At 46.1% G+C, this 144,179-nt stretch overlaps 1 protein-coding gene across 7 annotated transcripts; it reads right to left on the bottom strand.

Annotated features, from left to right (window-relative positions):
• Nucleotides 1-33,643: 33,643 nt before the first annotated feature.
• Nucleotides 33,644-125,571, bottom strand: TNC (tenascin C). Of its 7 annotated transcripts, none has more exons than XM_055301432.1 (30): nt 125,337-125,571; nt 97,092-97,683; nt 93,094-94,503; nt 91,616-91,879; nt 90,484-90,599; nt 89,605-89,761; nt 85,901-86,170; nt 84,951-85,136; nt 84,611-84,700; nt 82,839-83,102; nt 74,100-74,372; nt 73,263-73,535; nt 72,386-72,658; nt 69,564-69,836; nt 66,996-67,268; nt 65,587-65,859; nt 62,874-63,149; nt 59,284-59,556; nt 57,446-57,718; nt 52,200-52,322; nt 50,946-51,089; nt 48,714-48,833; nt 46,659-46,802; nt 45,727-45,857; nt 42,437-42,569; nt 40,666-40,817; nt 39,807-39,903; nt 38,465-38,626; nt 36,384-36,547; nt 33,644-34,372 (listed from the first exon to the last, which is right to left on the bottom strand). In XM_055301432.1, the coding sequence occupies exons 2-30, from the start codon at nt 97,546-97,548 to the stop codon at nt 34,262-34,264; spliced, it is 7,155 nt and encodes a 2,384-aa protein (XP_055157407.1). In that variant the 5' UTR covers nt 97,549-97,683; nt 125,337-125,571; the 3' UTR covers nt 33,644-34,261. The 7 variants fall into 7 exon arrangements, with proteins under 7 accessions (XP_055157407.1, XP_055157408.1, XP_055157410.1 ...); XM_055301433.1 differs by lacking the exon at nt 125,337-125,571 and adding an exon at nt 123,748-124,063; XM_055301435.1 differs by lacking the exon at nt 69,564-69,836.
• Between the last annotated feature and the right edge of the window lie 18,608 nt (nt 125,572-144,179).

The following is a 144,179-nucleotide window of genomic DNA, read 5'->3' as shown; positions in this document are numbered from 1 at the left end:
AATCTGATGTTCACAAAGATATGTTTAGTCAAGTGTTCCCTTCTCTATTATTGACATTCCACAAAATGGAAATACTCTGACTATAAAAATTAAAGGAAATAGTCCAAAAGTTATGGTATAGGCGTATGTGTGGATATTATTAAACCACGAAAAGCCGTGTTTTCAAAGAATATTTAGTGATATAGGGAAGCGCTTCACTACAGTGTCGAACCAAAGAAGATCACTAACAATGCATGGTTCTAAGGCAACAATATGGTTCTAACCCCCTTTGAAATTTGACTTCTTCCCAGAGAGTCCCCCAGGGACCCTGTCCTCCTTTTCCTGTCTTCTGAACCCTGCTTCTCCCCTCTTTCCTATGTCCTCAGTGTGAATCCTCTTTTTTGCTTTTTTTTTTTTTTTTGTCGCTCAAGCTTTCTTAACCTTGACACTTGATATTGTGGGCTGGGTGATCCTTTGTTGCAGGTGGGGGCAGGGCTGTCCTGTGCTCTGCAGGATGCTGAGCGGCATCCCCCCCCCCCCCCCCCGTGTCTCCTCCCTAGATGCCAATGGCACTCTTCTTCCAGGTAAGACAACCAAAAATGCCTCTAGACACTGCCAAATGTCCCCTTAGGGACTAAACCACACATCTCCTCCTCCAGTTTTGTGGTTAGCCAAGTTCGGTGATTATTCAATTCTTCTTGCCAGTGAGAGGTGGAAATTGAAGATACTTCCTGATTACCCCTCGCCTCCCTCAGCTGTCTCTCGCTCTCTCTCTCTCTCTCTCTCTCTGTCACACACACACACACACACACACACACACACTCACATGCACACTCTCGCACACACACCCGACTCCAACACATCCTTATACTCTCATATTAATACAAATATTAATTCACTAAGGCAGCTCAGTCTGTGTGCACGGTTGGTATTTCCCTCCATGGAGTATTCCCAGAATGGTCTCTTTCCACCATGGGAGTTGAGCTCTCACAGAGCAGACTTTCCTCGCTTGGTTCATCTTCTGGTTTCCAGAATGAAGGGAGATGCTTGTGCTGCTAGAGCTCAGTGATCAGAAGGTGAAGCTGAGGCCCAATGTGACTCTACCGTTTGTCTCAGTAAATTCTTGTCCATGGAAATAAAGCTATAAGCCAATAAATGACTTCATCATTAACCTCAGGCACCTCATTAAACCCATTTATCCTGCTCAGGATGATTGAATACTCATCTAGGCAAACACCATCCTTCTCAGGACAATAGCTTGCTCAACTGAGTAAACCTTCTTGCTTATCAAACAACTGTTTAATCATCAACATTCTCCCCATGACACTAGACTTTCTGAGTCCTCTAAATATCAACTATTAGGACAAAGATCTGCCTGAAACACTCAAATCTGGATCCTCAGATACTATAAATGTCACCTTTGACCTCTCTTTTTGAGGCATGCAAATACTCTCAAGATGGTGTTCTGCCTTATGTTACCAGTAAAAACTCCGCTTTGCCCAATAGATGGAAGTCTCTTTGGGGAAAAAGCAGTCCTCCAGGGCCTGTCTCCTTTTTCTTTTCTTTTCTTTTCTTTTCTTTTCTTTTCTTTTCTTTTCTTTTCTTTTCTTTTCTTTCTTTTCTTTTCTTCTTTTCTTTTCTTTCCTTATTTTCTTTTCTTTCTTTTCTTTTCTTTTCTTTTTTTTTTTGCCTGTCTCCTTTTAAAGAAGGGGGCACCATCATAAAGCAGGGGCCCCAATGATGCTTACAAAAAGATCAGGGGAAAATTTTGACACAGCAGCTTCTCTGCAGCTGTGGTCAAGTAAGATTCCTAAGTGATGGTGTTGTACTGCATTTCACGCGTAGAGAGAAGCCAACAGGAAGTTTATGCTGGTCTTCCTGCCCACAGCATGTGAGTGCAAGTGGCACAAAAGTGAGGGCCACAGGTTTCAGAAGCAGAGGAAAGAGAAAGCACAGAAAACACACACACACACACACACACACACACACACACACACCCCATGGAATAATGGCTTACTTCATTTTTGTGCTTTTCTATATTTAAAATTATTATCTTATTGAAGATGTCTTCCTGTTCATCAAAGTAATTATGCTTATGATTTTATTTTATTTTTTAAAGATATTATTTATTCATTCATGAGACACACACACACACACACACAAAGGCAGAGACACAGGCAGAGGGAGAAGTAGGCTCCATGCAGGGAGATGGGAGGGAGCGTCCCAGGACCCCAGGATCATGAACTGAGCTGAAGGCAGACGCTCAACAATTGAGCCACCCAGGCGTCCCTATGCTTATGATTTTAGATAAAATAATCAGTGAATAGAATTCTCTCTAGAATATACTGGGAGATCTAGGATATTGGCTTCAAGCAAGTGCCAAAGAAGTCAGAGAGCCTCAGCCCTGGAGATTTTCCTTTTTCTACATGGTTCAGGAGAGCACTAGCAAAAATTACTACAAGGTTGGGGGTATGTCATTTAGACCAAGAATTACTTTGAAGTACAAATGAAAAGGATTGCAATTACTTCTCCACCCACTGCTCCCCCCACCCATATTTTTCAATCATCTCATGGCTATTAGGAGATGCACTCAGTAGTGAGATGGGGTAGGTAAGCCATGGGGCGAATGACAGGATATAATGAAGAGACACCAAAAGAAGTCATCTGGCTGATAGCCAGGGGCACGGACAGATGTATAAACTGAGTATGTATGCCCTTGATCCCATAAGTCCCTATAAAAAACAACCCTCTGGGTTTGACTTCAATCCTACCACTTATTATTTTGCAACCATGAGCAAAACGCTTTACCTTTTGACAATAGTTTCCTCACCTGCAAAGGCGAGATACCTACCTGTACCTTGTCCAGTGAGCCTCATGAGTTTGTTACAGAGATCAAGAGAGATAATAGATATACACATGTTTAGGAGACAGTTCAAATGCAGGGCATTATGAGAATACCTCTCAGTTTTTCAAATGTCACATTGCCTGTTCTTAACATAGATTAAGATTTCAGCCCACGCTCAATTTAAACGCCAGCGCTATTTAGATCTATGAGACTGCTTGAGGCAGAGATATAGTCATTTGGGGATCTCCACCTAATCTTGGAGCACTCTGGCCTGCCACAGCACCAGGGACCTGGCTGGAGGTCTCCAACATGCAGCCTGGTTCCCACAGGGCGGTGTGGGGCTGGGTATGCCCATCGAGAGCACACCTAGAGGAAGGCTGGGTTCTTGAGAATGCTGGCCACAGCTGCCCACCATCCATCATCATTAACCTTTCATGCCTAGCGTGGAATCCACAAATCAGATTTTCCAGGGTGGAGTCAGAGAAATGAGAGGAATGAGGAGGAGCAGACTGGGAGTCATATCTCCTGCATCTGCTATTTACTGATTGTGTGTCCACCAAGTGTAGAGTACATGTTATCTCATAGAACACCCAGAACCAGAACGACTATGAAGTCCGCGTGATCGTACCCATTACAAGCTTCAAGGGTTTCAGCAATTTGCCCAGGTCATAGGGCTCATCACTAGCAGAGCAAGTATTCACACCCAGCTGCATAAATCCCGTTCTGCCTAATTCCAGCCGAGCAAGGAGAGACATTTGGGATTTGTAGATTAGCCACCATAGGGTAGGACAGCTCAGTACTAGATTTCCCACTATGAATTCTCTCCACCACCTGCACATGGCCAGAGGGCAGAGGGCAAAAAAAAAAAAAGGTAAGAAGAAATGAGACCTTCGATGTTTAGTGGTCCTATGTCTCCCACACAAGCAGAATTTATGCCTAACTATGCAAAATGCATAGAAGTGGGTTACATTTTTATTGAGCAGGTCCTGAGGCTAAAAAGCCTTTTGATTTTTTTTCCCCTGCCACTCTCCACATTTTGGTTTTAAGATTCAAATAATCCAAGAATGTCATAATCCAGTGTTAACTGAATGACACATGCATGAAATTTCATGAAAATGACTAAATACCCTTTTTTAAAAAAAACTTAATTTAAGGTGGAGGGTGGGATGACTTTAGGCAGCAACTTTTCTTCTTTCTTTTCTTTTTTCTTTTTTTCTTTTCTTTTCTTTTCTTTTTTGCTTTTGAGATACAAAGTGGGGAAAGTCTGTCAAAACAGTTTGATAGGTCAGAGGGAAGATTTTTCCACAATCCCGCTGACATGCTCAAGATATGAATAAGGTCACAGTCATTATTGCTTGTGAACCTACGTGCCTACTAGAAGAAAATGTAGTATTTCTTTTTTTTTTTTTCAGATTCCCCCAATTCTCCAGATTTTCCAAGAACCTTAGATGCTTGCTCATTCCATTCTAATAGGATTAGTGTTTTTTCTAAATTCCAAGCCATGAGGGAGAGCTAGATCTCAGCCCCTGCTTCTCCCAACCTCACGGTGGCGGCACTGCAGTGACTCAGTCCTGGGAGCCGAGTAATGGCTTTTCCTGTCCACTGTCCTGTGCTTGCGGGTCCAGCTCCTTGTCCGGGCTGCAAATCTTATGTGGTCTTCAGAGGATTGGTTGTCTTTGGTCACATCCACAAGCCTAGGCACTTTTGCCCACATCATTATGGTTTTCCCCAAGTGCTGTACCTGCACCAGCTTTCCTGTGTACCCGTGTTAGCTTTGAATGGGGGACAGCCCGAGTCTCCCCTTCCTAAGGGTAGCTTTATTTCTGGTGCCTCTTGCTTCCTCTAAGAACCTCTGATTAGGTCAAGGCCTTCCTGTCCGTACCTTCTACCTTTTAGAGTTCTTTCTCATTTTAACTCTCAGTGAACAGCAATGGAGGTCCTCTTATCCCTCCGCTCCCAGAAGGCCTGCCCTGTGCTCCTTCCATGAACTGACCCCTCTCCTTAGTGAGCTGCTCTGTAGACAACCTGTCTCCATAAGGGACAGCTCTGATGCAATCATACAAGATTCTGTTCCCGACTTCCCCCTTGTCCCACAGTGATATTGACATTTATGAAACTCAGGGAGCCCAGAACACATTTTTTTCGAAGTGATTTCTTTTTCCACATCTAAATAGAAGAGTGACTAGCACAAATTTTAAATCCATCCCTTCGGATGGAGTCAATCCAATGGATACCCTGTTTGATGTCCTGACAGCACTCTATTGGTGATATATTACATGACATTGTAAAAAATTATGGGGTTTGCTGTCCAAGCAGTTAGCCTTTGAAGGATGGCTCCCAGTCATCACTTGCGTGACCCAGTTATTATCATCTCAAAATACTGTTATCCCAGGGTGCCTGGGTGGCTCAGTGTTTCAGCATCTGCCTTAGGCTCAGGGCGTGACCCCAGGGTCCTGGGATCGAGTCCCACATTGGGCTCCCCACTGGGAGCCTCCTTGTCCCTCTGCCTGTGTCTCTGCCTCTCTCTGTGTGTCTCTCATGAATAAATACATAAAATCTTTAAAAAAAAATACTGTTATCTCAAGGATTCCTCCCCCTTGCCTCTTGTTTCCCCCTCACTGATCCAGCCTCCATGCTGCAGCCAGATTGATTTGTCTAAATTATAGCTGTGTGACAGGCTTAAAAAAAAAAAATCCCTTTCCTGTATTTTGAGTTTTCTGCATTGATCATGCATTCCTTTCGTGCTTTAGAAAATAAAGCAGGGAATGCATAAATAAAACATAAGGGCATACATATGGCAGTTAAAATGGAATGAACTAGATGTAAATGCGACATCAAGGATAAATCTCCAAATCTTTTTGGTGAGTGAAGAAAGCATGTTGCAGACGCGATCTGAATGGTTCTGTGTATGTTCAATTTTAGACACACAGAGAGTGAAATAAGCTGAGATTTGAAGGGCCCAGAAACTAGTACTTCCCTTCCCTACCAGAGTTCAGAACCATCACACTGGACAGGCCACAGGTCAAGCTCTCCATGTAGCCTCTTGAAGGGCTCTTATTTGGGGCTTGGGCAGGGCGTAAGGGGTAGGGAGGGGGAAATCCTCTGCTCCTTCCCTATGATGGGATGGGGTGAAGAAAAGCAGAGCACCCTGGCAAATTCTTTCCCTAAAAATTTCCTAATTCTTTGATTCCCTAAAAGTTCCTAATTCTTTGATTTCTTTTTCCCTCAGAAGGATTCATTTGTACTCTTTCATAAAGCCCACAAGTGAGCAACAGGGCATTGTGGGCCACCTGTCCTCAAGTCTTAACATAGAATTTCTATGCTTCAGAATATGGGGTTATTTGATGGGTACTGAGTTACAGGTGTTGGGGGGCGAGGAGAGGTGGTTTCCGCACAAACTCCCAGGTAGTAGGAGACAATGTTCACGTTTTATGTTGCATCAAGGCCCAAAGTTTTCCTAGTCGGGACCCACTGGCATCCATTCAGTACCCGCCTCTTCTGGGTCCAGCCCTGTGCTGGCTGCTCAGACACCAATGATGAACAAGGTTAGACTCCCAGCTTTGCGGGCCTCAGAGCGGTTGGAATTACCTCCCGAGTCAGTTCCCTGCAACTGTCCTCTACAAACAAGCTGAGCCTCACAGGTGTGACTCACCTGGGTGACACCGTGTACGCTCCCTCCTCCAGGCCTCTGCTGTGTGTTTCCCTCTGCTTGCAGTGAGCTTTCTTCCCCTAGTGAGCTCACCCCACGGGCCAGGGCAACTTTGCCGATGCCTCGTGCACTGCATTTCTCCCGTCCTGACTCAAACCTCTCCTGTGGGCATGGCTAACCCTTCTTCCAGTCGGCCTGAGGTTGTCCCTGTCTCCCGTCAGCAGACTAGGAGCTCCATCAGGGCACAGTGCTGGGCTTTTTCTTTCTTTTCCAAGATGCCAGATGTAGTGACTGGCACCGGTAGGTTGGATGACATCTAAGTGTGTCTTTTGTGCCCTGAGCTGCCAGGCCCTTGGCACCCAGAACTGCCTCCCCTCCTTCCTAACATCACCTCTTATCCTGAAGGGCCTGGATTCTAAAGGGGCCTCAGGAAGAGTGGCTGTCCGGAGGTGTGGAAAGAGCACTGGGCGGAACATCAGGAGGCTTGGCATTCCCCCCCCCCCCCAGCCCTGCCCTCTGAGCTTCCTGCTCCAGGGACAATGACTTTCCACATCTGGGCCTCAGTCTCTGTTTGTGGGGGGACAGGGGGGGGCTGTGGGCTCAGAGCTCTGCACATGCCTCTTGCTATTTGCTGTGTTGCTTTCAGATCAAACCTCCCCTGTGTCCTGTCTCTCTTTCCCCCCTGTCCTTCCTCTTAGGTGCGTAATAAACCCAGAGTTTACAGTAAAAGCACAGGAAGAGCCGAATGATGTGTTCTCTTCAGGAAAGTACCTGGGCCTCCAGGGAGCCAAAGGCTGCCTCAGGAGCCCCATGCCTCCTGAGCTGTGGCTCCTGAGGGCTTTCAGTGTAGACCCGCCAACCCAACTCGGGCCTTTGATGTGGCTTTGACTGTGCATGGTGCACAAGCAGCCCTGATTCGGAGCTGCGGAAGGGCGTGCTGCTCTCTGCCACTGACCCCAAGGAGTGGGCAGCAGTGGTGGGGTACACAGGGAAGGGCCATCGAGGAGGGGGCAGAGAGCGCCAACCTCCGTGATCGTGCCCCGCGTGACCCCCGGGCTCCGGGCAGGCCCAGCCTCTCGCCCTGGAAGCGCTCCTAGGGAGGAGAACAGACATGCTTTTAGCATCTGCGTGCACTCTGAGAAGCCAGGCGATGCTCAGAGGGGATCCCTGGAGAGGCAACACGTCGAATAATCAGTCCCCGAATCTTCAGAGGTGTCTGTGCTCTCATAAGGACCCGAGGAATCCCCAGTGTGTGTATGCACGTCTTACTCTTGGTAGAAAAGAGGGTGGTGGAGGAGCCTGAAGACATGGTTTCAACTCTCGGCTTTCATTCAACTCATTCATTCATTCATTCACTCATTCACTTACTTGGCAAAGATTTGAGGACTTTTGCTATGCGTGGTACCCCTCCTGGGTACCAGGAGTACAAGAGTGTTACATGGATGAGAGATAGATGAATACGGACACGATACAGATAGAACATAGATACATAGAAACAGATGTAACTGGGTCCTTGCAAAGCTCAGGATCTGGTCAAGGACACGCATTGCACAAACAGGCACAAGTGGGGGCAGTGGCTCAGTGGTTGAGCGTCGGCCTTCTGGTCAGGGTGTGATCGCATGATCCTGGGATCCAGTCCCACATCGGGCTCGCCGCGGGAGCCTGCTTCTCCCTCTGGTTATGTCTCTGTGTCTCTCATGAATAAATAAATAAAATCTTAAAAAAAAAAAAACCAGGCATGGGTAATTGTGGTAATAATTGCCCAGAGGGGATAGACTGGTGAACCACAAACCTATAAAATGGAAGAATTGTGATCTATTCTGGGGGTCAGGGGAGGCTTCCTGTGTAGTCATTTGCTCGCCAAGCTCCAAGGAAAGGAGGCAGCCACCCCCGACCCCCTACCACAAACACCTGTCAGACTCACTGTAATGTGGGTTCTGAAGTCAGATGGCTTGAGTTTCTAATTTGTCTCTGCTCCGAAGTAAGTAGTTTTACAGAGAGGCGGACCCAGGCTCCTTCATCCTACCTGCCTAGAGCACTGCTTTCAGTTGGCCAAGTGCTCCAGGTATCGCGACTGTTTTCGGGCACAAAGAATGGAAGGACCTGATCCCAGAGAAGGCATTTCCTTTCCAAGATTCCCCCCCAGGGGGGGGTCCACACCTGGACTTCTGCCTACGTCTCATTGGCTGGAGCTGGATCTACCCCCTAGTTGAAAGGATGTCTAGCGGGAGGCAAGAGGATTTCACAATGAACTGAATCGAATCAGAGGAGACTGGGTGGTAAACTAGCTGTGTCTGCCGAGCTGTGGGAGCTATGGGCTTCTTTTTGATCATCTCTGTCCTCTGCTCTTTTGGCAACACGGATCAGATTTTCTTTCTGGAAATGAACCTGCTCCCATGATGGAAGTGCCTGATGTTCTCTGCCTTCTTGAAACCAAATAAGGGACTTCCAGGACTTTGAATCCCGAGCAAAAGAGATAAAAATGGAACAAGGGTTGTACATTTATTCTAAGGCCTTGTCAAAACGACTGGTTATTTCCTGCTACCCCAGAACTGGTTCTGTTCTTTGTACACCGGGTTTTCTAGTTTTCTCTTAGATTCAGTGAGCTGAAGCCTCTGCTCCCTCTTCTTGGAGCAGAAGTGCCTCCCCCCACCCCTCCTCCTCCCTGTCTCCCCCCACCCTCCGCACCCAGCTCTCCAGCTCTTCACTTGAAGCTTATCCTAGTAGCCAAGTCGGTCAGGTTTTCTGCTTTAAGTCGTCATGTGTATGTTTGTGCTCTTTCCTGCCTCCGCTCTGCTGACTGTAAGCTCCTTGAGGGCAAGGATGAGTTGACTCATTCTCAGGTGCTAACACCTAGCATGGTGATTAGCATGTGGGGTCTCTTCATATGCATTTATTACAGCTGCAGCGAGGTACTGAGAACTATCACAGACCACACAAAGCAAAAGACAAGAGTCTTGGCCATGGAGAGGTTCCTGACCATGTCTCCAGAACTTGCCCAGAATCCTACTAGCTGCACAGACATAGTGACTCCTTCTTCTTTAGTTAAGCTTTGACTCCTGAAGTCACCCTCTCCTCTATATTACAACCAATTCTCTTCCCCTTCCTCTTCTTCTCCTCTTCCACCCCTCCTTTGTTATAATCATTACATTCATCATCATCATTGTTAACTTATACTAAGCATTTACTGTATGCCAGGCCTGTTATAAGTGTTAGAAGGATGATGAGGATCCTCATGTAAGAGGATGAGCCTCTTGCCCAAGATGATAACTAATTCACGGTAGGGTTAGGCCTCAAACTGAAGCCAGTTTAACCCAAAACCTGTGTTCTTAACTCCTCCTTCCCTCAGCCGCAAAGGCTCTGGGGATGATGGGAAACTTCTCTAGCCAGGCTCCACCTGAAAATCCTCCTCTGAGCTCTGTAGTGCCAGCTGTGTGCGCACAGACCCCCAAGCCTGACGGCCCGTGTTCACGTCCATCCATGTGGAACCACCCTTCACATGGGCCCCCTCTGTCCCGCACTCGCCTGACGTTCTGACCCAACCACCCACCCAGCACACCAGGCACGTTCCCTACATGTTCTCCCTCTCCAAAATGCCCTCCCCCAATCCACCTGGGGGAAATCACACCCTTCTCTTAAGATCTATGTCAAGCGATAGAGGCACACGATGTCCTCCTGGATTCACGCTCCCTTTCAAAGTTGAGCTCCTCTCTTTTCTAACCCTGCACAGAACATCTTGCTTTCTTCCTAGGTCTAAGGAAGCTGTGCAGGCGAGGGACCAGGGCGTTGGGAAGCGACACAGCTTGATGAATTTTGGCAGGTTACTTGGCCTGAGTCTTTTAGTATCTGTCAGAAGGAGATAATAGTATATACTTTGAGAATGTGAGACAATTCTCATAAAATGGCTCATGCCCTTGCCCACCTCACCACTTTTGTTACCTCTGCCACCCACCCTCTCTCTGAGGGCAACTTGCCAAGCAGCCCACAGCCTGACTTTCTTTTGTTTATCTTCCAGAGAATAGATTGTGTCAGTGATAATGGCATTAAGAAATGACACCGCTGGCTGTTAATCACTTTTGTCTCCTCTTCGAGGGCACTCATTGACCTCAGAGTAATTTCCTGGCCTCTCAATGTCTTTGGAGGCCCCAGTGGCTGGTGAGAAGCACCTTGGGCATGACTATCTGCCCCACTGAGGGTAGAAATCCTATTGTGGTGGCCTTGCCACCGGTCATGTCAGCAAGTCAGATAAAGGGCATCACAGACCATATGCAGAGAAGGGGAGGATGTGTGCATGCAGGAAGGAAGAACAACCTGATTTTAGTTATGAGACTGCCTCTGATTCACTGTGTGGTTCCATCAGGGTTCTGCTGCCTCTGGCCTCTGTTTCCTATAGGTACAAGGGGATGGAGGGACTCAGTTCCTAAGCAACGTCTTGCTGGATCAACTCATTAGGGTCTGTGTGTCCATTCCAGGGGAGTCAGCCTGGCTTTAGGTGCCTCATGGTTTTGGAGGAGGGGTGATTATTGGTGGTGGAGGGTGGTGAACTAGAGGAGTTCAGGATCCGTGTGGGGGTATGGGTGGGGGGGACCATGACCAAGTCAGGGGTCTGCTAAGGGACAGTCATTGGGAATTCAGTACCATTTTGAATTCTTGAAGGCACTCTAGGCAGCCTTTGTCGATTACCCTAAAGGCAAGCAGTTGCTCTTCACTGAGTGTCTACTGTATACCTATGTGATCCTGATAAGACTTTTACATTTATATTTATATTTTTTATATGGATAGTTGAGTTACTCAAATGCTTTGTCTCAGGGCACAGTATCATCTTTGGTCCAGACAGCCTTTTTTATTTTAATTTTTATTTTATCAATATTATTTTTCTCCTCTGTATCCTCACTCCCCCTCCCACCCTCCCCACAGCCATCCTAAAAATATGTGTGTATTTTTGAGTGTGTGTTACATTTATGGTGAATGGGTAAGCTTTTAATTTATATATACGATGCTGTGACATGTATCTCATTCAGTTTCTTCTTCCTTCTCTCAACATTCTAAAACTCCATCCAAGTTAATGGATGCCCTTCTGAGTTGACATTTGTCACAGCTACAAGAGCCCTCAGTGTGGAACACTACACTGTAGTCTTCATTCTGTTGGGGGCTGCAAGTCTCTCAGCTCCTAAGTCCCAGAGGCAGTGATGCAGGTCTTGTCTGCTAGGGTACTCTGCCTTTTTCCCCCAGTGCTTTTTAAAGGCAGACATTTTACTGCTAATGGACATAGTTTTAGGGGATGCATAGTGTGACTATTCATAACATGGATTAAGTACTACGTTGCATCATGAAGATCCTATCAGTTTGGTGATAGTAAGTTATCGGTGATTCTCTTTGCTTGCTCAATTTCCCTTTTTTATTTTTTTTTATTTTTATTTATTTTTTTTTAAATTTTTTTTTAAATTTTTTATTTATTTATGATAGTCACACACACAGAGAGAGAGAGGCAGAGACACAAGCAGAGGGAGAAGCAGGCTGCATGCACCAGGAGCCTGATGTGGGATTCGATCCCGGGTCTCCAGGATCGGGCCCTGGGCCAAAGGCAGGTGCCAAACCACTGCGCCACCCAGGGATCCCTCAATTTCCCTTTTTTAATAGGTCAGGAGCAGACCTCAGGCTAACATATTTGCAGGCAACACACTCTAGTTGAAATTTAATTAAAATGTCACTTAATAAAATGCATTTATTTAAAAGGCTCTTTCTATTTTTAATAAGCAACTCTGGGTTTCTACTTAAAGAAGTGACATTCCATATTTAATAGAATCTAAAATGTGGCTGATTGTAAAAAACAACATTATTATATATTCCATTAAGAAAGGAAAATAATTCTACTAATTAAACCATCCTACATCACTAAGGGTAAGAAACATGCTGCTTTCAGAGATGTTAAAATGTGGACAAATGTGCATCTGCCTTTGTTTCCTTTAACAAGTAAGGCTATTTAAGCAAAGAAGAGAACTGATTAAATTTAAAAACTAGTAAGTAATTGACAATTGCCATGATAAGTGAATTTGGGAGAAATGAGGATGCAGATGTGAGAGTGACTGGAGTTTGGAGAATTGTGTCCTGTAGGTGGTCGTCATGCCAGCTAACTTTGTAAGGGACATGTGGTTATGCCTGGTAAGCAGGCAGGGAGAAGTGGCCCTCCCAAGAGCAAAGGGTTAGGAGTAAATCTATTCTCAGGCAGGTGGGTCAAAAGTCCCCACTCCCAGATACCAGAAGTTCATCTCTCCTGCCCCTCCTCTCTGCATGGCGTTGGTGAGTGCCCAGGTCATATCCTGTTTGCCTCCAATCCTGAGTCCTTCAAAGTATCTGAATGCTTTCGTGTTAGCAGCCACCTTCACTTCTGCTCAAGTATGATGTAGTAGATTCTGGCCCCTTCTCACAGAGGCTACATTATCCATGAAGAAGTCAAATGATGAGGAGTGGACATTTCTGGCATTGAGGTACCCACCAAGGGTCGCATGTTGAGGTCAGGGAATGAGGTCTAGTCATAGTGGTAGTAGTCATTGCTTTGTTACCTATAAGATCTTTCACTTTTATTTTTATTTGACCCTTACCATAATCATGAATAGATATTATCCCCTTTTTTTCAGGAGGAGAAGTCAACAGTGTTAACCTGCTGCTAATCACACATTAATAATTGGTAGAACTTTAAGTAGATCCACAGAGGCTACTTACCTTTCTATTTAATTATTTGTTTATTTTAAAGATTTATTTATTTGTTTCAGAGAGAGATAGAGGGAGGGTGTGGTGGGAGGGGCAGAGGGAGAGGGAGAGAGAGAATCCTCAAGTAGACTCCCAGCTGAGTGTGGAGCCTGATGCGGAGCTTGATCCCAGGACCCTGACGTCATGACCTGAGCTGATATCAAGAGTGACTGCCTAACCATCTGAGCCACCCAGGCGCTCCTCTCTCTTTTAAAAAATTAAATTTCTATTTTGAGATAACTATAAATTTACAGAGAGATCCAGGAGATGTGCTGCATGACTGGACTTACCACTTTTTCCTATTAGTAACACCTTGTTAAACTGTAGTATTGAATTACAACCAAGACACTGACACTGATCTCATCAAGATGCGGAACATTTCCAAAGATTTGTCACCGGGTTGCCCTTTTAATAGACACACCCGCCTCCTTCTCTTGCCCCCCATTCCATCTCTGACTCCTGGCAACTCCTGGCAAAACTTCTGTTTTGCATTTCTATAATTGTGTTGTTTCCAAAACGTGACATAAGTGGAATCATACAGTATGTAATGTTTTGAGTTTTTTTTTTTTTTCACTCAGCTTAATTCTGGAGATTCATTCAAGTTGTTCAATGTGTAGCCTGTCCCTCTCTGTTACTGATTCCATGATCTGGATGGGCCACAGTTTAACCATTCACCTACTGAAGGACATCTGAATTCTTTCCAGTTTTTGGCTACAGCAAAGTTTCTATGAACAGCCTTGTAGGTGTTTATGTGAACATAGTCTTCATTTTTTTTAAAATTAATTAATTTATTTTGAGAGAGAGTGTGTGCAAGCACGAGTGGGGGGGTGCAGAAGGAGAGAAAGAGGAAGAGAGACAGACTGTATGCTGAGCCTGATATGGTGCTCAATCTCAGGACCCTGAGATCATGACCCCAGCTGAAATCAAGAGTTGGGTTCTTATCTGACTGAGCCACCCAAGCACCCCCATAAGTCTTCATTTTTGAGGGATAAATTGCCCAAGAGTGCAATTGTTGGGTTGTATGGCAGTTGCATGTTTATTTCTTAAAAGAAGCTGCCTGACTATTTTCCAGAGTGACTGTGGTATTTTATATCCCTTACCAGCAATGTCTGAGTGACCAAAATTCTTTGCATCCTCACTAATGTTTGTTTTTGCTACTAATTTTTGTTTTGATCGATTTGACAGGTGTGTAGATACATTTCACTGCGGCTTTAACTTGCTTTTCCCTAATTTTCCCTAATTGTCCCTTAGCATCCTTTTCATATGCTTGGTTGTCGTCTATAAATCCTCCTTGGTGAAATTCTGCCTTTTAAAAAAAAATTCCTTAATTTCCTTTTATTTTCCCCCAATTTCCTTTCTTTTTTTTTTAAATAAGAAATTGTACTGAGATAATTGTAGATTCACGTGCAGTTGCAAGAACTGATACAGAGATCGGTAATAAAAAGAGGAATAATGCAAGCGGTGGGCAAAAGATTTGAATAGGCATTTCTCCTAAGAGAGTACACAAATGGGCAAGACGCACATGAAAAGATGTGCAACTTCATTAGCCATCAGGGAAATACAAATTAAAACCACAAGGAAATAGCACTTCATATGCCCTTGGATGATTATAATAAAGAAAAAGACCCAAAATAGCAAGTGTTGGTGAGGATGTGGAGAAATCGAAACCGTCATACACTGCTGGTGGGAATGCAAAATGGTGCAGCTGTTTTGGAAAACAGTCTGGCAGTTTTTTGAAAGGTTAAACATAGTGTTACCATATGATTCAGCAATTCCATTCCTAGGTATACACTCAAGAGAATCGAAAACATTTGTCCACACAAAAACGTGTGAATATTCCTAGTAGCGTTATCCTTACTAGCCACAAAGTAGAAACAACCCAAATGTCCATCAGCTGATGAGTAGATAAATAAAATGTGGTCTATCCTTGCAAAGGAATCTTGTTCATCACAAGAAGGAAATGAAATATAGATGGACGCTACCAGAAATGCTAAGTGAAAGAAGCCAGTCACAAAGGACCACCTACAGTAGATTTCAATTACAAGAAATATCCAAAACAGGCCTATCTATAGAGAAAGAAAGTATATTAGTAGTTGCCTATGGCTTGGGGCATGGGGTTATTAGGAAATGATAGATAGAGGGAGCAGAGTTTCTTGTTTGGGATCATTAAAATGTTTTAAAATCATGGTGATGAATGTACAGGTTTGTGAACGTACTAAAAGCCACTGAACGGTCTACTTCACATGAGGAGATCGTACGGTCTGTGAATTGTATCTCAATAAACCTGTTTTTGTTTAGGGATTTTATGTATTTATTTGACGGAGAGAGCCAGCACAGACGCAGAGGGAGGGGCAGAGGGAGAAGCAGCAGCAGACTCCCCACTCACCAGGGAGTTGGATGTGGGGCTCGATCCCAGGACCCCGAGATCATGACCTGAGCTGAAGGCTGACACTTAACCGCCTGAGTCACCCAGGTGTCCCAAACCTCTTTTTGTTCTTGAAAGAAATAATATAGAGATACTGTGTACTCTTTACCCAGTTTCCGCCAGTGGCAGTATTTTGCAAAACTATGGTACCATAGGATACTGAGACCAAGACGTTGAGATTGATACAATCCACTGATGTTATTTAGATTTCCCCCATTTTACTTGTACTCACCTCTTCACTCCCTCCCTCCTTCCCTCTGTCTCTCTCTCTGTCTCTGTCTCTCTCTCTCTCTCCCTCCCTTTAGTTCTATACATTTTATCACATGTGTAGGTTTGTGTCAAGACATTGAAGGGAATTTCACCTCTTTTAAAGCTTGGCTCACCCCAAATTCTGTTGGAAGCAGTGCTCCAGAGACCTTTAGTCGGCCCTCACTGTTACTAACCCCACACAAGGAAGCTTGCCTCCAAGCATCTCCTCCTTGCTGTCAAAGGGCAAGAGTCACAGAAGGACATGAATTCCCACCCACACCGGAAGAACGGGAGGTTGGGATTGGAGGCCCCATTCATCTAGATTCTAGAATCACCCACACTTCTGAAAGAATAGGAAATGATCTTACCAAAAGGAAGAATGTGAATTCTGGAAGGGGGGTACGCCTCCGTGTCTTCACTCCCCGCTTTCTCCTCCCACCAATTTCAAAAGCCATCTAACTCCCAGGCCTGGTGGGTAACTTGTCAGCGCTTTTGGAGATCCGGTATTTATCGGGTTGCCACTAGCAAACGCTGTCAGGGAGAGGACTGGCAATGATTCATCTGTTCTAATCCCTGTGTTTTCATCAGTCTTGCTGCTGTTCGAGGGGACAGCCCCGGCCGCTCTTCCACATCATCATCACTTTGGTTTCTCTCAAAATGTTTGCTCAGAAAAAGCCCAGAGTTTGGCCTCGGTTCTTTCTGGGCTTCCAGGGGAATTTCCCGTCCTTCTCGGACTCCAAGGGTGAAGTTGCTAGAAGGTTTGCTTCTTACCTGGCAGGGCAGAAGGTAAAGCTGGCTCCAGCATGGATTTTTTTTTTTCCCCAATCAAAGACAAATTTGCTCTGATCACATCATTTGGGACAAAGAGCTATGGGAGGAAGTAGCTGATACTACTCTCTCTTTCTCAGCTGTGATCCCACTGCCCCCAGATCACTGGTCCTGTCATAGCTGAACACATGCTAGTCCCAGCTCGATCCTCCACCTGGATTTTAGAACCCAGCCATGATGTGGCCACCTAAAACTTATCTGATGCAGATCCCCTCCGTAGAACCCTAACTGTGGCCCATGAACACAGACTTCAGCATCTGACCCCCATCCCTGCAAAACCTCAAACTCTGACCCTCACCATCTCAGTGAAACTGCACACTCTGAGTAGAAGAATCTCCAAAAGTAGACACTACTACTACTGATAATAATAATACCTTGATGAGTTGGGTAACTTTGTGAGACAGAGAGAAGCTCGGAGATGCCAAGAGACTTGTCCAAAAATACACACTGTAATGATGACAAAAATTTATAGTAACAAATTTAAATTCCTCTCTTCTAGCCATGGTTTCCTTGCAGCCTCCTACCTCCTTTAAGTTCATTATCCTAGAAGACCTCCTCAGTAAGACCACAGCCTTGGAAACTAGACCTTATAGAGAAGAAAAAGATAACCGGCAGGCTGGAGATCCAAGTTGACAGTGAAGCTTGTGACTAAAGGCAATTCTGCTGACCAAATTCCCTCTTCCCCGAGGCAGGTCAGGCTTTGGTTTAAAGCCTTCATCTGATTGGATGTAGCCCGCCCACACTATGGAGGACAATCTGCTTAAATGAAAGTCTCAATGTTAACCTTATTTTAAAAAGTACCTTCACAGCAACATCTGGAGATGTTTGAGCAAATATCTGAGTACTGTGGTCAAGCCACATTGACACATAAAATTGCCTCTCACACCAGCAGAGGGTTTTGTGGAAAGAAGACCAGAAGGGAAGAAGAAGAGGGGACTCAGACACCCTATGGGGGCATTTGGCCAAGAAAAGAAAAGCACTTTAGATAAATGAAAGAAACATCCAGAACAGAAGATCTGGTTCTTCCTTTCACTCTCTGCTTGGGAGCTACCAGGCAGAGCCACCTCGCAGGACACCATGACATCAGGGCAGCCATCTCAGAATAAACAGGGTGTGGTGTGGTGTGAAGCCAGGGGAGGCTTAGAGGGTTGGCCCTCTCCAGCTGCCTCTGGTTCCCGCGGGTGGCCCAGAGCTGGGTGCTGTTTAGAGGGCCCGTCGGAGCGGGACCGTGTGGTTCTGTACAGAAGGCTGCAGAGGTAACAAACCACTTGGGCTGAAGCTGAATGGATTCACTGCCAGGCTTCACAAAGGTCTAGAGGAGGTGGGCCTGAGTCAGCCGGGGAGCACCCAGACTTCACCCAAGCAGAGACAGAGAAAGAGAGAGACACACACAGCAGACCTCAAGTTTCACGGTTGCAGACTTCAGATGCAAGCACCGGCAGGTCAGTCTGCAACCAGGTAGATCAAGGGGGTTGCTTCTGACGCCAGCATTGAACTGGCTCTGTGCCTCAGGGCCCCAGTGTTGCCCTTTCATCATGAGGCTGCGGAAACCACACCCAGGCACCATCTTGGAGCGGAGTCGGGGACAGTAGGCAACACCATGACCTTAGAGATTGGATGTTTTCCACCCAGAAAGACTGAGAAGTCCCTGAAGAGTCTGTTTAGACCATTGGCTGAAATGAAGTCTAAATTTCATAGAATGTAAAGTCCATCTTTTATCTATGGCATGAGGAACTGGCTTGAGGAACTAGCTTTGTTAGATATGGCAGTCGGTGTCCGAACCGACGTGTGACCTTGTTATATGTGTTGGGACCTTGTTATATTAGTCAGTGGTGAATGAGGAGTGAAGACCAGCTCTTTGCTTCTCCAAAGTTTCATTCTGACCCCCAGGCAGTGTCAACATGATTAACAGACACTCTCTGGGAGCCTCTGTGACCACTAACCAGCTCCTACCGGCCTTGATCTTGCCTTCTGACCACCCCCTTCTAGGGTATACTTAACTCTGAGGTCAGCTTAGACTAACTGAGGGAAAGGACACATTCATCATTCTTGGTACAATCCACTGCTGCATTCTGATTACTTTTATTTTGATAAATTTAAAAATTTCAGAAAGGTATAAAGAATAATATCACACCTGTTAACACTATCGAAAGCAACACATAAATGCTAAGGTTGCTTTCTAGTGTTTTTAAACTTAAACAAGAGCCAAACATTCCAGAGGAAATCACTGTCCCCTTTGACCATTATCCCTAGACCTATTTCTTTTCTACCCAGAAGCCATCAGGTTCAGGCATTTGATGTGGAGTCTTCTAGTCTGTTTAAAAAATATGTTTATACACGCAGTTGCACACATCTGTGAAAAATGCAGAATATTTGGCATGTGGTTTTGAAATCTTATTAAAGGGTACCCAAATGTATATACAGTCTGATAACGACATTTTCCACTCAATCTTAATGAGACTTCATGTTAATCATTCTAGTTATGTATGTGCTGCATTTTATTTGCTGTCTTATTGATGGACATTTAATTTTTTTCTACTTTTTAAATTGGTAGCCAAAATTTCAGTGGGCATCTCGTGGATACCATGTCTCTCTAGGGCATGTGTGAAGAGGGGTGGTGCTGGCTTCCTTATGTGTGTCAGGTAGTTATCACACTTAGGGGATCAGTAATCTTCGAATGTGTCTGTCTTTGCAACCAGACCAACATCCCTTGAGGTCAAGGGCTATGTTTTATTCATTCATCTCATCTCTGTGTTGCCAGATAAATGATTAGAGAGATAAATGTGTCGAGATAAATGATTGGACTTCATTAGAGTGAAAGAAGTGTCTCCTGGTTTCCCAAACCAGCTTCCCCCTTGTCCTAGCATGATGACAATAAAGGGAGCTCCCTGCCACAACTTACGTGTGTCACTTGCATTGTCTCCTTTAATTACCACAACTTTGTGAGATATGCCACCTTACCAGTGATAACATGGAGGCCTGGAAAGGTGAGTTCCTGCCAATACAAAGTCGTTAGGAGTCAAGGCTGAGATTTGAACCCAGGTCTTTCCAAATCAGAGCCTGTGGCCTCTTCATTCCCTTCGGCTACCTCTCCAACAGTGGGATTGGCTCATAATGAAATGGTCTGATCTTTTGCCTTCACAAACATGACATCAGCCTCAATAATTCTCTCCTTTTGAACAAAATCTTTTTTCCCTTAGAGTCTGGGGAAATCACCTTGGTTAATTAGCCCACAGCTTTGAGTAATTAACCCGACTCTTTCTCTCTCGGGCCTTGAATGTACAGGTTAGAATCCTGAAGTGTTAGTGGTTGCTTTGGTATCACTCAGGGCAACCTCATAGTTCTAGAGGTGGGAAAGTGAGACCAAAAACTGAGGAAATGTGCTCAAGGTGACATAGCAAATTAGAAATCTAGCTGAGGTCAGTATCAGGTCTTCTGTGACTGGATCTGGTGCCCTTTGATCTGGCTTTTGGATTATCTGATGAGGCTGCTCTTCTCCACCAGGGATGAGAGCTGGGTGGTGCTTGGCTTCATTGCCTCACTGATTTCCAGGGCAATGGGCAAGGGCTGGGCCATGAACAGACATCATAGAAAACCAAGGAATGTGCAGTCAGTGAAGTCCAGCTTGGAAAACACCAGATGGAAGCTCCAAATGATGCTGAATCCACCAGATTGAGATCAGAGAAGAAAACCTCCTTGACCACAGAGGGACTGTATTTGCCAGGGTTGGCTAACTGCTGTAACAAACAACCCTGTGAGCATCCTGGCAAAGCTCTATAATATGGTTTGCTCACGTCACGGGACAGTGCTATTGGTGTATTTAATCTCTGTTCTGTGGAATCAGGCTCCTTCTACTTTTGGAATATTTCCTGTCTACACAGCCTGCAAAGTCAATGTCCAGGCTGAATAGGGAGCCAGTAGACAGGCAAGGTCAGTCAAGGGCAGAGCTCGGGCTAGAGCAGGCATTCCTGGCTCTGTGACCAGGGGCTGGTATTTCTATCACACTGCCTCTCAACATTTCTGATCCTGTTTGCTCCTCTCTGGAGTGGGAATTATATGGGCTGCTCTCCCCATCCTCAGCATCATGATTTCAAGGACTAGAATATGTTTCATGAAGGGGAGCGTGGACTGTAGACATAAGCGTGGCTGTAGGTTCTTTTCTAAATGACAAAATATTGTAATCATCATGCCCACCCCAGCCTAGAGACCTTCCTCTTTGGGCCCTGAATGTAGACAACATATTTGAGAAACACTGTACAAGAATGGAAGGACAGTTGCAATGTGACCATGTAGGACACGGTCACTATCACTGAGTCCAAGGCATAGGTAACATCTTCCCCCTCAGGCAACGCTAGTGAACCCAGGCTATGCATGCATTTTGACACTTCTGCCAGCTCCTCCTGCCTGCAATCCTCAAGCTCACATCTGCAAGGTTATTTGTTGACCTTGAGCCTAGACTACAGCACCACTGGGTCCCAACAGGGTGGCTGGTTGGCCAGAGCCTGCAATTTGGAATCCAAGAACTCCGGATTCAAGTCTTCGTTCAAGTGCATAGTGAGCTCACTTTCCTCACCTATAAAATGGGGAGAATGACTTATATGGTTGTTTTAAGAATGAAATGAGCTCATTATGAAAACTGCTTAGCAGGTTGAAAATAGGCAGCACTCAGGAAAGCTGCGGTTATTTTCATGCCAAATCCAATGTGCTAGTGATAAGTTCTGGGCACTGGCAGATGGGCTGAGTCAGACCTTCACCTTGTGGCTTCCCTGGTGGCCCCATTTTGGTGAGCGGCCTTTTGCGTCAGTGTCCCTGCCCATCCCAGTTCTTTCCCTGAATCTTCACTGGCTTGGTGGCAGCCCAAGGACTCCATCTGGCCCCAGTGAGGCCAGATCCCCAGCCATCACTGCCACCCAAAGTCTCGTTGGCTGGATTCGCAGAGCTGGGCTCCACCATCTTGACTACTGAGGCAACAGAGTCTGAAATCTAAAGCTTTTCCATTGCCTTTAGTTCTGGCTCATATTGACCTCCTGATTCTCATTATAATGATAATGAGTTTCTGTCTCAGCCCATCAGGCCTAAAAAGCAGAGCCTGAGGCAAGAGTTTGGGAGATGATCCCGGATGCAGAAGTGAAGGCAAGAGCAGAGTGAGACCAGGAGGAAGGCTGGCCGACCTAGGCCTTGCTGTTTGGTTCCTGCTAGGACCCCTGTGGCTTAGTCCCACTGGGGTCCCTTGAGAGGGCATGCCAAACACGCCTCCTTCTGTGAAAGGAGAGGAACCCAGGACATTCATCCAGTCATTCATTCCTGTCCTTCCTTGGTTGAGGGTCCCAAGGCATGTCCCATCTCTCACTTTGAAACTGTCCCTGTGTTAGATGGGAGCGGCTTCCCAGGCTCTGAGGAAAGCACCAAGGCAGATAAGGGGAGAGGCTGAGAGGCCATCCCATGGATCTGCAGCAGCGCTGACATCAGGAATGAGGTAGGGCCCTGGAATGTCTGCTGAGGCCATGTTTCCCACTCTTGGCCGTTTGGACCAAGAGGAACCTTGTGCCGTGCTAGAGGGCTAGGTGCCAATGTCACCTTCCTATCTGAAGGAGCTTCCCTGTGGTCACTCCTTCCCATGATCCCATGATATTCTTTCCTCGAACCTTTTCTGGCAGCCTGGCCAGTGTAGATTAAAGCCCTCTAGCTTGCGCATGTGTCCTGGTGTTGGGATCAGTTCCAACAAGACCCATACCAGACTCGGGCTGGGCTCATTACAGAGAAAGAGGGTCAAATGCCAATGCCAATCCAGGAAGCAAGCACCAAAGGAGAGTCAGGCCCAGCAGGCAAGGCAAGCAATGAACAGAATTAACCAGGCAGCGAGACTGGGTGCTTAGGGCAAGGCCAGCAGGTCTGCTGTGATTTCCACAAACAGTGTCGGGCTGGTGGGAGGTTCTTTTGGGAATGCAAGAGTGTCACCTCCTGGTCCTGCTTTGCCGTTTCAAGGGCACTTCCATTACATGTATGTGGGTTCCACTCCCTCAGCGTGGCCACACCGGTGGTGATGTCATTAAAGTTTGGGAGAAGTGGTGACTTCCATGCACACCCCATGAAGATGCATTTCCACTGCCGTAGCTCATTCCAAATCCCTGATGGCGATGGGATTGTAGGACTTGGAAGGAGGCTCTTTTTTGAGTTTTGATTCACAGGCAAAACAGCCTGTTGTAGCCCCTGGAATTCTGGAGACTCTGGAATGCAGAACAGCTGGGCAGTACCTTCCTGTGCCCGTGGTTCTCCAAGCTGCCACTTCTGTCTCAGGCCAGCCCAGTAGGACCAGGTCGCTTGCACACAGGGTGCATCACCCTCCAGCCCGTGGGCTGGAGCTGGGGCTGCAGGTGTTCCCTCCTCACGATCCCCATCTCCATCCTCTGCATTGCGGGAGAGGCAGCAGGTCAGAAAGAGCCGGGGGAGTGATGTGTTGGGTCTCTTCTCCTTCCAACCTGGATCCAACAGTAACTAACCCCCTGGCTTGCACGGTGTCTACTGTCAGGTTCTGCACTTCCCGATACTGGAATGTGACAGGTGGAAGGAACAGGGAATTTACTCCTCCTCACGACAGTGGGCACCTGCGCTGTGTGGGCTGGCTCCAATGCCTGCATCTATAGCGTATTGATTATACTCATGGGTCCTAAACAATGAGGTTCTAAACAAAACACTCTGACCTCATTCGCCTTAAATAAAGCTCAACAGTGTGGTTTTGACGTCCCCTAACCTTCCCATGCCTCAGTTTCCTCCTCTGGGTGCCGGGTACAGTGATATCACTCACCTCACAGGATGCCACATACTGTTTTCCAACAAGGAAAGCCCAAACTGGGAATCTGTGTGCCATTTTCTATCTTTGAAATTCTTCTTGTTTATCTTTTTTTTTTCTTTTCCAGAAAGATTTGTGGATTATACAGAAAGCAAAACCAGACCGCTGGGATGAAAAAAAGAAGAGAAACTGGGAGAAGACACTGGAAAGATTAGATTCGACACAGACCTGAGCCACGATGATTGGAGTAAGTGGCAATGAGTCCGCCCTTACCGTCCTTGCCCCGAGACAGTGAGGGGGCACGTGGGGCACACGCAGTTCACTTCCCAATCACAGCATCAAATACACATTTATTTGCAGAAATGAATTCTTGGCAGTGGGGAGGGGGCTGGATGCAGTATGAATGTATTATGTGGGTCCTTTAAGGGTACATGGCTTAGAGTACAGTTCATGGTGTCTGTATGTTCAATTTATTAATGAAAAGGTGCTGAAGGCGTGAATCTTCTGTGAACCCTCCAGAAGATCTGGGCACTTTGCCTTTAGCAACTGAATGTCTTTTTTTTTTTTTTAAAGATTTTTATTTGTTTATTCATGAGAGACAAAGAGAGTGAGAGAAAGAGACGCACAGAGAGAAGCAGAGACACAGGCAGAGGGAGAAACAGGCTCCATGCAGGGAGCCTGATGTGGGACTCGATCCCGGGACTCCAGGATCACACCCTGGGCCAAAGATGGTGCTAAACCGCTGAGCCACCCAGGGATCCCCTAGCAACTGAATGTCTTAAGAGGAAGTCACGGCATAAATGAAAGGCAAATGCAACTCTTAGCTGTTCAGTCTCACAATTAGCTGTGATGTACTTAAATTTTGGATTTCCTTCTCTCCTCTGCCTCAAACTCTTCCAGAGAGCTGCCACCTGACCCAAGGCACGTGGCCTCGCCTCTCTGTGCTTCCTCCTCAAGGAACTGAGCTCATTCGCATTAGTTGCAACTATGGGTCAGCCAGGCAAATGTCTACTGGCCTTTCCTTTGTGTGAAGGATCCTCTAGCGGGGAGAGGGGCGTACTGTTTGCTGAGCACCTACTATCTGCCAGACACCTTCTGGGACACTTGATTTGCACTATTGCATTTATTGAAATCACACAAAGTAGTTACTATTACTTCTGATTTTGGAGACGAGAAAACTTTTTTAAAAAAGATTTTATTTATTTATTCATGAGAGACACGGAAAGAGAGAGAGAAAGAGAGAGGAGAGAGAGAGATAGAGAGAGGCAGAGACACAGGCAGAGGGAGAAGCAGGCTCCATGCAGGGAGCCTGATGCGGGACTCGATCCCAGGACCCTGGGGTCACGCCCTGAGCCAAAGGCAGACGCTCAGCCACTGAGCCCCCGCCCCCCGCAAGGCGTCTCTTGTAGATGAAAAAACTTAAAGCCCCGAGAGTCACCCAACTCCACCAAGCTCACACTGCTAGTTCCGTAGCAGAGCCAGGGCTTGAAAGCATCAGTCGATCGATTGATGCATTCATCAGTGTAGCGCAGAGCTGTCTTCCTTGCCAGGTGCTGCTGATGCAGAGTTTGCTAAAAACGGACTCCCGCCTCCAGCACCCCAGAGTCTGGTCGGGGGGCCCACTCTCCTGCCTCTGTGTCTAGTGGTCTTGTTATAATCAATCTCCAGCCTGCACATTAAAAACATGTATTATACACACATACACACACACACAAAACAAGAACAAAAAACAAAACCAAAAACAAAAGAGCATGTATTGTGCGATGTACATGAAGTCATTTAAATTCCACTTGAGTTCCTCGCTCCTGGCGTTTAGATGAAGCGGGAAGAAAGGGTTAAGGGGTGAGTGATGCTGGGGGCTGAAGGATAGCGTGATCTCCCCGTTTACACTCAGGATCTCCTGTCTGAGCCCCTGTAACCCCCAGTGAAGTTAGAGAGTGGACTCCGGCTCGCAGCAACCCTTTGCAGCAAACATCCCGGCCCAGGGCAGTGAGAGGCTCCGGCAGGGGGTCACGGTTGGGGCTGCAGGTTGTCCCTTCTGAAAGGAGCTTGCTTCCAAGAAACTCATCAAACCTAGAATTTTGGGGGCATTTCAGGTTTTGCCCACTTGGAAGTGTGGCTCCTCCCAGTCCATTCCGTGGAGGAAGGAAAGAGAACCCTCAACACCGTGTTTATCTCGTGTGTCCCCAAGGGGCCGCCTTCTTCAGATAACACCCGTGTCTTGTGGTGTCATCACTCTGTCACAGGGGCCTGTCCTTTTGCTGCATTGGAGACCCAGGCTGGAGGCTGAAAACCTGGCACAGAAGCTTTTCGACAGCTTGTATGAGAAGCTAACAGAGCTGGAGGAGCAGGATAATAAGTCCGTTTTAGGGCTGCGAGGCACATCACGACACCACTTTATTTAATACGTGAACCTCAAGACCTAGGACCCCTCCAGTATCGGGGCTCCCTGCCTCTCTGATGGCTTGCTTGTTCCCTGGATGGTTTGGGTGGTGACAAGTTCGGTTTTGTTTTTAAAGATTTTATTTATTTATTTATGAGAGACACACAGAGAGAGGCAGAGACACAGGCAGAGGGAGAAGCAGGCTCCCTGCGGGGATCCCGATGTGGGACTCGATCCCAGGACCCCGGGGTCACACCCTGGGCCCAAGGCAGGCACTCAACTGCTGAGCCCCGCAGTGTCCCAGTCGTGACAAGTTCTTTTCTTATTTGGGTGCCATTTGTCCCCATGTAGGTTTCAGCACGGACCCTCCTTCTCCCCTCTGTCACCCAACAGGGGACGTCCATCTTCTCTCTGCCACTGAGATTTCTCTCCGCCCTGCAGAGACTCTGAGCCCGAGCTCCCGTCCCTGCTCGTGATCCCATCTCTCTTCCTCTCAAAAGTCGCGGTGCTCTCAGTTTCTTCACTATCCGATTGCCTCGCGGAGCGCCACTCTAAGGATGTCACCTATTGAGTGAGGGCCATTCTCTTTCGGGCTGGACCTGCTTGTGACCTGAGAGCCCTGCCTGAGAACTTCCAGGCAGTTATGGGAAATTGATACCATACCAAGGAAATCTTAGGCGTGTGGCTACTGGGCCCAGCACTGTGCACCGTGGACGTGGTGCTGGAGACGCAGGGTGACTGCAGCAGGACCCGCCGGGACCAGCTGGGCCCTCCTGCAGCAGGACCTGCCGGGCCCAGCCGGGCCCTCCTGCAGCTTACAGCCCCCCAGTGGCCCTGGAGCCAGCCCCGTGTTGCCCTTAGTTGGAAGTTCTTTGCTGCCTCAGGACTGGGCTTTGGGGTGGAGATAGGTGCTGTCTCATACCCAACTGTGACGCTCCCCTGGGTGTCCAGGTGGAGTGCAGGCCCCAGCTTCTGCTGAGCCGGGTCTATGGTGCAGACCAAACCCCTGGGGCCTGCTCTACCCTCTCCTTTGCTTGGTGCTTAGAAGGCCTCGACCATCAACAAATAGATATACTTCTTTTTGGAGAAGCTCTTGAACCCACAATTAGGTGACTTGAGTTTATGATGCTTCTACCGTCCCTGGAAAATTTTCTCTGTCTCTGTCTTTGTCTTTGTCTCTGCCCCTGTCTCTGTCTCTTTCTCTTTCCCCTTTTCCCTCGGTGTCTGTCTCTCCCCTATTATTTCAGTAGATTTTTTTAAGTTAATTCATGCAAATAAAAGGCTTGACAGGTCACTAATTTCACTCACTTCCCATCAACCCTTGAGAAATGATGGTTCTCAGCATGGTGGCGTGGTACAGCCTCTGTCCAGCATTGGGAGGATTCTCTCCAAGTGACCACATGTGTGGAAAGTCCCTGGACGAGTGACTTTGGTTGGAGACACACCATGCTCTGCCTTTGAAATGACTGATATTTATGGTGTTTTGCCTCTAACTATCCTGCTGGATTTCTCCCAATCTCAGCCCACGGCCTCTCCCTCCCGAGGAGAGGCTGCTGCCCGGGACTCTGGATAGAGCAGTTCTCCTGCTGTTTCTTTAAGCCACAGAACAAGTGATGTGGGTGAGCAGGAACCGAATTGGAATCCATACCGGTTGCATGACCGTTCTGGGAAAAATCGCTGCTCTGAGCTTATTTCCGCTTACAATGATGATCCAGGGGCAGAGTTGATGCTCCATGAGTTAAACAGAAAAGAAGACGAGGCGGATAAGGCCTGCTTGCCAGTCTTCCTAGCACGTTGACACATTCGGTTAAGACGGAAGGACCGGGAAACCTCAGAAGGGCTCTCTTCTAGGTGCTGGAGGTACAGCAGGGGCACACACATAGGAAGGCTCCGTTGTCACGAAGCTTCATTTCTAGAAGTCACACCCACCAAATCAGGGGGGGAAGATGTGCTGTGGAGAGAAGAAGAGTATAGGGGATGCGAGGCGTGCGTGCTGGGGCACAGACTTGCACGTGTGGGGTGCACCTGCGTGTGTTGGCGTGGGGTGCTGAGGGAGGGTCTCACGGAGCAGACGGCTTCGGGAGTTTGCCCGAAGGAAGTGAGAATGCGGCTGTGACATGTTTGGGGGCAAGAGCATTCCAGGGGAAGGTTCCGAAGCGGGAGAGCGCTGGGTTCGAAGAACAGCGGGCGGGCCCGAGCTCCTCGACGGCCACGAGACGGGGGTGCGTTCAGGGAGGTATCACGGGACAGAGCACCCAGGGCTCCCAAGGCCGCTGTATCGTCTCAGGCTTTGCTGGAAGCCAGAAGGCAAGCTCGGAGGGGACGAGGTGATGGGACTCAGCAGTTTGGGCAGACGGTTCTACACCTCTGTGGGGGGGATAGGCCGATTCAGGGAGCCGGGCCCTGCGGACCCAGGGCCCTTGGTTACGGTCCCCATGCCCCAGCTGCTCGGGGTCACCCAGTGGGATCACCATCCCAGCCAGGCTTGTGAGGAGAAGAGAAAGTAAAAACAGTAGCAACGACAGCCGGAACCAGTTCACATTTCCAGAAGGGCCTCACTCTTTGCTGGAGGGTTAAGCGGTGGGCACGACGAAGTGGGGGGCTGAGGCGCCGGGGACAAGTCAGGGGAGCCAGCAGAGGAGGTGGAAATTGTGTGGGCTGGCCCGTCACCCCCAACAAGGAGGGGTAGTGAGGGCACGCAGGTTAGTGAGGAGAGCGCACGGCCACAGAGCCAGAGGAGGGGCTGGGCTCTCAGACTCTGCGTGGGGGCCGGACACCCATGGGCCAGAAGCCTCCCTGTCCCCCCTCCCCAGTGCACATGTGCCAGGGGATATATAAGCAAGAGGGTCTGCGGTGTCGACCTAAGGTTTGGGGCCGTCGAGGGCGAGACAAGAACAGAAGGGATGGCCTGCCGTGCCCTGCTGTCCCTGGGTAGGGTTCGAGCCTCTCATGGAGCAGAGGATGGGGGTGAAGGCGGAGAAGGTGACTCCCTGGGTCCCCAGCCACGTGAACACATCCCTAGGAGCACCTCTTTGGGTGCCCCTCCTAAAGCCGGAGGGGACTGCCATCTGCTGGCGACTTGAGGATCTTACCCTGATGCTCGGCTTGGGACCAGGGCCTCTCAGCTTTGGGTTGGGGGGTTGGGGGCAGGTAGGGTGGGCATCTTCTCCAGGCCACGTGCTGTCCATTTTCCTCCTTCAGATCATCACAGCTTCTCATCGGCGTATATCTTCTTCACCCTAATTTTAGGGATGCGCAGAAAAATTCAGCGACTGGACCGAGATCATCGAATAATCGGACGATGAGATTCAAGCTCAGCTCCGACTGCGAAGGTGATTACTTCAAAGAAGTCAGGACCGCGTTTGGCTTTGCAGACTCCGAAGGGTTAGGAGGGCACCAGCTTGCGGCAGGTGTTCCTCGTGTGCCGAGCAGAAGAATATTGGATAAAGGAGTAAGTGTGGGGCTCCCTGGGTGGCGCAGCGGTTTGGCGCCTGCCTTTGGCCCAGGGCGCGATCCTGGAGACCCGGGATCGAGTCCCACGTCGGGCTCCCGGTGCATGGAGCCTGCTTCTCCCTCTGCCTGTGTCTCTGCCTCTCTGTCTCTCTCTGTGTGACTATCATGAATAAATAAATAAAATCTTTAAAAAAAAAAAAAAAGGAGTAAGTGTGCGATAGATGCTCCCCGAGGCGCTTGGCCTAGTCGGAAGGCCAAGGGCGCAGTCCTAGGTCTGGCCCTTCAAGGTCAGGTGAACCTCAGAGAAGTCATTTCACTGCTCAGTTCCTTTCCCTGCTGCTGCAAAAGTACCGGCTACTGCGGGAGCTGCTCCGTGTGTGTGTGTGTGTGTGTGTGTGTGTGTGTGTCTGTAACACATTGACACCTATTTTCCAGTCGTGCTGAGGTTGGAGTGATGCTCCAGAGAAGGGCCCTTGCCTGCTTCCTTCCTGAGCTTTAAATTCACTTTGTGGGGCAGGCGGTGGAGGCAGGAGGACCAGGCGAGTGAGCCCTCTGCTGGCCACTAGGAGGCCACCCCCCCCCCCCCCGAAATCCTGGCGAGCGCGGGATGGAGGGGGGGCGCCTGTGCGGGCGTCCAGCACCCCACTGAGGCCTTAGGCCTCGCAGCAGGAGCAAATGCCTTTCTAGTCTGGGAGGGAGTCTCCTAAAGGGCAATGCTGACTTTGTCACTCTTGCCCTAAACTCTAGGCTGCACTCAGGACCCAAGGCCTTCGGGGCAATGCCCGCCTCTGCCTTCACCCTTCCCATTCTGCCCACAGCCTTGCCTTGGCATTGAACCCATTCTCACCACAGTAACCTCCAGGGAGCCCCCCGGATCCCCCCCCCCCGCTAAAGTCCGAGGAGCGATGCCTAGTACTCTGAGACCCTGAAGCTCTCCTGGTTCCTGGGGCTCAGGAGGCTTTGACTCCAGCCCTGCACACCCCTAATGAGACAACGGAGCTGCGTCTAGAAGACACCCCCGTGCAGGAACTGGGAGCAGTTCAGGAACTAAGACGTGCACCTGGAGCAGCTCTGTGGGACCCCAAGTCCTATGGGGTCTTCCCTCTAAACGTCTCCCAGAACCATATGCCCCATCTCCACGACACCATCAAACCCCATTGAACCCCATCGCCTTTCCCCTGGGCCCCTTCGGCACCTCTCGTCTTGCAAGCTGCAACAAAAAGATGGTTTAAAGAAAAGCTATAATCATAATCTTCCCCCGCTTCAAATTCCGTAGCAGCTTCCCATTGCACTTAGGAAGAAGATCAAAATCCTGATCCTGGACCAAAGGAACCCCCAGGACCAGATTCCTGGCTTGCTTTCCGCATAGCCTGACCTTCTCGGGGCCTCTAGAGATGCTCTGCCCCCTGCTTCCCCTGCCTTCTTCACTGGTTAATGCCCACTTATTATTTGGGCCACGATTCAGATGCCCTTGCTCAGGGGAGCCTTCCCGGTCAGGGTCGGGTCCTCGTTAGATATTCTCAGTGTCTCGGACTTGCTTCCAAAGTCTACCCTCTGTTTGCTCGTGTGACGCAGTGGCCGTTGCCAGCCTCCCCCGGGCATGGAAGCTGCACGAGGCCAGGGACTGTGGTCATTTTGTTCACTTTGTGCTGGGCATCTGGGGGATGTTCAGTACTGACTTCTAAATGGAAAGGGAAAAGAGGATGTTGGGAGAAGAGAGGCACAGCCCACCGGGAGCCCCCACCCCATGCTTGGAGTTGCCAAGACGTGGTTGGGAAGAAGGATGGCGCGGGAGGGGCAGATGGTGAAAGGGACAAGGTGGGATCCCCTAAAGGACAGGGAGGTGTGGGCAGACCCTGTGGTTGGGGTGGGGGGAGCCAGCCTCATAGGCTCCTTGATTTGCATTCCTTGCTCGAGATGAAAAGTCCCTCTGCCGGTATCAAATGGGCAAAGTCCCAGTTATGTGCCCTGGCTTCCACGGGAGGAGACAGTGGTCCCCTGTGGCTTCCGTGGAGGGAGGTCTGCGTGGAACTCATGGGGAGCGGCAAGTAGGCGGCTGTAGCCGTGGTGCCAGGAGCCCCGGGAGAGGCAGAGGCTGGGGGACTGGTTCCCAAGGGGCCAGCGTAGGTCCCAGGGCGGCAGCAGCCGCGGTGCAGGATCACCCTCGGGCCTAGAGGCTCGTTGCGGGGGCCGCGTGCCCGACACCGGCCAGGCGCTGTGCCTCTGCCGGGAGGGCGACTGTCGGCCCCCCTGATGCCTGGAGGAGGGGCTGCGAGGTCGGTGCCCTGACCCCTCAGCTCCCCGGCGCCCCGCCTGCAGTGTTCTAGCACCTTCCACCTGGGTGGCTAGCCCGAGACCTGAGGGCGCGGTACAACCCACACAGGCTGGCCCTGAAAGGGCCAAGTGGGGACAAGGGGACAATGGGGGTCGGAGGCAGGGCAAAGGGCAGGCCAGACTCCCCGCGTCTGTCCTCGGCCCAGAGCTTCCAGGGAGGCCGAAGTGGAGGAGGCCAATCAGGAGCCCTCGGGGTGCTGGAGGTTGCTTGGACAAAGCCAGAGTCGCCGACGGAAGGACCGTTTGAGGAACGGCGAGCTCGTGCCATGGGGGCCCCTTGAACCCAGCTGCACAGCCCTGAGTGGCTTGGCTCGGGCCCTCCTGCCTGCCCAGCCCCCGAGGGGGGGCACCCACGACCCCCCTTGGGCTCCTGCACCAACCAGAACTGCAGGCCGCTGTGGCTCCGGGCCAGTACGTTGGTGCCCCTGGTCTTGCTGGAGGGGCCGGGCGGCCCGGGTTGACACAGCGCGGCCGGGGTTGCTATGGCCCAACTGCAGGCAGCGAGTCTTATGATCTGGGGCAGCCAACTGTGTATATAACGTGACAGCATTTATTAAAGCAAGATAAACTCGGCAGCAAAGGATCTGGCCTGAGCCATGAATTCTTCTCGTCCTCACATCTGAGCCATCACATTCCATTTGAATGAGGCCTATCAGTCCAAACGTTTCCATTAAATCAGTCCATTTGCTGAAAATCTCTCAGAGGATCAGCTGGGGGTTGCTCCTCGCCACCCCCCAGCCCCCGCCCTGCTCGCAAAGACGAACGTGTCCTGTGGGGCCCCAGCCCGCTATGCCGTGTCCCCTGGGTACAAACAGATGTGCTATGCTGGGGGGCAGTTCCCGCCCCGCCAAAGGCATTCAGGCTGAGGCTGGGGACACCGGGGGGCTCTGAGGCGGGGACGCGGAGATACCCCTGACACACACTCCTTCTGGCTCTACGACCTCGGGGTTGTCGGAGGCATCCACTGGGCCTCCCCGCCCTTGATCATTCCGTAGCTCACGGCACACACACGTTTCCTCGGGGAAGGGGGGCTTTTCATCAGATCCCGAGGGACAGTGAGAATACTGGGGTCAGAGACCGGAGTTGAAATCCTAGCTCTAGGATTAATTGGGGGTGAGGGGTGGCCCAGGGCAAGTCATTGCACCTTTGTCAACCCCAATCTGTCACCGAAAATGAAGTGATAGTAGAGACAGCTAACACCTGCTGGCACCTGCTCCACCCCCGGCACCATGTTAAGGGCCGCATCTGGATGTTTTTTTTTTTTTTTTTTTTTTCTCTGAAGCAATACTATGAAGTTAAGAACTGTGAGTATCCCCCACTTTACTGATTAGGAAACTGAGGCACAGAGTGGTCAGCGAATTAGGAGTTGGTGGAACCAAGATTTGAACTCAGGCAGTCTGTCTCTGGGCATTTTAATCCCTGCTGGATTATCATCTCCTCATCTCCATCATGGAATTTCCAGGAGGTTGCATTAGAGGACGGATGCAAAAGCATCTTTGAAACAACAAACTCTTGGGACACCTGGGTGGCTCAGCGGTTGAGCAACTGCCTTCAGCTCAGGGTGTGATCCTGGGGTCCTGGGGTCGAGTCCCACATCGGGCTCCCTGCATGGAGCCTGCTTCTCCCTCTGCCTGTGTCTCTGCCTCTCTCTGTGTGTCTCTCATGAATGAATAAGTAAAATTAAAAAAAAAAAAAAAGAAAGAAAGAAACGACAAACGCTTAGTCTTGAAAACATTGAGCAAGAAGCCGAATCTGAAGTGGTTGGTAACCTTTCCCCAACTTCATTCAACTTTGTTCAAAAAAGTGCTTTCTTCTTTCCCAGCCTGTAGCCCTGCCCCCTCCTTCCCCTCCCATCCTCCTCACCTCCCTCTCCAGCGTTCCTCCCCTCTGTTCAAATACATTGACTCTGGTGGAATTTAGCATCAACAATGAAAGGCAAAACAACAGCCGAATTTAAAAGTACTTGTGCTTTTATTAAAAAAAAAAATACAATCAGGTACTGTCCAGATGTGTTTTGGAAAGGAAGATCTCTTTAAAAATTCTTAGTTTTCATCATCATTATTATTATATTAATAATATTAATCATATCCTTAAAATCAAAACGGTATTGCTTTTCTGGTTTTTGTTGCATGAACTGTAAAAAAAAAAAAATTGGGGGACGGCCTCCCATGACACACGCCAAATCACTGCGAACAAAAATAATGATAATTATACAGTTTTGTGTAAAATACAGCTGGTTCTAACACAAACTACCACTGTACAGCCTACCCCTCTCCTATTCCCAGAGCCACCCAAGAGAAGGACAACCACCGTGACGCCGCCACTGGAAGATTTTGCTGATTCAAACAACAAAACAGACACCTGCGGAGACTGTTGTCTTTGGTGCGAAGGAAGTACTCGCAGAGGAGGTGAGGCCATTGCTCCTGCTGTTGGCCCCGATGATCCAAGGTCAGCTTTAACTCCTGCCAAATACCCGGTGTGGCTTGATGGTTGGACGGGTTGTATTGAGACTTTGGTAAAATTTGCTTCTTTCTCTGGGCCCTACTCCTCTCCCACCCAGCAGTTGTTCCTGGAATTTACGCCCGTTTGCGCCTGCCTTCGAGATTTCGGAAGTTGCTGGGTCTCAACTTCATCTCAGCAAACTGGATTGAATATTCGTGGCCCTTCCAGTGGAACCAGTTAACGCCCTGTAAAAAAGAGAAGACCTCCAGATTGGTTTCCACTAGTCAAGGTGGTCACTGACTGTTGCCGCTTAGTTGTTGGGAACAAAGGGAGCTCTGTTTCAACCCGACCATTTGTTAGTTCACAGCTGTCTCTCGCCTCTCTATGGATCTGGGCCGTGAAAAGTTGCAAAGGAGCGGCCCGAATCTGAGTCCATGTTTTAAATTTCAGTCAGAAGCCACCCGCATTTGCATTGAGCTGCCATCATGAGACAAAATGGTGGCCCATGGAACTTGCCATTGGTAGGACTAGGCGCCGGGGGAATTCAGGTCACGATTGGGGGTTACAGGATTGACTAGCTATGTGCAGGGGAGTCTCTAATTCACTCCTGTGGAGTGTTTTAATAAAGGTTTTTCTGCAGTAGCAGGAAAAACATAGGGGGAACACAAATCTTACAACCTGATAGATGGAGTTAAGTCTTAAGGCTCTTACTTGAGACATAAATGGTCTTGAACAAGCTGTGCCCATTGTTACTTTTTTCCCCCCATTGTTCCTTTTTGCATTTCTTTACAAACCTTTCTGGGCCTCAGTTTCACCACCTTTCCCCTCCCCTGCTTAGGGTCTGATAGCGCCAACCTAGAAAGGATACTATGAGGATGAAATGAGTTTGTAAAGGAGCAATCATAGTGCTGGGCACATTTTAGGTGCCAAGTATGACTTCTCTCATCTTCAGTAGGGAAAAATATCCTTGGAAATTTGGCCAAAGATTTTTACTTATTTTATTTTATTTTATTTTATTTTATTTTATTTTATTTTATTTTATTTTATTTTATTATTTTATTTTATTTTATTTTATTTTATTTTATTATTATTATTATTTTTATTTTTTATTTTTTTATTTTTTGCTCAAGAAAAGATTATATTTGTGTCTGGGCCCCTCAATTCCACGTTTGACTCTTCCACAGAGTCTACAGATGGTAGAGTCTCCCCATCAAAACTCACAAGGCCCGTTGGCCCACCAGAGGAGGGAGGTCTACTTCCAGGAATGCTCCTATGAGGCCACCACCTCATTCTCTGACCCCTCTCCTCTCTAAGCTGAGTTGGGCTGTGAAGGGACATGGAGGAGCTAATGGCTGGTAAAATGCACAAAAATAAAGACATTTTATATGATTCCATTTTCTTTTTGGCAATCATTGATCTCAGGTAGTCTCAGAGTCTGACGGGGAGGTGGGATTGGAGAATGGCTTGTGCACCCCAGGAGCAAATGCGTCTGTAACTACTCAGTTTGGGGGAAGTATTTCAGCCTGACAGCTTGGTCCCTATGCTGACTTCCTCCGCCCTCGGTCTTCCCTCAGACGGAGGTGCAGAGCTGCAAGCAAGCCCTCCTCATTCTATGCTGCAGCCTGAGGCCGGAGCGGGAAAGTGACTTCATGGAGTCACAGCTGCCAGGGCAGAGCCAGAGCTGGGACAGGACTCCTGACACCCCTTCACAGCCTTTTTATGTCAGCTCGTTCTTCTTCCCATATTGGATGGGAGGAGGTTGGAAAAAGAAGTTTCCTTTTGGGCATGCGTTTATGTTTGCTCACTTTTTCCAGAAGGACTTTGTATCACTCTGGTGGTAGGGGACGAGGAAAGAAAAGTGGTACCATAATGCTAGAGTGGACGTGTCCTGGGGCAACACAATAAGGTGGAAAAAACACCCCACTCTTGCCCCCGCTTCACCTAGACGGCCTCCACTTTTATCTACTTTTCCTTCTGGAGTTCAGACCTAAGTTTTACCTGGGGAGAGCTTCCTGTGTTTGGGATCCACATGACTAGGGGTCTCCCCGGGATCTTCATGGGTTATCATGTGCTGTTTCTAGGATTTTACCTGACTTGCAGTGTCCACGAGGTTCCTCCTTTCTGGGAATAGATGTGCCACCATGTCCCAGAGGTGGCTGCCCCCAAGTCTCGGCCAGGACCCAGGGGCTGGGGTGCCTGCCTGTCACCCACAACCAGCTTCCCAGGCCCTGCCCCGGACTCTGAAAGTTTGCTCACCTGACTGTGGTTGTTGTCCCCATATCTCCCCATCAGGTTGACACGGTGACAGTTCTTGTACCAGAAAGCCCCCTTATACGACAGGGCACAGTTGGTGATGGCTGAGTCCGTGTCCTTGTCGAAGGTAGAGAAGGATCTGCCGTTGTGGTAAGCCATGGAGTCACCTGTAGTGAGGAAATATGGATCTGAGGAATCCCAGCTGGGGTTTCCTTGTGGGCTCAGAAGGGCAGGACCAGGGTGGCAACTGAAAGATCCTGGGGTGGGCTGGCCTCGAACTTTGGACCCAGAATTAGTATCAAACACGGGACTGGAAGGGCCATAGGAGTGCCCTCCGAGGACTCATTTCTGCTAGAAGCAGCATCATGGGGTAGACAGAGGCTTGTGGGTGGCTTTGGAGGGTCCTGCTTTCACTCCCTAGTGTCCCCTTGCACACGTCAGCTCTCTCGCTGAGCCTCAGAGTTTTCTTCTAGAAAATGGAGCTAGCACATTGGTTCTATCCAGCTCAGGGTCCTGTTGGGACCCTCAAGGGGTATGAAGGTAGAGTGGTGTGCATGGTAGCTGTGATTCTTGTTACTTTTATCATGGATTTTGCATTCCTTTACACACTGGAGCTCAGAGAGCCAAAGGCAGGACTGACATTTTGAAGCAAGATACAAAGGGCCTCATTGCCTTTTCACCGAGGAAGCGACCAGGAGCAGGTAAGTAAGGATGAAACAAGATGCTCTCCTGTGGAGAGTCGGCTGCCACCAGAGGATGCAGCTTTACCAGGGCTCCCTTTGTGAAGAGAGAGGGGGGTGGAGGTCGCATTCCTGCTGCGCAGAGGCTTTGCTTCCTTCCCATAAGGATATCCTTCTTGCCCGAAGCCACTTCGCTCAAAGAGATATTTATTGCCAGATAATAAAATGTCAGAATTCTTTGAGGGATGCAAGAATGTAAACAATTTTGGCTCTTGGGTCTCTCTCTTCACTACCAGCACACTGGTCTCAAAAGAGTCCTGTCTCTCCTTAGACTGAGCGTGGCTTTCAGCAAATCTTTATCTGGAGACTTGGGGCTCAGAGAGGTTAGAGAAGTGCCATAGCTTCTGTCTTTTCTCTTTGCATAGACGTAACTGGGCACCACCCCAAAGCAGGTAAGGGTGGCGGGGGTGGGGTTGGGTGGTCGTACCGTCAGACCTGGTCCCTCCTCGATACCAAGCACATCTGTCTCCTGCCTGTCTGCCTCCCCCCTGGGTCCACCTTGGGAAATCATTCAACTTTTCTGGGTCTCAGTTTCCTCATGTGTGTACTAGCACCATCTTCCTGGAACAGTGTCTGTGAGAATTGGAAGGGGATAATGCTAGTGGAATATTCCCAACAAGGAGATGCTACCTCATAGGCCTGAATGCATGTGGCTTCCTTATTAATTTCTCCTCTATGGTGAAGCCAGAAAAGCACACAAAGGCATTGCAGGTCAATGACATCTGCAAGATCTGAGCTACATTGTGTATCACACAAGGACCGCGAGGACCCTTGGAAGGGAGTGAGCTTCTGATCGTTGGGGGTATGTGGGTTAAGGCTGGATGATCATGTGGCAGGGATGTCTTTGAAAAGATGCAAGCAGGTGGGTGATGGAGTGGACTGTCTGCTACTCAAAGTGTGGTCCATAGACTAGCAATATCCCCAACAGTGGCATTGCCTGGGAACCTGTAAGAAATGCAGAATCTTGGTGTGTCTGCACCCACACATTAACAGGATCCCTGGGGGTCAGAGGTACACAATAAATTTAAATAAATAAACTTAGATGCACTGGATTAGATAAGTGTTCAGGCCCCCAAGAGACTGCTCATCCATCTAAAGTTGATTTCTAAAAATGGGTGAGAGAAAGATATATTTTTCTGATTCCCAACCCAACTCTGTGTTTTGGTGACCAAAATCTACCCAGCTCTGTTTAGTTGCGGTTCTGGATAAGTATTTCATAAGGATTCATATATTAGTTGATCTGATAAGTCGATGGATTGATGAAAGAAACAAGGAGGGACGAATTAGTTAAAACACAAGGAAGGCTTTTGGGGTTTCAGAGGCCCGGAGTGTGCTATCCCATACCTGCAGTTCCGCTGTACCCCTCCACCTTCAGCTTGTAGCGAGTCTTGGCATCCCCCACGCTGAACCTGTCATAGACGGCGTAGGCTGTCTTCCCGTGGTCCCGCAGGTCTACCCGGAGCTCGTACTGCCCTTGGGCTGTGATTTTGTGTAGATTGTCCAGCCCTGGGGAGGACAGGCAAGGGTTACAGAAGAAACCCAAGTGACTGAGGCTATTGTTTCTATTCCATCCACCCTATAGGAGCAGCAGTTGGGCTATAAAAAGAGGTCCTTCTCACACAGACCTAGGCTTTGTACTTTGGTCTGCTCCTCGATGGCATAACAGTAGACAAAATATAGGGTGCTCCTGAGCCTCAGGTAGAATCAGGTTGACGCCTTGCCCTGCTAACCTCCTAGGGCATTGTGAAGATCAAAGGAAATAAGGTGGAGAAAGCACATTTTAACCTCCAAAGCTTCTTGCAAGAGAGAGGCAATGGATGCTAACTGGGTGGACATTCCCCGGCCCAGGTACCAGAACACAGAACAGTGCTCCTTGCAGAGAGATTGTTGGAAAAGTACTAGATGCATGGATAGATGGATGGATGGGTGGGTGGGTGGACGGATGGATGGGTGGGTGGGTGGATGGATGGATGGATGGGTGGATGGATGGGAGGATGGATGGATGGATGGGTGGATGGATGGGAGGATGGATGGATGGGTGGATGGGTGGATGGGTGGGTGGGTGGGTGGATGGGTGGATGGATGGGTGGATGGGTGGATGGATGGGAGGATGGATGGATGGATGGGTGGATGGATGGGAGGATGGATGGATGGGTGGATGGGTGGGTGGATGGGTGGATGGATGGGTGGATGGATGGATGGGTGGGTGGGTGGATGATGGCACTGAAGTGTTATTTGGGGAGATTTCAAGTTGCAGCTTCACTGTTTATTGGCTAGATTCCTGTGGGTATGGGACTTCATCCCTCTTTTCCCATGTGCAAGATGGGAATTTTGTACCTTGCACAGGTGCTTGAGGCTCAAGGTTATGGCTATAAGGCCCATCTCAACACCTGGAGCCCAGAACGGAAACAGTTAATAATATCAGAGAGGATGAGTCTATAAGTGGTTCAGTGAATGACTTCAGGCTAGACTCAGTCTGGTTGTTGGCTCGCCCAGGACCAGGTTTTTATTTTTAATGACCTAAAGAATTTAGTCTTTTCCATGGAAGAGCTGGTATCCCGTGTCTACTACCATAACTATTGTTTCCTCCTAGTCTGTCTCTCTCCTATGGGCGCTGTGGATTAGGAACAATGACAAGGAGGGGAGAAATGGGCATCTGGGATGCAAACATGCAGGGCTGCGTTACCAAGCCAGAATTCTTCTCTTCGGTCCCCGAACCCAGCAGCGTAGGCTTTCCAGTTGCGATAGAAATCCTCACGTCCGTTCTTGCGCCTCAGGAACACCTGTAACATAACCAATGCATCAGGGTGCGCTTTAGCTACTGCAAGAGAGAGAAGGCATCTTTTTGAGAGGAAGAACATCAGACCAGTCCCCGGCTTTGTCTGTGTAACTCTGGGCAGGCCACCTCCACGTGAAAAACAGGGATTAAAAGTGCCACCCAGGGGCCCCTGGATGGCTCAGCGGTTGAGCGTCTGCCTTTGACTCAGGGCTGATCCCAGGGTCCTGGAATCGAGCCTTGCATCTGGCTTCCATGCTCAGCGGGGACCCTGCTTCTCCCTCCCTCTGCCCCGCTCCCTGCTCATGCTCATGCTCATGCTCGCTTGGGCTTTCTCTCTCTCAAATAAATAATTTTTTAAGTTTATTAATTACAAAAAAAAAAAAAACACTATCCAGTTAGAAAAGTAATGAGACTGAAATAATTCATGTAAAACTCTTAGCACAGTGTCTGCTAGATAGCAAATGCTAATTAATCCACATAATGGGCTCTACAACCGTCATTTTTATGCATCACAGAGTCTTTTGAGGATCAATCAGATAAATTACAAGAACATTATTTTCTCCTAGCTTTTATCCCCAGCTTCTTTCCCATTCCTTTGTTTAAGAGATGGCTCCTGAGCATCTCTGTATGACAGGCATTATCTTGCAAAAACCTCAAAACCTGGGTGTGTCTGAGTGCACGGGGAGGACCTGTTCCACTCCCCACCCCTACTGTGCCCTCCACCCCCATGCCCCATGCCCCATGCCTGAGAGCCCTGGATACTCACGATCCATCCACCCCCATCGGAGGTCATGTCACAGTAGACTTCCAGAGCCTGGGCCTTATCACCATTCAGATAAATGGTGTAGAGGCCGGAGGTTGTGTCTCCATTCAGCATTGCTTGGGAGCAGTCCCTGGGGAATGGGTACAGGAGTCCAACTGTGGGAGAAGAAGGAAGAGTGACCTCTTAGACTAGGAGGATTGGGGTAGGAGCTTTCAAACTGCAGCTCCACTGTGTATCGGCTAGATGCCTATGAACCAGCCACTTACTCTCTCTGAGGCTCTGTTCTCTTGTGTGCACGATGGGGATAAGGCCTATTTTGCAGGGGTGCAATGAGGCTTTAGAAGTTAGGGATATAAGGGACCCAGCTCAGTCTCTTATATTCATGGCAGTGGCCGATGAGCTCAGTGGGAGGAGGGCTAAACCACGGTGATGAGTGTGTATCAGGCTGACCTTGATCTATCTTGAGCAGCCAGGCAGCACCTGGTGCAGACCTAGGTCCTGGCAGGATGGCCGGGTCTCTAGCACCAGTAGGAGGCTTGCTGTGGATCAGGACGCTCTCCTGGGCATCTAATAACAGTGCATCCCAACTTCTTCAGAGGATTTGGGAGCCAAAGGCAAGGAATCTCATCCCGAACTTGCCCTCCTTTGCCTCAGGACACTGGAGAAGTCATCTAACTGCTCTGAGCTTGGGAATCTTAGAGGGAACAAACAAGAATGTCTGGGGAATCTCCAAGACAAAAAAAAAAAAAAAAAGGTAAAACTTGATAGAAATGGATGATCTTGGGGTCTGCTCAGCAGACGGAACAGAGAACTGTTGGTTCTGATCTGACCTGACCTCCTCCTTGTACTACCCCTTTTCCTGAGGCCGTACCATTAGCTGTGTCCTTATTCACCTCCCGGCTCTGGTCTGGGAGCATCTTTAGGGCACACTCATATTTTTGTGTTCCCAGCACCTGGCGTGAGGTCTGGCAAGAGGGATTGTTGCTTTTGCACCTCCCTCGGCAGGTGGGTGCAGAGTGACTTGAGTGAAGGGTGAAGGGCAGGAGGCAGCTGCGGGATGCACTCTGTGTATCCCATGGTCAGCGCTTTCCAAAGGCCAACTCCTCCCTTTCTCAGAAACGCATGCTTCTTCTTAATTCCCTGTGAAACCTTGCCCATTTGCCATCTGCAGAAGACACCCAGTGGCAGGGTGCAGGGCTGGTTCCCTGGGCTGGGACACCTGAGCCGAGATCTGAGTCTCACTCATACTATAAGCATTTAGTCACTGGGAGCCTCTCCTTCTCCCGCCAGAAACCTGGGCCCTGATTATTCTACCAGCTTGGGTGGAGGACTGTTTCTGCTTTTGAACATGGACAGACTTTGTAAAGGCTGACATGCTGAAGGGGAAGAAAAGGGACACAGCTTACAGTGAGCCCTGCCCCCTGGGCTGGGAGTTCAGATACAACCCAGGGACCTGCACAAGGTCCTTGTGAAGAAGGGATCCTTAGTGATCCCATTGTATAGATGCAGAATGGCGGTAACTTGCCTAAATCACCCAGAGCGATGGGGGAGACGGGGTTTGTATCCAGATGTCTCACTACTGGCTCTCCTTCCCATTCACCTCGGGAAAGGGAGGCCCTTGCCCTCCTGCACCCACATTCCTGGGCCTTTCAGGTAGTAGCAGGCATTGAGCCTTTTAATGGAAAAATTCAGTTATAGTCAGAGGAGAAGTGGAGGTTTGACTTAGTCTCACAAAGTTCCATCTCAAGGCCCCGTTGCACCCTGAGCCCCTTACTTGTGGTAAAGATGGTCTGGACCAGCTTGCTCCTCAGGGGCCCATTCAATGCTTGGATCTTGGCCATGTAGTGGGTGGATGGGCTCAGCTCTGCCAGGTTATAGGAGGTGGTTTCTGGACCCAAAATGACTTCCTAAGGGCAGAAGAAAGAATATAATAGTGTTTTTTTTTTTTTTTTGTCACATAAACCCTCAGGGTATAGCTGATACATGCCTTCATTCACTCATCCATTCATTTCTTCATTCAAAAGAATCCACTGAGTCTCACTGTGTGTCAGGTTCCATGCTCACTTCTGGGACATCAGAGATGGGGAGAGTGCAGCATGAGCAAAGGTCCTGAGGCCAAGAGAGGCATTAAAATAATATGCAGAAGTAAGGACCTACCTCGACCACAGTTGGTTTTAGGTGGTGGAGTGGTGGAAGAAGTGGACAAAAACCAGGTTACAAAGGGTCTTAAGTGCCAAGCTGTGGAGTTTGAAGTTTATCATAAGGAACGTGGATTCCCCAAAGGTTTTTGAACAAGTGAATGATGTGAACCGAGCTTAGCTTTGTAACATGATGAACCATACAAATGGCAAAAGGATTAGATTTTGAGACCTGTCATATCAATGTCCCTAATATGGATCTTTTTCACAGTCCTCTGGGAAGCTTTAAAATAAAACAATGCCTGGCCTCCAACTCTGAGTAAGGGCCAGAAGTGGAGCTTTGCCAAGTGCATATTTAAGAAGCTTCCCACACGATCCTGTTGCAGTGACTCTGGGGCTCTCTTGAGTCAGGGGTGATTGCAGGAGCTTGGCAGGTATGGCAGGAAGCAGAAGCTGACCCTAGAACAGAGATGTCCAGGAGAGGCATGCATGCCTCTCACTACCCCTGTAGTTTGTGATTGCTCACTGGGCTGCTGTCCAGATTTTCCTCCTTTTCAAATTCTCTTTCTAGCTTCCAATGCCTGTGACTTCACCTTTTAGCAGATGACCTTGGTGTCTTGGTGTCTGGGATTGGAATCCAACCTACACTGCTGGCAAGCCTAACCCAACAGTGCTGTCTGCAACCTGCAAACACAGCCGACAAGGCACAGACAATAATGAGTCATGTCAGGACCCTGCAAGGTTCTCTTGCATCTTCATGCTGGGCAGGTGAAACCTCACCTCCTGATTCTTCCCATGAAGGGTGGGGGGCTGACTTTCAGAGAAGCCGAGGGACTTGCTCTCACTCCATATTTTGTTGGTGGCAGACGTTAGTCTCATCTCCTGTCTCCTAACATCCTGTCTAGGACTCTCCTCCTACACCAGGTTGATTTTCTTGAGTGAAACATACAGAGTTGGGGATTGGACAGGAAAGGTTAAGTCAGTAAGTTGACACCAGTGACCTTTATGTGGCCCTCAGGTCTGGTCCCTGGGGAAGGATCAAGTCTAAAGCTGAGTTCATTGAATTACTTGGGGGATACATGATGGCTCAGCTCTCTAGGCTGCTGTGCAAAGTCCTTTTCTAAGCAATCAGGGTAGATTGAAATGAGGCTCAAGACTTCAGGTAAACACAGTCCTAGAATGCCTGCTGGGAAGGGACTTTCAAGATTGGTCAATCCAATGCACTCATTTTAGTGAATCAATGCACTAGTTAAACATGGCAGATTGGACATGCCAGTTTAGCTCTACTTTCTTCTGGAACCCACTACAATGAGAGTAAAGGGATAGAAGGTACAAGCCCATGAGGATGAAGTGAATGACAGATGAGACACAAGCATGCAATGTCAACAGTATCTTGAGAGATGGGAAGGGAGTCCTGGAGTGACAACCCCGGGGGGTGCAGAACTCAGAAGGCTGGGGGGTAACTGACTGAGTGGGTGGGGCCAGTCAGAAGCTGGTTGATGAATGCTGCTGAGCCCAGCAAGTTCAGGAATGGAATTTTTATGAAAGCGAAGACGCCTTTGAAGGCCAGTGTGGGGCATGGGTGAACAGAAGTCTGTTTAAAAGGCTTAAACTCCAAGCTCTCCCCAACCCCCCTACGGTGTGGATGACTGGCTTTCCCTCCAGATGAAACAGTGAGGTTAACTCTCTGGAGACACTGACCAGAAAGAAGACTCTGGATTCAAATCCACCAGGTGGATGCACTGGAAACAGAAGTGAAGGTATGTACACAGTAGGGTCTCAGGCTCTTTCTCTGATCACTCTCCTGGCAGTTTGTTTTGAAGGGGTTGGAAGACCTCCAGGGAGGCGGGTTAGCTCCAGAGAAAAGGCTTACAGAACTGCTACTTGAAGTCCCCCAACAAAATAGCTGGGTTCTTGCCTACTCACTCTATGGTGACCCCCATTAGTTGACAAGGCCTGTGTCTGCAATCGGAACTCCCAATAAGCTGTTTTCATTCTTGGCTCAAGTACAAAAGGATCATCAGACATTGGGTGGAAGTCTCCAAAATGAAAGATAAAGACCCAAACCAAACAATAGCAATGACACAGACAGAGAAAAAAGAGAAGAAGAAGAAGAAGAAGAAGAAGAAGAAGAAGAAGAAGAAAAAAGAAGAAGAAGAAGAAGAGAAGAAGAAGAAGAAGAAGAAGAAGAAGAAGAATTTGGAAGAGACACTATGAAGGTTGTAAAACAAAAAACCAGTTAACATATATTCTTAGAGATAAAGAGAAGACAATGATACGTGGAATACAAACCATACGCTAGAGAAAGGTGAATGAGCAGGGAATAAGTAAAAGATCTTGGACAGGTAAAGAGCGATGACTAAAATGAAAAATTCAGTAACAGGTTCAGAAAATAAAGTTTAGAGGTCAAGTTCACTTGTATGAAGGGAAGGGCTAAAGTTATTTCAAATGGGAAAGTAAAATAAAAGAAGTTAATGGGGAGAGAATATAAATAACAATTGCTGTAAATAGTATCCACAGTTGATGTCATAAGAATGTGGTGACGTATGTTTCGATATGTAATGGAACTATGCCATGTGCAAGATAGTGTATATACGGCAAAGATGCTAAAGAGGCCCTTGGCTTCTGCTCAACAAAACATTAAAGGACCACGAATCCAGCTCCTAAAATGTCCTTCAGTCTTGTGAGCAGTGGTTCTTGACCTTGGCAGGCTATCAAAACTGGAGTCTGGTTAAAATGAGACAGGGAGGCTGGAGCATATGATTCAGAAGACCTGGCATGGCATCCAGTCCCTATTAATTTTTTTTTTTTTCCAGCTCCCTAGCTGTGCTGGGATGGAGAAATAGCCCCAGGGTAATTCTTCTCTCCTTTGAGGATCTTGTACAGGTTTCAAACAGCAGCGGGGAGTTTACAGACTTCAACATACCTTAACTGTCCCATCCACAGATTCATACACCAATAGGTAACCAGTGACAGATGCCCGGGGGGGTCTCCAGGTGAGGAGGGCAGTTTCTGACTGAACCTCAGTGGCAGTCAAGTCTCTTGGAGAATCAAGGTCTGCAGAAGGTAAGTCATCTGTTATCAAATACGTCAGCAAATATATCAACAACTCTAGGACAAAAATCCCTGGCTGGGTTATCAGGAAGCCTGGCTTCGAGTCCTTTCCCTACCGTTGACCTATGTGACCTTGTGCAGAACCTTTCATCTGTAAATGAGGAGATTGAGTCATGTGATCTCCAAAGACAATTCTCTGTGGTTTGTTTCACCTGAAGGGCCAGGTTTTCCTGAGCCCAACATACTTTTTTTTTTTTTTTTTTTTTTTGAGCCCAACATACTCTTGATTGGCCTTGGGTGGATTTGCGGAGAAAGACAGAGCTGTGAACGTCATCCCTAACCCCCCTTGCTCCTCAGTAAGCAGATAGATGAGTGCAGATATTGGTGTTCACCTCTACTGAAAGGATGAGTATTTCCCCATTTGCTTTCCCATTTGCTGCAGTTTGTAAAAAGATCTCAATGTATAAAACCCAATGGACATCCAGGAAAATGTGCCATAAAATCTTTCTCTTAAAAATATTTCCCTGCCTAGAATATGGATCATTAAATACTGGGTTTAGGGCCAACGGGGACTGGTTTTTCACTTAAAAAGGCCATCCTCTTAAAACTGTTTCCTAGTCCATGGGGAGAATAAGGTCATTTTAGTTCAAAAGGAAATGGTGTGTTTCTTAAGGTCCTGATTGAGTGGGCGCTGGTGAATTGAGCTGGTGCTGACATCATCACATTGCAAGGATCTGACTTAGGAAAGAAGGCTTGGAGAGCATGACCGTCTAAGAGGGAGGCTGTGGGTGGGCGTCTTCGTACCTGTTGTGAACTTGGTGGTGATGATTGAGCTCTTCTGGGGCCCTTTCTCGGCAAAGATCCTCAGCGTGTACTCCGTGGCAGGCTCGAGGTCGGTCAGGGCATACTCCACCGTGTTCCCGGACACTGTGCGTGTAATTTCTGGCACTAAACATGAAATACACACCGAGGTGGTTACCTCTCCCTGTGTGAGCCATCAGCACACGTGGCACACGGCGCACACATCTACTTCCAGCGGAAACTTTCAGTGACCCTGAAGAAAAGCAGGTCTGATTTCCGACTCACACCCTTGCCTCTCTCTTGAGTGCTCACCTCACATATAAAGGATTTATCATATGGAGACTGGATTTTTCCAGGCACAAGAACAAGAGGAAGCTAACGAGGCTAGCGAGCTAACGTCTCCAAGCCTCGGGCTGCCCAGATTTAATGTGTCCCCTTACATGGTCTCCCCTCTTGTTCTCTTACTCTTGTGTCCTTTTATAATTTGACAAATGTTGTGTTGAGAACCACAAAAATCAGGCAGACACAGACCCACTACAGCCTGGTTACTACTTCTCAGATCTATTGGGTCATGTCCAGTGCTGGAAACCAAAGCACGGTGCCAGGTGCATGTGTTTATTTCCTGATCTCAGGTGACCGACCGACTTCTTTGGCTTGTGGGGGACTGAGAGATTTCCCAGGGCATGGGGCTTTTAGTGCTGGCACTGGGAAAGCCCTGGGTAAACTGGAATGAGTCCATCATCCTGTTTATCTTCTATGAAACCTGCTTTCCTGGACCAGGCCCTTTTCTAGATCTGCATCTTCTGGCTCCATAATCCTTGTGAACTATATTCTGATTTGCTGTAGGTGTTATGACATCAGCTTCCTTGACTCTAAGGAGTTTGCTCATTGGGAATATTTAAGAATTGAAGAGATGAATGAATGAATGAATAAATAGAAGAGTAAAAAAGAATAAACCCCCAAATCTCCCTTCTCTCATTCTCCAATTCATTCTATGCTCATAAAGAACTCCCTGAGGTTGAGCCCAGGGAGGAATTAAGATTTTCAGGGGCCCCAGGTATGGGTTCTGGCACCTCCTCATGATGTCACTGCAAGTAAAACAAAACCGAACCATAAAATATGAAGCTTACACATACTTTGGGATTAAGATAGTAAAGTCTTTGTCTAGGGTAGCTCATTACAAAAGCATGAGTTCATTCACTGAAAAGCAGTATCTTTCTCCTCTCTCTAACTTATATTTGATCTTACATTTTGGTGGCCATGGAGTATTGCTGCCCCGAATAAGTGTCTAGTAGGCCAACTGAATAAATTAATTAGCATAGATGTCTGCAAAGACAGGGAGAAATAATTTCTGATTTCTCAATCTCATCTGTTACAACTGGACTCCTCTGTAGACCTTAAGAGGCCCGGGCTCCCCAGTGCCTCCTGAAATAGCCTGTTTAAGACTCTAGATTCTAGGGATCCCTGGGTGGCGCAGCGGTTTAGCGCCTGCCTTTGGTCCAGGGCATGATCCCGGAGACCCAGGATCAAATCCCACGTTGGGCTCCCGGTGCATGGAGCCTGCTTCTCCCTCTGCCTGTGTCTCTGCCTCTCTCTCTCTCTCTCTGTGACTATCATAAAAAAAAAAAAAAAGACTCTAGATTCTGAACTCATTCTTTGTAAGAGATGGGGGTAGCTGCCTAGAGAGGAAGGCTCACAGTGACAGGCAGGGAGACTAGTAGGAGAGATGGGACGGACTGGGGAAACGCATGCAGGCTGGACATGTGCCCTTTTTCCCCTTTAAATGGCCTGCTGACCTCCCTTGGTATAACCACAACATTGATGCTCTTCAGTTGTCAACAAGCAGAGGAGGATGGGTGACTCTCCCTTGCCACCCTCTGGCCAGACCCCACACATCAACTTACCCAGCCCCAGCCTTCAGCCCATGAGTCTATTCTGAGTTCAAGAGCCACAAGTTACCCATGTATTTTTGCCATCCTGGGCCAACATGACAGGGAAGAGGGATAACTGCATGACAGACACTCCTCCTGGTGGCGAGGGTCTTAGACATGACCTTACCTCTCTCCCCTGTGTAGGAGATGACATAACTGTCCACCGGGGCGATGGCTGGCTGCCACATGGCCAAGGCTTCCGTGTCGGTGACGTTGGCTGTCACCAGGCCAGATGGGCCATCCAGAGCTGCAAAGAAAGATGATGACATGTTGGAGAGATAGGCAGTCATGGGCTGGGACATCAGACCACAGCTGCTCGGCTGTCTCCCTGCTCCTGGACTCCTGGTGTTGGGACACAGTGCCTGCTGCATGGACAGTTCCAAGTCCTGGGTCTGGGGCCAGGACAACCTGGGTTTGAGTCATGATTCCTTCACTTGCTGGCTGGGTTATCTTGGGTCTCTATTTCCCCACTTGTAAAATGGGGACACTAATTCTGTCTGGCTTTACCCTCAGTGTTGTTTTGATGCTCACATGCTATGATAGGTGGAAAGGAGCTATATAAACTGGAAAGGGCTGAACACATGGTGAGGGTTGTCATTATAATAGTTCATACCACTTTTCCCAGTGTAAGAACTTACAAAAACAGGGAGCCTTAGAGAGTAAAGGCTGCTGGAGGCTCTTTTGGGCTTTGAACGATAGATAACTCCAGGTAGGTGGCTGGTGGGCAACAGGGAGTCAGGCCCCAGGGCTGGCAGTCCCCGGCTCTATTGTGGCTTCTCTGGCTAGTGTCTGTGTGCCCTTTTACAAACCTCATTTCTTCAGGTGTCAGAGGGTGGCTGCTGGATGAACTAGTCGATGTATGTGTGACGTGTGCTAGGGCAGTGCTTGCTCAGGGCAGCTGCTGTTCTTAACGTGACTATTAACATTGTTGGAGTCTTAGATATGACTCCCAGATGACTTGTACGGACAAAGAGTATGGGCCTGTTTAACCGACCACTGCTAAGACCTAACATCCCTTTCTCAGAAAGGAACCTGAATATGACTATTATCCTCTTGCATTTGCATTTATTACTCAGTTATTCCAGAACAACGGCCCTGGGAGGGTGGAGGGCAGCTGTCATCAGCTCGTTTCAAAGATGAGGCTCCTGAGCTCCAAGAGATGTGAGACGTAGGAGAAGGCAGAGTGATTTTGGGAGCCCGCATGGTCTACTCCAAGCCTCTTCCTGCTTGAGCCTGCCTGTACAGAATCTCCTTTAAATACTGAGGACAATGGGCCTCGGGAGGAAGTGCAACCAGCTTTTGCAATTGGAGAGTCCATGAATGAAAGAATTCTATGGGGGAAATAAGGGCCTGTGTGGCAGGGCGGAGAGGACTCTGGGTTCAGATGGGATGTTTTAATTGCATATAATCAACTTTTTTCGACTATTAGGATATTTTTAAAAATTTCCTATGAGGCCCATTCTTTGGATCCCTTAATGGATTAGACTGGATAATTGGTCGTCTATCAAAGGATAAATTGTTTGGAGACATGGCTGCCTGAAGAGAAAATTTCCACTTCATTCTGCTTCAATGCAATTCATTATTTCTCCCTCCTTACAGTATGCTGCACAAATCAGGTTATAATAGGAAAATAATCCTCTATTTTAGAAGAACACAGGGCTTGGAGTGAGACTGACCTAAGTTCAAATTTGCTTCAGCATAACTAGTAAGTGGTGTGGCCTAGGCCAAGGTATTTCCTTTCGTTGGATCTCAGTTGTTTCCTCTGTAAAATGGGAATGATAATAGCCATATTAATGGTTTAAACGCAAAGGGTTTAGTAACAGTGGCCGGAACACAGTAGCCACCCAATCAAGTGCAATTACTTTATAGCTGTCACCATTGCACATCTATGTGATGCACCTGCTTGAAAGGATTCTCTCAATAGGCAGGGAGGGAAAGAGGTGGATCAACGGGCACAGTCATTTACATGTACAGATGCTTTACATATATCATTTCATGTGATTCTTACAGCACCCTGCAAAGGAAGCAGACTTGTACCCATTTTACAGAAAAGGAAACTAGATCCTAGAGAAGTTAACTGACAGCTCAGGTATCTAGAAGTTGTAGACTTGGCATTTCAACCCAGGTCAGTATGACTCCCAAATGTGTGCTCTTTCTTCCACACCAACCCAAGAAATGAAGGCCCAGGGAGGTTAAGGATGAAGTCCAGGCTACCCTGCCCATAAGAGGCCAGGGACAGGCCAGAAATGAGGTATTTGGGCCTCAAACTCATTCCTATTTTCCACTAGGATTTCCCAAATAAAAGAGTTTTTTCCACAGGCTGAGTCATGAGCAATTATGTGGAAGGTGGGAAAAACACCTGTGGTGAACGATCCTGAGACTGGTTCACTTTCCTCGAAGCCCTTCATGGCGATGACACTGACAAGGTACTCTGCTCCGGGCAAGAGCTTCATCAGCCTGGTCTGGGTCTTGGTTCCATCCACATTTATCTCTGAGGATGTCCCTGGAACATGGCAAAAGCAAGATCGGGAATGGTGAACCTCACTGAAATTTACCGTTGCCCCAAGAACGGGTGTATCCTATTTGGAAATGAAACTGTATCTTGATCCAATACCATTTTCTTGACTTCCTCCCATTAGCTCCTACCCTCTGGCATAAGCGAAGAGGTCTTACTTTTTGTATAATGCTTTTTTTCCATCCATGCAGATGCCAAAATCCAAGCCAGGAGAGGAAAAAAACATGAAGTCACAATGTGCTAAAAATGGCAAGTTTCCGTTCAGTAGAGAGCTGGCATGTTTTTATTTATTTATTTATTTATTTTTCCCACAAAGAATAAAAAAAGCTCACTATGTAATGTATATTGGATATATTTAACCCTTTGTCTTAGCTTTGGAATGTAGTGGCTCCCTTACTCGCCGAGATTCTACTACTCTTCAAGGAAAGAAGATGGTCATGGTCAAGTGTGGTACTCTTATATTTGCTAAAAAGGCCACAAGTTATATTTCAGGGCGAGTTAGGAGCTTACATACCAGCCGGCGAAACTTCCGTAGAGCTGCCACAACATTCCTCCGAAGAGATATCAACCATCCCTTCTGTACATGCTTCTGCTTGCCAGGATGTCTTTGGGCAGATTTGACTGTGCATGCCCCCTCCCCGCCACCCCACCACGGTCTTTGTAGCCCCCTGGTGCTGAGCTAGGACTCCCAGTTCTACTGCCAAAGTCACAGCTCCCCATCTGTGCTGAGACAGACAGATTTCGAGACCAAAGGGTAAAACCCCACATGCAAGCAGGTCAAGATGAGCTTCTCAGATGAGTGTGCTCAGATGTATTTAGAGTCTCTGCCATTGAGTGAAAACAACATCGGAGTCCATTTCTCATGGGAATCGAGAGGTTCAACGCTGGAGAGGGTCTTCATAAAATGACCCTTCACAAGGCAGTTCTTCCAAAGATCTTACAGCATTTTACAAATGAAACCTACAGAGAGGGTCTCAAATAGAAGGAAGTAACTTCCTTTGGTTGTGTTTGGGAGATGGGATTATCAGACGCCCTTCTCTAGCCCACTCAAACAAACCCTCCAGGCTGCTCCTCCCCTCCCGTCTTGGAGTGTCCTACCTCCTGCAATGGGCACGTAGGTAACCCGGAAGCTCTCCACCTGGGCCGAGGGCGCCATCCAGGTGACAGTAGCCGAATCTTCAGTGATGTCTGAGAAACTGATCTCCTTGGGAGAGCCCATGGCTGTCAAGGAGAAAGCACAGGAGAAACCCAGAAATAGTCAACCATCTTGCTCCTCAAAGATTCTTCCTGGATTCCTTATCCAGGAAACCTCAGCCTCTAGAGTTTGTGTCTGAGCCAAGCCTTTCAGATGGAGAATACGGTGATCTGCGGTCAAGTTGTGGCTTAAGAGAAACTATTGCTCTCTCATTCAGGTATAGGGCCCAGAGCCTGAGAGCAGCCATTAGGTTTCATTCAAGTAGGATGCTAACACCACAGCTGATATCTGAGGAAATGAGTCTGAGCTGTGTCACAGCTTGGGAAAATATGCCATCCTACAATATTTCAGTTTTAGCATTTCCCCCCCCAACCTTAGCTTTCTAGTTCCTTTTATAAATGATACCAAGACTTGACAATTATGTAGTTCTTTGTAACCGATAAGGATCAATCCTCATTGAGAAACCCCTGAGTAGAAGGTATGGTTGTAGTCATTTTACAGAGGAGGAAACTGAGACTTGGTTCTCCAACACACGTGGTTGTGGTGTCACCTTTCTGGGTCCCAGGACTGCTGCAGCAGAGCCGGTGCAGCGTGGGGATCCTGGAAATGACATTGACAGGGAAACCGACTTCGACAAACCCATTCCCAGAACTGGATGGAGGTCCAGAGCCAGGCGAGCAAGCAAAGGCAACACCTCTGCGTACTGGGTCTACCTGCAGGGAGAGCCATGCCCACGGGACAGTTTCTGCTACATAAATACCTTCCCCCCAAACCCAGTTTCCGTTGGCTCTCCTCTGTGTAGTTTTTGGCTTAGCTCTTTGCCCTCTTCAGCTGACCATGTTTAACCAGAGAGATCAGGAAACAATTTTCAGGTCTCCGGGGAGCTCATTTCCTCATCTTTTCCCTCTCCAACCCACGTTGATCATTAAGTTTTAAAGCCCACAGCCCCCTGGGGGAGATGTTTTTCCCCTCTTCATTTTGGTTTCTCTCCTGTTTTGGCTTTCTTCTGTGACCTTTTCTCCTGGTCGTCAGCCTCTGTGGCTGCCTGGGGTTTTGCCCTCTCCTTGGAACCAAGCTTTGGAAACCACAAGGGCTCTGGAGCCTGGAAGATCTTGATTGTCCAAATACCAGAGAGGGCGAGGGCAACCGGAGGCGGTTCCCTTCACTTCTGTGAGCCTCCATCTGTCCAGTGGGAAAAGTGATGCCCACCTACAGGAATAGCTTCAGGATTAGCAGAGCTCATGGATATAAAACTCCTAAAAGAACCTGGCACCGAGTAAGAATTCAGTGAATGCGATTGTTCTCTCTTTATTTCCTTTCCCATATAACTCTTTTCCCCATGGGCTACCCTGGATTTTGAAGAATCTCCCAGGAAAGATCTAGATGGGCTGGCTGAAAAAAAACCCAAAAACCAAGAAACCAAAAAACCAGCGAGGTGTGTAAACGCAGGCACTGTGCTCTCCCGCAGCTAGCCCAGTCCATGCCGCCTTTCACTCCGACTGCAAACCTCAGCACATCTTAGATGTATCTTTGTGGACACGGCTTTTTTTCTCTAGACACCAGGCTTTCTCATCTACAAAACGGCAGTAAGCTCTGCCCGTCTTGGAAGTCATAAGAATTAGTAGCTTCATACATCAGAGTGGGATGTGCTCGATCAGAGTGGTGGTAGGAAAACAGCTATGCATAATAACCCGAAGGAATGGCACCGTAGTGATGGAATTCTAGGCTCAATGGTGTGGAATTTTTGGACAATAGGCCTCCCTAGGTGTGAAAGACTATTTGTTACTTTAGCATATCTCCTCTGTCATAAATAGTGCCCATAAGTCTCCAGCACCATCGTAGAGGAGATGGTCAATGGGAACATGAAGATAGAGCCCCACACAGCAACTAAACCCTACTATTGAAAAGTTGGGAAGACCCAAGCAAGGTGATGCCTGTGTCTTCCCAAGTGGGTGCTTGGTTTTCAATAAAAACTCCATTAGGGAAACATTTGGAATTGCTAAATGCTAATTGCTTCTATCTGCAATTTGCATAAAACGTTGCCTCCTCAAATCTGGAGCAAACGTCCATTGCTTTAATTATGTGGCCGTTGACAACCATTTTTAAAAATGTATTCTCCTTCCCACATATTTTTACTAAATACGTCATATGTCCAAGGTCCCATATTAAGCTCCAGGGGACAGCTACTGTAGCCAGTATGATTTAAGAGCAAGGATTTTGGGGTCAGATTGACCTGGGTTTGAATTCTATGCTGGCCTTACTAGCTAAAAACGCCTTACCCCCTTAGTTCTCAGTTTCCACATCCGTGAAGTGGGGCTGAATGCGGCACCCACTTGGTCTGGCCGTGTCATGGCGAATCATGGAGATAAAAGCGGGTCAGTTGCCCTGCTGCATGTGGCAAGGAGTGCATGCTTTATAATTGGTGGTTGCTGTGTTTATGCTTCATGGGAGTCAGAGCCAGAGGCACCGAGCTTCAAGAGCCTGGTTCATGTAGAAGGGAAGGGAAGATTGCCAAGCAAGTGTCTCTGCAGACCTGCTGAGTCAGGTCCCCTGACACATTGCCATTGTAACTTGGTGGGGTGTGGTTTCAAGTGCATCTGAACTGGAAATGGGCCGAGGAGTTTCAAAGTTGTCTGGCTAGGAGAGGAACAGTAGGATGGGGGGGGGGGCACATAGTGGGAGTTGGGAAGAAACACACATACGCCAGAGCATGGAAGTGTTCCCCTGAAACGATTCTAAAAAGCGTACAGATTTATGCCTGATTTTGTCTATTTGTATGGACAAGAAAGTGGTCATGTTGACCGCCTCTGTAGAGAGGAACTAGGGAGCAGGGACAGCATTGAATAGCGACTTTGCTATATATCCTTTTTTAATTTTTGAATTTTGAACCAAGTGGCTCATTAAAAAGATGAAATTCATATAAAATCACCCAACCATAATAATAGTATTGTTACAATGGGTAAGGAAACGAAGTACATGACATTCATGATCTTATTTAAACCTCATGGCTGAATTCTGAGTTAGATTTTACTTGCCAGATGAGGGGACCAAGGCTCAGAGAGGAAAGGAGTCCTGCCCAAGGTGACACAGCTGGTGGAGCGAGGCTTAGATATATTCCCAGGCGTGGGCCCAGAGTCTCCAGGCCAAAGCACTAGGTCTGCTGCCCTACGCTGCCCCCAACCTCCCTCTCTGCTGCCAGGCACTCAAGGCTGGCAGCTTGTGCCCAGGGAGTGAGAGAATCTGCAGCAGCTTTTATGAGGACAAAGAGGAACAGAACATCTCAGAGAAGGGTTTCCAACTGTGTGGGGGAGGAAAGAGGAGGAAGGATGGGAAAGACAAAAGGGGCGCTTTGTGAAACTGCTCAGGTGATGGTGGAATTAGACGTATGCTGTCTGATGGAGTCACCTGTCCTGTCCTGTCCTCTCCAAGTACCGGAGCAAGGGGGTGCGGGCACACATGTGTACACACACGGACACACGTGTACACACACATGCACACACACACACACACACACACACACACACTTCTCCTTGGCTGTGAAATATAAAGCCCCAAAATAAGACCTTAAAGAAAAGGCTTTCCAAAAGAGCAGGGTCTCTTTTTCTTTTCCTTCTTACTTTCTTTTCTTTTTTTTTCTTTCTTTCTTCCTTTCTTTCTGTTCTTAACAACACCCCCCCAAAAAAAGCTCTTGATTATTCATTCTCTCTCTCTCTCTCTCTTTTTTTTTTTTTTTTTGCTTTAGAACTGCAGGACCTCTAGCAAAAAAAAGACTGGCAAAACAAAATCAGTGATCAGAAGTAAACTTTGAAAGGCAGTGTTTATAAACCAAGGTCAAAATCAGGTTCTGTCTCTGATCTGGAGTTGTTTTATGGGCAGCCACAGGGAGGAGGAGACAGGACTGGCATCCCAAGGATAGGGTGTCCAAGTTAATAAGAAACAGGGTTTTTCCTCTGACTGAACTGCCGTCTGCACTTCAGCCTTCCCTCCACGCCCACAGAGGCTGATTATGGTTTCTGTAGGTGGCTTCTCTGAGTTCAGCAGGTCCTGAGACTTGACATCACAATACACCCAACTCTGGGCAAAGAGAAGGTTTTGGCTAATGCTGTGCTCTATGCCCGTCAGAGATGGCACGTATATATATTTGTTGGTTATCTGTCTTCCAGCCTGCTTACATTTCATAGAATTAAAATAAGTTGGTGTTTGGGTTCTACAGCAAACCCGGCCATGTGATGCTAGGCAAATCACATCTTCCTGGGCTTCAGGTTCTTTATGGCACAAACAGAAGAGGCTGGGCTGGGCTACACCCTTTCTCAGGACCCTTTTCCTCTCCCTGTGCTTTTGTGATTCTTTCTTCTGATTCCTCTTTGAAGCAGTGGTCTCCAGGGAATGCTATGCTTCTCTTTGTCCCTGAGTTTCAGGAGGGAATTCACCCCACCTGTTATATAGGTCTTTCCCTCTAAAGAGTCCTGTTACCAATCAACTTTCTTTTTTCTCCTTGAAACAACTCATATGGGAAAGGGTTTGCATTTCCCCCTCTAGTGCTTTTCAGAGTTGCTATGAGTATCTATCGTATCAAATCATGAGCTTCACGAAGAGCAGCCTGTTGACCTTGCCAGCTCCCTCCTTTGATCCTTCCTGAGCATGGTACTGATTATTCACACATAGCATCTGATAAATATTCATCTTTATAGGCGGAGGTACCACTTCTCCATTATCCTCTGTATACTGTAAGGTCAAACATTTGACCAGAGGTACTTCTACACACACACACACACACACACACAAAATGACAAGATAATAGGGTGAAAGAAGGCTCTTTGGAATTTTAAAAATGCAGTAACTGTAATGATGATGATGTATTAATGAAAATAATGAAAATCCAAATAGCTTTAATTCGCTGAGCCCTTGCTCTGCACCAGATCCTCTGCTATGGGCTTGCCATGAATTATCTCATTCAATCCTCGCAATCCCATTAAATAAATCGCATCACACTCTTCTTGCCTAAAGGCTTAGCCAAATTGTCCACACTCACACCGTCTATAATTGAAACAGCTTGGCTGCATTTAAAGCTCTTATTATTTTGCCGCCCTGTGAATGAAGACCCCCAAGTCCCGACTTTTCTCTGTTATCTCCTGTTTATGTACGATACCTGTTGTTGCTATGGCACTGACTGGTTGGGATCGCCTTCCACTGCTTATTCCATAGAGTTCAATTTCATACTCAGTGGCCTCTCTGAGACCAGTTATGTCCCTGGTTCGTTCGGGGGCAAGTAGGGTTATTTCCAGTGGCTCAGACTGCTTTTTGGTATCTCTGATTTTGAGAACAAAACTGTCGAAGACCCCCTCATCAGCTGTCCAGGACAGACGGAAACCATCTGGGGTGGCGTCTGAAACCAAAAGGTTGTCAACCTCTGGCTCGGCTTCTAGAGGAGGAGAAAATGGTGGGAGGAGGAGAGAGAACATCATTTACCAGCCTGTGCAATCTTCTTCTTCAGTTTGGAGGGGGGGTGTCAATAGGCAGTGGCCCTGGCTCTCAGAGATAGAAGTGTCCTGAGATACCGAAAATAAAATTATTCAACACAAAACAAGGAGAAGGGAAAGATGGAGTTCACACATTCAGTACAAGCCAAGTGGGTGCTTGCATATGTGAGTTTTGTCTAAAAGCGATTCTGTAAATCCACATCTGGACTCAGCTTTGGCCCCTCCCAGCATTATTAAACAAGTTCAAAGCCAGTAACTTGTTTACATTTGCTGTCTTCCAATGGCTGAGTGCCCATCCTCTGTGAGACCTTTTTTTTTCCTTTTTGGAAAGACAAATAAACTCGTATTAACAATCTGTAGAGTTGCCCATGAAGATACTGCTGGGTGAATTTCCTTGATCCTGAGCAAAATGGCTTTTAAAATGTTATAAACGTTATGGTCTTTTTGCTTTTTTCTTGGAACTTTTGTACTAAAGAAGGCTCCTTCTCTTGACTTTTTTGCTTGCTTTTTAAACCATTAGATAAGTGTTCAGACAGTAGACCTGAGGCCCAGAACCTCTTGTGCTCCATACTTTGGACCCAAGGCGTTATCTTGGATTGCCTTAACTAGACAAAACTCAATGTCGAGGTAAATTTAGAGCTGAGTTTCCCAAAGTGTACTCAGAGCAAACTATTCCTGTTTGTTCTTCTTCCTTAAAAGGCACCCAATACCAAAAAGGTTTGGGGAATACTGCCTGGGTAAGTCCCTCTTGGAGAGACACATGCACATTGGGATATTCTGTGAAGCCTTGTTGTCAAGGATACTACTAAACTATGTTTAACTGAGTGTTTCCAAAACTTATTTAAACATGGAACTTCTTCACCAAGGAGGACCTTTGAATATCCTATGGAACTAGTGAACTCTAGAAAGACTTTGGGAAACACAGGTTTCTGATTGTTAAAGTTGTTAATGCTATATGTCTCTAGGAATTATTATTAGTCTTAAGAAAATTATGGATTTAGTCTGTGTCAAAGAATCTCTATGACATTAGTGTTTACCAGTATAATAGGTTCGCAGTAGGTTTCCAAAAAGGAGCCCACCTGGTAAGTTTATCAAGATCACAGATGAGATTTTGAGGTGGCAAATGCTGTAAATAGGCTTTTGAAATATACTCATTGGTATATTTCTTTTGAGAAGGCTGAAACATAGCTGAGGACCAGCCAAGATGTACACAGAAGAGGGTGATGTGGAATAAGCACAAAGAACTATGGACAAGACATGGTCTAAAGGATTTGGGAGGCCAAGTGGCAAACATTTCGACCTTCTCATTTCTGGAGTGAGAGAAGAGTGCTCGGTAGAGACATAAGACAAGGGGGAATGTGGGTGAGGGGAAGACAAAAGAGCAGACCACAACTATGGATTATGTAGAGAAAATGGACAAGGATGTTAAAGCCATGGTGATGAGGTAGATGGATTACACAGAAGAGAACCAAAGAAGGGAGAAAATGGCTCACTTGAATCCAAATACCTGTAACAATCTCAGCCCTCAAGGGCTTGGTTTGGTGCCCTTGGCTGAAGCCAGAGACCATAACCTCATAGCCAATGCCAGTTATGAGGCCTCTAAGCTTCAGTTTCCTCTGGGTTCCTGAAAGTGTGAATTCCTGGGGGTCCAGCAGCTTCCCAGAATCCACCACCGTTACTAGGAAGCTGTCAAAGGCATTCTCCGATGCCATCCAGGAAACTGTGAACCCGTAGGGATTAATGTCGGAAATGGTTAGGTTTTCCAGAAGGGGCAGGGCCTCTGAAAGAAGGGAGGAGTGAAAATAACTCAGGTTAGCAGCAATGACCCTGCTGGGATAGCACAAGTCTCCATGAATACCAAAGATACCCAATCAAACACTAAATGTGTTAAATTCTCAGAAAATGAATATTTAATGAGAGCTTATCGGGTGCCAGATGATGTTATCTTGTATCAACCTCTCAACAGGCCTATGAGATAGACATTATTCCCATTATGCAGGCAAAAAAACCCTGATTTCCAAGAGGTTGATTGGCTTGGCCAAAGTCACAGAGCTCGTAGGTGATAGAAGCAAGGCTTTTAGCTGGGTCTCATTCTAAAAGCCATACATTTTTCCATATAAAACTGGATATCTTCTGTTGGGTCTAAACCCCTTTCTCTGCTTCCCACTGTCTTCAGGTCTAGAGGAAGGAAATCAACTCCCCCCCCCCCAAATATGCTTATATACTTCCTTTTTGGTATACTTCATATGTTTCTATTCCAGTCCTAGTTTGCATTTTGAACCAAGGTGATGAGGCCCATTAGTGACATCCTCATAAGCCGAAATGGAGGCGGTAGGATTTTTTCATGAGTCAGAATTAACAAATCATGGTTGTGACCCAGTATGGAATATTAGGACTCGTTAATTCTTTTGCTGTTTGTTTTCCTGGATAAAGTCAGGAGATAAAGACAAGTCTGGATCTTTAGTAACTTCTGATGTCATCTGTTCATTCATTCACCAAACATGTGTCCCGGGCATTCGTATTTCTTAGGTGCCAAGGGGTTTTCAATCACTGAGATTTCCCAAAGGACTGAGCTCATTATCAGCTAAGTTTCTAAGTGCCAGCACTTTCCAATTGACAAGGCTTCAGGTCCATTCTCCTATTGAAGCCTCACAATGACACTGCGAAGTAGATATTGCTACCTGTCCCTTCACCCCCATGACATCAAAGGAAACGGAGGTCAAGGACTTATCCAGGATCATATATCTACTGGATGGCTACGCTGGCCTCCCACCCAGCTATCTGATTCCAAGCTCAATGCTCTTTCCACAACCTAAGCCAATGTCTAATTAGTCAGCCCCATCAGGGCTGACAGGTCTGGAGGCGTAAGCAGGATCGATGAAGAAGGTCCAGTGACTCCCCTCTAGCAAAACAAAATGTGATATCGGTGAATGTGTTTTTCATTGGAGGGGGCATGGGCCTGGGCATTCCATGACCAAGGCTGCTTCAGCTCCACCTCATTTAGAGGCACCTGCTCCATTGCTTCTAAACAGAAACTTTCAAAGAGATAAATGACCTTACACTAATCCCCAGAGTCTAACCCACGGAATGTTAAGACAAATGTTTAAAAAAAGAAGATTTTGGTGACTGAATGAACAAGTGAATGAATGCCCTCAGCCCTGCTTTCATCTGAAGCAGAGATTTAAATTTCGTTGTGGCTTGGACGTCCTATACATACTTAACACACTTTACATTTGTTTTGAGGATTTTTTTTTTTTACCATGTAAAGATCTCCTAAAAATCATAACTCTATCAAAGGCAGAGATGAAATTGCATACACTGTGCAAACAGACTTCTTTGTCTGCAAGACAAAGATCTCAAGTTCTGTTGCTGGGTTTTGTTTAGATAAATGGCGCCTTTTTTGATAGCTAGCCTCTTTGCACCTCCACCCCATCAAAGCAGCAGGTTCCAAAAAAAAGAAGGAGGGTGTTCAGGCTAATTAGTCAATTAAGGCCTTATTTATAGTCATTCATGTTCAGCCTTTTTTTTTTTTTCTTTTTAAAAAATATGTTTCTTTTAAGACTCAGGGTCTTTTCACTTCAAGGATTAGCTGAGACAATGCTGTAACCAGATCTGGGATTCCCAAGACCAGCACTCCCAGCCTGCCTTTCATCTCTCTGTTCTGTGGGAGGTCCTGTGAGAGGGCGACAAGTAAGGGCCTGACCTAAGGGATCTGTGGCTGGCCATTCCTCTCCTCCTGCTCTTCTCATTGCTTTGGGATGCAAGAGAATAGAAGTCCCCACCTCTCCCTCCCCAGCCCCACTCAGAAAGGAGCATGTTCTGCATTTGAAGACTCCTCTGAATGACTAAATTCACAAAAGCATGAAACAGAAAAAACAACCACTTTTTGATCTCACATTAAAACATGTCCTCTGTTCTCTTAAAAAAATAAGAAGTCACGATTTCATAACAGTAGTTGCCGAGTTTCTATCTAGACTTGTTGCTTATTTTTAAGAACACCACTCCCTTCCTATTGCTAAGAAATAGAGCCCAGGAAGACGCCTGCTGGATGCCAGGCAGGTAAATTCCATCATAACCATTTAATTCCTGAGACAAGGGCTGCTGGAATCAGCTGTGGGTGTCCCTTCTTCATTCATAAGGAAATTGGAATTCAGGGCAGTCAAGCACCAGCCAAGATTATGCAGCTAAAGAAAGATGTGGGAGAAAATGAGAAACCACTCAGGCCTGATTTCAAGACCCTCATGCTTCGAGGTCATCACGGCCGCAGTCAATTAAATATTTAATTGAACGTATTAACAAGTCTTATTGGCAGCAGTTTAGATGCTGGGAGAGGCCTGGTTTAATGTAACAATCAGAAGGCAAAGCCGGTCTAAAAATTATCATTAGTGGAAAGCAAGAGACTTCTAAATATTTGTCAGGCCTAGAGATTTGGTAAATCAACACCGTTCGCAGTCTTTGCCATTGATTTGGGATAATCTCAGGCAAGAAAATAGAAAACCGTATCTTTTTGTAATTCTTATGTAATCCAAGGAGAGGTTAGAGGTCAAGTTCAATAAATGGGTAAGCTTTAATTAAGTTTGGATTTGTCTGCTATCCCAGGTCAAACCTTCAGTAATCTGTTGTAGGTGTTGATTTAGGACAAAGTTTTTTTGTTTGTTTGTTTGTTTGTTTTTGTTTTTGTTTTTTTTTTTTAAAGCAAAAGGTAAATTATTGCATTTCTGGGGCAGGTGGTTTATGAACTGCCTTACATAACCTGATTTATGGACAAAATTCCTGCTCTTGGCTGTTACTAACTTAGAACTCATTCTTCAGCCAGAATCACTAAAATATGGATCAGCCCATATAGCTAGGCAGGGAAATCCCTGGAAGCTTTATGGAACTGTCAAGTACATGGTCTCCATTTCTCACAAATGGCTGCAAAATACCCCTTTTTGCAATAGGACCTGCTCTCTCTTCACTTAAACGTTTACATTTGGAGTGAAGACTGTATTTGGTGCCGAGTTTCCCTTTAGAAGGCCTGTCACATTTCCCTTCCCCGTTCCCCATCTCAGAATTCTAAACGGACAAGTGGACAAGCAAGAACCTCTGAATGAGTACCTGTCACGACAAAGGCAGTGAGGGGTCTGGTGGGGTCCCCAGCCCAGGTGGTCCCTGCCACACTAACGTCATAGCCAGTGTTCTCCACCAAGCCCGTGATGTGAGCGTGCTGTGTGTCTCCCGAGACCGTGAATTGCTGGGGCTCATACAGCGAGTGAGAATCGCTAACATTGACAACAATCTTTGCAAAAGGCCCGGCTCGGGTGGTCCAGGACACGTTGAAGCTGTCGGGAGTAATATTGCTAAGGATTAGCGTGCCCAACTGTGGCTCTGGCTCTGAAGGGAAAGGGGCATGGGTAAGAGAGAAAGAGAGAGACATTATTAGAGGAACCAGTGGATTTTTCCAGAATGTAGCCATAGGACATGAAAGTGCCAATCCCTCCAAATATTTTCAGAAAGGTCGTATGTAATCCACTGTAGCTACACTTGCATTGACCAAAATGCTAGAGAATACATTGATTTCCCTGTAGACATCGATGTGCATTCCTTGTAAGTATAGACATGGCCATTTGCTGGCCATGTGTGAAGAAAATTAGAATGGGAGACAGGAAAAATACAGAATATTAAGGGTGCATTTCTAAAGTTTGTAGTGGGGCACTACGTGCTCTAAGAAAAATAGCTTTATAGTGAAGCATTTGTGGATATTCTATCTCGCTCTAGAGATTCACAAAGCACGTTAGCATTTTATAGCCTCTGAAACGCTGGTTCTGTGAAGAAACTTACTGAATTTTGTGTAGCCCAGAATTTCACAGACTTACTGATCAATGGATACTCTCTCTGAGAAATATTCTTTGAACATCTCAAGGAGCTGAGCACATCTTAGAAAATGCTACTTTCAAGTTTCCTTATTTAGTCTTCTTTTGATCTATTTGGATTGTACAAATTAAAGGCTAATACCCGCACAAGAGAAATTCTCCACAGTGTTTAGGAATCTAAAGGTCTCCTATATACCTTGGGGAAATCTGCAACCAACCCGAAATACTGTAAAGTAAAAAGGCTTTCATGAATTTCCTCACGAATACAAAGTGAAAAGAAAGTTTAATTAGGTGTTGCATTTTCTGACTAGAAAATTCACTTACTGGATAATTTGCAAAGACAGCTGGTTCCCCTGGGGGTTAAGTTCCCCTTGTGCCTTAAAGACTGGGAGATCAGGGATGAAGGCAACTCATTTTGAATGTAGGGGGCCTGGGCTGCTAATTTCAACCAGGATGCGGACCGTCAGGCCTCCTCAATGCTCATTTATCAAGTAATATTAACATCAAAATAAGTTCAACTCAAACTGTATTTTAGAAAGAGGCGGCAGTCCTGCAGGGTTGAGGTACCAGGGTCGGCATTTAGCGTTAGGAAGAGAAAGACTTTTTCTTCCAAGGACTTAGGAGTCGTTTGGCTGCAGCTCCAGGATTAAGAGGAAAGAAGGGACTCACGTGGAGAAACTCTAACTGGACAATCGCACAACATAACTTGATGCCATGAAGTCTCCAAGGGCAAAAAAGGCTCTGGCTCAGAAGCAGAAGATAGCTGTAGGTAATGGCACACAATCTCCTACTTAGCAATTAGTTTGAGAAGCTAATGATGCTATAATTTTTAGCCACAACGTTGGCAAATTACCCCAACCACACCAAATAGGCCTCTGTTTGCTCTTTCCCTGTATTTGGCCGTGGAAGCAATCTCTCCGTGTAAGGATGTGTGTTAGGACCCTTCTCATGCTACCAGACAGGGACTGGCAGTGGCAACACATTCACCATGCAGAGTAATACCTAGGTTTTCATGACCAGTCTGGCCTCCAGCTGTCTCCCAGTGGGTATGATCAAGCTGGAAAGCGAGGTGCAAGAGGAACCCCAAAGAAAGAGAGAGAAGGAAGTTATGGTCAGTGTTCCATGCAAGCTGGGACATCTTTCTCTCACTATTTCTAACCCTTCAAAACATGCCATCTGCTTCCTGGGAACAACAGATCTTTTCAAGAATTTAATGCTCTGAACGTTCACCACATGCACCAAGATTTGGACAAGATGACAGATGAAGGCAAGACTGACCTTTTGTGACGGATGTCAGTAGATGACAAGACAAGGCATGCTTGACAGGGGAAAGGTCAAAAGAGAACAGTCTGTTTGTATGGAAGACAAGCAAATAAAAGTCTTAAGAACAAGGTGAGACCCCTGGGTCCTCTCACGTGGTTCCGAGAGTGTGCGTTAGGGTCTTTTCTCTGCATGCTCCTGGCTTTTTAGAGTCTCGGGGGGAGAGAAAGAGGATGTAGACCATTCTGATCAGAGAACCAAAACTGGCATGCACGCACCTCTTTGAACATGACACAGGCGAACTTTGATTAGACCACAAGCAGATGATAATGGGTGGAACTGGAAATGATTATTCAAGATCAGATGGAAGGAGGGTTTAGAAATTCAACCAAAGCAAGTCAGGTTAACTCTATACAAACAAACAGAGCAGCTCCAGATGTGAGTGCCTATTTAGGAAAAAAAGAGGTTGACATTGAAGTTCCTTAATTTGGGGTGAGGTTTTTTCTTTCTTTCTTTTTTTTTTTTTTTTTTTTAGTTTTAAAGCTCTGATTTGGGTGGCCCTATCAAATTGGAGAAAGATATGGAAGGAAAGGAGGATGGAAAACGAGTAGCAAGTGTTTTTTGTTTTTTGTTTTCTTTAAATGCTCCTCAGAAGAAGTTCAATGGAGACTTCCAGAAGAAGCCATCATGGGAAATACCTGTGGTTGCCTGGACCGTCAGAGTCTGAGCAGGGTGCCCGCCAATCAGCCCATGAAGGTGGGCAGTGTAATTAGAAGAAGCTTTGAGGTTGGTGATGACAGAGCTGCGAGCCGCTGCAGGCACAGAACGCACCACCGTCTCCTGGCGGTGGACGGAATTCCTAACTTCTATAAGAAAGCTATCAAAGGTAGCCTCCTGGGCTTTCCACGAGAGGGACACACTGGCCCAGGTCACATTCGAGACAGTGAGGTGGCTAAGGAGAGGTTCGGCTACTAAAGCAAGCAGAAAAAAAATATGAAAGCGTGTCAGTTTAAAATACGGTCACAGAGTCAAAAAAACCAAAACATGTAAGACTAAATCCATAAAGTTTCAGACTTCATCCTTTGGAAAAGGCACTGGTCCTTGGTGGAAACCCAGTTCAAGCCATGAGAAACAAATGGATTGGGGTTGGGTGGTTTTTTTTCTCCCTTTGGTTTGGGTGTACTTGAATCTGGAGAGGACGACAGCTCGACCACCCCGCTGGCCCTCTGTAATCTCACATACCATGGGGACAGACCCTCCCTGGGCCATGGGTGACTTAAGTGATAGATGAAGCTATGATGTCAACCCTTTTCTTGGATTCACTGTCCAAAACATGCTAAGGATGCTACTTTGAATGGACAACCTTCTCCTTTCTGAATTCAGATAGAGAGTTCTCTTTTGCTGCAAGCCAGGGAGCGTCTCGGGCAGCATGTGTACCACACATACTACAAATTTCAGGAAGAGCAGCTTTTGACTACTTCTGTTTTTGAAATCCACCATTCGCTCCTCTTGGGGGCAAGACAGCATGCTCAGATCTTTGCTCCCAGAGGTCGCAGTGGCACTGGGTCGTTCTGGATGGCACAGATTACTTGTGCACCCATCTGATTAGAAATCTGCTCTTAAAAAAAAAAAAAAAAAGAAAAAACAATTTCCCAGTTGAAAAAAAAAAAGAGCACCAACACAATCTCATTAAATCTTTGGGATACTTGGGTAGCAGGAGGCCAAAGACACTAGGATAACACAAAATATAATTTTTAAGACCTCTTTGATGGAGACACCTTTCCAAATCAAGGGCAACTCTGGCTTTTTAGGTACAGAAGGGAAAAATTCTTTTCTCCAGATTCCATATGGCAATCGGAACCAGACTACGTTTAGTGCTGCGCATGTGCTAGGTCAGTGGCAGAGCAGACAAGGGGCTTCGTGGAAATCCACCACTTGGGCTGCTGTTGGAAAAGTTATGTTAAGTGGTGCTCCAGCCTAGCGTTCTGGAGGAGTTACGTGCGCTACGGCTTGTGCTCCAGTGGGCGAGAAGGAGCAGCTTCACCTTGCAAAGAAGACTCTGCAGACCTAGAGAGAGGGTATCAGACATGGGAGGAAGCAGATGTACCTGTGGTGGCCGTGGCACTGATGATTTTGGTCCGGATGCTGGGAGCGAGCCCCGAGAGGTAGATAACAAAATGATTATTAGGGTGTAGCCCTGAGATGTGGGCAGTTCGTTCAGTGCCAGAGATATTGTATTCCATCGTCTCCAAAAACCTATTGGAATCAACAATTTCAATGGTAAAGGTCTCGAAGGCCCCATCGGTGGCTGTCCAGGAGAGATTGAAGCTCTCAGGAGTTATGTCAGAAACAGTTAAGTTTCCCACTTCAGGTCCTGTGGCTGAAAGGGGGTGGGGGAGGAGAGAAGACAAAATGAATCGAGGGTTAATTATTTGGCTCGTGTTTTAGGATGGAGGCTGTTAATAGAACGGCGGCTGGGTAAAAGGATCTGCTAGTTCAGGGTTATGGGGAAATGCAGCGGGTGTTAGCTGTTGGTGCCGAGGGGAGAGAAAAAGGGGACTGGTCAACAGGAGAAGACACAGAGGCAGGTGGGGGCAGCTGGATTGCCCTGCTCTGGAGCTGCCGCTGAGATCCTGCGTGTGAGAAGCCACGTAGCAGAGGCCAGCAGGGACCGTGGGGCCTGCGCTCATGCTCCCCCCATTGCAGGGCTGCTGGCCGTCCATCAAGAGGTAAAGGAGTGCTGGAAGCTTCCAGTCTCTGCTCTTGGGAGACCAGTTAATCAGCTCCCTCCTAGGGGCATCCTTCGCTTTGGGGGAGCTCCCATCTATTTAAATGAACACTGAGTGATTCTGATGCCATTACTCCCCCCCAAGGTGGTACCTTGAGGCTTCTGATTTCATGACTTGAAGGGAACTGGCAACCTGTCAGTACGGTTCTTGGGATTGTCTCCGTCCTCCTGACAGCAGCCAGCTGTTTTCATACTCTGCTAGAATAGCCCGTCCTCTCCTAACTGCCTCTGCGCGGGCCAAGAAAGCTACTGCTACCGCGTTGCCAGCCAGGGGAGCCGAGCCGAGGCCAGGCATTCAGGGCCTCCTCCTCGGCCAAGAAGTAGCATTTCTTCCGGGAGACAGTCCTACCAGTGCTTTTCCACGCAACAGGAATCAAACAGGCAGAGGGCAGGCGGAAGCGGGGTGCGAGGAGCTAGTACTGCTTCTCTAGCAGGGAAGGAGAAGGCGTCCCATCCCAACAGACGTGGTGAGACATACATCAGAGGGGATTACGGCTTCCTCCCCTCATTCCAATTCCTCACAAACAAGCATGCTGCTCTCATTAAGAAGAAACAGAACAAAACTGGACACACACATAAAAGGGCACCCAAACCGCAGGATCTGCAGGAAGGATCAGAAATGGCAGGTGATTTCTCTTGCCTTCTGGGAAGAGATGACTTATGGATGTCAGATCCAAGAGCCCTGGGTCCACCCTGGGCAGCCTCAGCTGCAATTTCTGGGCATTTCAAGGTCATCATCCACACAGTGGCTGTCTGTCTGTATAGTGCTTGTCTCAGCGAGGATTATTGAAATGATTGAGGCTAAAGTGCAGAGCTCTGCTTTTGCTAGAATCCAGGAGGTTGTATCGGTTTGCATGGTAGTTTCGTTGTAATAATTATCTAAAAATGGGTCAGGCGTATGCAGACCCAAACAGGACAACCTCTGCTGAGCTTCAGGCCAGTGAGGGCACATGCGAAGGCGAACAATGGAACACGGTGCTGGGGGATACTGCTCACTGGAGCAGGCTCCTGAGGAGCACGGAAGGCCCTGCCACTGGGTGAGTGCAGTTCACCGCACCCTCCTGGGCCAGCGCTGGGAGGGCGCCACGCAAGGCCAACACTCCAGGGTGCAGCTCTTGATTAAAAGAGCAAAAAGGGCATCAGATCTTTGACATTCATAGCCTGGGACATTCCTTGTTTTCAAATGCTGCTGTGTGGACGTCTCCTAATGAATGGCTTTTTCTTTGGTACCGTCTCCAGTCATAATTGTGTGATTTCCCTCCCCCCCCCTTTTTTGGTCTAGCTATTTGCTAATTTGGTGTTCTCTAACAATGACTCAGTATCTGAGAGAATTGCCCAGAGGAGGGTAATTCAGTTCTCTTATTATACTCAGTGCATTTTAAAGAAACATTTAAATTAAAACATTTCTTTTAAATGCAAGAACCACGGCGCCCATACCCTGGAGGGATTTGGGATGGTAAAGCACCCGTTGCCAACTAGCAGAAAGACTCTACAGTAAATCATCTGTGCTCTACCCGAACTCACACATGGCCAGGGGTGGCTTTTAGCTATAGTGCAGCACTGGAGAAGAGAATGAAAACCACCAGGCTGTCTCCTGAAACAGAAAGCCAACATTCAAAAAGAGGGGGAGTGGGAGGACGAGGCATCAAAGTCTGGGAGAGGCTGGAGGCTGGAAGTCAGAGAAGGCAACGTCTCTATCATTCATTCTCGAAATGGCAGAGGCTTGTAGACCACAGCACAGCCCACAAATCCCCGAGCATGCACAGCCAGCCACTAGGAGGCAGGAGGAAAGGGCCCAGACGCGGAGGGAAGCTGATTTTCTGCCCAGTCTCTTGGAGAGGAAGCAGGGGGACCCAAGGAGGGCGTGGACAGTGGGGAGGAAGGTACCTGTGGAGGCCTCGGCAGAGAGCACCGGTGTTCTATAGCCACGGATCACCCCGTAGATGGTGACTCTGTAAGGGGTGGCGGCCTTGAGGCCCGGGACCTCCACGGCCCGCAGGCTGCCCGGCACCGTGAGGTTCTGAGGTGCCTCCACCAGGTTGGCCTCCTGCACCTGAATGACAAAGTGCTCATAGGCCGAGTCAGCTGTGGTCCAGTTGAGTCTGAGGCCGTCCCAGCCAGCCTCGGTCACGGCTAAGTCTCCTAGCTGGGGGAGCTCCTCTGAAGAAGGACAGAGAGGTATTTGTCAGTTCTGCAAACCAGAAAAGGAGGAAACCAAACGTCCCCTAGCCCAGCTCTAGGGAAGAGAGAGAGAGAGAGAGAGAGAGAGAGAGAGAGAGGCAGGCATGAGCATTTTCCTGGGCATGTGTGGTCATTTGCAGTCTCTGGGCATTTCTTTACAACTTGGACTGCCATAACCTAGCCACAGCTTTCTTCAGGAGTTGAAAAAGGCCAGGAAGGGGAAGATCCTTGGGGTTCATCCTTTAGAAGGCAATGCCATCTGAACCACTGCACAACCCACAAGAGGTGTCTGGGCATGCGTGGCCAGAAGCTAAAGGGCAGTTGGAAAGGTGGGATTGTGGGCCAGGGAAAGGGGGGATTGTAGGCCAGGGAAAGGGGGGTAGGGATGCTTAAAGTGCAGGCTTTGCAGGTAGCTGGGCTGCGGCTGGAATTCCAACAATGAGACATCAGCTGGGTAGCCTTGGGCCTGTCACCCAGCTCATCCCTGAGTCTCTCTCCCCTCACCTACAAAGAGAGCTGATAGTGTCCTATTACTGGACCTTGTGATGGCTAAATCCCTTTTATAAAGCCCTGAGTGTCGTACCTGACCCACACGGAGTGCTTAGTAAGTGGCAGCCCAACAGATACATCATTATTTAGATGCGTCTCCCTGGCACGTCTCAGCCATATTGGAGACAATGACCTGCCTCATTTCATGGCTCCACGTGGGAGACATGGTCTGACTGCTGGCCACCTGCTATCAGACTGGCTTTATAAAGTGTGTGCGGTCTCAGTCGGGGCAAATGTGATGTTTTATCTCTGGACTTTGCTCGGCTTTCAGGGATCAAATGTTCTGTACTGGATTCTTGGCTCGGTTCGTTCCCTCCTACCTTCTGTGAGTACTTTGTGCCTGAACGAAGAACGGCTGTATCATGAAGCAAAGCCATTTGTGCAAAATGAGGGGCCTACTTTTAATTAAAAGTGATTATGTTTTGCTCGGTAAATGGTGCAGAACAGGGCCCACTATTTATCCCTCTACCGCGTAGGAAGGAAATTTAATGTAGTTCTTATTGCTGATTTAGAAAGTCTGGATTCGGAATGTGGCAAAGCCCACTGTTTAGCGGCATACCTCTCAGGATTAAGTGCAATCTCTCAGACTCTTTTTTAAAGGCTGCAGTGGCCATGGATTCAAAGTTAGAAAAGAAAATACCTGTAGGGATTTCAGCCAAAAAAAAAAAAAAAGGTGCACCCGAGGTACTTATTCTCAAGTATTTCAGGATTCGGAGGACTGCGAGAGTCTGAGCAAACTCAGCCTAGTAGAGGGGCCGTATTCAGATTGTACCACGTCGTCATGGTGCTTTTGCAGGAAAGCATCAATGCAGGAAGTCCCCTCTGCCTCCCTACCTCACCAAGGAGAGCTGCCACTTATCTGGGGTTCATGTAGTAGGGTTCCTTGTAAGATTTCCATGTACAAAAGGAGTTCTATTGCTAAAAACAAAAGTTTACACACTACAGTTAGAGCATTAGCACCCTGTATCCAAATCGCTCGTGCCTCAAAAGCCCATTTTGCTCATTTGGTTTGAAGGCCTTACAAGCAGCACAGGACAATAGGTGGATTGCAATATCACCTTTCTTATTTTTTTCGAATTGTGTGTAGCTTCTAGCAAGGACCAAATTTATATGGTATATGTGAACAAGAAGAACAACTTATTTGAATTAGGTTATTTGGGTGGTATTATCAAACCACAGGATGTATGGAGAAAGGCATGGATGGAGGGTCCAGCATAAAAACTCTATTACCAGAAATCTGGCCCATTTGCCCCTTTTAAGGCTGTTTCTAAAAACTTCATGAACAGCACAGAGTTTCCTATAACAGATGGAACAGCATATTTCCAGGGGACAAATTGAGATAAATTGTTTTTCCTCCCCAAACTGAATGAAAAACATTGAAGTCAAGTGTGGCTGTTCTTTCTTGGAAATCTGCCGTGAGTGTCTGTTAAGGAGAGAGAGAGAGAGAGACTCGGACAGTTTCAGCCAAAGATGGCTAGATGGTTTCAAAGTTTATCCCATGGAGATATGACTACAAGTCGGACGGCAGTCAATGACTCTGAGGCCACTAATGATAAGATTTCTCTAGAAAGTTCTGACCTTATTCTTGTGCCACAGCGCTACTGTGTCTGCTATTTTCATTATGATACGTTGGCTCTCTGATAGATTTAGCTCTTTGCTGTTCAGTATTTACCGCAGGATGGGACCTTTGCTAAGCACTTCCGGCTATTGTTTCATTCACTACTCAGGACGATGTTCTGAGGTAGGCCATTATCTCTGATTTGAAGGTGAGAAGAGAAGGCTCAGCAATGTCAAATGATAGACCCAGGAACATCCAGCCAGCAACGTGGAATTCCAACCCAGACCTCCCTGAGTTAGAACCTGCGTTCATGCTGCCCATCAGGAACATCGAGATAAAATTCTGATGCACGGGGAATGTTCTCTATTCCAAAGAGAGGTTGGCTCAGTCATGTCCCTGGTGTGGGAGGAGGGTCCTATACCTGTGATGGCCTCCACCACAAGGGGTCGAGTGCTGCGGCCCCCCACCTCGCCGTGCAGAGTGATGGTGTAAGGGGTCCCGGGCCTGAGGCCTGGGATTTCCACAGAGCGCAGGTTGCCAGGAACTGTAAGACTGTGAGCTTCCTTGGCCTGGTCAGCCTCCTGGATCTCAATGACAAACTGCTCATAGAACCCATCGGGGGCGGTCCAGTCCAGAGTGAGGCCATCCCAGCGAACCTTGGGCACTGTGAGGTTTCCCAGATCTGGAACCTCCTCTGCATGAGGACACAGAGTTACTGAGTTACTAAAAAAGGTAATTGCATGCTGGGATTCAGGTAAGATGACGCCTTGGCTGAGGTTGGGATGAGTTGTCTGGTTAGTGTTGATTACAGATGCATGATTTACAGCAGGTGCCGAGCACACTCTAATTGCTGGCACTAAAGCCAGGGTTTTTCTCCTCTGTCTCCGGGAATGAAAGATAGTTCTAGGAATTGTTCATAACTTCCATTCTTAACATATAAATGGGGCTTTAGGGAATCTTTTAGTGTGTTCTTAAAATGAGCTCAGACCAATTTTTTTTTCCACTTGCAAATTGTGCTTTCCAATTCCTTAGCTATTATGACTGAATCTTACTTTGAAAGAAAAGTCAACTCTCACTTTTGTAAGGGAAGAGTAGGTGGAATTTTCCATGGAATTGGCTACCATGATAGACTAGGACTTGGCCAAATAAGGGATATGACATTTGGATGGAAGTGGGGATGATTCACTGGTGTTCCCCAATGTGGCGGGGCCTAAGCCCAGCTTGCAGCAGGAAGAGCTCTGATCCCTACTGAGCAGAGAAATGGGGAGGAAGAGAATTAATGAACTAGTCTAGAGTACCTGTCAAGACTTCAACAGAGAGAGGAGTCGTGCTGAAGTCCCGCGTGAGCCCACGGATGGTGACGCTATAATGAGTGGCTGCTTTGAGCCCAGGCAGGTCCACGGACCTCAGTCCTCCAGGGACCGTGAGGTTCTGGGCTGCCTCTACCGAGTCAGTCTCCTGCACCTGAATGAAAAACTGTTCATAGGCCCCTTCCGGAGCGGTCCAGTTGAGTTTGAGGGCGTTCCAGCCCACCTGGGATACCGTGACCTCTCCCAAATTGGGAGTTTCCCCTGGAGAAGGACAAAGAACTAGTTTAATGATCAAACCACACAGCAGGATCCAGGGGACCTTTACGACAAGAATAGCTTTACATTACTTAGAAATACAAGACTTTCATTAGATAGACAGGTATCATGCAGCTTCCTGAATTTGAGAAATAGAGCAAAGAGCATGACATCTAGAAAAATATTTGTTATCTTATTAAAGAATTGCCCCAACCTTCAGTGGGCAGGGAGATTAATTATGGGATTTTTTTCTCCCTTTTAAATATAATGCCTTCACATCCCTTACCAGTAGGGAGTCTGGCTATGAAGGTAAAGATGCCCGCCCCTGGGGCTGCGTGTATAGTCCCCAGACAGGACTCTGCACAGCCCCGAAGGGTATTGTTCACATGGGGTGCAGAGTCAAAGGTGCCCCTGGAGTCGTAGAGCCTGGTAGCTCCCCTTTATTCTACACCGCAGCACGCTATAACTTGGGGCAGAGCAAGTCCATTCAAAAGTGAGTTGTGTCTGATGATCCGTGGGTAGTTTCCTGTTAGGAAAAACAGAAGCTAGAGACAGAATGGTGAGAGGTACCTGTGGAGGCCTCAGCAGAGAGCACCGGTGTTCTATAGCCACGGATCACCCCGTAGATGGTGACTCTGTAAGGGGTGGCGGCCTTGAGGCCCGGGACCTCCACGGCCCGCAGGCTGCCCGGCACTGTGAGGTTCTGAGGTGCCTCCATCGTGTCGGCCTCCTGCACCTGAATGACAAAGTGCTCATAGGCCTGGTCAGCTGCGGTCCAGTTGAGTCTGAGGCCATCCCAGCCAGCCTCGGTCACGGTGAGGTTTTCCAGTTCAGGGGCATGGTCTGAATAATGACAGAGATGGGTCAGTTAAACCATGCCTCAAATCCTTTTCCTGCTGGGAACCCCAAAATGGCAAACCCACTGCCAATGCTGAAAGGCCTGCGGTGGGGGCTGGGGCGGGTCGACCGCCATGTTTCTCTCACTGCCTCCCCTGCAGGTGTTGTCACCATCAAAACATCAACAGAAGAATCAATATAATGCTTATTTTGCCTTGTGGCCTGTTTGGGTGTGTCTTATGGAAATGGTATTTTTCTACTGACCAGTATCCTGTGGATCTAGAAAACTCTACACATCCATGTTAGTAGTGCCCTAGGCTTTGGTTTCCATTTTGGAAAGTGTCTCTCATCCTGAGGATGAGATCATAAGGAACAGCCTTTGGCTCTTCTCAGGATTCTTGGTTTGAGCTGCTCAGCCTTCTGTATTTTGAGAAAATTGGCTCCTCTTAGATTCCCTTCCTTTTCATGCTCCCTCAGGCTCGTCTGGAAGGGCTGCTTTATAGTCTCTAAGAGCTGGGATTTCTGTCAGTCTCTGGGGCTCAGGTCAGTTTATACAAACCACTTGAGGAAGATCAGAGATCAATCAGCACAGTCTAAGTACGGGCGTACTGAGGAAGGCGAGGAGCCTTGGCAAAACTGTCCCTCGCTGGAAAGAAAGTCTGAGGCCTGGGACGGACAGAGCTTATTAAGCTCAATTTACACCGGAGGTGCCATCGTCATTCATCTCCTGAACATACCATGTACAGCAACAGCACACCTGTCTGACTATGCCTTCCAGGTGATCACTTGCCAGGGGCTGAGTGTAAGCGGGCTTTGCGTCATGACCTAGGAAGAGATGATTTTCTCTGGAAATGGATCCTGTAAATAGCAGAGCAAGAACTCCCTCCAGCTCATTTAAAAGAACAAATTGTTTCTCTATTTATGCCTCCCATCGGCCGCTAGTTTCAAAAGAGCCCTATGCGTCCATTAAAGCGGGCTCCTAACCTGAAAATTGAAGCTATCCTTTCTGAAGGAAAAATGTTTCTTTTCAAGAATCTAATTCAGACTTTTCCAAGTTCTGGGGAAAGTTCTTTTTCATGTTTCATATTCACAAAGCTTGCCCGCCTTCAAATCTTGTTTGATCTGCAACAGGGGTTCTGCAAACTGTGATCTGATGGTCAAATCTGACCTGCTGCCTACTTTGGTAATAAATTGCTAACCATAGTTTTTGTATTTTTTAATACAAAACTGCGGCAAAAAGAAGAAGATTTCATGACATATGAAAATACCAATGAAATTCAAATGTTGGTGTCATAGATAAAGTGTTATTGGAACACAGCCAGGCTTGTTCACTCATGTATTGTTGATGACTGCTTTTTGCTCTAAAAGCACCCTTGAACAGTTGTGACAGAAACCTTCTGGCTTGAAAAGTCTAAAATACTTAATCTCTGGCCCTTTACAGGAAGTATTTGCCATACGTGATCTTGAACTACATCCTGTGGGCTCCTCATATAACCCAAATCCATGGCCAAAAGCTTACCCAAAGCCCTATAGCAGTTCTTAACCACACAAACATGATCTCGAAGAGAAAGAGAGGACCCAGCATATCTCGTTTGGGGGAACGAAAGGGAGAGTCAGCCATCCTTAAACCCATTGGCCCTGTGAGGCCAAGAGCAGTGCTCCTGATATAACAGTTGCCTTTTTTACCTTGGGATTTAAGCACAACTAAAATCAGGAGTGTGTCTTTTTCAAATATTCCAGCAGTCCTCATTGAAGAGATATAAGGCAAAAAACAAAAAAACAAAAACAAAAACAAAAAAACAAACAACAACAACAACAACAAACAAAACAGTCTAAGCAATACTTTAAGATTAGGGAGATTAATCCTATCATCCACAAATGCCCCCTATGACTCATCCCACTTTCCTCTCTTTTTCTCCTCCTGCTGCTTGTCAGGAATGTAGCTGGCATCAACATTTTTCCCCTTTAAGTGAATTAAGCCACCACCGTCTTTCCTTCTCAAGTAGCTGCTTTTTAAGCTGTCTCTCTACTCCTGACATAAAGCTTTATGACCCCCCCCCCCATGTGACAACAATGCCAGGGACCAGCTTGTAGGAGAGGTAAGGAGAGTTACCTAACTGGGGTAGGGAGGAGGTGATTATGGATTGTCTATGAAAGTAAAGATGGATGGAGAGAGGACAGGAGGGGATACGTGGTGGGAAATAGCTCTTCCTGGGAAAATGATCTTTTCTCTTCGGATTGGCATTTTTTTTGTATGCCACTGACACTACTATATGACACCCCTTGTGTCCTGGCTCATCTGTTCTTGCAGTTGACAGAGTGATTTTCACATATTGTCATGTTGCTCAGTAAATAGGAATAATCATGGTGATGAGATTTCCACCAAAAAGTTTCACTGTTCTTCCACTTTTTTTTTCTTAAAGTAAATCAAGGAAGACTATCAGTTTATCTTTAGTGAGTAGTAGTGCTGTGACTATCTCTGTAATGGGTGCTCTCCACAACCTTTCACTAAACAAATGCTAGTCAGATAAGTAAAAGGTGTAACTTCAATGGGAGGGAATTGATAGATAAGTTAAAGGGAGAGAGATCATAATCATGAAATTAAAGGGACTGATATGAATAAAAAGGTGGGGACCAAGAAGTTTCACATAAATGCAGACTCTACATTTCAACAGCAAATGACGCGCTGGTGGCCTTACTGCCCCAGGAGCCCAGCGTTTCCGCTGTATAGTTCCACATTGCATTTCTTGGCATTTCTTTATGAAAAGGCTGTTGTCTTTTTTTTTTTTTTTTTTTTTTTTTACAGCTGTGCACTGGCATCTACCCTCTGAACAATGCCAGTGGGCCTGGGAAATCAGAATTTCGAAATCCCATTTCTATGCTCATGGTGGGTTGACCAGCTGGCCTGGAGGAATTTCTGGCTGTGCCAACTCTCAGCCTTCAGATGTTGCCAACTTTAAATCTTCCACCATCTTGTAGATGGTGGTTACCAAGTGCTAGCTGATTAGGAATTCACTTTCAGCGTCCACTAATGGGAGAGAGTGATTCTCCCACAGCAGGTGGATGGCCAAATTCAAGCCTGAGGATCCCAAAGGGTAGATTTAATTGCTTTGATCTTATCTTGTAAAGTCAAGAGAATTAAAATTAAAAGACTTGACTGCTTTAAAACTTTTCAGTGACTCTTTATAACTGTCAATTATTGAGTCCAAGCCCCTTAGCATGATATTCACTGCCCTTTTTAGATAGCTTCTGATAATGTCTCCAACCCCATACCTTGCTGTGCTCCTGCTCCATCATACAGCAGGACGGGGCAGCTTGTGTTCCACTAATATGAAGTTAGTTGCTCACGCCTGTGACCTTCTCACATGCTGTCCCTCCTGCTGGAAATGTCATTACCCACTTCTGCATTTCCTTTCTCCTTTTCCTCTTTGAGGACTCAGCCAAGTGTCATATCTTCCAAAAAGCCTTCTCTGATAGCCTTCCTTCCCTTTGCTCAGGTCTGGAATGGTTACTTAAGTTTTTGCTCCCAAAGCTTCCCACATTTCCCTCTAAAGCAGACTAGTTATATTCTTATATTTCTGGTTTTGGTCTCTCTTTCTCATTGCAACGTGCATCATTTTTTTTAATTTTTATTTATTTATGATAGTCACACACACAGAGAGAGAGAAAGAGAGAGAGACAGAGACAGAGACATAGGCAGAGGGAGAAGCAGCCTCCATGCACCAGGAGCCTGACGTGGGATTCGATCCCGGGTCTCCAGGATCGTTCCCTGGGCCAAAGGCAGGGGCTAAACCGCTGCGCCACCCAGGGATCCCGCAACGTGCATCATTGTGTGCCTTCCTGTTCTATTCTATCTATAGATACACCAGCATTGCCTGACCCATAGCAGTTAAGTAATAAATATTTGTTGAATGGTTAAATATTTGAATAAATTCGAGTTTGCTCCCTGAATGAATCAAAATGGCATCAGAACAGAATGTTCTCTGTTACTTGAAGACTATAAGCAAATTTCCACCTTTCTGCTTCCCAAACCCATGAGAACTACTGGGGTGTCACTGTTGAGTCTTATGCAAGTATGGAAAGATGCTTTATTGGCCTTTTGTTTAACATATTCTCACTGTTTTATGTCCCTACTGCTCACAGCAAATTCATAGCGGTGTTACTGAGTTATCAGAATATAAATGGGGTGCAGGGGTGCAGGGTGGGAGAGATGCCTGGCACACACTGATTTTCCTCAACACTAATGTCATTCTACCTCTCTCTGTCTCTCTGTCTCTCTTTCTCCTTCCTTCCTTTCTTTCTCCCTCCCTCCTTCTCTTCCCTTCCTTCATCTTCCCTTTCCTTTCTCCCCTCTCCTTTCTTTCCTTCCTTTTCTATCCAGAATAAGCTTAATTAAAGACAGCAGAGTAATTTCCCTTCCCAGTGTCCTAAAGAGAGAGAATTTGGCCTGTTAATGCAGAGGTAGAAGGAAAAAACAAGGAGATTCAATGGAAACACTGCCCCTCTGGTGCAGCGGGAGTCCCCAGATGCTCACGAAGCACATGCTTGGCCGTGTCTAAGGCACTGGGGATGCAGCCCTGAATAAGGGAGACAACAGAGTCTTTACATTCTGGTCAGTAGGAGGAAGCAGGTCATAGGCAAATAAACCAATACTGAATAACATTAGGCCAGGTAAGTTGTCATGAAGAATTCTGGAGTAGCATGAAGGGGTAAATCAGGATGGGAACACCATTTAAGACTGGTGGCCAGAGAGGTCTACTGAGAGGACACTCCAGCTGAATGAAATGAAGCAGATGCCAATGAACCACTGGGAGAGGAGTGGTATTTACGCAGCAGGAACAGCATGTGTAAATGTCCTAAGGTAGGAGCAGGCTAGGCATACTCAGGGACAGCGAGAAGGCCAGGGGGACCATGGTGAAATGAACAAGAGGACGAGAGACGGGAGTGAGGTCACAGAGATTGGAAGGGCCAGAGTCTGCAGGGCCATACAGGCTGTGGTGGGGTCTTTGGATTTTATTTCAGGTGTGAAATAATGGGCAGCTGGCTTATGCATATGTTTAATTTGGTTCTGCATTAAGGAAAAAGTTTGCATTTTGGCTCAATTCCGTGGCTAGAGCTGTGGAATTCCCTGGGAAAAAAACGCTTTGGGGACAGCCAATTCCACATTTTCTCCATAAAACCCATGGATAATCAGCAGCACTTTGCAGACTTCTGTTATTAAGAATCTAGGGATGGGGCTTCCTGGGTGGCACAGTTGGTTGAGCATCCAACTCTTGGTTTCAGCTCAGCTCATGATCTCAGGGTCATGAGACGAAGCCCTGCCTTGGGCTCTGTGTTCAACGTGGAGTCTGCTTGAGATTTTCTCTCCCTCTCTTCCTCTGCCTCTCCTGGTCGAACTCTCTCTCTCAAATAAATAAATAAATCTTTAAAATAAAAGAAAAAAGCAGAGTCTAGCGATGCAGAACTGGGACCCCCTTTCTTTTGAGGTTTGAACCTATAGCCCTTTGACATTTCAAGACTGACAGCCACATGATACACTTGCCCAAGAGCTCCCACTTTATCTGTTTCTTTTTTTCTTTCCATATGTATTTTTCCCCATATGTATAAGGCTAAGTGCCTACACTTGTACTTATTTCCATATTCCTCAACACAGTCCTGTTTGCCTTTATGTGTCTGTGCAAAAGCTTCCTGCCATTTTAAGCCTTTCCTGATGCCAGAAGTCATCCTGCACTTCTGCTCTACCCTCTGTACCCCTAACTCTAGCAAGCAGAATGTTCTGTTGTTGTCTGTTCCTATGATTACCCACAAGTCCCCTGGAGGCACAATCTGGGCCTAATCTAGTATCCATAGAACTTAGCCCATAGAGCTCAGTTGTAAACGTTATTGGTCAACTAAATGTTGAAGACTTGAAAAGATAGAATTTAGGAGAAGGAAAGAAACATCCACCTCACTTTTAATAAAATAAAGCTGTTCCATGGAGAAAGCCATAGGGAAAAATATTCTGGAGACTGTGGAGGAAGAGCTAATAAAAGGGACTCTGCACATTTTTTTTTTCCTGAAATGAAGGATGTCTTTAAATAGACAACATGATTTTTATGAAACCATACGAAGGATTCATGGCTAGGGAAATGAAACCACTGAATCTTTGGGATGCCAAAACTGGGCTCTTAGTCAGAGACCAAGTAATTCCAGCCTGTAGTTCACTTGAATGCTTTCATCTTCCGGAGCCGCTGAGGCCTGGGGCTTCCCCTCTGGAGACAGGAGATAACCCAACTATGGCCAGAGGGTAAAATGATTGAGTAAAGATAGGAAACGTTCAGATATAGCATTTGTCAAACTCAAGGAAAGGTGAAAAGAGAGAGGGAGAGAGAGAGAGAAGGAAGAGGAGCAGGAGAGGAAGTAGAAAGAGAAGAGAAATACCTTCTCTCTTGTTTTTCTGGTTCATTTGCTGTCCCTTGACATCTTATGACAAGCTCATGTTTATAAAGCTGAAACATTCAAATCTCTACCATAGAATTTTTTCTTCTGGAGTTTATCTTGCTCCTCCTTTATCTAGGATTCAACTGTCCCTCCAGATCACCCTTGATGATCATCTCATAGCTGGGTTGGAGGCAGTACGTGTGCAGAGTCAATAGAATTGACCACTTGAGCTCACCTTAGACTTTCTAAAGAAGTTACTCTTTGTCTACCAAATATCCCTTCTCTCTCCCCTATAAACAACAATTTTATGTGGGCAGGAACAAGCTGAACCAGACCACTTTCCCTAAACTTGCTTATAGCTTGGAGTGGCCCATGAATATGAGCAGAAGTCAATGATGAGGTTTCCAGAAAGACTCATCTAGGAGGTACTCCTTCTTGGTTTTGGTTCTTCCTCCTTCTGGCTGCTTCATTCAGAGACATGAAGGCTGTACTGCAGCAGCCATATTGTGACATGAAAGTGACCTTGGGAATGGACCAAGCACTAAGAATGGTGGAACAGAAAAAGAGAGGTAGCCTAAGTCCCTGATAACTTGGAACTGCTATGCCAGACCTGAACCACCTAGTCTCAGATTTACCTTAGGAAAAGAAATCAACTTCCATTTTGTTTAAGTGAGATTTTTTGAGTTCTCTGTTTTTTTTTGCAGGTGAAGTTACCCATAAATGACAAAGACTCTTCAAGGCATTTACAAATTTGCCCATTATTATGACCTCTTCCCTGCTTATTGAGATTGTGTAAGACTAACATCTCTGCCATGACCCTTTCTCTGGCTGCCCCTGATTCTCCCATTCACCCCCTTTCCTTGACATTGTTCTGTCTGACATTCCGACTATCCAGTCTTCCCCATGGACAGGGAACACATGAGTAAAAATAACAATGCCGAGTACGTGACCCACTTCCCCCTCAAATATCAGCACACTAAAATGTATTCAGTGGGTCCTCAATAAAGACTAATTAAATTGGAATGAAAGACTATTACTTGCCAAGCCCTGAAGAATTAACATTTTCCACCTATACTTCTTGAATAGTTTGGGGCCACAATTATATGTGCAGATATTTTTTCATATAGGAAGAATGGAATTTTTTTTCCTGATTATTTTTTCAACTTGGCTACTGAGGAACTGTGGCAGCAGTTCAAGGAATAGGATACAAGGTACAAGGAATAGGATAATCAGGAAGAAGGAACACTGGTAATCAGGATTTAGCTGTCATGGAAAAATCAAGTTTGCTTCTTTAAGACTAAGAGGAAAGAAAATGAGGATGGTGCTGTGCAAGCCTCAAAGGATCATATGCAACTTCTCAGGTAACCTTAGAGGGAAGCAAAAGACCTGAAATAAAAACAGTTAGCGGGAGGGGTGCCTGGCTGGCTCAGTCAGTGGAGTACACGACTCTTGATCTTGGGGTCATGAGTTTGAGCCCCAAAGTTGGGTGTAGAGATTACTAATCATAAATAAATAAATAAATAAACAAATAAATAAATAAATAAATAAATAAGAAGTCAACTTAAAAAAAAACATTTAGCAGGAAATAATCAAAACATCCTTACCAAAATCTTGGTCATCTTGAAAAAAAAATAAAAAGTGAAAAGTAAATTAATTGTTAGTCACATGAAGGGGGCCAAAAAATAAGAAACAATGTAAAAGACTCTGTAAAATGCACAAAATTAATTAATTTAAAAGAAGAAGAAGAACTAGAACAGCAACAACAACAACAACCACCACCAAAGACAAACACAAACCCTGATGCTTTCAGTTCTCTTGGGAAGAAATATCTTAAAAATGCTAGTGATTTCCCAGCAAGAAGACTGCTGAATCAGCTGAGAGAGGAAATGGTAAGTGAATATCTCCTTCAAAGTGCTCCGTAGAAGATGCATAATTAGAGAAAGTTGTTCGTTCTCCCCCCGTGACTTTCCCTTATGAAGATGGCCCGACTTATGGGTGTGCGAACCTTAGACCCCACAGAGGGTCTGGAGGGAGCTCAGAGGCTGACCTCACCTGTGGATGCATTTAGCCGTGCAGGCTTGCTCTTGTGCCTGCCCTTCTCTGCTGTCAGGAGGATGGAATATCCCTTCCCAGGTTCCAGGCCTCTCAGGTCATAGGAGGTGGTATCTCTCGGGAGCTTCACCTCCACTGGCTGGCCTGAGGGCAGGCTGTAGTTGAGGCGATAATGGTCAAACTTGGCTGAAGGCTTCCTCCAGTGTAGGGTCAGGTGGGTCTCAGTAGTTTCAGACACCCGAAGGTCCTTGGGTGCGTCCAGGTCTGGGAGGAAAGCAGGGAGATTAACATGCCTCTCAGGCTGGAAGGCAGGGCTGCTTCTGGGGCTGAAAGGGAGCTGGGAGCTCGCATTCCAGCTCTGCCATCCAGAGGCTATGTGGCTGCAGGTGGCTTTCCGTCTGAGTCTGTTTTCCCCTCTCTAGGGTGCTGTTGTACAGTGCCTTGTTGGAATTTTGGAAGATTAAAAAGAATATGGAGGGATATGCATACCATGGAATACTACTCGATTGAAAGCATCTAAAAGAAGGAACTGACTATTGACACAAGAAACAATTTGAATGGACCTTGAGAGAATTATGTGGAGTTAAAAAGCCAGTCTCTGCAGGCTGCATACTGTATGTATGATTCCTTCTATGTAGCATTCTTGAAATAACAACATGACAGAGATGAAGAAAAGATTAGGGATTGCCCAGAGAGGGGGCAGGAGGGAGGTGCCCATGGCTATGAAAAAGGGGACAAAAGTGACCCTAGTGATGGAACTATTCTGTGTCTTAACTGTATTGATGGCTGCTTATGATAGAACCACATAGAACTAAATACATACACATACAAAAATGAACGCATGTAAAACTAGTGAAATGTGTATAAAGTTGATAGATGGTATCAGTGTCAGTTTCCTGGTTGTGCTACTGTTCTATGGTTACACAGCTGTTGACCTTTGGAGGAAACTGGGCAAAGGGTTTAGGGGGATCTCTCTGTATTATTTCTCACAACAGCATGTGACTTGACAATTACTTCAAAATAAAAAGATGAAAAAGAATAGGTGCGCAAGTGCTCAGCATTGGGTCCTGCATAATGAGGAAGCCCCGTGAGGCATGAGCTACATCCTCTTTGCACACTGGACCTCTTTCTTCACAGTCCCTAGGGGAAGTAAGGAGGAGACTGGTGGAGAAGTAAGGGAAGAGTTTTCTTTTCTTTAACAAAATTTCCAGGTGGAAAAACAACAACAAAGCAAACCTTGAAGAAAGAATCAGTGGCTTCAAATCATACAGCTCCTCACCACCCTCATCCAGAGGCTGGAGCTTCAGGATGTAATGGGTAAGAGCAAATGAAAAAGAGCATTTTCAGGATGAAAATGGGTAAAGACTGTGGACTCTTATCCATAGTCTGAAACTATGTTCCTGCTACTTATCATCTGTAGGACAAGGTTATACTATAAAAGTCAGGTGTTTTCTAAGAGAAAACCTCCCAGATATGTTTTGATTTTTTTCATGGTTTATTAAAAAATGGAACTGATTACTAGCTTAAAAGGTTTCTTATAAAATCTGGTTCCAATTTCTCCTAAAAAAAAAAAATCTCATTCCCCTTCAGTATCATTTAGATGCAGCGTGCTTATGTTACCTTTGAATTAGACATCTGGGCTAAATGATGCTAGGGGTCCCTTTCTCCTCTGAGCATGTACTGTTCCTTTCAAAGTACGTTTTCTGCCTCCCAGGCCCCAGCACATTTGCCAGCACCAGCCCAGAGGTGACGGGGACCCAGGGGTGTCTCACCTGTGGCCGCGTTGATGGTGGCTGGATCGCTCTCCTTGTCTGCCTTCACAGCAGACACTCCAATCCCATATTCAGTTCCTGGCCTCAGACCTAAGAGAGACCATGCAGGTGGATAGTCAGCCCCAAACTGGAAAGACTTTCAAAGGATCATCAAAATAGCTCTGAGCTGCCTGTTGCTGGAAGCTATGATTTCTCATTGTCTGGTATGTTCTACAAACTGTCTCCCTGAAGTCTAAGTGGGAGGGATTGCTGGGAATTGCACTATTTTCTCTATGTGAAGGGCTGCAAAACAAGGACATGCCTCCTGACGAGTCGGCTGGGTTTGGGAGGTGAAGCTCACCTGTGAGTGTGGTTTTGGTGGTGGCCTGTGGGCTCCTTGGGACTTCGACCTCGGCATGGTCACCTCCAGAGATGGGAGCATACTTAATTCTGTAACTGTCAACAGCTGCCTTGCCATTCCTCCATTCCAGGGTGATGCTGTTGTCTGTCTGGGAGACACGACGGAGATTTCTAGGAGCATCCAGGCCTATTTGGAAGAGGAAGGGACATTTATATTGAAAACACAGGTGCCCAGGAGACTGGGAGTCTGACAATTCAAACTGAGACATGAAAGGCACCTGCCATTGGAGCAAAACGACAAAATCGTCCCCACCCACACAAATACTTGATGCACAGATCTAAATAAATACTACATATTGGCACCTTTCCCCATTATTTTATTTTATTTCATTTTATTTTTTTACCTTTCCCTATTATTGATGTATGTGATACTCTAATCATTCACAAGCTCCTCAGATTTTATGCTTAAAAAAAACTATATAGAAACTTACAAATAAATAAGATCTGTGAATGTTAAGAACTGGTCTATTGTGCCCATCACTGTATTTCTAATAACTCATATGGTGCTTACTGAGTTCCAAAATATATTAATTGAATTAGTGATGGACGCTCTGGGACTTTTAAAGGAATGCCACAGGTTAAGAGGTTAAGGGCATTTTGTCACTATGCTTTATTAAACTATACTTCATTATGAAAATATTTATTTGAATTTTATTTTAATCAGCCCTTTTTTGGTCTTAGATTGTGAGACCAGCATCTTCTATGTCTGCTGTTTTTTTTTTTTAGAAGGTTATGTGGATATAGTTTTTTTCCTTCAAAGTCTAACTCCTACAGTATTTTAAAATAAACATTTAAAGGAATGAAATCTCCCTTTCTATTTTCCTACTGACAAAGGAGCCTGGAAGACACAATCCTTTCTTTCCTGGCTGTTGACAGGGGAAGGCCTGTTACCTGTTGTGAAGGTCTCTTTGGCCGGGTTGCTGGACATGTCACCCCTACGGGAGATGAGAGACACCTCATACTCGGTGTCTGGCTTCAGGCTCCCGATGGAGTACTGGTTCTCATCATGTGTGAGATCGATGGTGGTACGGTCACCAGGCACATCTTTGATTCCGTAGGAGAGTTCAATGCCATCAATCTCAGCCAGGGGCTTGAACCAAGTGATCAGAGCAGTGGTGTCCGTGACATCTTTCACCTCGATTTGGCTGGGGGCATCCAAGCCTGTGACAAGCAGATAACAGAGAAGTTTCAGAGATTGGGGCCAGCATCAGGGGCTGAGCTGAGAGGGACTTGCAACCAACCGTCCAGCTCCATTTCTGGAGAGTTCAGTGTATACTGACCAACTGACCTTATTTTGTCTTTCTGAGTCTTGATTTCCCATTTGACAAGCTATAGAGAAAGATGATGACAACCACCTTGCAGGGTTTGTTGTTTTACTGAACATTAAAGGAGATAATGCTTGCAAAGCACCTAGCACAGAGCCTGGAGCATGGCAGTTACATGATAAATGCACCTTGCCCTGTTATTATTATCACTACGGTTCTCATGAGTTGAAGAAACATGCTAAGGGCCTTTTTCATTTAAAACAAAACAAACAAAACAAAACATTGATTTAGTCTCTCTGACTTTTTAATTAGGCAAAACTCCCTGGATGGTTGGTAACTTCTCCATCAGAATTATGGAGCCCAAAATTGAGGCCACCCCTGCCTTGGCCAGGTGTGGAAAGTTACTTATGAGGAAAGAATTCAGGCAGAAAGTCACCACTGTCCCAAGTCTCGCTATCTTTGTGCCTCCATCTCAGCCCTCCTCCCGCCCCTCCTGCCCTCATGTTGTCGTGTTGTATTGTGTGTGTTCCGTTGTGTTGTGATGGCAGGCATGCCATGCTATTTCTCGCCTCTTGGCCTCTGCACTTGCTGTTTCTTTCTGTCTTCGTCCTGAGATTGATCCTGCTCCCTCTAAAAATCTCTCATTCATCCCTCAAAACCCCACTTACATGTCCTCTTTGACCCTTGTTGTAATCAGAGGAGCACATACACCCTCCTCCAAGAAGTATAAAGTTTCAGTTATGTACGGTAAGTTCTAGAGATGTGCTGGACAACACAGTGTCTGCAGCTGACAACAGTCATGAAGAGAGTAAATCTCATTCTAAATAGTCTTAGCACAATTAAAAATAAGAGAATCCTCATGCACTTCTTTTCACTCTTTTGTAACATATTTCTCTATAGTTTATTCAAGCTGTATTATTCAATTTAGATAGGGATCTAAATTCATTTATTTAGAGAGTGGGTCTTTGACCCCTTTTAATTCCCAGCAGAGTGTCAGACTTTGTCATTTATGTCTTAATTCTTTTTTTCTAAGTATATAAACAATTTTAATGCAAACATTAAAACAGACCCAGCATTTGGTAAATGCCTAAAATTAAGATATTTAGGCAGTTAGTCAATGTTCCTTTATTTCTTCAATTTAAAAATAGCTAAGTTTGTGTTTTCAGCATTGGTTGAGGAGATGATATCAGATGAAAGGAACTTCAGTGTTATATGGAGAATGAGAAGGAGGGATAAGACATATTTGATTATAAGAAACCTGCAGAGTCTATTTTTTGACTTCTAAGTGTTAGCGCATCAGTCTCAGCTTACGGACAATGAGCCCACAAGATACACAATGAAAACAAAACTACAATTCAACAGTGAACCTGCCTGTCCTGTGTTCTTACAGATGCTAGCAAGCACCCAAACCATGCCTGCTACTAGCCTTAGCAGCTGTTTTGTAAGAAGTTGGGATTGAGTCATGCTCACTGATGTTCCCCCTCACCCCCCCAGCGACCCTTGAGACCCTTGAATAAGAGGAGACTAGCACTGCTGTGTGCTGACTACATGCCAAGCACAATGCTTTGTCATGTATGTCTTAACTCTCATGATGACCCCGCAAGGACACTATCAACCCATTTTCCTGATGGTAGGTCATGGGATTAAAGAAAAAGAATTGCACAAGGTGATGGTGAGCAATGAAGCTGGAATTCACACTCAGGTCTGTTTGGGTCCACAGCCCATGCTCTTGCTCCTTTAAAGGACTCTCAAAAGCATCCAGGTGCCAGAAACGGTTATGATACAGTCTTATACAGATAAGAAGAGAGAAGGAGCCAAAAATGCTTTGTTACCCAAACTTTAAGGCTAACCTTTAAACCTGGATAAAGTTCAGCTATCAGCAAAATGAACACATAAATGTCTGCCTCTCAATGTTGATATTTATGTGATTATGGAACTTCAGGTGTTGGAATGTTTGTCCTGAAAGAAGAATAAAGCAGCTAATCCCCAGAGTTAGATTAAAAAGAAAGAGGTAGATAAAAGAAATGGTGGTTTGTTTGTTTGTTTTTGGTGTGTGTGTGTGTATGTGTGTGTGTGTGTGTGTAGTTTCGGTGTGCCTTCTCTACAGCAGGTAAGCATTTACTGGGTCTTTTCTATGCCTTTCTGGTGATCTAATGATTTTTTTCCTGTTGATACCGCTCTCTACCTACCACAGAGGGATGGTGTCAGAATGATGGAAAACACTTGCTTATAGAGGAGACAATCTAGGAGTTGGCTCTGAGCTAGGCAAAATGTGCAAATATTTAAATGCAAGATGTTCTTTCTTGTCATTAGTCAACAGATTTAATTTTTCCAACAACTCTTGCCAAAAAGAATCAATTCCTTATACAGTTGGCACATACGCTATCCTGAAGGAGATAAAGAGGTTTTCCCAAAATGCAGTGCAAAATAAATTTATTTATTTATTGATGTTCATGATTTTGCTTCTTGGTAGAATGATTCCAAATTCAGACTTTCTTCCCCCCCCGCCCCCCCACCAAGGGATCTAGTAGTGCCGAATTCTGATCTACCTCCAAGAAGTTCTGACATCTTTATTATTGAGTGACACTTATGTTCCTACTGGAGATACGGGATGGACACTCTTCATAGACCAGCTCCTAGTCAATGCCAGTGGTAACTGAGGTGAAAGTCATAAAACTAGATCCTCACTGACAATTGTGGCCTCGTGGTGGCCCATTGTTAACCATGTGGTCTTTGTTAGAGTGATTTAGGTTCCCAAAGCCTCAGTTTCTACTCTTGAAAAGTAGCAGCTGTAATATGTGTCCTACCTCCTTCACAGGACTGGAGTATTAGATGATGTGGTGGGTTATTTACAGTGGTCTCTCTTATCTATCTTCCTGTACCTGTGCCCCTTTGAAATCGCTTTGAGGCTCCTTTCATCAAGGGATGGGTCTGTTTCCCCACCCCTTAAGTCTGGACTGGCCTTGAGATTTGCTTTGACAGAGTGATACAGTGCACGTGAGCAGGCCCAGGTTAGCAGGCTGGAGGCTGAGAGAGCAGAAAGGCACATCCTGGTTGAGGCCACCCAGGGCCGACCAGCCCCCAGCCCCCACAGATGCATAAGCGAGCATGCAAAACATGGTCTCAAACAGAGTTGCCCAGCAGAGCCCAACCCCAAATCACCAATGTGCAGAATCATTGTTTCAAGCTTGTTTTTTTTTTTTTTTTTTTTTTACGTAGCAAAATCTGGTTGATGCAGAAGCTATGTAAGAGGAAATGCTATCGAGCGGAGGCACTATGGGGGACAGTCAGCTATGTCACAGTGTCTACGCTACTAAAGGTGGTACTCACGGGTGGTGGTCACCCTCTTCAGGCCTGGGCCCCGGGTATTATTCTTCACGATGTGCAGAGAGATCTCATAGTCTTGCCCGGGCGCCAGGCCAGTCTGCCGGTATGTAGTCTCTGGCCTCCTCAGGCTTTTGGTGATCTCTCCCTCATCTTCTTTATTCTGGAAGACAGGAGGACCTTGGTAAGACCTAAAGGAGGTGCCAACCTCTTCTCTGTGACTCATTCCTTCCACATCCACTTCTTCGCTAAACTCTCACTGGGCTGCCGGTCAGCATGGCAGGTACTGGGGACACACGGATGATAAGGACACTTCTCGAGTTGACGTCTCCCTCTTGCTAACCTCTCTACTCACTCCTGTGACATTTCAGCCAAGGGACAGAATGTGAGAGCCAAAGTAGCTCTAGAGCCACAGATTCCATCCTTCCTATGACAGACCGAGAAGCAAGCATCAGAGAAGTTGGCTGGTTGTCCCATAGGCACCCAGTGAGTTAGTGGCCGGGCTCAGTCTCAGGAACCTGATTCCCCGCCTCTTCTGTGCTTTAAGGCCCAGACAGAAAGGATGCTCAACCTCAGATATGCCTGGGGCATCTGGAGACAGAGGTCATTTTTCCTCTTCTTTGCCTCTGAGTAGAAATTTGCCAGAATATGAGGAGCAGAGGGGACCCAGAGATGGCTTAACATCTACTTGAGTTCACAGCCCTCAGGGCTATGCTTACCGACTTCTTGAAACCCCTTAGATATAGGAGAAAACATGCGGGGGCTAACCACAGCCCTGTCCTCCCCCAGAAGCTAGGGAAATAAAGCCAATATGAGTCTGTAGAGCCCTGGGACCGTCTTTCAGATCCTCGAGGCCAAATATGCCTGCTCCCCTGTGCTCCTTACCATATTCCTGAAGATGATCTCCCAGGTTTCAAAAGCAATGTCCAGAGGATCCCACTCCACTTCCACAGACGTCTCCTTGATGGACTTGAACTTTAAGCCTTCAGGTGCCGGCAAGTCTGTCAGGAAGAACAGAGGGAAGGATGGCTGCATATTTGGGGTGGTGGTGGTGACAGAGTGATGATTCCCCCAAGCCCCACTGGTGGGTGCCCCAGCCCTGTCAGAGCCGGATTCTACTTCTGACCACATCCGGGATGCTGTTTACCGCCAGGCAGTATGAAAATTAGCATTAGGACCCACCATATGGGTAAATACTGGCAGTTTCACAGGGTTAAGCCATGTGAACACAGGGTTTGGAATCAGCCAGACTTGGGCTCGAATCTAAGCTCCGCCACTGCAAGTTTTGTGTGCAGGGACAAGTTGCACGAAGCGCCCCAAGCCTCGGCTTCTTTGCTCAGGAGGAAGAGGTACGTAAGGGAATGTAGAGAAGACTCAGAGATGTGCTGCCTGTAGACCGCTGGGCATGGTTCCTGGCCCACGGCATACGTTCGATATGTGGCGGCCCGTGGTATATTTACTAAGCGAAAATAAGGACCAGTTTCTAGCCACACCTTGCTCTTTAGGTATGAGGCTAATTGTACTGAAGTTGGATTCTTAAAGGAGTAACTGGAACCCTAATGTTTCTACTCTTTGTTTTATTTTTTATTTATTTATTTATTTATTTTTGATATGTGAACAATGAGCACATAGGTCGTGGTAGAGTGGTTAAGAGCATAAACCTGCAACCAGACCGCCAGGGATGAAATCCCACTTCCAGCACTTACTAACAGTCTGATTTTGGGATGCGATGCTGACCTTTCAGCCTCAGCTTTCTCATCTGTAAAATGGGTTAATAATTGTCCCGATCTCACAGGGTTATTGTGAGTTGAATGAAGTAGTAGATGAGGGGTTGCATTAAAGGAGGTTTCAATGGGCTGGACTGGATGCCAGGGTCCTCATCGGTGCAAGGATGGAAGGACAGCCGGGCAGCTATGGGGGCAAAGGTGAAGCAGTAAGTCATGGGGGCGGGTCCTGTCCTGGGCAAACCAAGGGCAATAGAGGCTGTGGAGGCTGGGGGAGCCTTCTGCGCACTCACAAGTGGCCACTCGGGCGCTGACGGGAATGCTCTTCTTGTTTTCCAGGATGGCAAACACGCGGATGAAGTACTCCACGCCGGGCTCCAGCTCCCGGATGGTGGTGGATGTCTGGTCCCCGGGCACGCGGAACTGCATCTCCAGGCCGTCCTCGTGGGTGGGTGTGTAGGTGACGAGGTACTCCGTGACCCGCATCTCGTTGTCCCAGGCCAGGTTTACGGTCTCTTCCGTCACCTCTGTCACGATGAGGTCTTTCGGAGGGGACACTGGCAGGAATACGAAAGGACGGCTGGGGTCAGGCGGGGTCAGTCGGGTCCCCTATAAAATTCGCTGTCGGTTTGTTTCCCTTCACTTGTCCCTTCCACTGTCTATCACAGAGCCCTGCAATCCAGCTCCCATTCCCTAAAATGAAAAACTCACCAAGGACCTCCTGCTGTGACCCGACCTGAAAACCTTTGGTGGCCTTCGGGCTCAAGCCCTGAGTCCGCAGTGCGGCCTTCAGCTTTCCTTGTGACCTGGCCCCTCTGAGTTTTCTACTCTCTGGACCTCAGCTCAGCTTCAGGCCGCCTGAGTGCAGCTCCCTGCTCTGAACTCAAGGTCACCCCTCATGTGCTGGAAGGGGACCTGGGGCTGATTTGGTCCAATTCTTTCATTTCCTAGATGTGAGCGAGGCCGAGGGACTTGCCTAACTTTGCTCATCTCATCAACTTTGGGACTCACGCCTCCTCCCCGCTAGCCTGGCGCTCCTCCCAGCTAGGCTTCCCTGCCTTGGGCACATTAGCCACATTTATTTATTCATTTCAACCACACTTTAGTCAGGGCGGAAATTCTCTATTACAGCAGGTGTGGTGTGGGTGGGTGAGAGGACCACAAACAAGACTCTCATCGAACGCCCGCAGTGTCATTCTTTGCTGTATTTTCACTCAAACCGGGTCTAGTGAGCGCTTACTGTATACTGCGCCTTGGGCTGTCTGGATAGCGCTCCTTTCAGGAGCCCGTAATCCCTGGGGTCAAATATAGTCATGAAAAACTGAGTTAAGAGTTAGTCATGACCTCCCTGCCTCCTAAGTGATTCACTGGCCTTTATTCTCTAGCTGGGTGTGCATTTAAAACGGTTTTACGTAATCTCACTGTTCAAATTGTGCTGAATTTCTGCTTCCATTCAGACAGAGGGATTCAGGTTCTTTGGGGTTCAGTGTCAGTGGGGAGAAGGACAGAAGGCTCATGTCTAGCAAAACGGCTGTTTTCCTTTCATCTCCCTCACCACAGGGCCCCGGGGGTTACACTTGGTGTAAACCAGGGGGGTAGACTCAGACAGCAGCTCCGAGGTGCATGAGCTAGGGGTGGCCTTGGGACAGTTCCACGACTGCCCTGAGCCTCTGAGCCCTCCGGTGTGTGGCCCAGCGACAGGTGGCCCGTGCGTGCGTCATGCACTGCGGCTGTGCAGGCCGCCCCGGGACGGGCTCCTGCAGCAACTCACCCTGGGAGCAGTCCTCCCCGGCGTGGCCCTCGCTGCACACGCAGCGGCCCTCCACGCACTGCCCCCAGCCGCTGCAGCTGTTGGGGCACGAGCGCTGCCCGCAGTCCGGGCCCGTGAAGCCCTCCTGGCAGGTGCACCGACCGTCCTCGCAGCGGCCCCGGCCCTGACAGTCGCCGGGGCACCTCCGCTCCTGGCACGCGGCGCCCGTGAAGCCCTCGTGGCACACGCACTGCCCGTTCACACAGCGGCCCTGGCCGTGGCAGTCCGAGGGGCACGCGAGGTCGGCGCAGTCGGGGCCCGTGAAGCCGTGCTCACACTCGCACCGCCCGGCCACGCAGCGGCCCCGGTCGCTACAGTCCCTGGGGCACCGCAGGTCGCGGCAGTCCTCCCCGGTGTAGCCGTCGTCGCAGACACACATGCCGTTCACGCAGCGGCCGTGCTGGTGGCAGTCGTTGGGGCAGCTCATGTCGCTGCAGTCGTAGCCCTGGAAGCCCGGCTCGCACACGCACTGGCCCTGCACGCAGCGGCCGCGGCTGTGACAGTCGTTGGGGCACCGCAGCTGGCCGCAGTCCTCCCCAGTGTGGCCCTCGTCGCACACGCACTGCCCGTTGACACAGTGGCCGTGGCCGCTGCAGCCCCTGGGACACTGGAGCTGGCCGCAGTCGGGCCCGCCGAAGCCGGCATCGCACTCGCACCTGCCGTGCACGCAGCGGCCGCGGTGGTGGCAGTCGTTGGGGCAGCTCCTGTCGCTGCAGTCGGGCCCGGCGAAGCCCGGCTCGCACACGCACTGGCCCTGCTCGCAGCGGCCGTGGCCCGTGCAGGCGTTGGGGCAGCTGAGCTGGCCGCAGTCCTCGCCCGAGAAGCCCTGCTCGCAGTAGCAGGTGCCGTTGACGCAGCGGCCGCGGTCGAAGCAGTCGTTGGGGCAGATGAGCTCGCTGCAGTCCTCGCCCGTGAAGCCCTCGTCGCACACGCACTCGTTCTCCACGCACCGCCCGCGGTTGTGGCAGCTGTTGAGGCACAGGGGCTCGCTGCAGTCCTCGCCCGCGAAGCCGTCCTGGCACACGCAGCGGCCCTCCACGCACCTGCCGTGCTCCTCGTTGCAGGGCACCGGGCACACCTCGTCGCCGCAGTCGGCGCCCGTGTACCCTTCGAAACACACGCAGACCCCGCTCACGCACTTGCCCTGGTCGTTGCAGTCGCTGGGACAGGCCAGCTGGCTGCAGTCCTCCCCCGTGAAACCCTCGTCGCAGACGCACTGGCCGTCCAGGCACTGGCCTCGCAGGTGACAGTTGCCGGGACATTCGGGCTCCGAGCAGTTGGGGCCTTTCCAGCCCGGCTCACACACACAGCCACAGCCTTCCGTGCTGAAGTTCCCGCGGCCGCTGCACAAGGGCCTGGTGTCCAGGCGGCCTGCAACGACAGAGCAGAGGCGGGCAGCTGAGCAGAAGCTGCGGCTTTCCCTGGCACTGCCTGCCAGACCCAGATTCAAATTCAGCCAGAAGGCGGTGGCACCCTCAGGTTTCTATCTGGCTCGAAAACTGGTTGCCTTGTGCGCGGAATGGGTGGGAACAGACATCTGACTAGTGGAGATACGGATTCTTCACCTGCACACTCATGCAAAGATTGTGTACTTATGTGTGTAGCTCTGTGTGTGTGTGTGTGTGTGTCTGCACCCCCCTACCCCCAACCCTGGAGGGGATCCATAGTTTTTATCAAATTTTCAAGTATTCCCATGACCCCAGGGATCACAAATCATTGCCTCGTGGAATGTGTTATGCTGGGCTATGTGATTTCTCCTGCACCTAGCCAAGGTCAGACACATTAAGAGAACAATTGTTTCACACAAGAAATATTTGTTGATCTGAGCTCAATTCTGATCTGGCTCAGGAGCTGTGCTGCATTTGGAAAGGGAGTTAGATGCTCTGGAGATCAGCTTCTTCATCGGTCAAGTGGGACCAATAGACTAGTTCCCTGCGGTGTATCAGGGTTAAGCGAGGACACCACAGACCTACTGTTGTTCTCATTGTGATTTTCTCTTGCAGAGTTGGATTTTTTTTTTGGGGGGGGGGAGGCTGACTCAAGTCAGTGTGTGGGTTTATGACGTGACCAAACTTTCTAATTTTCCGTAACTGAAATGAGGCAGCTCAGGAATGGCTTTCTCATTCTGTCACTAGGGCACTATGAGTGCCCCCATAGCACTCATGTGCATCTATCTATCTTTTTTCCTCCTCATCCCGAAGGCTGCAGTGGTGGGTTAATCTGAGAAAGACATGGTCAGGGTTGACATGACTCCAGCTCTTTGAAGTCTACAAAACGTCTTGGCTCAGCTTGCAGGAGTGACTGGTGTAGTCTCCATGGAGCCAAGGAGAGGAAACAAAGCTCACTCCATTTTCTCTGCACCCAAATACAGTCGCATTAATACGTTTTTTCTCCTTCCTCACAGCAGGGAAGAAGGCCATTAGAACAAATAGTTTGAAAGGTGAGAATCTAAACATACGTTTTCATGTAGGGTAGCCACTGGACACATGAGGCTAGTAGGAAACAACTGGATCGTGGCTAGTCTGAACTGAGATTTGCTACACATGGTAAAACATACGGCATTTCAAAGACTTAGTTTAAAGAAAGGAATGCAAAATGGCCATTAACAATTTTTGTGTTGATTCCAGGCCGGAAAATTGGATAATTTGGTTACACTCAGTTAAATAAAATAGCTGATTAAAAACTATTTTCACCTGTTCCTTTTTTAATTTCTTTAATGTGACTACTGGGAAAGTCAGGAATACATATCCGGCTCACGTTATATTCCTATTGGGCAGCACCGCACTAAACGATGACTTCAACCCATTCTTTAGCGTTCATCGTATTGTGTAACTTCATCTGCATTTTGCCAGGCAGATGATGAAAGTGGAGGATAAAGTAATTTGTGCCTAAAGAAACTTTTTCCCCCCTCCCCTGGAAACTTAGAGCATGTCCTATATAGTTCCCTCCACTTACGGGGACTAGGTCTGCTGTTGAAGGAACTTATCAAAGTGCTTTCTGGTCATTTTTTCAGGGTGGCAGAAATAAAGATGTTCAGCTCTGATTTGAAGCTGACAAAACTCCCATAGCCCTAACTCTAGGCAGTGAAGATGAAGATAATTCTAAAGTGGCAAAATCTCTGAAAAAAGGACCCAGTGGATACAGGCTATTTATTACGGTGGGGGAGGGGGGTGCGGTGCGTGAGCTCCGGTGCATTCAGAGTTCCTCTCTCTCATTACCCTGGTTGTCATGATGTGCCAGTTGGTTAACTTCTTTGAGTCTCAGCTGTTAGATCTGTAGAATGGGAGTATTAAACCTTATCGCAAAGGGTTGTTGGAAGGGTTCAATGAGGTAAAGAATGACAGCACCTGATGCACAAAGAGGGCTCAATGCATATTGTGATCGTGGTTGTTGGTGCCTTTAAACTGGAACATTTTTTCCAGTTTCCCGACTTTGTACGACCACAGGCAGCGCTGTGTCTTTGTGCGAACACCAGGGTGTGGGAGATTGTGGTTCAAGTCCTAACTCGGCCACTTGTGGCAGGACCATGAGGCATCCTACCCTCCTCTGGGTCTTAGTTTTCCTGCTGGGACAATGAAGTGATAGGGCCATAGATGAGCACTTTTCAGAGAGTGATCTGGGGTCAGGAATTTCATAATGTGCCCATAGGTTTTGGGATAGAGAATGTGTAGATCTCATGGTCAAATAGGTGTTAGAAACCAGTCATTAAAGTGAAACAAGTTTTTTTCCGAGCAAGACTTCTCAGGGGCCTAGAAACTCCTCTGAGAAGCGTTTGTCATTAAGGTTCTCCAAGAGCAGAGTGGAGATGGTTACATTCTCCACATTTATTTGACCATAAAATCTCTTCTCAATGAACACTTTGTGAGGCCAGTCCCCAGGGAAGGTGCTTTGGAATCAAAGTGACGGATCTGGCCATGCTCATCACTTCTCCCATCTGGGCAGGGAGGGGCTGGCTGTACCTTCGGCAGGCTGGAGACAGCAGCCAGCTCCCGTGGTGCACTGCTCCCGCAGGGAAGACACAAGATTCTCCAGCTCCTCCAATCTGCTCAGAAGCTCCTTGACATCAGGAGCTGCCGCGCAACCACAGGCCCGGCGGGGGATGTTGATGCGGTGTGTGAAGACAATTTGGTTTTCCCCGTCGACCGTGTGCTCCTGGAAGCTCTCGCTGGGCCCTGAAGGTGGGGCCAGCTCTTTCTCCCCACTGGCCGACTCCAGGTCCACCGAGCACTGGGAACCTATGGGCAGCTTGATGTTGTAGACGTGGTTAAACACCACTGGCTGGTGTTCCTCGGGCAGAGTGACATTCACTCCACTCTCTCGCTTGTGCCGGATGACTTTCTTGAGGACCCCACCTTCGGTTGTGAGGGTGAGCAGAGCTAGGAGGATGCCCGCCAACAGCCGAGTCGCGGCCCCCATGGTGGAGGTGGATTTGGCTGGGGGTTTCTGCGTTCTTGATCCTGGGGTGTCTCAGTCTCAGGCAGATGTGGGGACGTGGAAGCACAGAGTAGAATCCAGATCAGCTTGTTCCTGCTCTTCTTGAAGAACTCCCCTCTACAAGAAGGTGAGGGAAAACAACACACTTGTTAGTATCTAATGCTCATGGAATCTACTGAGTATCGTAATTCCCAGGGAATTCTGATGTTCCGTCCCTGGGGTGTTGATGCAAACTGGTCTCTAAAAGAATATCACCATCTCCAAGGGATGATTTCGTTCACTTTTCACTTTCCAGAAGTACACGGAGACAGCAGGGAATAGAGAAAGGGGCAAGACTTCAGAATAGTACAGACCAGACCTGGATTTGGATCTCAGCTCGAGGGCTAAGACATATAGCTTTTCTTTCTCCTATTTCTCTTTCCGTACGACGAATGACTAATGTTGGGGTTAAAATGATAGAAGTAAAGACTAAGTAGAAATCTTTCCTGTATTTATGAATCCCTTCAGTATTTACTTGGTGAGCCCACTGAGTGAGTCACTGTAGTGATATGAGGCTGTAGGCACAATAGATGTTCAGGTGGTTCCTCTCTCTGCACTGGGAGGCAGAGCCTCAAATGATGAACATGCTTAGAAGGCACGGCGAACTTTAATTCCAGCCCAGCTCCTTAACTGTTAGGTGGCCGTTGGACTAGTACTCTACCTCTTTGAGCCTCGGTTTCCCTTCTCCCTGCTTTATTTCTAAAACCTTAAAAAGTCAGGTTTTTTTTTTTTTTTTTTTGGAAAATCTAATAGAAGGTTTCTAAACCAGTAGTCCCAACTATGATGGAGGGTAGGAGATGGCTCAGAAAGAATGTCCATGAGCCTCTCTGGTGTGTTCTCTGATCTCCAAGTACTTCTACAATTCTCACTGCGTGTTATGGACTAAATCCTGTCCTCTCCTCCCCCCACATTCATATATTGAAGCCCTAACCTCTCATGTGACTATATCTGGTGATAAGGCCTGTAGAGAGGTATTTAAGTTTAAGTGAGGTCATAAGGGTGGGTCCTTAATCTGTTAGTGCCAGTGTCCTTGTTAGGAGGGGAAGAGTCACCGCATGACAGAAATCTCCCTCTCTCTCTCTCTCTCTCTCTCTGCTTGTGCATGAAGGAAAGGTCATGTGAGGACACAGTAAGAGGGCAGCCATCTGCAAGCTAAGAAGAGAGGCCTCACCAGAACTGAATTTCCCAGCACTTGATTTGGGACTTCTAACCTGTAGAACATCCAAAAATAAATTGTTGTTGTTCAAGCCAAAATAAGAGTCTGTGGTATGTTTGTTATAATAGCCCAAACAGACTAATACACTGATTTTTCTGCAATAATCAGAGCTCCGTGGGGGTTGAAATAAGCATAAGACCAAGTGCCTACCCTCAGAGGCCTTCACAATAGAATTATAAATAAAATGGAATCACACATTCAGTACTTAAGGAACTAAGCAGGATGGAATGCAAATTGCTGATTTTGTGGTATAGAGTACAGCTGGTTATGGAATTTGGGATAAAAATGAAAATAATTGTCAAAATAATGGTGGTCAGGAAGGACAGAATTTAAACTGAGCCTCAAAGAGTGAAAGGTTAAAAGCCAACAAAGTACGGAGGAGATTATGCTACTGTGAGGCAGTACTGACTTCACTAAATTGCCTTATTCATCTGTTTTATGACTATTTATTAGTATGGACAATCAGGGTAGCAGAGGAAAGGGCTGTTGTCAAAAGTGGTTGAGAAATTATTGGGTAGATAGGAAGACATGGATAAACCTTAGGTGGTTATAATATTGACGTGAAGATGCTCTGGATGCATGTGAGAATGATATATACAGGAAATGAAATCATTCATACTCCTCTTTTTTTTAAAAGATTTTATTTATTTATTCATGAGAGACACACACAGAGAGAGAGAGAGAGAGAGAGAGAGGCAGAGACACAGGCAAAAGCAGGCTCCATGCACCGGGAGCCTGATGTGGGATTCGATCCCAAGACTCCAGGATCACGCCCTGGGCCAAAGGCAGGCGCTGAACTGCTTAGCCACCCAGGGATCCCCCGATATTCAGTTTTTAATCAATCATTTCCCAAATTGGCATTTTTCTATGCCCATGCTATTATTTTTACACTTGCTCATTCAGAGTTAGCTACATATGTCAGTTAGATGCAGTGTTTGGAATGTGTATCCTATAGAGGTTCTTTAACTTTTTCTTTTTTTCCAGAAAGATCTTATTCCAATGATAGAATGCATCAACATGATCCACGTGATTGCCTCCTGCACAACAACAGAACGTCTTTGTGAACTCTGGAGAGGGATTATAGCAGGGAAAACAGAACCGAGAAGCATTTCTGTAGGACTGAGCAGGGATCTGGGGACTTAGAATGCACCGGCTATGCATTTAATCAAGAACTTCCTATCCACACATCATCATCACATCCTAATTATATTCATACTTGATATTTTTACCGCTATCCATGTAACATCTACTTAGGGCATCCACTCCCTGGTTAGGCAAAAACAAACAAAACCCCAAAACAACAGCAGCAAGAAAAGGAAACAAACACTTCTTTTGAGTATGCTTTCTTATTCAAATTAGTTTCCTAAATAAGAATGTTTGGATCTGTGATGTAGGCCAGCCCATTGAATAAAAATTATTATGAAGAGAAACTTGGCAAGTTCTTTTCTTTTAAAACAGCATAGCCCATCTTATTTGTTTACTGGACAAATATTCATTAATTGCACACTCTATTGCAATCACTTTAACTCTCTTTGCCTTCCACAAAGTCCTTCCTTCTACCCTCTTCCCATCAATTCTTAGCTTTTTCTTTTTCTTTTTCCTTTTTTTTTTTTTTTTTATGAGGAAGGGCCACAGGCCAAGCCTGAAATGCTTTTGGACTTCTATCCAACACTTTTTTGTGTGTTGCTAAATGACTTAAATTTCCATCTAAAAGGCCATTAGAGTTGCTGGTTGAGACTCTGAGGCAATGAGTCTAGGGTAATAATGACCAGAGTATGGGTTGAGTGAGGATTTTTCACTGCATACTTAAGAGACGTGCCCTGGCACAGCCAAACGCTGCATTGTTTGGAGGAAGGAAATGTGTTTCTTGTGGGTTGTGTATTTCCCATTGGCTCAGGGTGGTCTGAGGGCAGGTGGATATTTTTTGCCCTTTGGAAAAGACCCATTACATCTTCAGCACAGAGGAAAGTGCCCAGGCTTTGGAGCTACACACACCTGGGTTCAATGCCACTCACTAGCTCTGTGACTTTGACAAGCTACTTATCCTCTCTAACCATGACCTTATTTGTAAATGTGAGTTGAAGCCTTTCCAAGGGGAATTATGGATTAGAAATCAGTACAGAAAGCCCCCAGCATGGGGTAGGGCCCATAGTAGGCACTCATTAGAGAGTAGCTGCTATTGTGTTGCACAACTGGGAACAAAATGAAGCATGAGCCCAGGTCAATAGTTTCTCTCTGCTTAAGCTTGAGCTTGACCTCCACATTGAGTCCTGTCCTAAGCTCTGTAGCAACCTGGATCTAGATGAAAGAGGCACTGTAGAAATTGCTGATGGGGGAGGAGGTAAACTTTATAAAGATAAATTTTCTAGAGCTGGAAATATTTATGCCAGAGAGGAAAAAGATAATGAGCAAATAATAACCTTTAAAAATGTAAAATATTCTCACACAGACAACTGGCTGTTTAATGTCTCCTTTGAGGATAGAACTAGGGGTAATTACTTTAGATTGTAGTTTGCGATCTTTAGGTCAGATGTGAAGGGTCATGTTCTGGTGGTAGGGCTTTTAAAATTTCAGAATGAAAGTCTTACTCTATAAAGACTCCTTAAAAAAGCACAAACAGATTCTTATCTTTATAGGAAGTGATCAGGTGATAGAAGGTCTGGAAAATATCTTGTAGGAGGAATGAGTGTGGACCGTGTGTGTTTATCCTGTAGTTGCAAAAGCCAGGGTTGAGAGGGACAGGATGGCCATGTAAATATCCTAGGGAAGCCAGAACTGGCTGGTCCCTTGTCCTCTCAAAGGACAGAACAAGCACTGATGCGTGTTGATGTTGGGGGTAGGGAGGGGGGTTGGTTACAAGAAGGCAAATTTCAGCACAACCGGAGAAATATTTTTCTACTTGGAACTCTCCAGCAGAAAGGGCTTCTTTGAGAGACTATAGCATGGTCCAAGGCACTGGAATGTAGACTAGTGTGGAAAAACACAACTTCCGTAGACAAACTATCTTGGGTTCCAGTCACTGTTCAACTTTCTCTTTCTTGGGTAAAATATTATCTAGTATCCTAAACCAGAGACACATCATCATTTGAATGTGATACAGGGATTCTCAGGAGAGATTTGTTGTGAAAAGTGCATGACATCCTTTGTCAGCAACAAGAGCTCATCAAAGAGAAGCTTTTGTGGTGAAAAGTATGATCTTCAGTGAATATTTTGCCTGGAATTTTCTTTCTTCCAACTCTTGAAATCTACCTTGGCGTATGCAGATCTGTTTTTAAAGCAAGGATAAGAGTTCTGCTGCGAAGTAGAGATTTCTCTTTCAGAGTTCCCAGACAAATAGGCTCTGGAAGATACAGATGCACATGTAGATCCAGGTCTACCTACATTTTACAGCAAGATTAAAGGATCTAGTGAGCATTAGTGTTTGCAAAGGAGAACAGCAGGAAGAGACACAGCCTTCGTATTGGCTCAATACGTAGATTGTTGGGGTTACACATTTGGGACAAATGGGCTATTTCCAAACTTTGCATGTTGCCCTGCTCTTCATCCTGTCTAAGCATATATTCTGAGTGCAGAAAAGTACATGCACAGACCAGACTTTGCTTTGTATCTTTATCAAAAGCAATTTTCAGGTCCAAACGAACTGCTGTGCTTTATTTTTGTGAGACCCTTTAGATCCCTCCCTCCCTATTAATTTCTCAAAACAAAAATTATTCGGGAGAGAGAAAAAATACCATAAGCATTTCCCCACGAGATAGAAGGTTCAAGAAGAGGTAGAAAACGTGGAAACGTGGAATTAATTGGTCTAGAGTTGCTGTGTCCAATATGGCAGCCACTAGTCACAGGTGGTTGCTAAAATTAAAATGAATTAAAATGAAACATAATTAAAATTTCCATTCTCCGTGGTAATACTCATCATCCACATGTTTTATAGTGGCATGTGGCCAGGGACTATAACATCAGTGGATAAAGAACACTTCCATTGTCGCAGGAAACTCTATTGAGCAGGATTGGTTTAGAGGGCTGCTTGGTGATTTTTTAAAATTTTTTTTATTGGAGTTCAATGTGCCAACCTATAGCATAACACCCAGTGCTCATCCCATCGAGTGTCCGCCTCAGTGCCCATTACCCAGTCACCCCAACCCCCCACCCTCCTCCCTTTCCACTACCCCTTGTTCGTTTCCCAGAGTTAGGAGTCTCTCATGTTTTGTCACCCTCACTGATATTTTCACCCATTTTCTCTCCTTTCCCTTTATTCCCTTTCACTAATTTTTATATTCCCCAAATGAATGAGAACATACACTGTTTGTCCTTCTCCGATTGACTTACTTCACTCAGCATAATACCCTCCAGTTCCATCCACGTTGAAGCAAATGGTGGGTATTTGTCGTTTCTAATGGCTGAGGAATATTCCATTGTATACATAAACCACATCTTCTTTATCCATCATCTCTCGATGGGCACCGAGGCTCCTTCCACAGTTTGGCTATTGTGGACATGGCTGCTAGAAACATCGGGGTGCAGGTGTCCCGGCTTTTCACTGCATCTGTATCTTTGGGGTAAATCCCCAAAAGTGCAATTGCTGGGTCGTAGGGCAGCTCTATTTTTAACTCTTTGAGGAACCTCCACACAGTTTTCCAGAGTGGCTGCACCAGTTCACATTCCCACCAACAGTGCAGGAGGGTTCCCCTTTCGCCACATCCTCTCCAACATTTGTAGTTTCCTGTCTTGTTAATTTTCACTGCTTGGTGATATTAAACCCGTGGTACAGACAAGGAAGCTGAAGCTCAGAGAATCTGTATGATGTTGCTAAGTGTCCTGTCTAATGAAAATGGGTGAGTACCTCAGGCACAGGTGCCAGGAGACTAGCCTGAGAAGATGGCGTCTGTGTGGTAACTCAGCTAAACTAAGCAAATAGGCATGTGCAGTGTAATTTCCATCACGTTTTTGGACCTTACATATTCAAACATATCCAGATACAAGTGAGAAATGGTCTTTCTGGCTAGTGTCCTCTTCAAATATGAAGAGACATGCACCTTGCTCCAGACCAGTATCTTTCTCCTCTATCCCTCTATCCTCCACCCTACCCTTGGGATAGGAAATTTTCTTTCTCTTTCTCTTTCTCTTTTTCTCTTTCTTCTCTTTCTCTTCTCTTCTCTTCTCTTCTCTTCTCTTCTCTTCTCTTCTCTTTCTCTTTCTTTCTTTCTTCTTTCTTTTTCTTTCTTCTTTCTTTCTTCTTCTCTATCTGCATACTTGAGAGCCTCAAGTTCTCTGTGAGTTTCTTCTTCTTAAATCAAACCAAAGATAAACTACTCCAGGGACCACTCTGGCCATGCTTAACATCTTGTCCTGCTTTGCTCCACCCTTCTCTTGCAAGCTAGTAGAACTCGTCAAAGATAAGTTATTGTTCTCTTTCTGTTGACCCTATACTACTCTGCTCCAGCGTTTTTGAGAGGACTCAGTCCATTTACTTCAGCAATATAAACCATTCTATGGTTGATGAAGCAGCTGGGTGTGGGAGAAAGAGCCTGGTCTTCAGAGAGAAACTGATCTAAGTTAGAAACCAGCTCTTCCACTTAGTAGGGGCTTCTCACGGCCATTCACTACCCCCTAAGTCTCACTTACCATGTGATTCCCTACATGGCTATACATATGTCTATGTCATGGTGCTTTGGGAGAATGGAATGAAGTGAGATATATGTTAAGCTACTAGCATAGTGTCTGGCATACAGTAGGTGCTTTATATATGGTGGCTAATAATAGAAGCTATAATAACACTGGTCAAATAGAGAATGGATCAGAAAGAAAACTTTGCATCTACAAGAGATGGGAGAACCAGTGAGATACATCAACAACAACAACAATAATAATAATATAATAGATAACAAGAGAGATTGGCCAACCTCAGTCTATGCACGTGGAGGGAGTCTCAGTCTATAAAGTGGAGGGAGGCTGCATTTTTTTGGCGGGCTTAAGAAAAACACTTTGAAAGAGGTGCCATTTGAGATGGACCTGAAAGATGGATGGTAGTTTTGAAAAGCAGAGGGATACGATGGCAGTGGGTGGGCCGCCTTCAAAGCCTGTGGAAGCCTAGAAAGGGACCAGAGAGAAGCAAGGGACTTGGAATGCATGACTGATAAGAATAAAGAAGATGACAAATGCTCCCCTTTGTGGCTATCTGCTAGAGGCACAGGTAGGGTGATGTGGGTGGAATACTGAAGAGGCCTACTGCGGTGTCCAAGACATGCAGGGGAGCAGAAAGGAGTGAGCACAGAGTTGGTAGAGCCATAGTGAGGAAAAGGAATACATGAAAGACCAACGAGAACGGCTGGTACCGAGCCCAGTAAGCAATGGTTGTAGCTCTCTAAGGATAGGTGTCTAACTGCTCAGTGTCCTCTGCGGGGAGGCCTACATAGAACATGGGATTTTGTCTTTAGTCCCTGGTCTCCAAATACCTGGCATATTTATGGGTCCCCCTTCCAAGTTTCAAAAGATGAAAAAAATGGTCCTGAAGCCTTTTTTTTTTTTTAAAGTTGGGGAGGGCCTTAAACTGTTAGGACTTCATTACTGTTGCTAGATAAAAATTAGTTCTTGGTTCATCTTCTTTGGAAGTAGATGTTGCCAATGTAGGATCATTTTCCAGACCTTCATTTTCCAGGCCTTGGCATTATAGATTTTTATTCAGAACATTACTCTGAGGCAACCCTTTGTTTAACAGGTGAGGGAAGCAGGGTCAGGATCATGGCAGCCATATCCTAAGGACTTTCTGGTTAATAATTTCATACTTTAAGGTGTCTCTTGTCTGTTTATCAGATATGCCCTGACCCCAACCCCAAGAAATGCTGTTTGGTAGCTAACCTTTTGGAAGCAGCATGACATAAACTATCGGTTATTTTTAAGCACTTCCCCATAGGACAAAGACCTTTGCTGGATGAAGGAATCAACAATCTTTGAATTTTTTCCTGGTCACAGCTGGAGAATAAACAGTTTCATTTTTAGATAAAGATAAAATTTCCAACTGGTTAGAATCATATTTCAGAATTAGTTACTTATGACTTCATTTTTAGTGGCTCCCAGAATATATCTATCTTGTTGACTGAGGCACGCACATGAAATATCCTAGGTTGGGGGCAGCGAGGAGGATTCCTACTGTTTAGAAATGCCGATGAATCTCTTTCCACTGTATTTTGGCAACACAAGAGGCAGCTCACACCAAATTTTTCTTCTTGCTTACAGGCAAGAGAATTTTATCGCACACAGTCATTTAAGCACGGAGGTGCTTACATGGGCGTTCTTAAAGGTTCTAGAAATTCTTCACCCCTTGTCCTTCCCAACATCCATAAATTCCTTCTTGGAATGTGTCAGGAAGAGAGAGGAGCCAGGAAACAGCCTTAAGTGTGGATTTTTTCCGAGGACATCTGATCCTTACAGTTGAGTGAGGCCAGCACAACCTGTCTTAAAAGAATTAAGAGAACTCTGACTGCCAAACCAAAGCACCTCTAAGCCCTAGGTGTTTGAATCCTGGCATTGAAAAGCATTTATCCATTCATGTAGCACGGTGGCTTCATTGGTGCCCAATTCGGATGCTACTGGGGCCAGCCATCATCCCAGAGGCCTGAGAATTAATTCATTTGAAAAATTACTCATTCTTGCATTCAACAGAGATGAATTGAATGAAGGCTAAGATAGCCCAAGGGACATTAAGGTATCTCAGAGACCCGTGATGGATAATTCTTGCTCTCATTGAGTTCATGGTCCAGTAAAGGAAACAGACATGTCAACAGATCATTACAGGGAAGAATGACAAACGCTAAAATTAGGACAATTATCCAGGGAGAATCTGCACAGTGTTTGAAAAGATCTGTTCTAGAATCAGTCAAATACTATATTGAACCCTGGTTCTGCCGCTTGCTGTCAGTTGGACCCCTACGGAACTGCCATTTTTGTAGGTCGAAAATCGTTAGATAGAAGGCAACTTCATATGGTTCCATCTAGTATCTATGACCTTGGATATGTAGCATTGCCTCTCTGGGCCTCAACTTTCTTGTTTGCAAAACAGTGACACTAATAGCAACCCGGCAATAAAGTGCTTTCCAATGCAAGCGGGAGAAAATGAGATTAAGTGATAATTATGTCATTTCATTATTATGAGAATATTTAGGACAGTGCCTAACTGAGGGGAGAGACCTCAGTAATCTGTGTGTCTCGTTATTGTGTGATGGTTTGTGTCCTTCGTTTAGAGAGGGCAGTGAGCAGAAGGCTAGTCTCTGACGGATGAGAGATTCATAAGGGAATATGGGAGCATCCCCTCTTGTCCACTGGTGCTTTTTCCTTGGAAATGTATCGTTGTTAGTGCTTCAGTTTGTTAAGTGACGGGGATACTATGAAATTCATAGGGAAGTGAGGAGGCTGAGGCTATGGCCCTGGTTTTCCTCCTGGTGTATTCTCATTCAGTAGCAAGAAAAGCAAATCTGTGAGCCTAGGGTGGAGCTCTTTTCTGGGAGGTCAGTACCCTGGCCAAGAGGCAGTGCTGCTACTGGGATGGTTGTCCATGATGCTCTGCCAGAGATTTCTCCAGAAGAGGCTGCTTGTGGTTTAGTCTTTTAAGACATTGCTCCTGACGGGAAACGTTTGGCTCAGCTTCTCAGCTCTTTCCATAGACACAAACAGCCATGAGATGATACAGAGAAATCAGAGTTGAGCGGGCCTTAGAAGCAACTGTGGAGGATCACTGAGTCCAGGGGTGGCAAATCTGTGCACCCCACACCTCCTTCTAGTATACGTGGCAGGCATTGCTAATCCACACCTATCCTTTTCTTTGGAGCCCCACTTCAGAAGTGTTACGAATACCTCGCTCCAGGCAGCCCCGTCTGAGTAAGTAGAGGTAGTGCCTGCCATGAAAGGGAATTACTGAGCTGAAACACCACAGAAGGTCGGTAGCTAATTCGTGGTAAAGTTGACATTAAAACCCAGAGATCTTCCCTCTTGGTCATTGCATTCGATTGAGGTTTATCTCTTCCCCAAGGCTACTGAGAGCCCTTCAAAAATAAGTGCATAGAAGAGGCTTCTAGTAATTCTTAGTATGAGGTCATTGTAAAGATTCCCAGAGAGAAGTATCAGCAGCAGTATCTTGGAGAGACTCTGTGTTAAGAGCTTTCTAGCATTCTTGGTCCTGTAAGATTTCTTCAGTTCTCCACCCACCCAACCATCCATTCATCCATCCATCCATCCACCCATCCATCCAACTATCCATCTTTTCAGAACATAGTTGTTAAATACCTGCCATCTGCCAAACGTTGAAATAGCAATGAAGAAGATCAGCATGTTCTAATCATCAAGCTTACAATTTCCTTCTAGAAGGAAATTTCCTTCAAATGCATTTTATTTTATTTTTATTTTTATTTTTTTAGAGAGAAAGAGAGAGTGTGTGGGGAGGGGCAGGAGAGGGAGAGAGAGAACCTCAAGTAGGCTCCATGATCATCAACAGACGGATCTGAGCCTATGCAGGGCTTAGTCTTACAACCCTGAGATCATGACCTGAGTTGAAATCAAGAGCTGGATGCTCAACTGACTGAGCCACCCAGGTGCCCATAAATGCAGTTGATTTTAAGTCCATGAACTATGGATTTAATAGTTGTGATATTCTTACTGCAGATTGGGAACGTGGCACATACTCTTAAGCTGATGGCAAGAGTATAAATGTTAAGATTCTTTTAAGGGCCACTTCTTGTTTACTTTCTATGGGCTGCACAGCATGCTGAGTGCTAGGGATACTAAGCAGAAGAAGGACTTATTTTCTGTTTCCAGAAATGTCGGAAGCTAGAACATACATAGCGAGGTTCAATGGCAGCGCTGGTCTGAATGAAGGAATTGAAGAAAGTGTCATTCTGAGCATAGAAAGTTCCCAGAGGGCTTCCTGGAGGGGGAAATACTTAGAACAACCAAATATTGATTGAAAAGGCCTTGGAAGATAAGGAAGGGGTTGAAATCATAAACAGTGATGATAAAACTAATGAAAGTGTCATCTACGTCCATACACTGTGTACTTTGCCAGTAAGCATATTACGTTTCCAATTTTAATTTTTCACAAAATGATATGAGGTGGTATCTTTATTCTCATTTTGAAGATGAGGAAACCGAGGCAGAAAATAATTATATAGCTTATGTAAGTTCAGACATTTATTAAGTAGTGGAGTCAGAATTTGAACACAAGTCCATCTGAGTCCAAAGTAAATGCCCTGAACCTGATCTTCTACAGCCTTTTGTGCTGGAGGGCCAAGGAAGAACGTTATGGTTCAAGACCAGTCCCAAGCTCTGTTTTGATTACTCTCAAATGCCGGGTAATTTTTTCCCTCTGAATTCTCTGAGTTCTTGATTTGGTATGATTTCCCTCATGTATCATTCTAAAATTGATTTTGGGGTGATTTTATTATGTATGTGTATGTCCCTCTTTTAAAGTATAAGCCAATTTTATCTCGTATTTATTTTGGACTGTAAGGAGTCAGAATGTACGCAATCTATCAGCTCCATGAGGGCAGGAACTGCTTGTGGTTGACATCTGAGTCATTCATCTTTTTTTTTTTAAGATTATTTATTTATTATTTATTTATTTATTTATTTATTTATTTATTTATTTATTTCTTAAGCTCAGTGTCTCCATCATAGTGAAGGCACAATATGTTTATATTTACATGAAATAAAGCTGGATATATTTCTTGATTTGAACTTACACATAGCAGGGGCTCATATTCATGGGATGACTGAATGAACTAATACTCTTATTTTCCTGATGGCTCTCATGTAATGAGTTCTCCTGTGATCTCTTCTAAGACAAGATGTATCAAGAAATTCATCATAGCTGAATTCCCAGAATTAGTTCATTTTTTTTTTTTCACTTGGCTATTCAGTGAGTACATACTAAATGCCAGATACCATACTAAGCACAGGGGTTGCAAGAGTGCCAAGACACACTGGGCTCCTTCCTATGAGATTCTAGTCAATACCTCAAAGGCTCCCGAGAGCCCAGTACTGTCCACTTTGAGATAGAATTTCCATATGATCAAAGTAAACTCAACCAGACCTTTGGCAGGAGGTGAACTCAACCAGGCCTGTGATATACTCAGTGTAAAATTCTGGTTTCAATATGAATGAAGCCTCCTGGGTTATTAGTCAGCAATTCTTCCCATTTCACTGCAGTATTTGTTAATGGTTAAATTTAGGTCTCTCGTTTGGAATTTTGAATTTTCACTACTTATTTTTCAGTTTCCAGAGATTTGAGACTCTTCTGAGACTATGTGGTGGGGAGTACAGCAGGTTGAAGGGATAGAAGATGAGCTTTGAGGTACAGTCCTGCCAACCACTCACTCACTGTGGGTCCTTGGGCAGGTCCCATCACTCTCTTATCAAATAAGCAACAGTGTGTGTCCCCAGTCCTTGACTCTTTGGTTCTAGGGACTTGTGATCCATCGCTAATTTGGCAATATTTTCTGAACTTAGATTTGGATTTCATTTTAGATCCATGTCAGGTAGCAATATTAAGGACAACCCCCCAACCCCCCCAATACTGTTTCTTTCTTTAGTTGTTTGCCTGAAGCACTGGTGGTACTTTGTGTCTTCCTCCTTCCCATCCCCCAACAGAGGTTTCATTACTAACCAAATTAAGCTCACAAATCTTAATCCATAAAATATTTCCATCCAGACAAAATAATGAGATTCATATTTGTGGTTTAGTATACCTAAGAAAAGCTCAGATGAAATATGACTAGATCCATTGATACATTCAGACCATAAACTGCCCTGGTGTGGTCTGGTTTCAATTTTTGAAATAAAATTTCTGCAGAGCACTTGCTTTCTCGCTCCTCTTTCTTGCCTACACAGAAAGGAAAATAAAAAGGGGGTCTGACCAAGTGGCAACTATATAGGTTCCTATAAAATTCTGGAAAATTGTTTCAAATGTAAATTTCAGTTCATTTCCTAAGGGTACAATGACCTCCTCTGGTGTTCATGCAGAATTTTAGGAAATCTAGTTGACTCTTTTGTAAGTACTGGAATTAGGTTCTTGAGCTCTTGAGCCAAAGTCAAGAGATTAGATATTTGTCTAGCAAGGATGGGTTACAGACTGACTTATACCTCAATGTTAAATAAGAGACCTTCTAGAAAGGGCTGTGACATGGTGACCTCTGTGAAACTGCTGTTAGCTGTCCAATGCCAGAGATGTAGCCTTGAAAGCCTGAAAATTCTTAAGGATGCACTGTGATGGGATAGGGAATAATAGAGCCTTTAGAGCAGAAAGCCTGGAGATCAAACTCTACTTACCTGCTGGGGAGCCTTGGACTGAATCCTATAACTTTTCTGAATTATGGCTTCTTTAGCTCTAAAATAAGGATCTTTCCAGGGTTGTTGGAGACAGTGAATGGGATAATAGAGTTATAAACGCTATCCAAATGTTAGTATCCATTCTGCTTTTCTCTCCTCTTCCTCTGTGGCTTCCCTTATAGAGATCTCCACAACATCGGACAAATTAAAAAAATAGACAGTAATATTGTAAAAAGTGGTTCAAACGTTCATTGACTGCGAAGTTGAATTGGTTTGGGATGGCAAATGAGTTTCAGTTTACGTGTCAACCTCAGTGAGCTGATATGGCCATCTGGCACCATGTTGAGAAAGATTCCATGGCCTCGTTTGGGCTCATGGGGGGGTGGGGAGTGCTGTGATGGTTTAGCAATGAATGCCATGGGTACCGAAGTGAGGAAGTGTTGATATGTGTGCCAAATATTTGGCATAGCAAGGCTAGATGTCTTTGGCAATCTTTTCCAAGTCAATGTGCTGATATTCAAATGAATGGAATGCTGTTTGAGGCCTGATTCAGAGGGAGCCAGATGGAGCCTCTGACAATATAAAAGCCTGTATGAATCAAGGGCAATAAAGTTGAACACATTTTGATAGTAGTTGACTCCTGAAATGAAACTATGCTTCTAAGATTGGAAGCAGGAAACTGGACTCTAAGGGAAAACTAATACTGCTGCAGCAATTAATTTGTGTGATACCGTGCAAGGAAACATACTTCCATTGTCTACTTTCGCTTTCTCAGATGGGGCCATTTCAATGCCTCAATAATAGCTAATGTTGATTGAACACATCTGTGCCAAGAATTATGTTACATGTCTTACACGGGTTATTTCATTGAATCCTCTCCAAGACCTATGAAGTAGTTACCTTTATTATTATTATTATTATTATTATTATTATTATTATTTTAGTTCAGAGATAAGGAAACTGAGGCTCACAGAGCTTCAGCTCACCCAGCTAGAAAGGGGCAGCAGGGATTTAATTCAGATAGACTAACTCACATGTCAGAGAGCCAGGTCCTAACCCTCAGCTTTGGTGCCATCCGTGACTGATATCAAAGTGTGATTTGCACAACAAAAGTAAAAAGGCAGACTTCAAAAGGACCCGGTGGTCAGGGTCCAGAGCAACCACTGACAATGAAACACCTTTATGACTTCCAGAGAGAGTAGGGGAAGCTGTACGTGAACCTGAAAAATAGAGATATTTCTAACCCCTGACTTGGGTTAATTAACTGTATAACTCTAGACAGCATTTTGTAAAGTGTAATCTACAACATGTTAGCAGGTATTAGTGCAAGGGAAGAAAAGATTTCCTAGTTAAACATGTTTGGAAAATGCTATTTTAAACCAAACAAATTATACAGCTTTGTTTATTTCAGTGTCTTTAATGGGTTTGTGTTCATCAGAACTCTCCAAAACTGGGAGAGTTTATAGTGTTTTCCAAACCTACTTGATTATTTTGTATTTAAATACATCGCGGGATTAGGTTTGGTGGCACACAATGGGGAAAGTGCAGATTTGGAACAAATCTACAACCTCATCTTTCCATTTCCTTACACATTAGATGGGAGTAATGATTACATCCAACCATGGCCAACCTCTGAGTGAGGAGCTCATGGATGGAGACTCTTCCAATGTAAAGCATGAGTGAGATAGATAGTGTCACATGTATTCTGTGCCTGGAGCTATACAGATGCTGTTTTTGGTGGGGTTTTTTTCTGTTGTTGTTTTAAAGATTATTTATTTATTTGAGAGAGATTGAGAACATGAGCAGGAAGAACAGAAGGAGAGGGAGAGAGAGTCCCAAGCAGACTCAGCACTGAGCAGCACTAAGCACTCAGCAATCTCATGATCCAGAGGTCATGACCCAAGCTGAAACCAAGCATTGGATACTTAACTTACTGTACCACCCAGCTGCCCCCTCCACATGCTGTTTAACTGTGATGGCAACCTTATGAGTGAGGAAGTGCTATTCGTATTTTACCGTTAAGAGAGCTGAAGGCTTCAAAATTAAGAACTCAGTCCTATAATTCCAAATCTTATGCTCTTTCTGCTACACCAAGTTATCCTTTTAAACAAGATTCATTTTTTTTTCAGTTTAAGCAATTAATACGTATGCGATAAATATCAGAAGAACACCTAGTATCACTGATACAAGTAGAATTGTTGGATCCCTAAAATGAGGCCCCTTGGGAGGGTGGGGCTGGGGAGCTGGAGTGCACATAGACATTTTATGTATAGTTTTGAACTTGAGGGGAGGCACAGAGCCAAATGCACTGTAATATCCATGTCTCAGGCAAATCTTTAAAGCCCCCGGAAACAGCTTACTCTCTTTGAGTCTGGCCTGGAGAGAAAGTGAGTAAGTGAGAGGAAGATAAAGTGAGAAGTAGCAGACAGAGGAGCTTAATGAATCTCTTCTTTCTGGAAAACTGGCCCTCATGCTATGTATAACCAAAAAAAAAAGAAAAGAAAAAAAGAGTATGGTTTCAGTTAAGGCATGAGTGTCAGAGGGTCTAGAAATTACATACGTGAGAGATTGGACTTATATGAACAAACAAAAATATACGGAAAAGGCAGGAGGACCCATTCTGGACAGCAACATTTAATTCAGCATATCTCAGGAAAGTCAAGAAATTTAGCCTGAGAGAGATAAAAGGCAGAGATGGTTCTGGAGAAATCAAGGATGAATCATACAAATGTGTAACTCTTCTGTCATTCTTTGAAACTTCTTTCAACATCATGTTTTTGGAGGAGGACTTACCAGATAAGCTTTTATTTCTGCTTCAATCTCTTTATATATGTAAGTATAATATTTCATACCTTGCTAGGTTGTGGTGATTGGAAATTATGTATCCAAATTTAGCACACTGGCAGGAGCCAGTAAATTTATTTCTAAATGACCAGACAGTAAATATTTTAGGTTTTGCAACTAGATGATCTATGTCACAAAGATTCAACTCTACAATTACCAAGAAAGTAGCCATAGTCATGGCATGAATGAATGAACATGTCTGTGTTTCAATAAAACTTTATTTATAAAAATAGGCTGTCACCTGGTGGGTTCCTGACCTTTGCTGGAATATAGTAGTAAAACCAAATACAGACTGAAATGGACAAGAAAGAAACTACCATTTTGTTGAGAGCCTACTATATACCCACTGTGTGCCAGGCCTTATGCTAGATGCTTTTTATACATGTATCATTTATCTCGTCATTTGTCATGACAACCTGTTGAGATAGGTATTATCTGGAAGTTAAATTGAGACTCAGGGAGATTCAATGACTGGTTTACAGGGGCAGTCAGCATTTGGACCCTAGCTGCGACCCTAAAATGCATGCTCTCAACTACTACCCTGGGCAGATTCGTCAAGGGACCTCCTGCAGTTCATACAAGGTGAAAATGTAAATTAGCACTGCTCAATGAAGAGAGAGATCAGAGCCCAAGCAGACACCTTCACCTTCCATTTCCTAGATCTTTAACAGCAATCTGGTGGCTGTCTGTGTTTAAGCACTGAAATATTTGACCTCTGTCTTTCTCCTGGAGCCTCTGGCTGGACCTCAAGTTTTATACACTTCCCCTCTGGAGAATGCTTAAGCCAAGGTGTACTGTTTGCAAACACTTATTAGCTTTTAGGCAGATGTTGGCAAGTTTCCTTTGGCCTGAGATGGGATTCCAGAGTCTGTTGAAGCCTGGCTGTGCTCATTGATCATCTCAGCCAAAAAGAGTTGCTAATTAGGGTGACACCCTGCTTTTCTTTACCTCTAAAACTAGGGTTTTTTTTTTTTTTTTTTTTGCTCCAGGCGTGCCTATTTCAGACCAAGTGGTTTGCTGGGCTTTTTACTATAGGTCTAGATGAGTGAGAGCAAATTTATAGTCCTTTTAAAAATCTATGAAGCCTTGTGCTCTGTGCAGAATTTACCAGATTACATGCCAAGGTGTTTTTAGGTACATGTTCTGCAGAAAATGGCATCTGGGTTCAAATAACTTGGGGAGTGATACTGGGTTAAACAAAGCTGGATAGATTAATTGCTATAGGATTTCTTAGATCATGTACTTTTCTCCCCCAGATTTCCCATTGGCTCCTAGTTACACTCAGAATAAAATCTCAACTCCTACCCACTATCTACAGAGCTCATTTTCCTATTTAATTCTGCTCCCTGCTTAACTGTCATCTCTATGTCTCACCCTATTTAAAAGATCATCCTGGGCAGCCCTGGTGGTGCAGTGGTTTAGTGCTGCCTGCAGCCCAGGGTGTGATCCTGGAGACCAGGGATGCAGTCCCACATTGGGCTTCCTGCATGGAGCCTGCTTCTCCCTCTGCCTGTGTCTCTGCCTCTCTCTCTCTCTCTCTCTCTCTCTCTCTGTCTCTATGAATAAATAAATAAATTAATTAAAAAAAGATCACCTTATTCAGCACCACCTCATTGTTTGTTACCTTACTGTGATTTATGTTTCTTCTTAGCAAATACTTGCCTGAAATTGTACTCACAAGTTTCTTTGATTACTTGTAATTATCTACCTTCTTCCACCATAATGGAAGCTCCATGAGGAGCTTAAAAGGATCATGCACGTCCTCTTACCTACTGTATCTCCATCTTTGGAACCACGTATTGAATATGAGCTAAGAATTCCCAAGAACAGGACACAATGCCAAGGATCTCCTAAAAACCTTTGGCCACAGAACACCTTTTCAGTTGCATCTCATGAGAATGCTGCTTCACAGGCCACAGTTTTGGGAACCACTTCTCTAATGGAGCCTTATTACCCATGACCATTTCAACAACAGGTAGCAACAACGACAATATAACATTTATATCTGAATGTCAGTTCTGTGCTAAGCAGTGCACTCATCCTTACGCCATTTAATCATCACAATAACCTTCTGGAGTAGGTGCTACTATTTTGCCTTTATTATGGATGAAAATGAGGGTTAGAGAAGTTAAGTAGAGAAGCTAACATGGCCAACATCACGTTGATAAGAAAAGAGCAAGCACTTGAACCCAGCGCTAATGGCAAAACCATACTTTTACCATTAAGCAATCTTCCCCCTGCACTGTGAATTTCTCCGTGTCCTAAGATAGAGAGCTCTTTGTCTCCACCCCTCCCTTGAATCCTTCCCTTCCTCCCACTGGTTGTACATTGATCCTTGTCATAGCCTCCAGATACTAGGATCTCTTGTGACTCAGTCTCGAATTCCCCTACAGGCCTCCTCTGTCCTTGGTACTGTTTTTTTCAAATCCCAGGCAGGGCGTGCTTTGATTCCAGAAGCTTCCTCTGAAAGCAAGGGCATTCCTTGAAGAATGAGTACTAAGATAGTTTCCTGTCCCAGAACAGGGCTGGCTTCCTCCTGTGATATGTTATGACATCACTCTGCACAGTAGAGAGCCCAGAGGGCAAGGCATGAAAACAACTTCAAGTTCTAAGCTTTCTGAATAAACTCTGGTGAGGAAGAAGCCCAAATCTGGGACACGGTAAGGACTCTTGTCTGTGGTTAAAGATTAATTTTATTCCAATTGTGCTCAACTTCAGATGAACCAGACACAAATTATCTTTTCAAGAACTTCATTGACAGAAGGAGTTGATCTCTGAGTAGACAGGCAGTTCCAGGATGATAAGGGTGATGACAGAAAAAGATATGGGGTAGAATGGGTTGACAATAAAAAAACATCTCATCTACCCAGAGGAGGCAGGTGGTTCCTGAACTGAATTTTAAAAGGAGATTATGAGTAGATGAAAAACATAGGGAAGGATATTATAGGAAAGGGGGAATGGCATTTGCCAGGGCACAAAAAGCATGAAATAGATGGTGCTGAGAGCATGGATTACAGCTGAAGTACAAGGCCTGTTTGGAGGCTGGAAGAAAACCATGAAAGAATTTGAAAAGTCAGGCTGGAGATATGATTTTTTCCTGTGGCTAGAAGAGCATCATTTGCAAATATTTAAGCCTGGGATTGTTTACCTACAACCCCAGTTGAGGGATAGATTGAAAGGAAAGCCTGGTGGGATGGGAGCCAATGGAGAAACTATTGCTATGGTCCATCTGTGAGATGCATGACCTGAACTGGGATGATTAGGGAGGGGTGGAAGGCAATGAACTGATTTACTTATTAAGGCAAAAGAATTTACAAGATTTGAAATATGGTGGCTTAGTAAGGAAAAAGTGGAAAGGGAGCAATAATTAATCCTAAATTTTTAATCTTCATTATAACTGCTAAGAGAGGAATAGGTTGAGTTTCAGTTTTTGTCACTATGAATATCTTGCCTTTGCATGAAATACATTTGAAGTCATTGCCTTGGAAGGCCTTGTCCTGAGATATTCAAGAGGAATTATGTCTCCCCAATGAACTAGTACATCTAATGCAAAACATCTGGCTCCCCTTTATAAATGAATGGAAAGCTTAAATAAGATACAGCCCACTCTAGTGGCTGCCATAATTATTGATTGCTCATCAACAGAAGTGTAGGTGGGTTGGGTGAACTTGTTATTGTTAATAAGTTGTCAGAAATAGGTGACATTGGAGCACTGGGGTGGCAGAGAAGCTCTAAGAGAGGCCCCAATGATATGTCCCTGCTATTCACACCTTTGTGCAATTCTCTTTCCTTGAGTGTGGGATGGCCTAGTGGCTTATTTTTAACCGGCAAAATATGGCTAAGGTGATGGGTATCACTTCCACAATTAAGCTGTGCAAGACTGTGATGTCTATTTGCTTGCAGACTGCCCCCCCCCCGTTGGCTTTGATGAAACAAATGGTCATGTCGGAGAATTCCATGTGGCAAGGAACTGAGGGTGGCCTTGGGCCAATAGACCTCAAGGAACTGAATGTAGCCAACAACCACGTCAGTGAGCTTGGAAGCTAATAATTCCCCAGCTGAACCTTCGGATGAGACCCCAATTCTGGCCAACATTGTGAATGTAGCCTCATGAGAGACCATGAAGCTGAACATCCAGCTAAGTTATGCTCAGATTCCTAACCTACACAAATTGTAAGATAACAAATTGGGTGTTATTTTAAATCACCAAATTTCATGGTAATTTGTTATGCAGCAAGAGATAACAAATACAGTGCACTCTTGCTTCACCCCATGTGTGCTAAAGCTGTTCAGAGAATAAGACTCTACTAATTTTTCATTTGTAAATAATATACTAACTCTGACTCTTTTTTTTTTTTTAATATAGTCTCTGGCTTCCAAGAGCAAGAGTCAGAAGACCTCAGACTGAGTCCTGACCCTGTGGCCAACTGGCGTGGGATCTTAGAAGGACATTTCCCTCCTCTGAGTCTCAGTTTCACCATCTTCCAAATGAGGGAAGTTAAACCAGGCCAGCAATTTAGAAAAAAACTTTAAATTTATTTATTTATTTTTTTGCCACAGAACTCTTTCACCAAATGACATTTCATAAGGAAGCTCTGTGCACAAAACAGATACAAGTGAAGGGGCTTAAATTAAAGTAACATTGAATGGAGCCCCTGCTTGGCCTCACCATCTCTCCATGGTAGTCCCCAAATCACCTTGGAAGAGTCTTTTGAATCCTGTCTCCAAACCTGTGGCTTAGAGGCTGCCGATGAGCCCTTTTAATTCCAATATTCTACAGGTTCTAACAAAAAAAAATTTTTTTTAACAAACTACCTATAATTTAGAGCACTCTACTGTGACGTCTCTGCATCCAGCTTCCTCAGTGTGACTATCCCAGGACCTAGGCCATCCATTTCCCAGAGAGAAGCCACCCAAGCTTCCCTTGGGGACAGCACTAAAAGTGCAAGGGCCTGGCATGAGCTCATCTTCACTTCCCTGAGCTCCCCAGCAGGTGCGTTTTCTCCTGCTCCTTAGGTCTGCCTCTCCCAGACTGTTTCTTTCCTAGGTGGAAAGTCATGGCTTCCTTGTCTGGATGTACTCACAGGCTCTATTATTATTGCTGCTGTGGTGGTTATTTTGTATCTTGGTGCCTACCCTGGATGCAGTATTTCGGAGAGTCTCTGGCTGGTAGAGTGTCCAGTGCTGCTTCAGGCTCTCTTGTTCTGGCTGTGGTGCATCACTTTCTGCAGTGAGGCTGCATGTGTCCATAATGCACCCACCCCATGCCTATAGCAAAGTTCCCCAGCACACAGTTATTAGCCAGGACTTCTTTATACTGCATTTGCAGCCTTAGAGTCCTGAACAAAAATATACTGACTTGCACTCAATATTCAGTCCCTGCCATGTTTCTTTCTATCAAGTATGGTTTTGTCCCTGAAAATGTCCCTAGGTGATAAAATTTGAGTTCTGCTACCCCACCAGAGTAGACCCTTGCCTGAAAGGGGGGATACTACTGCCAATTATTTCTCTTATCTGTTAGACGTTGCCCCCTCTTCTGAACAACCCTTCAAAAATGATATATTCCTCTAGAAAGCAGCCTGCTTGCTGCCTTGAACCATCTTATCTGAGAAATGGGAATAAGACCTGAGTGCTCAGTGGCACAGTGAAAGGAGCATAGCTGCGGGAGTTGGGAGTGACATCACTTTGCACTTTGTGCAAATGACAGCTTTTCTAGGCCTCTGTTTACTTACCTGTAAGGTTATCTATAGTTGCTGGGACCATCTGAGAGTGAGGCATAGAAAAGCTATTTTAGACATTTATGGATTTATGTGTATCCTACTTTGAGAAAAATTGATTCAGGTTATGGAGATGCTTCAAAAACCATGAGACACAATTCAGAAGCAAGGCAGTGCTGTGCTATTGTTCCATTTCTTTTGGAACGGCAGAGAGGATCTCCAACAATAACCTGAGGGCCTGGCACCTGTCAGCAGCTGGCTAGGCTTTGGGGAAAATGAGCACCAGTGAGACATAGTTCCTGCCTCATGGATGACCTTGACCTCAGGGATGTGCAGTTAGGTGTGGTGGGGTGGGGGGTGATTATCGAAGTATTTATGATACACAGATATCAGTGGGGGAAGCAGAAAGTTCTGTAGGAATTTGGAAGAGGGGTATTTGAGCCAGCCTGTGGGGCAAGCATGGCTTCGTCAGGCAGCACTTGCTTAGTTTGTGTACACGCTTTGGGTCTCAGGCTGGTGAGGGGCCTGGGGTGTGGACCAGGCTTCACCCTGGGCTGCCTAGAGCCCAGGAAGAGGAACACATTACATTAGTCACTACACACTGATTATTTAATTATGGTTTCCACAGGAAGTGAAATCAGGAGGAACAAGTCAGAGATATTACCAGTGGCTTCCCTGTGGAAGAGAGCACTGGGGTCTGAAAGATGAGCTTTTGATTCTTTCCTAGCTTTGTGATGTCCAGCCCTCTCTGTTGTCAGAAGACAAATACAATTAAGGCGCCGAGCGTCTATCCTAATGGTTAGAACCACATGTTCAGGCCCATGAACTGGGTTTGGGCTCTGGCTCCAGTATTTACTATCTGGGTGGTCTTGGGGAAGCTGCTTAAACTTTTTGAGCTTCAGATTCCCCGTGTTTGAAGGGGAGGCAGTTACACTTGCTGGATGGTTGACAATTCGAAGGCAAAATGCCTGTAGAGTTGTTGGGAAACGTTAGCTATTACAATCACCCCAGCACCGCTGCTAGAAGAACTTTTTGGACCTGTTTACGCAGAAGTTCATAGCAGCCAACTCACCGCCTCCAGGGCAAGAGTGAACCAGTAGCTAGTCCTGAAGGAAAGATGTTGACTTTCAGAGCTTACCAAATCTCTCTGGCTCTTGACATAGGATGGTTTTTCATGGAGGGGCGTGGGGGTGGAGGCCAACCAAACAACCTTTGGTTGTTAAAGGACCAACCAAAACTATTCGAGTTACTCTGGCTACATAATTAAGAACCTGTGAATTTCAGGAAATTTCAAAAGATCAGAGACAACTTGGCATGTTTTTTTTTTTCACTTCCATCCACAAATAGACTAGAAATGAATATGGAAGGGGTTTTCCTCACACAATCTGCTTTCAGCGTGGGCAGTTTGCTTTGATTCCTTGATGGAGGGTCAAGCGATACAATGATAGTGCTGAATTAGGTTGTTGCTGGATAGAGGCTAGAAATATGAGACAAGGGAAAAGGAAACAGGACAAACAATTCTAGACTTAAGGGCATCACTGAAATAAAAGTCTGGTCACCAGGGTTAAAGTCAGGGAGGCACACAGACTCTTCCTCTCTACCAAGGAGTCACAAGGTATGCACAGCCCCTTGGTGGTAGGTCAGGCCACTGCGGCCCTTTGTTTGGATGGAATTAATCCCGGAGATGGCAGGAGTTGGATGGGATTTCCCCACCTTGGAAGAGAGCCTTCATCTCATGTTTCCCACATGTTGAAGATGTTCAAACTGGCCGGGTTTAGATTCACGGGAATCCCCTGTCATTGTCTCAAAGCGAGAAGTGACTGGACCATAGCCCTCATGTCTAAGACTTCAGGGGAATTTGTGGCTTGGAGCCTACAATCATTTCCTGATCATGCTGAGGTTCGCTGCCCCAGGGCTGGGCAACCTGATTCACTCTGTACCCCCTCACCCTCATCAACCCTTATAAACCAGGTGCTTGGTTCACCTGGCTCTCAGAGAGGGTGTGGACACAGGTACTTTCCTACTTTTCCCATCCGAGCTCCCGCCTGCAGAGCCCAGCAAAGTCTGTGCCTCCTTTCCTGGGATGAAAATCAACAGTAATGACCTGAAGGCTACCTTTAGTGTCATTCTTCTCTCCCTCTCGGGGCTGAAATTTGAACTTTGCTGTGTCCAGGCAGAGAATTGTGCCACTATAAGCTGACCTTTCCTGAGCACCATGAAAAATGATCTAGGCAGGACTATTCTGTAGAGTCAATAGACACCAATGCCAGTTGGGGGCTTCTCCACCATCTGGCCGATCACTGAAAGAGATCATTCAAGGTTCGATATGAGGTCAGCCCTGCCCTTCAGGAAGCAACGCAGCACAGTGGAAAGAATAGTAGAGTTTAAGCCAGAAAGTTTGGGTTCAAAGCCAACCCCTGCTCCTCACTTATGGAAAGCCCTCACTGAGCCACTTAGCTTCTTTGGGCTCTTGTTCTTTGTCCATAAAATGGGGCCATTTGTAACTTGTCGTGTTGGAGTAAGAATCAGATGAGAAACAACAGGCCCCGCTATCTCGCATGTGCTACACGGGTAGCTCTTCATGATGATCACCGTGTGTGTGTGTGTGTGTGTGTGTGTGTGTGTGTGTGTTTTATCAGCACCCCAAGGAGCCGTGGATTTGGAGTGAGCTAAATGTTCGTTACCTACTTTCTACTTTTTCAAACTATCGTGACTTCAGTGTGGGGGGACTTGACGTCAGCTAGATACTTTTCCCTGTAAGAAAACACGACCGACCGTGTGTCTCTGGAAATCCCGGGGAAGGAGGGACCAGGTGTTCTTCGTTCACTGTGAGCATCAGAAAGGGTAGGATTAAGGGGGACGTGTTTTTCATTCTGTCAGCTTGAATTCCCTTTCCAAATTCCATTCTGGTTATACGATCAGGCTACTGCTGTATTTATGGGTGGCCACAGTCTGGCTGGAGGGGTAGAGTTAGTCAGAGTTATTTTTCCTTTTCCCCTTCTAAAGGCAGCAAGCGCAAGAAGTAGCAGCATTCTGGAGGAACACAGGGAAGTGTGCTTCTGATTTGGGGATCATCGGGACCTGGGGCTGAAAACTGGCTCCATCACCCCGTGTTCTAGGGCTCTAGAAAAATTATTCATCCTCTCTACTCTTCAGCCTATGTCTTTGACCACCAGGCATGGTCCGTTTCTCGGGGATGTATTGCGGATATTTAGCGAGGTGATGTACACAAGGGGGCTGTAGAATAAAGTAGGCTCTCCATGTATTTTGCCTATTGTTATCACCAGAATTAATTAAAATAATCGTCCTCCGTTAAGCATTTCATACTTCCCATGTACTTGTCTACTGTACTGCTTGGGGAACTGCACTGACTCCTGTTACGGGTGGAGGGACACGGAGGGGCAAACATCCCCACTGAGGTGCAAAATCGCAGCCTGAATGTGCACCGCCCGGCTTCATGATTTTTAACTGTGTTCTGTGTCATTAAAGGTCCTGTGCAAATGCCCTGGGGGTGGAGAACAGTGGGGTGAGTTTCAGACCCTCCACCCCACTTCAACCAAAGCAGCCCCACATCTACCTGTCATATTGGAGTCCTGCCATCAATTTCATCTAAGGAATATTTCAGCTAAATATATGAAAACCCCTGTCTTAGAACACGAATTTCAGATAAGTCCTTATAAATTGATAAGCAAGAAAACCAAGAAAAACCTCCATTTATAGAGCCCTTGCCATGTGTCAGCTACTGAGTCCGCCCTGTATTATCTCCTTTGGATGTCGCGAGAGCCCTGAGGGATAGAGATCGTCATCCTCTTTGCACAGACAACAAAACCGAGGGCTGAGAGATCAGGGACTTCTTTGGGGAGAGGAGTCAGTTAGTAGAAGATGAGATAGGGAAGCTAGGTTTTTCAAACAAGGCATAGAAAAAAAAAATCCTTCCAGACTGTAGAGTTGGTAACATCACCTTTTAATCCTTTATCCGATGACACTGTTCTGAGCAAAACCGAGAATATTCATAGAGCGCACGCGTTTCTTCCCCCAGACGCCGTCACCTACCTGAATCACACGTATGCTCAGGGCACAATCACATCCACTGCAATGGGCTCAGCTGCACACGACACCAGCAAACTTTCCCCCGGTTTCTCTAGCGCCGGACAAACCTCCCCCCAGTCCTCCGTTGGGCTTATGGAAGGCAAGGCGGGAAGCTGGCGGGGGTGGGCAGCGGGTTTTATTATTTCTAAAGCACATATGGGAAAGCTTCATAAAAAAGGGGGGGAAAGGTCCACAAAACATGAAAAAGAGGCATTCATTCTTCAAGTGGGGCTCCCTGTCCCGCTCTCACTCTGGACGGAAAGCATTGCCAAGGAGCAACCTCCCCCCCACCAGCAGCATCGAGCTTTACGATGAATCTGCAAACGCCCCAGCCCGAAACCTTGTGCATTCTGGATGCAGAACTCAACGTTTACATCCAGCCCAGGGCTGCTCCCTTTCCCCTGACCTGTGCCAAACAGCCTCCTACTTGGAAAATACAGCCAAGCCTCCGACCTGCCAGCCCAGCGAGACACCCTTAGATGGGGGAGATGAAGAGAAGGCGGTTGGGGGGCAGGGGTGAGGCGCACAGAGGGACCGGCCCCAGACTGCCTAGATGCCTCTTATAACTTCCGAGGAGGTCGATGACAGGGTTTGACAGTGACAATGATTATCTGAACTTCTGGTTACTGAGCACTCGCTCTCCCAAATGCTTTGTGCCCTGTTTCCTCCTCGGAATGACAACCAAGGTTGTCGTCCTCATTGGAGAGAAGTGGACACCGAAGCTCATAGGGGTTGCATAGTCTCATCAGGGTAACATCCTGATGGTGGTGGTGGGGACACCAGAATGACAGACCCCCTATCGCCAGACCCCGAGCTCCGGGTCCCCACTGATGAAAGAGAGGCTCAAGCTCCCCAGACATGCACACCTACCCGGCCCAAGGATCGGCGAATCAGGAGTCCCCCCCGCCCTCCAGAGTGGCAGCTGGTGCCCACCCCTCCCACCCTGTCCTCCGCAGCTGCTCATCTGGCCCTAGCAGTCACCTCCTCCCTCCTGTCCTCCAGCCCTCATCCCTTTCTGCATCTTGCCACAGGGAGCGTGTTGTGGAATAAGGGATGGATACAAAGCTTTGGTAAATTGTGAGGTGAGCACTGTTTGGAGATACAATTTTATTGTTTTCTGTGTAATCCTCTCTCAACCTGCCCCTAACCTGTCCCAGCGTGAGGTATGAACAGTCTCCACCTTCCCATCATCCTACCACTCTCACTCTCAAACAAAAATATTCACAGGTGACTCAGCCAGGGGCAGGGTGGGGGGCAGTTAAGAGAAGACTCTTACTTTTCCTGCGAAGAACACAGAGATACAAACTTTACAGAAAGTTCCTTCCAGGTGCGACTGTTCCTAGAACTAAGACAAGCCCCCACCCCATTCCCAAAGCCACAAGACGGGAAGGGGCAAGGAGAAGAGTCAAGGTGCATCATCCCAAATACCCCATTCTGGCAGCAGCGAAGACACAGCAAAAGTTGTCTAATTATGACCCCACAAGCCCTTTGGTACCAGGAATGCAAACCGTGCGCCCTAAGGATCTTAGGTGATGGGGGTGAAACACACTTACCTTTCCGGGTTCGGGAAAGACCTAGATCCTTGAATGGACCAGCTCCATGGAAGAAGTAGCTGGATGTGAGCAGCGGGGCTCCCACGTGTGCTGTCCCCAGGGTCACCCTGCGCCGCAGGGTCCTCGGGCGAGGAGAGGCGGGCGTGTGTGCGCCGGAGCCGGTGACAGTAGGCAGGCTGTGGCCAGCGCAGCCAGCTTTGGCTGGCTTATATAGCAGCTCCTTCCTCTGTAACGGGACGCCTCGCCTCCAGACATCCTTTCCTACTTTTTCAGTTGGTGAATTAAAGGAACAGCCCTCCCAGCTGAACGGGGTTAGCTCATGAAAGACGCACTCCCTCCCTGCTCCCTGCCAGGAAAGGAACCCATTTGCATACAATTTATGGCGAAAGTAGGAATTCCAGCTTCCCTCGGTCGGGTCGGCCTCCCTCCTCCCCTTCTCTCTCCACCCCCCCCCCCACCGCCCCATTCAGAGCAGCTGTTCGCTAGGTGTGATTTTTGCCCGGCTCCCCAAGCAGATTTTCTGATTGTGAGACCGAAGCCCCGGGAGGAGCAAGGGGGAGCAGGATCGCAGCCCGGGCTCTGCTGCTCAGGCAAGGCTGGAAGGGCGCCCCGGGGCTCGCCCGGGCTCTGGGCGGCAGCTGCTCAGGGGCACCTCGGAAAGCCAGCCAGGCCAGCCCGGTTCCTGGAAAGAGGAGATAAAGCCCTTCAGAACCCAGGATTAGCTCCCAGCAGGTGGGGCGGCCGGCCTGGGTGGGAGGGAACCGTGCCCAGCTGCCCCCAGGCTCCCCTGGGCAGCCCCAGGGCCCCTGTGCCCGGGCCTGTCTTCTAAGCAGCACTTCTGGGGAAAGCTCTCTATAAACTTTTCTCCCCGGTGCAGCAAGGTGCCCAGCAAAAAGAAAAAAAAAAAAAAAAAAGGTAACAACTCAATCTTTGAGACACAAGCTGTGCCTTTGCTCTCCAGCCTGCTGTGGATTCTTTCCAAGCTTTGAGTCACCCGGTGGTGCGGTGGTGCGGTGGTTAGCATGCGCTGAGCAGCCCCAGGGCACACTCAGGCTTTGAGGAGGGGGCAGCAGCTGGGACAGGGCGCTCCCTGTCAGCTGGTCACAGCACACCGTAGTATGTGAGCACGATGGGAAATGAGGCATCTTGTGACCTGAGGCCAGCCCTGGACCCACCCCTATGAAGTCTGTATCAGGTGCGCTGCAAGGTACTTCAGGGATGGTGTTCCGTGACCTGCCCGCCGACACCACGCAGGTGTCGGGCCCATTAGACAGATGAAGAAATCGAGGTTCAGAGAAGTAATGTTACGTCCTCTTAGGGAGTGTACCTGGGAAGCGTTCAGATGACAACACTGGACTCCGTCGTTCTTCCTACAACTGCACAGCATTGCCCACGAACATTGGCAGAGGATATTTCAGTGTTTTGCGCCCTATTGCATTATAACACTGCTTGTACAAAGATCACTGCTGTCTCTGAATGTGGAAACTGTAATTCTTTGTTCCATAGGAGCTAAAGGGGAGATCCTTGGTTTGGTTTGGGTTCTTAAAAAATTCATTGCTAATAATAGAGGCTTCAACTCTCTGTCTATTTTTAATAATGAATGATATAATTCCCATACTCATTATTATCGCAGTGGGCCTCAGTTTCTCCATCTGGAAAAAGTGGGACGAGGTTAGGTCATCCCCACGTTGCTTATGGCTCTGGCATTCTAGGATTCTCTGCTTACGTGACCCTCCCAGACAGCAAGAAAGCCCATAAATAGTCATGTCACAAAACAGCTCGTTTGAACTTTTGGACATTTTGGCTGATTCAAATGTTGGTTGTTTTGGAAGTTTTTAATTCTGTGTTTTAGCCAAAGTATGCTGCAGTAGCATGAGACCGTGTCTTTCATTTAGTAGCGAATGCTTCCATGCCTCGTGGTGTCCCAGATTCCACCAAGGTTATCTCCCATGCCGGGAGGGAATAAAAGAGAGCGGTGTATGGCCCATTTCATATGGCCTGGAGGCTGTGTTTGCATATAACATGGGATCAATACATGCTTGCAGTTGTGTCTGTATTTAACTGAGATAAGGAAGCATGTTAGAAAACTGGGTAAGAAATATGACTTCTGGGGATGTCCCAAACCTGACTGCCCACCCCCTGCACACACACCCCCCCCTCCTCCTACTATTCCACAGCCATTGACTAGGGTCTACTACAGGTGGCTTAGACAGTCAGAGGGAGAACAAAGCCAAATATCACCAGGCTGACCCTCGAGGCAGGAATAGGCCAGTGGAACAAACAAACAAGAATATTATGAGGCATTAAGTTACTACCAAAAAAAGGATATTCTGATAACACAGAAAAGAGATGAGTGGCTTTATTTACGTGTCTTTAGAAGAGAGAGGAATTTTAAGAATTTTCTCCAAAACCCATGCGGCGTCTTGAAGCCATACCTTGGTTTTTGAGTCGGTGGGGCGGGGGGCAGGGGGGACCCAGACAAGGACTCTTTTCCATCCATCCCTGGGTCTTTTGCAGCCTCCGAACCTTGGCTAATGCTCTACTTTACCTAGAAACGTCACCTCGGCGTCCTCACATCAGCTTATGAACCAGTTCTGATCTAACTCTACCATAGAGCTTCCTAGATATGTTCCATTAAGACGTGACTCCATGCACCGCAGCATTTGGGGACTCTGTTAGGACATTCGTTGCCTGTACGTGGTATACATATGTCTAGTTTTTACCTCCTACACTCTAGACTTCCAGAGGACAGGGATCACATCTGTGCCTAGCACAGAGCCTTGGGTATTGCCGACACTCGGCAAATGTTCACTGAATGAATACAGTAATGGAGGAACACGTGAATGTTTGACATGCTGTGCTTTATCACTAAAAATCTTCCTTTCTCATTCATAGAACATGAGACGGGAACGAGATTGTTGTGTCCAACACATCCATTGCACAGGTGAGGAAAGGGGACTCACAGAGGAGGAGTGACTTGTCCAAGGCCACCATGGTGGCTTCCACCCTAGACATTACAGCAGAGGATGTTTATAGAATTAATAACCATTCATCCTCCTGTTTGGCAGAGGCCACACCTCTTGGCATCCAATCTCTATGGTCTTGTCCTTCTTGATACTATAAGAGCTTTTTTCCACGTGAGAGGGTAGAGTGAATGCTTGTAAACACCACCTCTGCATGGGGCTCTTTGCCAAAGACTGATGTCGTTGCCTGTTTGTGATCCTCCCTCACTGGCTGCTGGTGGAGGCTGTGGTTTGGAGGCCAGAGGGAGCAGCATGAGGTTTTTGCCTCAGGTGAGATCATTCTCATTTCCTTGAAGGTCTGTGAAATGCAATACTTCTTTTGTTTTTCAGATAGACCAGCCAGTGAGTAGAAGGTTGGCCAGGACTAGCAGTGTCTGAGACAGTCAAGCATCTATTTCCTGGAGAAGCCTGGCACCTCCTTCCCACAGGACCCCTTGCTTAGCCACTCCTTTACTGTTTCCAACATCCTCCTCTTCTTGGGATTCATTTAGTGTGCTCACTTCTGTCCAGAAATCCCACATGGCCCTACAATTGCCAGAAATCTCTCCCAAAGCAGTGAAGGAGCTTTGACCCAACACAATGGGCTAGTCATTCAATTAGATGCATTTGTTTAGAGGCAAGGTTCCCCAAACTTGCTGCCTGCAAGACTTTCTTTGTTCAGTGCTCCTCTCCATCTCTTCTCATTTTTCCTGAGACAACAAAGGACAAAAAAACTCAAAGGCATCATTGAATGAGTCGCAAGCCAGAGGAGAACTTTCCTGTGTGATGGTATAGCACAAATCAAATCAGCTGCATAATCCAACAATTAGGAAGATTTTCTGGTCAATATAGCAGAGTGGATGGAGCTTTGGCCTAGCATGGGTTCAGGTCCTGATGCACATCAACTTACTGTGTGACTTTGGGCAAATCCCTGCCTTTCCTTGGCTTTGAGTGTCCTGGTTACCAAACAAGCCACACCTATGATCTTAGCAACTTAAATTTTTTCAAAAAAAAAAAAAAATCAAAGAAATAGTTTTGAGGGCCCTGAGACTTTGCATATTCAATTCCCTGTCCCTCGAACAACCTTTCTCCCACTTTGTCCATATGGCAGATTCCTGTACTATTTCTTAAGTTTTACTTCATAGTGCTTCCAAGAACATTTCCACGAGCTAACATCAAGAGAGAAGGGCTTCTCTTCTCATCTAGACTTTCATTTTTCATTTTTAGCACATTGTATATTTTATCCCATTAGACGATGAACACTTTGAGGGCAGGCACTGTACCTTTCCTCTGCTTATTAACAGATATGTCTGTAACCAGCATTTGTTCATAGTTGGTTCCTATGCCATACCACTCATTAATTATTGTGAATATCATCCCGCACATTATGGTTCTTAAAATGCCATAGACCCACATTAGAACCCACATTAGATTTTGGAGGGAAATAACAAAAACAAAACAAAACAAAACAAAAAAACAACTTTCTTGGAATGATTTATTAGATGATTAGAGACTTTATCATTATTACTGATTTACTCATCAGTTTCCCCATTGGGATTGTGAGAGCTCCTCCAGGACAAGAATTCTGCTTTCTATCCCAAAGCACTGGGAAGTCAGTTAACATTTCCATGAAATACTGACTAACCAATTGGCTAAATGATGAAGAGGCATAAGACTGGGGTTTCATCAAGAGGCATAGTTTGGGGTTTCATCAGCTTAACTATTAAAAGGTGAATTACCTCGAGGAAATCATGTCTGTTCTTTGAAATCCAGATTTCCCATTAGTGAGACAGATAAAAATTGCTACCTGTAGTACCTTTCAGTGTTGGTTTAAAGATGAAGGAAGAGAGTGGAAGAGAAATATACCCACATATATTTACTAATAACATCATAAGGCACTAATGAATGTTCTTTTTTTTAAGATTTTATTTATTTATTCATGAGAGAGACAGAGAGAGAAGCACAAACATAGGCAGAGGGAGAAGAAGGCTCCCTGTGGGGAGCCCAATGTGGGACTAAATCCCAGGACCCCAGGATCATGCCCTGAGCTGAAGGCAGATGCTCAACTGCTGAGCCACCCAACGACCCCAATGACCATTACTTCTGTTCTCACACCTAGGTTCCCCCTACGTTACCAGGGTGAGACTGAGGTGAAGAGAAATCAAGAAACTTGCTTAAAGTCACATAACCAGTACATAAGCAGTGTGACAGAGGGTCTCCCCATGCAAAATATTGGTTTTCTTGGTTTCTGCTGTGGAAACTGTCTATATGGAGTATTATTTCATCAGTTTTATGAGTACGGTGGCATAACAGAAGAAGCCTATCATTTGAAACTGGACAGACTTGGGTTTGATCCCAGTTCTGCCATTTATTAGTGTGTAAAGTGTTTCAAATTCCTTCAGGGCTGTGAGCCCCATCTGTGTCGCTGACTGTAAAACCCGGGTGAGAATACTCACTTCATAAGTGGGCAGGAGGACTATGGTAGGCTGTTTAACTCTCCCCCTAACCCCAAAGACGGCCATGACCTAATTCCCCAGAACCTATATATGTTACCTTATATGGCAAAAGGGACTTTGCAGATATGCTTAAAGTAAGGATTGCATCATCAGGAGATTATCCTGGATGCAATCACAAGTGACCTTATAAAAGGGAGGCAGAGGATGATTTGACTGCAGGAGACGAGAAGGCAGAGTGACCAGAGATTGAAGTGATGTGGCCACATGCCAAGGACTGCTGGCCCTTTCCAGAAGTTGAAAGAAGCAAGGAACAGATTCTCCCCCGGAGCCTCAGAAGGAACCAGCCCTGTGGACAACTTGATTTTAGTCCGATAAAACTCATTTTAGACTCTGCTCTCCAAATCTGTGAGGAATAAATTCCTGTTCCATGAAACTGGTGCTGATTTGTTACAGTAGCTACAGGAAACTAATACGAAGACTCAATGGGACCATGTCTGCCTGGTGCACAGCAGGGCCTTTAAAATGATCATTCCGTTTATCACTGGATTTTGAAATATCTTCTTATTGCAGCTCCTTTAATATGACTTTTTAGGTACTGTCTGGAAGACAGGGAAAGGAATGGAAACTGGAGGGAGCTCAGCCTCCCCCAGTAGCCCGACAGTTTTGAAGGGGCCTCTTGATGTGGGAGTTTTGCGGTGTTGAGTGATTTAGCTCGGAGACAGGGGTGAACCTGGACTTACACATTACATCCTTATCATTCTGGACCCAGCCCGACCCTAATAAGTGTCAGGCTTATCTGGGTGATTGCTCATCTGTAACTCCGAGGACTCCTCTCCAGTATACTTTGTCAAGCTGATAGAGCTACGAGATCATCGTGCTCAGGGAAGAGATAAGAAAAGGAGGCTCAGAGCAGTGGCCGGCTTTGCCCACACACTGTGAATTGTGGTCAGCTGCGGCTAAAATCCAGCTTTGCTGACTCCCAGAGCAAAGTTTCACATGGAGGAAGCGACTGGTCTGGATTTCTGTTAAGACTCACAGAAACCAGAGGGGTTTATGTCTTAGAAAATCCTTCACACGGAGTATCTTCTACTTGGAAAAGACGTAAGGGGGTGATTGAGAAGAGGGAGAACCTCTCTGCTTCCCTGCTGCGGTGCCCAATCCGCGAGTCCTCTCTCACCTGCTTCCCTCAGGTTTCCAGTTCACTTGGTGACAGATGGAGCTGTGGTATCTGGGGACTAGAGGAGCCCCAGAGTGGGATGCCAAGCCAAGTCTTTCAGATGCTGTCTCAGAGAGCCCCCTCTGTAGGGGAAGTTCAAAGGGTTTCTAAATTCTTTAGAACACCTGCCCAGGCCAGGAAGCGGCCTGACTCGCAGAAGGATGGTACACGGGGAGTGCTCTGCAGTAAGTATAGATACATGACTCACTGTTTGAAGCAGATGATGGAAGACTTCCTCCCTGGAAATACTTTATAAGGAAGTCATGGCGAAGCCTTGATAATCCCCATGGACGGCAGGGGCGTGGGGGCCAGAATGAATCAGTGAGACAGCTGCATTGTAGAAGCCAGCAGAGGGGGCTTACTTTGAAGCCTATTCCACCAGTAGCTCGTCTAGGCTAGTATAGTGTTGCCAGTGAGAGATCTTCTGGGAGCCTGGTTTAAGGAGCGGGAATCGGTAGTGAGTGGATGCTTCTAAAGGATATGGAAGTACTTTGGTTCGTTGGCCAGTTGCAGTCTTGTTTGCACAGTTAATCTAACATGATTTATGTGAAACTGCTGGCATTCGACTACATTCGACCTACAAAGATGGCACTTACATATTAGTTCAACTAGTGAACTTAGGCCTTGCTAAGATCCCAGCACCACAGTGCACAGAGCACTGGGTGTGCACAGAGCAGAGCCACTCACTTCTAGGAGTGCAGGTTTGCACAGCGACGAAATCTGCCACAGTCAGAGCTGAGGGAAGTGTGCAGTGGTTCCTAGATATTCTGGGACATGTAGGACCCCTGGGCACCTGAATAAACCAGGAACAACTCCCCATCAGAGTTGAAATTGAATTTTACCAGATACTCGGTGACTTTTATTTTATTATTATTACTTTGTTTTTCTTCCATTTTAATAGTTACCTGGGTGAGGATGTAAGAGCAGAAAGGCAGGATTGAGAGAAATGAGATGTTTCCTATGCTCCAGTATTGCATGAGGATTGTTATCTACTATAGGGCTACAGACACAAAGCTACCAGCTTATGGCCAGACACGGAAAATGCCAATTTCCTTCTTCCTTCCCATGGAGAACAATCACAAATGAAGTCATGAAGGAAGTTGTGTGTCAAGGGAGTTACATGATGGTTGGAGAGATGAGACCTATAAATCTGCCAGACTTCCCGATGCCCAGGCACCTGCTTTGGAGTCTACCTTGTGGCTAGGAAGTATCTGTGGCTTAATAACTATTTTCTTTGTGCATGAGGAGTTCCCTTCTCCAAAAGCACTGAGGTCAAAGGATGGAGAGTTTGTCTCCAAGACTTCTGAGTCCTTTTGTGCTCTCTAACCCAAACAAGGCAATAAGAACTTCCGGTTTCCTTTGGGTAGCTGAGAAGAATGCCCCATGGCATTGGTCATGAATGATCCAATGAGATTTAACCGGCCCCTTGCTAAGTGGCTGGCACACAGTAAGCACTCTGTAGACATTTATTTTATTAATGGTTGAATCTAAATATCTTTGAATCACAAGCTTGGATGTGAAAAAACCGGCTCACACTTTTTCCTTATAAAAGCAGCCAATTTAATTTAATAGAGAATTATTGATTGTTTATGTTTTTCTGTAGAAATAAAAATAATGAATGCAATCTTTTGTTCCTGATGGTCGGATGTTGCAGGAACAGAGTTGGTAGCAGTTAGAATTGCTGAAGCCTAGAATTTGTGAGTTGAATAGGAAGATGTCAGAGTGGTAATTTTGTCTGAGTTGTAGTCTGGTCATTGATGCCGTCCCTCTAAGACGTCAATGTCTTTATTTTATAAACTTTATCTATTGGATTCAGACATATGTCCCACCATGGGTATCAGTAACGGGGCCATGTCACCATGTCACAGAGATTAAAGGGTGATCTTTCCAGCTCTGTGGTTGTTTATCGCCCCATAGGAGAAGACACACAGAGAAACTTAGGTAATTGCAGAACAATGTGATATGTGTTGTAGTGAAAGTCACCGTAAGAGGCTGTGATAGGACACAGAGGTATAGAGAACCTAATGTTTTCCATTGCTTCAGTGCTTCCAGGATCAGAAGATTCATTATCTTACAAGAAAGTGCAGGGAGAAAGAGTGCATTAACGTTTTCTAATCATTCAGCTTTTTTTTTTTTGTAACGAATATCAATTATGTGCCAGGCACTAAGTCAGGTGCTGGAGAGGCAGTGAGTAAAAGGCACAGTCCTCACTCTCAGTGAACTTTCAGATTCATGGGTGAGATGACCATTAAACACATAAATACACACAGAAAGCATATAGTCATAAACAAAACAGTGATGAGTGTGGTAAAACAAGAACCAAGTGGCTGTGATGCTCTATATTAGTTCCCATTTCCTAGACTTACTTCAATCCTGAGGGGTGAGTATTTTTTTAAAATTTATATTTAAAAAAATAATTTAATGACCCTTTGTAGACAAAACTAATTTCTGCAGAAAATGCTTAGCCATTTAAAAATACCTTGCTATTGATAGAAAAAAAAATAACATAAGCCATTTTTCTTTATTCATGATACAGGTTTCCTTTGCAATTTTCACAGTGGGGATGTGAATTTTTACTTCATTCATTTAAAACATATTCATATAATATTTATTTTGTGTTATGGACTTTAAAGCATTACAGGTGCTAAACTCATTAAATCCTCATGACCTATCAGAGAGGTATTATTATCATCACTATTATTTCCACTTTTTAATTAAGGAGCTAGCTTAGGAACTCAGAGGAGTTAGATAAGATGTCTAAGGTTGTACAGCTGATAAGACTAAGGGTGAGCCAGGACTCTAATCCAGACTATCTGGCCCCCAGAGTCCCTGCTTATCACCACTGTACGGCTGCCCTTTGAGGAGTTACCAAGGCAGATGAACTCTGAAATGTGCCCATCTAACTGGTGTGAGAACTGAGTGTTTTAGTCTCTATTTTGCTGAGGAGTTAGCTGAGGCTCCCTATGGTAAAGTGCTTTGCCCAAAGCCACACAGCTGGTAAGTGTCAGAGCTGGAATTAGATCCCAGCACTGTTCAATGCCAAGTACAAGCCGATGGCTCCACGTCATCACTGAGGAGCCTCAGGTGTACCGGCCACCCAATTCAGGGACAGAATATTAGAAACCCAATCTTTGAAACATGCTCTTTCTCTTCGTCCTACTATTTATTTCCTATGCCTTTAACGTGTACTGCCCCCTTAGGGGTTAATTATGTGCTATCTCTTGTTGACTTACAAACGTGGGTTGGTTACTCTTGTGTAAGTAAGAGCATGGGAAGTCTGATTCTTCCACTCAAATCCACCCACCTCTGTCTAGGCTGACGCTGAGTGTAGTAGTTTCCATCAAATACTCACTGGTTTAAATCACAGACTTTGAAATTTTTATCATGTTGCATACATAACTCCAAAATAACACCCTAAGATAACCCAATGGCTCTGAATTTGTGCTTTATATCATGCAGACCTGGGTTCAAATCCCAGCTGTTACTTTAGAGCTGAATGCTCCTGGGCGAGACTGGTCATCTCCCCAAGTCTCAGTTTTTCCCTCCATGAAATGGAGGTAAGAACAGCTACATGCAGGGCTGTTGTTAAAAGTTGGTGAGATAGGGGCACCTGGGTGGCTCAGTTAAGCATCTGCTTTCAGCTCAGGTCATGATCTCAGGGTCCTGGGATCGAGCTCTATGCAGGCTCCCTGCTCAGTAGGGAGTCTGCTTCTCTCTCTTTCTTTGCCTCTCCCTCTGCCCATGCTTTCTCTCAAATAAATAATAAATAATTTTTAAAAAGTCAGTGAAATAAAGCACTTAGGACATATGAAGTGCTAAATAGTTGGAAATTATTATCGCTTCTAGATTTTTCTCTTTATTTAACAAATATCTGAACAAAGCTTCCTTACCAGCTTTTACTTCATTTCTAAAACTAGATAAGGATCTGGGGACTTAATGTATTTTGTTTTCCTCTTGAATTCTTTCTCCTGTCTTTGATAAAAAGGGGTTGATTTGTTTCACTCTTTGGTTTATGCCAGTGCTTCTGACCTGGGAGGGAAGGCATTTTCCTCCCCAGGGGGCATTTGGAAATGACTGGAGATATTTTTGGCTGTCACAACTTGGGTGGGAGTGCTACTGGCAACTAGTGGATAGAGGCCAGGGATGCTGTTGAACATCCTGTAATGCGTCCCATGCAAACCGAAGGCTTATGCAATATAAATATGCCAATAGGGCTGAGATTGAGGAATCCTAGTTTATACCCTCTAGCACCTCACACACATGCACATAACATGTACACATGCACACTGCACACAGACATGCTCACACTCACGTACGCCCCAAGTCCCTTGCCCACATGCAAGGAACAGTGTGAGCAGATCCGAGCCCTGGTGAACTCCAGGATGATGTCATGCTGGGGGAGACCCACACAGGCCTGCGGTGAGACACATTACACGTGGGGGATCTCACCATTTCCGCACAGACCCCTTACCTCGGGATCGCCGCCGCCTCATATCCTGCTCTGGTCCCTCCTGGGAACATGGGAAGGCTCGCAGCAGATGGGGTTTCACTTAATCACATTCTCTGTGGTCAGATCGGATTACATCCACAGCAGCTCTGGCTCTGAGAGACCCACAGTTGCCTGGTGCTCTCTGGGCTGGCCTATGACCTTCCAAACACAAATGTATCCCAAGACAGGCAAGGAGAGGGGTTCATTTGCTGCTCTAGCTATCAAAGGAAAGAAAGGTGAGAAATAGAAGCCAAAGGATGCTGATATCCTCTTTTGAGGGCAGGGACTGGATGTTTTTCTTGTGCTTTCCACACCAGGTGGCAAGTAGTCTATAATTTAAAAAAAACACAGAAATGTCACAAATTTTGTAGGAGTTTGTATTTCATAGGAAAGAGTAAGGATAGGTGCTAATTACTGAGTGGTTATAATATTACAAATATTGTTATGTGTTTAACAACTATTTTTTCATGTGACTCTGAAACAGAGATGTGTAGGTTAGCATCTCCACTTGAGAGCTCTTCTAATCCAGGGCAAGTGAAGCTGGCTGACCCAAGGGCACAGAGCCACTAAGTGACAAAACCAGGATTCGAGCTAGGTCTCACTCTTTTCATGGGCTGGGTCTTCACCATCAAGTTAGATGCCCCTCACTAGTACAGAAAGCATGGCTAACCCAAGAAGAGTTACATGAGGAGTGATGGAAGGATCTAGGACCCCTCTTGGAATTGCCCTCTAGCAAACAGGTGGCCACTGCCACCTCTGTCTCAAGCTTTGGGTGTTTTCTGCCCTCATTGTGGCCCATCCTCTTAAAATCCTTGCTCTTATGTTTATCTGATGAATAGTGCCATAGGCTCAAGGGTAACATATGTGTAGGTAGAATTAAACAGTTGCTGTAATGGGAAAAAAAATAAGTTGCATAATTTCTGTGGCTTAACACAACAGAAATTTCTATGTTGTCCACACAGAGCCCTGTTAGAGGGTGGACTCTCCATCCAGCAGTCATATCAGAATGTTTCCATCTATAGCTATATGTCCTTGACTTCCATGGAGATCATGCTTACTTGCAATAAGCCAGCAGAAGTAAAAAGAACAAGGAGGAATGCATGTGTGGGATTATGGAACAGTTGTAGTAGTGGCATTCCATTGGCTAGAATTACGAGTTTATCTAGGGGTCTTAGGAAAGTGAGGAAACACATTTTATGAAGAGCTAGACAGTCCTTGCCACCGTGGGGGATCAATGAACTTGTTCCTGAATTTGGAAGATCTTGGTCAGGAATATGGAAGAAATTTTGGTAGGTAACAGATCTGGCCATGCCCCTCAGACCTTACCTTTTAGTTGATTTCTAATTCTTTCTATGTGTAGACCTCTCTCCTGGGTGGCAATATGACAGGGTGGCGAGCAATACTCCCCTGAGGTTTGGAACAATTTATAGGATGAAAATAGAACTCTTTGGGAATAAGGATCAGTGGGGCCCTCTTATCTCTCTGTTCCATGTGAGTCTACCCATATTGTAACTGGTTCATTGGCTCATTTATTCCACAAACATTCATTTGAGTATACTATGTACGATGCTAGGCAATGGGGACCTAAACATCCAGTCTCTGCTCTTGGGGCATGTACATTCAAGTGTGGAAAAGATGAGCAATGGGGCTGTTACAATCCAGCAGAACGAGTCCCATGGCAGAGGTAGGTACAAGCTAGGGTCATCTAACCCAGGCTAGACGGAGGATTAGTGGACTTATCTCTACACTGAGTCTTAAAACATCTTGAGAGCAGAGCAACTGGGAAAGGATGTTCTAGTAGAAGACACAACACGTGCAAAGGCAAGGAGGCATGGAAGAATGTTCTGGAGCAGTGAATAATTCAGGAGGGATGAATATGGGATCCATAAGGGAGATATATGGCTGGACTAGATTATGATGAATACGGTGTGCTTGGCAGAGGACGAAGCATTTATTCAGCTTCGCTGACCTTCTGGAAAGGACAGTGTCTATGGGGGAACAGGGAGTTTCATGGAACCCAATGGATCTGCCCATGGCTAGCTCTGGTGAGAACTGGCTGCTTGCCTACAATGACTTGGGCACCACCAGCCTACCCATGTGCACCCCACTAGGCAAAGGACTTCCTGTAGTCACGTGCCCTTGCAGCTGTAGTCCACACACAATGTTTGCTACACATTCTAGCCTTTTATAGAACTTGTGTGTGCCAGAGAGGCTACTGATTCTCTACCCACTTAGGGTACCACTCTTGTTTTTTCCCAAGGACTCTCCAATAAGATGATGTCCTTCTTCCCTCCATCCCCAGGGGACTGATGGCTGTTTCCAGTCTCCGGAGAAAAAAGATTGAGTCACCATATCATCACTCTGCAGCAACTTAACACCCTGTAGTCATTGGCATTCATGAAAGAGACAAATTAATGAGGATGCTCTGGGAACTAGAATCTCAGTTTCTCGTTTGTAATCTATTTTTGGATAGGAAACAGAAACACATGGAAAAGATTTGATAATGTTAACAAATGACACAATAGTAACTAGCTGAGCCAAGAAATGTGTCTTTCCTCACTCAAGTGATGTGCTTCAGTTACACAGACTTTTGGGAAGACAGCCTTGTCATCCTATCTAAAATGCCATTTCATTCTCCACTGCTCAGCCTAAGTGCCACCTGCTCTGTGAGTCATTCTTCGATAATCCGCCCAGAACGCCTCTCTGTATTTTACTTGTGTCTCTGTTCCCTGATTACTCCCTTTGCCAGGATCGTAAATAATCCTTCCATATGTGCCTCTCCCATGCGATTATAAAATAAGGTAACATTTACTATGAACTTGCATGTGCCAGGCACTGGCATAATTGTTTTACACATTTCTTTTTTCATGGAATCTTCTCAAATTGACTGTGGGCAGATGTTACTAGTTCCATATTACAAGTGAGTAGATGGAAGTTCCTAGATGTTAAGCCCTGGAGGGTTTAAAAACGTGCATCTTCATCTCGCTCCGTATGCTCCGTCGGTATGGCACAGCAACAGTTCCTGAAAGTGGTGGGAACAAATATCCTTGGAATTCTTTTCCCTACCCACGTAATGCAATATCCATCCAAGGCTTGTTTTATATTAGAATAGAAATACTCGGAAAGCTCAACAGTGGTGTAACCAAGGAGTCAGAGCACTAAATCTTGGGCTTCTGCCACAGGCATTTACCATAGGACGCGTATTGTTCTGTGCTTCATCATGATAAAAAGAATGTTCAGTGACGTCGTGATATATTTTAGGATCAGATTTGCAAAACTTCTCCCAGACAGCTGTGTGTCACAGTGTGGAAAGGGCTTGGGCATCTGGACCACCCTGTGTCTGTCCTTTTTCATCTTCTTTCTTGACCTTTAGCCAGCCCAGTGTGCCTTTTCCTTGAAAGAACTTATGAGACACAACCCTTCTTTGGGTCAATCCTTGGTTAAAGGAAATCTTCAAATACCTGCTTCTCTTTCTCGATCTTTGTGTGTGTGTGTGTGTGTGTGTGTGTGTGTGTTGGGAAGGAGGCAAAAGTGAGGAAGTGGGTTTCCACTCAGTAGCCTGGGGCCCACAGTATTGGAAGATTTCCCCAAAAAAGGAAAAGTTGCAAGAACTCTTCTTCCGCAGAGCTTGGAGTGGATTCTTTTCTGTTTTTGGAAAAGCAGGTGTGAAAAATCCATTATGTTCTCATCCACAGTCAGAAGGTCTGCTCAGACTTTTAAAATTGTGGAGAAAGCATTTGTTAGCCTCTGTTTCCAATTAGCAGGATGAGTTGGTTCCCCTGCTAAGGGAACATGGTTTCATAAAGACGATGAAGCCTCTTTACCACGTGCAGGAGAGGGAGGCTGGGGTGGCCCTGGTGAGTTAATGACAAAGTTCAAGCTCATTTAAATTTTGCAATCACCCTGTTTGCAAATACAGTATCCATTATGAGAACATATAATGTCCATTATGAGGTGAAGATGACAATGAGTATGTTTAATACATAGATTCTGATCATTTGTTCTATATTTAGCTCTGTTCTGGGCAGTGAGGAATTTAGATGAACCACAGGGTTTGCCCTGAAGAGGCTTATAGCTCAGGGAGGAGACAGACAAAGGGACAGTTGTGATACAATGTGATGAGTGCCATGATGAAGCAGGTACAAGATCTACGTGGGTGGGAGTAGAGCAAGGTTGCTAGAGAGCGCTACACCTGAACAGAGTCTTGGACATGATGAGTTATAGTAGAAAGGGAAGGAAAGAAGGATGGGAGTCGGAGAAGGGCAGAGGGATCAGCATGTGGAGGTGAGAAAGGGCATCCTGCATTCTAGAAAAGCTAGCAGGGAACAGAGGGATAATTGGGGTTGGGCTGGTGAGAAGGGCAAGGTTGGTAGGTTCTCATGCAGGTCTTGAAAGCCATGTGAAGGATTTCGATCTCTCCTGCAGCCAGGTGATGAGAGGCCATTCTAGGATGCCAACAAGGCAGGGGCAAGGATAGATTCATTCATGTCTTAGAAATATCATCCTGGCTGCAGGATGAAGCAGAGTTAAGAAGGCAAATTGGAGTCAGGGAGACCACCGAGGAGCTGTCAGAGTCACGTAAGCAAGAGATGATGGTGTTTTGGGCCAGGGTTGGAGCTGTGGGGATGGAAGGATATGGAAGGTTTTAGTGATACTAGAGACAAGCTTGCCAGGGTTTGGTGATCGATCAGATGTGGGAAATGAAATAGAGAAAAGCAGCATCCTGGAGGTGGAGGCTCAGTAGACGGTGATGCTATTTACTGAAGTGAGATTAGGAGAGGAACGAGGACGACCATCCTTTGGACCTGGCAGTTCCAGCTCAGGAATAGAAGCAATAGCAGTGAAAAGACTCTCTGTGACCCTGGCCTCAGCAGGACCTAGAGCTCATGTTCCTTTCATCTCCAGACTTGGCCTGTGAGCACATATGTGTAGAACCTCCTCACTTGCAAGGGAGCCAAGGGCAGGCCAAATTCATCTCTAGAAGGGTTCTCCTCACTGGTTTGGTGTGTTTTTATTCTCACAGTCCAGAACAGTAGAATAGTTCGTGTAAGCCAGGCTGCCCGGGTTTGCAGAGAGTCTAATTCTTACAGCAGTCTCACCTTGGCCAAGTTACTCGGCCCACCTGTAACTCAGTGTATACGTTACTAAGGTGGGGCCCGTAGTTCTCACTTGACAAATTTATTGTAGAGAGAAAAAAAAAATGTGTGGAACCACATGTAAGGGACGAGGCACTGATAAACACTGATAAAACAAATGAATAGCTAACTTTCTGGTTCATTCCCTCCTCTTCTTAGTATAAAACATTTACTGGATGCACTGAATGCCATAGAATCAGAGCCCTTCTTTTTTTGAGGAAGAAGATGTTGTTGAGAGGTCAGCTAAGGGTTTCTGGAGAATCGGTTTGCATCCATCACTAGGATAAACATTAAGAAAAAAAAAATCTTTGAACCCATGAACACCCAGACTCATCAGCCTAGAATCCTGATCTAGTCATGTACCTTCCCATTGTACAAAGGATAAGGCTTTCAAGGCTCTCTGTGACCTCTCCCCAACTTCCTTCTTGAGCTACATCTCCTGTCCCCGCCTCCTGATTCTACCCACTGCATCAGCCACAATGTGTTTTCCATTCTTCAGATGTTATGATGGCACATGCTGCTGCCGTGTTACAGTATGTACTGTGCCTCCTGCTGGAACTGCTCTTACTTCTCACTTATTTAAAACCTGTTCAAACATCACCAGCTCTTACAGGATAGGTCTCTCCACCCTTCTCTGATCCCTACCACCTTGATGGTTCTTCTAATAAAATGCTTACTGCAGAGTATCTTAATTATTTCTTGACCTTTCCCTTAGTAAACTCTGAGCTCTTCAGGGCAGAACCTGCATCTTCTTGGCCTTGGGAGTTCCAGATCTTAACCCAGAAGTTGGCACCGACTGAGTGTTTAGGTAAAGTTACTGAATGAGTCAGTGGATAAATAAACCCCACTTAAAACTAAAGCAACAGCAGAGATGACACACATTTTTTCCTCCTACCACCTCCTTGACTTGCCTTCACCCCAGTTCAGCAATCTTCCTAGAAAGGAGAGCACATGGAATTGACCAAAGAAGGCAAGGGCATCCTAAAAAATGATTTTAAAATATTTATTCCTTTGCTTGTGTTCTCCAGATAAGGCATTGATTCCAAGGCGCCAGCATTATATTTTATAATTAAATAAATATATATATATAAATATAATTAAATATATATTTTTTCAATATATATTTTTCAATCTCTCAACAAAAGCCCTGGGTTTAAAAATCTTTCAATATCCTAATCAAGCTATGGTGCCCAGTTACAAAGGGTAACTTTGTAGTTACCCTTGAAGGTGGGTTCAGGTGTAGCAACACTGGACTGAGACTGACAACCAGGCCCAGATCTAGTCCACTCTCAGCCCAACTTGACAAGCAACATTTATACTTAGAAAATGTGTCATTCTTACCTCCTTTACACAGATTAGTTTATCAGCAAATAGGGTCCCTTTAAACACCTGCCATTTGATCTGTCCTGTTATAATTATTGAAGAAATGATAAAATACAGTAAAGGTAAATACAATAAATCTTCAAGTGGTAAATATAGTAGTCTTCAAGAGTTTGTTTTGTACCTCCTAAAGTAATCTTGGAAAACCATTTACCTTTTAAGTTGACAAATGCTTTTGTTGTCTGTTTAAGTAGTTGCAAAGGATATAACTTCAAGTATATTAAAAATACATTTTAAAATAAAACTCTTTTAAATAGATTTCACAAAATCTAAATTCCATAGTGATTTGGTGCTATTTATCCATTAAGAAATATGTGAATAAGACGTTTCTTAACAGTTGAAAACTTACATAGTTTCTTTTCCTCCTTGAATGTGTATTTCCATTCCATTTCCTCCATAGGAGTTTATTATATGTATTTTTATATTTGAAAGTCTTTCACTGATCATGTTATCCTGTTCCTCTAAAACAAAAGATGTATATAAATTGATATTATTTTTTTAATGTTCTGTAAGTATAAGGCTCTAGCACAAGGCAATTTCTTCTGATTGAATTATTATAGCGATTATTAGAAATAATAAATTGATAAATCCACTATACACTTAATAAAATTTTGATGAATATTTGTGACATGAAACAGAGGCTTATTGGAAATGCTTTCTTTCTTTTCTTTTCTTTTCTTTTCTTTTCTTTTCTTTCTTTCTTTCTTTCTTTCTTTCTTTCTTTCTTTCTTTCTTTTCTTTCTTCTTTTTCTTTCTTAGAAGCAGGGGAGGAACAGAGGGGAGACAGAAAGAATCCCAAGCAGGCTCCACACCCAGTGTGGAACCCAACATAAAGCTTGATCCCATGATCCCGAGATCTGACCTTAGCCAAAATCGAGAGTTGGACGCTTAACTGACTGAGCCACCCAGGTGCCCTTGGAAATGCTTTCTGAAAGAGATGGATTTTTCTTCAATCTTCTGTTAAAGAATATACATTATTGGTAGCATGAGATGGTATTATATAAATTCCATTCCTGGTTTTCATTTTTTTCATTGTAAGCACTGAGAAACCCATTCACAGCAATTAATAGATGAGACAAGAAGGACTATTGTGATAGCAATGTTATAATCTTCTACCAGGTTGTATGCCAAAAATCATTCAAAATGCTTTTTAACTGACTTTCTA

The sequence above is a fragment of the Nyctereutes procyonoides genome, unplaced genomic scaffold, assembly GCF_905146905.1.
Source record: "Nyctereutes procyonoides isolate TBG_1078 unplaced genomic scaffold, NYPRO_anot_genome, whole genome shotgun sequence".
NCBI classification, from domain to species: domain Eukaryota; kingdom Metazoa; phylum Chordata; class Mammalia; order Carnivora; family Canidae; genus Nyctereutes; species Nyctereutes procyonoides.
This window is presented reverse-complemented; position numbering and strand designations above follow the sequence as displayed.

Excerpts from the sequence above, each read along its gene's own strand:
- TNC (XM_055301432.1), bottom strand. The coding sequence starts at position 97,548 with ATGGGGGCCGCGACTCGGCTGTTGGCGGGCATCCTCCTAGCTCTGCTC. Across the intron at positions 63,150-65,586 it reads GACGGTCCAGGCAACCACAG|AGCCAGAGCCACAGTTGGGC; the intron begins GTATTTCCCATG and ends CTTTCCCTTCAG. Across the intron at positions 57,719-59,283 it reads GAGGGCTGAGATTGTTACAG|AAGCCGAGCCAGAGGTTGAC; the intron begins GTATTTGGATTC and ends CTCCTCCTCTAG.